This window comes from Bubalus kerabau, chromosome 6 (assembly GCF_029407905.1).
Source record: "Bubalus kerabau isolate K-KA32 ecotype Philippines breed swamp buffalo chromosome 6, PCC_UOA_SB_1v2, whole genome shotgun sequence".
Taxonomy (NCBI): domain Eukaryota; kingdom Metazoa; phylum Chordata; class Mammalia; order Artiodactyla; family Bovidae; genus Bubalus; species Bubalus kerabau.
Genome location: NC_073629.1, coordinates 65,388,703 through 65,532,881, shown reverse-complemented (window position 1 = coordinate 65,532,881; position 144,179 = coordinate 65,388,703). Strand labels below are relative to the sequence as shown.

At 37.4% G+C, this 144,179-nt stretch overlaps 1 pseudogene; it reads right to left on the bottom strand.

Annotated features, from left to right (window-relative positions):
• Nucleotides 1-32,970: 32,970 nt before the first annotated feature.
• Nucleotides 32,971-115,298, bottom strand: LOC129656449 (replication protein A 32 kDa subunit-like; annotated as a pseudogene).
• Between the last annotated feature and the right edge of the window lie 28,881 nt (nt 115,299-144,179).

Below are 144,179 nucleotides of genomic sequence, written 5' to 3'. Positions count from 1 at the left end.
AGCAGAAAATAGTTATTCAATGTGTTTAAGTGAAACTTAAAATATTTTAAAGTCTATAACTATAACCACTCCTTTCTCTTACAAAAGAAAGATTATACTTGTCATGTCCTCTGCCTTCTAAAAGCAACAGAATTCCCACAGTATCCACATCCCAACTTTTGCCTTCATGGAAAGATTATGTACCTACATTATTATCCATTCACAGAAGATGGATTTTCTATCCATATTATCTTGGAATCTAGATACTTCATTTGTAAATCTAAACTCTTCTTGTTGGCCAACACATTTTAATAAATGCTTGGAGAGGCCAAAAAGTTATTTGGTTAGTGCTAGTATGTGTTAGGAGAAGGAAATGGCAACCCACTCCAGTGTTCTTGCCTGGAGAATCCCAGGGATGGGGGAGCCTGGTGGGCTGCCGTCTATGGGGTTGCATAGAGGTGGACACGACTGAAGCGACCTAACAGCAGTAGCAGCAGTATGTGTTAGGTTGTTAGATGAACCAAAACAATAAATTGATTTAAACCTACTCTTTACAACAATGTGAATCAGCTATAGGCTAACAGTGAAGTCACTCAGTCGTGCCCAACTCTTTGCTATCCCATGGCCTGTAGACTGCCTGGCTCCTCCATCCATGGGGTTTTCCAGGCAAGAATACTGGAGTGGGTTGCCATTTCCTTCTCCAGGGATCTTCCTGACCCAGGGATGGAACTCGGGTCCTCCCGCATTGCAGGTGGACTCCTTCCCATCTGAGCCACCAGGTATACATGTATCCCCTTACCCTTGAGCCTCCCTCCAATCCTACATCCCACCCTCTACATCATCAGAGAGCACCGAGCTGAGCTCTCTAAGTTATGCAGTAGCATCCTACTGGCAAACTATTTTGAACATTGTAATGTATATATGTCATTAACTCAATCTGTCCCACCCTTTCCTTCTCCAATTCTGTGTCCACAAGTCTGTTCTCTAAGTCTGTGTCTTCATTACTGCTCTGCAAAATAGGTTCATCAATACCATTTTTCTAGATTTTATTGTTGCTGTTGTTTAATCACCAAGTCATGTCCAACTCTGTGCAACCCCATAGACTACAGCATGCAGGCTTCTGCAACCTCACAATCTCCCACAGTTTGCTCAAATTCAGGTCCATTGAGTCGGTGATCCAATCCAACCATCTTATCCTCTGCTGTCCCTTTCTCCTCTTGCCCTCAATCTTTCCCAAAATAGTGTCTTTTCCGATGAACCAGCTCTTTGCATCAAATGGCCAACGTATTGGAGCTTCAGCAACAGGGACCACGATGAATATTCAGGACTGATTTTCTTTAGGATTGACTAATTTGATCTCCTTGCAGTCCAAGGGACTCTCAAGAGTCTTCTCCTCACCACAGTTCGAAAACATCAGCTCTTTGGAACTCAACCTTCTTTATAGTCCAACTCTTACATCTGTACATGATTATTGAAAAACCATAGCAGACTTTGTCAGCAAAGTGATGTCTGTGGTTTGTACTATGCTGGCTATATTTCCCATAGCTTTCCTTCCAAGGAGCAAGCATCTTAATTTCTCATGGCTGAAGGCACCATCTGCAGTGATTTTAGAGCCCGAGAAAATAAAATGTGTCACTGTTTCAATGTTTTCCCCTTCTTTCTGCCATGAAGTGATGGGACCCGATGCCATGATCTTAGTTTTTTGAATGTTGAGTTTCAAGTCAGTTTCTCCACTCTTTTACCCTCATCAAGAATCTCTTCAGTTCTTCATTTCCTACCATTAGAGTGATATCATCTGCATATCTGAGGTTGTTGATATTTCTCCTGGCAATCTTGATTCCAGCCTGTGATTCATCCAGCCCAGCACTTTGCATGATGTACTCTGCATATAAGTTAAATAAGCAGTGACAATATATAGCCTTGGCATACTCCTTTCCCAATTTAGAACCAGTCAGTTGTTCCATGTAAGGTTCTAACTGTTTCTTCTTGACCCACATACAGGTTTCTCAGGAGATAGGTAAGGTTGTCTGATACTCTCATCTCTTTAAGAATTTTTCAACAGTTTGTTGTGATCCACACAATCAATGGCTTTAGCATACTCATTGAAGCAGAAGTAGATATTTTACTGGAATTCTATTGTTTTCTCCATGATCCAACAAATGTTGGCAATTTGATCTGTTGTTTCTCTGCCTTTTCTAAATCCATCTTGTACATCTGGAAGTTCTCAAATCACATACTGCTGAAGCCTTGCTTGAAGGATTTTGAGCATTATCTTGCTAGCATGTGAAACGAATATGATTGTGTGGTAATTTGAACATTCTTTGGCTTTGCCCCTTTTGGGGATTGGAATGAAAACTGCCCTTTTCCAGTCCTGTGGCTGCTATTGAGTTTTCTAAATTTGCTGACATATAGAGTGCAGCACCTTAACAGCATCATATTTTGGATTTTAATAACTCAGCTGAAATTCCTCACCTCCACTAGCTTTGTTTGCAGTAATGCTTCATAAGGCCCCCTTGATTTCACACTCCAGGTTTTCTGGCTCTTGGTAAGTGACCACACCATTGTGGTTATCTGGGTCATTAAGATCTTTTTGTATAGTTCTGTGTATTCTTGCCACCTCTTCTTAATTTATTCTGCTTCTGTTAGGTTCTTACCATTTCTATTCTTTATCGTGCCCATCTTTGCATGAAATGTTCCCTTGATATCTCCATTTTTCTTGAAGAGAAATCTAGTCTTTGCCATTCTATTGCTTTCTTTTATTTATTTTCTTTGTTCATTTAAGAAAATCCTCTTATCTCTTATTGCTATTCTCTGGAACTCTGCATTCAGTTGGGCATATCTTTCCCTTTCTCTCTTGCTATTTGCTTCTCTTCTTTCTTCAGTTATTTGTGAAGACTCCTCAGACATCCACTTTGCCTTTTTGCATTTCTTTTTCTTTGAGATGGTTTGGTCATTGCCTTCTTCCCTGATAGTTCAGTTGGTAAAGAATCTGCCTGCAAAGCAGGAGACCCTGGTTTGATTCCTAAGTCAGGAAGATCTGCTGGAGAAAGGATAGGCTACCCATTCTGTATTCTTGGGTCTCCCTGGTGGCTCAGATGGTAAAGAATCCCACCTGCAATGCAGGAGACCTGGGTTCAGTCCCTGGGTTGGGAAGATCCCCTGGCAAAGGGAAAAGCTACCCACTCCAGTATTCTGGCCTGGAGAATTCCATGGACTGTATAGTTCATGGGGTCACAAAGAGTCAGACACAACTGAGCCACTTTCATTTCGCTTCACTTGTTTCTATCATACAATATTTGTTTTTCTCTTTCTGACTTATTTCTCTCTGTATGACAGACTCTGTGTTCATCCATATCACTACAAATGACTTAATTTTGTTCCTTAGTAACATCCCATTTTATATATGTACCACATCTTCTTTATCCATTCATCTGTAGATGGACATCAAGATTTCTTCCAAGTTCTGACTATTGTAAATAATGCTGCATTGAACATTGGGTTACAAAAATCTTTTTGTATTATTGTTTCCTCAGGATGTATGCCCAGTAATGGGATTCCTGAGTCATATGGTTGTTCTATTTTTAGTTTTGTAAGGAACCTCCATACTGGTCCCCATAGTGGCTGTATCAATGTATATTCCCACCAACAGTACAAGAGGGTTCCCTTTTTTCCACACCCTCTCCCAATACAATACTGTAAAGCAATAACATTCCAATTAAAGAAGCAGAAGAAGAAATTAAACTGGTAATAAAGAAAAAGAAGTTATGTCTAATCCAAAGTGGCTTCACTGGCGCATTCTATTAAACATATAAATGAAAAAATAATACCAATCCTTTACTAATACTTTCATAAAGTATAGGAGGGGTGAACATTTCTAAACTCATTGTATGAAGTTAGCATCACTCTGATAATAAAGCCAAATAAAGATATAACAGAGGGCCTCCCAGGTAGCACTAGTGGTGAAGAACCTGCCTGCCAAAGCAGGAGACATAAGAGAAGTGGGCTCAATCCCTGGGTCGGGAAGATACGTGGAGAAGGAAATGTCAGCCCACTCCAGCACACTTGAGAATCCCATGGACAGAGGAGCCTGGCGGGCTACAGTCCATGGGGTCACAAACAGTCAGACATGACTGAAGGGACTTAGTACACATGAAAAGATATAACAAAAAAAAAGATATAGCAAAATCTATAGGCCAGTATACTCTATGAACACAGATATAAAGGAATCTTAAAAAAAAAAAAAAATGTGAATTAACCAAATTCAGAAATAACAAAAAAAAAAAAAAGAAAAACACACTGATACATGTGCTAGAGTTTCTCAGACTTTTTAACTCATAAAACTCTTTAAAAATTCTGCCATCAGCATCCATTTATAATGACCAATTTGAAGCAAGTATACATATGCAGATAAGTACATATATTATAAATACACATCCCAATAAATTTTCATGACATAACATTTGTATAATAGTACCACCAACAAGAAAAAATAAATTACCAGCACCCTGAGAAGCCCCCTAGTTAAGAATAGGGAAGCCTGGTGTGCTGCAGTCTACGAGGTTGCAAAGAGTTGGACATGATTTTGTGACTGAATGACAAGGGAATATGAAACTGATTGACTTACCTTCTTTGTTCTCCAATATTGAAGACACTTTTAGTTACATAAACACACACACAATATAGTTTTTTAGGTTTTGTCTGATAAGTAGACAAGTGTCTTATAAAATAAATAGTAAACAACTACTTCCTGCTACTCTAAATTCATCATCTTATAAAAATATCTTCAATATTTGTCATTCTAAGTTTTATTCAGATGTGTACTTTAGATCACTATATCCAGAGTTAACTCTATTCATTCCTAATTACTAGAAGTGCATTATAACTATAAGAAATATGTTTCTAGAACTTTAATTCACTAATATCTTTACAAGGGAAAACATAAAACAAAAAATCATATCTACACATTTCTAATGAATAAAAAACTTTGATTTATATGCAATTCAATGGTCCTAATAGTAGGACAATAAAATATATGAGATTATTTTAATTGACTTTTTAAAACCAATTCAATGAACACTTTTTACTATCTTTATTATATAGTCCTAGCTACCAGTTTGTATTTGTATAGGACTTAGAGAACAGACCTTTTTGTGCTTTGGATTAAATTAACTAAATAGGGAAGTTAAGAACATGTAACTTCAGTGTTCAAATGTTACATACTCACATCTTTTTAGTTATTCATTTCAGTTCAATCACTCAGTCATGTCTGACTCTTTGCGACCACATGGACTATAGCACGCCAGGCTTCCCTGTCCATCACCAACACTCAGAGCCTACTCAAACTCACATCCATTGAATCAGTGATGCTATCTAACCATCTCATCCTCTATTGTCCCCTTCTCCTCCTGCCTTCAATCTTTCTCAGCATCAGGGTCTTTTCCAATGAGTCAGTTCTTCCCATCAAGTGGCCAAAGTATTGGAGTTTCAGCTTCAGCATCAGTCCTTCTAATGAATATTCCAGACTGATTTCCTTTAGGACTGACTGACTTAATCTCCTTGCAGTCCAAGGGACTCATAAGAATCTTCTCCAACACCACAGTTCAAAAGCATCAATTCTTTGGTGCTCAGCTTTCTTTATAGTCCAACTCTCACATCCATACATGACTACTTGAAAAACCATAACTTTGACTAGATGGACCTTTGTTGTAATGTCTTTGCTTTTTAATAGGCTGTCTAGGTTGGTCACAGCTTTTCTTCCAAGGAGCAAATGTCTTTTAATTTCATGGCTGCAGTCACCTTCTGCAGTGATTTTAGAGCCCTCCAAAATTAAGTCTGTCACAATTTCCATTGTTTCCCCATCTATTTGCCATGGAGTGATGGGACTGGATGCCATGATCTTAGTTTTCTGAATGTTGAATTTTAGTTATTATGCTATTACAAGGACTTTTTTTTCCCTTGAAAATCTGATCTGTGGATTCCAGTTAACCTTGTTTAATTCCAACTGAATCAAACTGGACTTGTTTGGATGAGCGGTTGTCCTAGGGCAGTCTAAGCATGACAGAGGAGAGATCAAATGGGAAGTTCAGGAAGATAGTGTGTGCCTAGCAGGTAGTAGTCTGAGAACTGAAGTCCAGAATTCACAAGGTTTCATGAAAGATGAGAAGCAATGCTATATTTTGAATTTTAAATATTTTGTGACAAGTGTATGCTACATTGTGAGGAAATTCTGAGAAAGCACACTGAGATCAGAATTAGGAAATATAAAGCAGAAGAGCATACAGGAAAAATTCAATTGGATTGGCTCTTTTAGGGGTGAAACAAGTCTTCTAGGCCTTCTTAGAGGCTGTGGCTGGTCAAAAAAATTGAAATAATTAAACAGATTAACAGGAGAAAAAGATACACTTTTGATTAAATTATTACTTGAGAGTCTTTTCAATGGGTTGGTGACCTGAGAACTAATATGAGAACAAAGCATTTATACTTTTTAGACCAAGAAACAAGAAAAAGAGGTTTGAAAGAGACACTCAATTGTAGAGAAATTACTAGGAAGTAAGGGTTAATCTAACAAGATTTGTTTGTACAGATTTCTCAGCCTCTTTTTCCCATTTCTGCTAATGTCTTCCTTCCTCCTGGTACACCTTTTACATGGAGTTTTATCTTCTGCTTTTAGGAAGAAAAACGAAGGTCAGTGTTTGTATGATGCCTGCTATTTCTCAATAGGTTTTAACTCAAAGTAACCAATATGCCAGAACGGCGTATTTTGGGGTTAATTCCTTCACTATTTAAGCTCCATTTTCAGGATTCTCAGACCAACTGAATGTCATAGCAGGAAATGTCAGGCTTGCAAGTATTTAGTATGTAAGCAGACTTAACAAAGGAAAGTAGAATATGAGATAGTCATCTGAAGTGTAGTCTGTTGAATCCCAGCCCAATCAGATACCCTTGGAAAGTGCACTTCAATTTCATGCTCCCCTCCTCAAGACTGAAATCTGCAGTCATTTTCAAAGACAGTCTTTTTGGTGCTGGAACCACTTGTCTCAGAGAGCAAGGTACCTGCTAGTTTTGGTTACCTCAGGGCTTGCAGCAGTCAATAAGGTGTGGAGCCTTAGTTTAAAGGCTCAGCTGTGTTACCTGGATATGCAATAAGCTACAAGGTAATTTATACACCAAATCTTTCTGAATGTACAATTTTATCTTGCTAGATTTCTTGGCCTGAAGCTATCCTGATTTCCTTATTCCCATTCTGATTTCTCTTGAGAGTCCTTGTACACAAAATCCAATCTCAGTGTTGTCATCTGGGGAAACCAGACTAAACCACCTGCTAAACAATCAGGACTATACCAGGAGCTCATTTATGATTATAGCCATAATCCAAAGATAAATGTTAATTGCTCACCCTACAGATGATGCTCTCCCTACAGTTATGGTTTCCCGTAGGTGTGGGTAGGTGTTTCTCAAAATATAGACTGAGAATCATCAGGGGAAGAATCATTTTACATGACAACATATAAGCTTTTAGGCCCTGTCACATGACATCTGAATCAGAGTCACGGAGGCTGGGACAGGTTGGTATCTTTAAGGAAAGCCTCAAGGTGATTCTTATGCACATAGAAGTTTAAGAAACTCTGATCTAAGTCATGTATGAGAAGCTGGTTTATTTCCTAGCTTCCAGATGGTTGGGGCTGCTATTTGTGGCATAGTCTAGGCTGGCTGTAGAAGAGAAACCAGACATATCTGATGTTATCTGAAAGTATACACACTGTCTGCCAGGAATGAGTCAATTTCTTAGAGATAATAAACTTGCATAAGACTCCTTTTAAGGATGAGGAATCCAAGATCTAGAGAGGTTAAGTGATTCTGCCAAATAGCATGAAAAGACAATCTTTAGATGAAACAAAATGTCTCAGGTCTCCTAGTTCTCAAGCCCTGTGCTTTTTTCATCCATGCTGCTTCCTGTGACTGTTCATATTACCACTCTTAAATCAAAGCAAAATATAATAAAATGTCAACAGCTATAATGTTTGCGGTCACAGGTAAAGTTTTACCTGTGAATATTTTTGTGCATGTATCCCCCCCCCCATATAAAGGCATATCTGGTTCAATGAGAAAAGATGATTAATTCCATGAATATTTCTAGACTTTTCCCTTTCATTATGCTGTGTCTATCACACAAGGCTGATTCTGATGGCTGCAGAAGTTAGACACAGAGGATCTGCACATGGGAATATTTTCATACAAATATGGCTTAATCTAGATATATTAAAATGTCTGGTGGCTTAAATTAATTAAGCAGTAGAATTGTTAACATATACAAACAAAATATCAAACACTTGACATCCTGTAAACAAAGCAAACATAGGCTACCTAAATTGTTCACTGTTTAACCAGTTGATTTGTTATCATGTGGACAGAGCCTGTGTGTTTATCCAGTTGTATATATGACCACATTCTCATGAAAAGCACGAATGTTTGGGAGACTACTTCTTATTTTTGAATACCAATGCTTTGATCCCTCATTACTATGTACAATCACATGTTGAGTGCAGAGTTTTAAATTTGTACATTTATTCATTTCAATTTTTTAATCTAAGAAAGAAATAGAAAATCAAAACAAAACAAAATTGGACTTTTTAACTGGTTTTGTAAAATGTGAAAAAGTGAATTGGCTGATAGTTTTAATTTATTGTTACAATATAGTTATAATTTCATTTAATATGAAGTTAGCTATTACAATGTTTAATCATTATACTTTTAGATGAGTTTTATTAAGTTATGGCTACATTCTCTTTTCGTACAGAGAAATAGAGTTTTTTGGATAAGTGTTACTCTTTTGGGGTTGGGCTATAGATAGACACTGATCTGCTTCTCTTGAAAAAGCCACATTTAAAATAAGTAATTCATGAGTTTTTGTTTTTCATCAGTTCTTAAAGTATTTTATGGGATAAGGGATGGTTAGTGTGCTTATGGTGTTTTTTCCTCTTTTTAATGTCAACAGCAGCAAACCACATACTAACTGCAAAGCACAGCTATTAGATTTCATATTTTGATGCTCACAGTGTAACTCAGAAATTTTAGAGTATGTCAAGACATTCTATGTCTCTGATAAGGCTTGGCTTGTTCTGATATAAATTTATTAATGTATACAGCTATGCCAAGTCTCAACATGAAGTAAGTTGCCATATAAAGAAGCTTTGAAATCTTATGGTAGCTCTGACCAATCTATACAAATACTCTCTCCATGCCATAGGCTGCAGTCTTATACTGTTAGTCAAAGGGACAATAATTTATCTCTGCTTATACTCTGCAAACTGTTCATTATCTGGCATCAATTTTGCTTTAGGTCTGAAGGCTTGTGGCATAACCATGATGAAGGAAACTGGAATAGGGTCATTAATATATATGCCTTTTGCTCTCCTGCTTTTCTTCCTAGTTTTTATTTACCTTCATTTTGCAGGTGCATATACTCTGGGTAGTTATTTATTTATTATTTTTAAAATGCATATTATTTTAACCCTCTTATCACAAAATCTGCAATTGGCTTTGTTTGACTGTTTGCTTTTACTGGAAAATTTTAATTTCATTTTAAAACCTATTTATTTATTTATTTTCGGCTGCATTTGGTCTTAGTTGCAGCATGAAGGTATCTTCTGTTGTCGTGTGCAGGCTCAGCAGTTGAGACACTTCGGCTTAGTTGCCCCTCGCATGTGGGAACTTAGTTCCACAACCAGGGATCAAACTCTCATCCCCTGCATTGCAAGGCAGATTCTTAACCACTGGACCACCAAGGAAGTACATGGATGACTTTAATTTCAATGCTATATCCAGAACAGTTTTCTAATGATTACTTTTGGGGATAAAATGATAGTTTGGTACAGTGGAAAGATCCAACGTGGATGACAGATGGGTTGTTTGAACTTGAAATTCTGTGATTAACATGTGTGAACTGTGGGAAAACACCTTGCCTTCTTCCCTCAGGTGCTTCATTTATAAAATAAGGTCTGTTATGAAAATACTCCATATGACAGATTGCATGCGTGCATACTTAGTCTCTTAGTCATGTCCAACTCTTTATGACCCCATGGACAATAGCTGGCCAGGCTCCTCTATCCATGGGATTTTTTAGGAAAGAATACTAGAGTGGGTTCCTGTTCCCTTCTTCAGGGGGAGATCCTGACCCAGATATCAAACTTAGATCTCCTATATTGCTGGCATATTCTTAATCGTCTGAGTCACCAGGGAAGCCCAGCAGATTAGATAATGGCCCCCAAATTTCCCTAATCCCTGGAACCTTTAAATATGATATTTTACAAGACAAAAGAGATCTTATAGATGGAATTAAGACTTTAAGTAGGGAGATTATTCTGGATGGGCCCAATGATATGTCTTCCCAAAGCTGAAGAGGAAGGCAGAATGGTCAAAGATCTGATGACAGAAGAGTCAGCAGAGAGTCAAAGTATGAGAGAGACTCACATTTTTACTGGCTTTGGAAACAGGAAAGGAGCTTGGTAGAGGAATACAGCCAGACTCTAGAGGCTGGAAACAGATTTCAGCTGACAGCCAGCAAGTTAATGGAGACATCAGTCGTAAAACCAAAAGGAACTGAATTCTTCCAACAACTGAATGAGCAAGAGTCCCCAGAAAGGAACACATAGCTTTGTTGTTCTTGTTTAGTTTCTTAGTTGTGTCTGACTCTTTGCAACCCCATTGTCTATAGCTCACCAGGCTCCGATGTCCAGGGATTGCCCAGACAAGAACACGGGAGTGGGTTCCCATTTCCTTCACCAGGGGATCTTCCTGACCCAGGGATCAAACCCACATCTCTTGCTTGGCAGGCAGATTCTTTATCACTGAGTCACTGGGAAGCCTATACCTTGTGTTGTGCTGTGCTGTGCCCATACCTTATAGAACTATAAGCCACTGAACTTGTACATTTTTGTTCACAACATCATTAGAACTAATGTTATATGGCTGGAATAAGAATATGTGAAAATATTTTTCAGACTTCAGAGTGTGGAGTCAACTCAATAAATATATATTAAGAGCTACTGAACATTCTTACATGTGCTGGGGATACAAAGAAAAATGAGATATTATCCTTGGTCTCAAAGAACTAATATTGGCAGGAGATGCAAGCATATAAACAAATAAATCAAGGCCACTCAGTGTCAAATGTGGAGGAAGCTTGGTTTCTATAGTTATGCGCTATTTTACATTTTTCATTCTCATTTGAAAGGGTCTTTAGATTTTTCAAAAAAGAAGAGAACTGTTTTCTACTTTTTCATTCTAAAATTGTATTAAAATATATTTAGAGAAATGCAAACCAAAACTACAGTAAAATATCAATTCCCAAACTGTAACCAGTTTTTGAATTCTTGAGGTCAAATGATAGAGAAAGTATGCTCCATCTAGTTGGGTATTTAAGGATAAAGTTTTACTTGGCGTTGTGATTTGTTGAACATTAAACACTCCGTACTTAACCAATGATATCTTCAGGATAATTTATCTTTAGAGGTAAAACAATCCATTCATCTAAGTTATCTGGTAAACTTGACATACAGTAGCATCTAGCTATATAGTATTTAAACTTTGGTGAATTATATATACGCTTTTGGGCTTCTCTGGTGGCTCAGACAGTAAAGAATCTGCCTAAAATGCAGGAGATCTGGGTTTGATCCCTAGGTCAGGAAGACTGTATGTCAGGTTTACCAGATAACTTAGATGAGGCGGCAAGATGGTGTGACTTCGAACCAGACATCCTGGAATGCGAAGTCAAGTGGGCCTTAGGAAGCAACACTACAAGCAAACCTAGTGGAAGTGATGGAATTCCAGTTGAGCTATTTTAAATCCTGAAAGATGATGCTGTGGAAGTGCTGCACTCAATATGACAGCAAATTTGGAAAACTCAGTAGTGGCCACAGGACTGCAAAAGGTCAGTTTTCATTCCAATTCCAAAGAAAAGCAATGCCAAAGAATGCTCAAATTACTGCACAACTGCACTCATCTCACACTCTATTAAAGTAGTGCTCAAAATTCCCCAAGCCAGGCTTAAACAGTAGATGGACTGTGAACTTCCAGATGTTCAAGCTGGATTTAGAAAAGGCAGAGGAACCAGAGATCAAATTGTCAACATCCATTGGATCATCAAAAAAGCAAGAGAGTTCCAAAAAAACATCTACTGCTTTATTGACTGTGCCAAAGCCTTTGACTGTGTGGATCACAACAAACTGGAAAATTCTTAGAGATAATTCCAGACCACCTGATCTGCCTCTTGAGAAATCTGTATGCAGATCAGAAAGCAACAGTTAGAAGAACATGGAACAACAGACTGGTTCCAAATAGGAAAAGGATTACATCAAGGCTGTATATTGTCACCCTGCTTATTTAACTTATATGCAGAGTACATCATGAGAAACACTGGGCTGGAGGAAGCACAAGCTGGAATCAAGATAGCCAGGAGAAATATCAATAACCTCAGATATGCAGATGACACCACCCTTATGTCAGAAATCAAAGAAGAACTAAAGAGCCTCTTGATGAAAATGAAAGAGGAGAGTGAAAAAACTGGCTTAAAGTTCAACATTCAGAAAACTAAGATCATGGCATCTGGTCCCATCACTTCATGGCAAATAGATGGGGAAACAATGGAAAGAGTGACAGACTTTTTTGGGAGGGCTCCAGAATAACTGCAGATAATAACTGAATTCATGAAATTAAAAGACGCTTACTCCTTGGAAGAAAAGTTATGACCAACCTAGACAGCATATTAAAAAAGAGACATTACTTTGCCAAAGAAGGTCTGTCTAGTCAAAGCTATGGTTTTTCCACTCGTCATGTTTAGATGTGAGAGTTGGACTATATAGAAGGCTGAGCACTGAAGAATTGATGCTTTTGAACTGTGGTGTTGGAGAAGACTCTTGAGAGTCCCTTGGCCTGCAAGGAGATCCAACCAGTCCATCCTAAAGGAAATCAGTCCTGAATATTCATTGGAAGGACAGATGCTGAAGTTGAAACTCTAATGCTTTGTTCACCTGATGTAAATTACTGACTCATTGGAAAAGACCCTGATGCTGGGAAAGATTGAAGGTGGGAGGTGAAGGGGATGACAGAGGATGAGATGCTTGGATGACATTACCAACTCAAAGGACATGAGTTTGAGTAAACTCTGGGAGTTGGTGAATGACAGAGAAGTCTGGTATGCTGCAGTCCATGGGATTGCAAAGAGTCAGACATTACTGAGTGATTGAACTGAACCTACTGAACTGATTTGAATAAGATTATTAAGCTTTTATAAGATTACTATGAAACAAATCCTAGAAACAGTATGTTTACTTAATTTATCTCTGCACTATGATCAGTTGTTCAGTCGTGTCCAACTGTTTGTGACCCCATGGATTATAGCCCCTAATGGTTCTCTGTTCATGGAATTCTCCAGGGAAGAATATTGGAGTGGGTTGCCATTTCCTCCTCTAGGGGATCTTCCTAACCCAGGTATGGAACCTGCATCTCTTGCATCTCCTATATTGGCAGGTAGATTTTTTAATAAAGTGAAAGTGAAGTTGCTCAGTCGTGTTCGACTCTTCGCGACCCCATGGACACTAGGCTCCTCCGTCCATGAGATTGTCTAGGCAAGAGTACTGGAGTGGTTTGCTATATCCTTCTCCAGGGAACTTCCTGACCCAGGGATCGAACCCAGGTCTGGCACATTGTAGACAGACACTTTACCATCTGAGCCACCAGGGAAGTCCTATTCTTTAATAAGCCACCTACTAATTTTTAAAGTGGCACTATACATTCAACATTTTAATGTGTGCTAAAGAAAATAAAGTCCAGCTTGCTTTTAAAAAAATCAAGAGAAACTGAAAGGCAAGATGTTTTGCATGAAGTGTGTAAAGGTCACATATATTTTTTCCCAATAAATCCTGTATTTTCACTTATCAGCACTATCAAGAATATGACTTTAGCTAATTCTCCATCCAAGTTATTTTTCTTTTCTCATTTATCTCTTTTCCTTCTTTATCTTTCTCTTCTTTTTCCTTCTAGAACTCAGCTTTTAATTGAAGTCACTTCGTGATAGATAATTTTGTCCTCAGTCTAAAAATGTTAATGTCCTATTCATCTATACTTTATAATACTTCCCATATTTTAAAGTTACTGTTTATTTGTGATATGATTTTTATAACTGGTTGTCTTGCCAGCCCTGCAACCTCTCAAGATTGTAAAAATCCATGAAGGCAGGACCAAAACAGTTTTGATACTGTCATATCTCCCACACCTTTCATAGAGACAAGGAAGACTTCAGTAAACATTTGCTGAATGAATGCCTTTATATATGGTAATAATGTGTTTGCATGTGTATCTTAGACTTCAAGCTCCTAGATGCAGGCCCTGTGATGAAGGCTCCATCTTTTTTTCTCATCATAATGAAAGAGTTTAGCATATATGTATAGCATAGAGTATAGCGTAAATGTTTTGAAGGGATTTTAAAAGAAAAGAAGAAATAAATGGATAGATGGATGGATGACTACTCCTATCCATTGTCCCATTTTGCTTTAATATTAGCAGAGTAGATCTGCAAATGACATTTTTGTTTTATATTGACAAGAGTTAACTGAAATTTACAAATAGATGTGAACTTTATGAGAGGAAGAGTTCTGCTTTTCCCCGGATTTATCAAGGGTGCAATGCTCATTATTTACAGATAAATGAGCAAATACTATATATAATAAAGACAGATTAAACATTTGAGGAACTTGTACATTCATTTGCTGTTAGACCCATTCACCAAGGATTATCAAAATCAATGTGAATGAGTGATAGCTTTGTATTTTATTTTTTGTTTGGAAAACCTCTGATGGATAAAAATTACTGTTTACCATCATCAATTATCAATAGTTAAATAGTTACTATTACTTGTTAAGTCATAGCAAATTAGATCAAATCAAACATATATTTACTACTGATTCTAAAACTGTTTAGTGTTGAGTTTCTTGGGAATAGAGGGTCTTGCAAACAGAGATTATAAAGAGAAAATAAAATGGGTTTGGGAAATAAGGTATTAGTGCATATTATTTATAGTGCTGAGGGGGAAAAAGTTGGTATGCTGAGTTTAGTATGTGACAAATGTTTCAGAAGAAGCATCACAGTTTTTAGAGGGCAAAATGATTCTGTAAAATAGCCGCTCACCGATGATTGTGTCAACTGACTCTAAATTGGAATACTGCTGCTGCTAAGTCGCTTCAGTCGTGTCCGACTCTGTGCGACCCCATAGACAGCAGCCCACCAGGCTCCCCTGTCCCTGGGATTCTCCAGGCATGAACACTGGAGTGGGTTGCCATTTCCTTCTCCAATGCATGAAAGTGAAAAGTGAAAGTGAAGTCGCTGAGTCATGTCCAAATCCTAGCGACCCCATGGACTGCAGCCTACAAGTCTCCTTCGTCCATGGGATTTTCCAGGCAAGAGTACTGGAGTCAGTTGCCATTGCCTTCTCCAAAATTGGAATAAAGCCTGATATTAATCAGGGTTTATTGTTATGCTGCAAGGATATTAAACAAGTCAATCCTAATGGAAATCAACCCTGAATATTCACTGGAAGGATTGATGTTGAAGCCGAAGCGCTAGTATTTTGGCCACCTGATGCAAAGAGCTGACTCATTGTAAAAGACCATGACGCTGGAAAAGACTGAAAATCAAACAGAAGACGGCAGCAAAGTATGACATGATTAGATAGCATCACTGACTCAATAGACATGAACTTGAGCAAACTTCGGGAGATAGTGGAGGGCAGTATAGCCTGGTGTGCTCTAGCCCATGGGGTTCCAGAGTCAGAAACAACTTAGTGAATGAACAACTGTTGTTAAACTGAGCCATTTTTTCACTTAAATGGGTAATTTAGCTATGAAACTATTTTTGTGTGTGTGTGTGTAGCTTGAGTTGTTTTCAAATTAATATGCAAACAATGAATCAAAAAAAGTATAACCTTAAGAGACATCTTTTAGTCTAGATTTACAGAAGAATACACATGATACTTGGTATCCTTTAATATCATAGAGCAAAATATTAGTATGAACACTGTTCAGCAGACATTAGCTTGATATTTAAATCCTTAATTTCCAAGCATTTTTGTAATTCTATTGTGTATAACCTCTTATAGTTCAGGTCATTTTTGTAGATGTCAATTCAAGAAAATTTAATATCTAAAATAAGTCCTGGAAAAATATGTCTGTATTTTTTCCTTAGCTAAGGAATTATTAACAATGAACTGTCTTTTCTTATAAAATCTCGCATTAATTTCTTAAAGTAAATATTTTGGTTTATAATGCTAAACTTAATTTTCTTTTTTATTAAAAATAATCTATATATTCAAGTTATAAATTCTAGAGTTTTAAATTAGATTAAGTTTGCTGAATAAAAAGTTAAAGGAAAGTTTATAGGATGGTATTTTCTGCAACCTCAAGAATATCACATCTTCAGTCTGAAGACAGTGAACGAATAAAATTTCTCCAAGCTTCCTAGGTAAACAATGATAAAGAATGATATCATTTTTCCTATAATGAGCTACATATAACATAATTCAAGAATGCAATTCTGTAATCATGATACAGAAATGATTCATGATAAAATTCATGATAAAAAATACTGAATTTTTCAAATGTATCTGAGAATAACTAAGTAGCTTTCTTGCACTTGCACCTTGCTTTTCACTGAGACATGTTTTATCAGTGGTACATTCTAAGCATTAAGGCACAAAGATTCAACCCTAAGCCTCCAAAGATGATTAATCCTGAAAGGGTCAAGAAGTAAGATAATGCTTGTTGTTGTTCAGTGGCTAAGTCAGGTCCAACTCTCTGTGACCTAATGGATTGTAGTATGCCAGGCTCCTCTCTTCACTCTCTCACAGAGCTTGCTCAAATTCATGTCCTTTGAGTTGGTGAAACTGTCTAGCCATCTCATCCTCTCCTGCTCCCTTCTCCTTTTGCCTTCAAGCTTTTCCAGCTTCAGGGTCTTTTCCAATGGTTCAGCACTTTGCATAAGATGATCAAAGTATTGGAGCTTCAGCTTCAGCATCAGTCCTCCCAATGAATACTCAGGATTGATTTCCTTTAGGATTGACTGGCTTAATCTCCTTGTTGTCCAGGGGACTCTTAGGAGTCTTCTCCAACACTGCAATTCAAAAGCATCAATTCTTTGGCACTCAGCCTTCTTTATGATCCAACTAGCACAACCTTACATGACTACTGATAAAACCATAGCTTTGACAATATAGACCTTTGTTGTCAAAGTGATGTCTCTGTTTTTTAATATGTTGTCTAGATTTGTCATATTATAGCTTTCCTACCTTCCTTAGCAACTTACATTTTAGACACTACATTAATAGATGGAATTAAGTGAGGACTAAAAAATTACAGAATATCAAAAATAGGGACAAACATACATTTATGGCCCCTGTCCTAATGTTTTCATTTGGTTATTATGCCCATGCATCACTCAGTTCCTCAAAATGGATATGGAATCATATATTTGAAAAAAAGAATTTCTACTTGGGAGGTGGCTCTCGTCCTTGGGATGTTAAATGATGTTCCCAGGATGAGTTAGAAGCAAGGAGGAAAACAAACAATATCAAGTACACTGGTTAGACTTGTTTCTAATTTACCATGTGAGTTAAAGGGTGATGTTACATAAGACAAAATGTATTAAAATATGGCTTTCCCAACTTTCCTGCCATTCTGCTACTGAAGGCATTTGGATTTCATCCAGTCAGCTTTTTCCCCTTTCCAGACTGCTCATTCCCCAACCTACAAACCATCCTCTCCATCTTTCCCTGAAGCACATGAGACAAATAACAAAATCTCAGATATGACTTCTGGCCGAACTTGTTTTTATAAATGCAGTGTTGCTGGGCCATCTCACATGGTCAGGAATGCATATGCGATTCAGAGACCAGAGTCATCAGGCTTTCTAACAATTCAACACAGTCCATAAGGTTCGGTCTTTGGGCCAAAGTCACAGACAAAAGGGAATATTTGTCTGAAATTATATCTGACCTTTTTATACTCCTTAGAAATCTAGTATAACCTATCAATAATTTAGAAATTTCAGGGTATAATTATTTTTATTTATATTGAAGTATGATTAATTGATTCCATAAATATCTTTATTAATTTTTTTTTGCTTAAAACAAGATTAAATTAAGCATATACACATTGAAACTAAGCTGCAAGAGAGGTGTATTTTCATTTTAAGCTCTGCACAAGGTAAAACTCTCTTTGGATTGATTGTGATATTAGGAGAAGTCAAACAAAGATTATTACATTTATTCCAATTTAAGCTTTTTATTCATTTTCCAATAATTGCACTTCAGAAGCCTCAAAGATGTGCTCTCAAATTTTAAGAACCTTGGGGAAATTAGCCAGTTTTATACTAACAAATTAATGATAATGTTGAAATAACCTTTTTCCAAGGTAACATAAAAGGCTGTAACAATGTTCTACTTTCTTAGGCATAATATAAGTTTTTAGTTGACCTGGAATAAAGTCTGTACATTTTCCTTTCAGAAAAAGCAATGTTATTTTAAATCTGTGAATGGCATTCTATTTGGTATCCACATTAGCAAAGGTCTTGGTGTGTCTTTCATATATATTTTTTTAACAGTTTAAATTACCATTTATTTACTGATTATTATTTACCACATATTGTTCATTTGTTTAATAAATATGTATTAATGGTAGGCACTGTACTGATAATATATTAGTTAAAAAGATAAGTTTCTACCATCAAAGTCTAGTGAAATTAATTTTTACTTATTTTTCTTTGAGTTTTATTGATATATACTTGACACTGTATAAGTTTAAGGTGTACAGTATAATGATGATTTAAACACATTATAAAAAGATTACCACAATAAATTTGCTGAACATCCATCATCTCATTTGTGGTTGCTGTTTAGTAAAAAGTCATCTCTGACTCTTTGCAACCCCATGGACTGTAGCGTGCTAGTCTCTTCTGTCCATCGGATTTCCTGGACAAAAATACTAGAGTGGGTTGTCATTTCCTTCTGCAGGGAAGAAACTTTCATCTCTTGCTTTGCAGGTGAATTCCTTACCACTGAGCTACCAGGGAAGCCTGTCATCTTATACAGACATAGAATAAAAGAAAAAAATTCTAGTGAAAATATTTTTAATCCCTATTTCAAGCTGTATTTCATTATTGTTATCATTACAGGTACTGAGTTTGTATCCAAATAGAATCTCTAAATGCTTAACAACTTTTATGAAAAAGTAAATTTTCCTATCCTGAATTTTATTATAGGTTCAGAGCTTCTCTTCATTAATTTAACTTTTTAACTTCTGAAACAATCTCAAATTTACAGAATAGTAGCAAGAACTACTTCTCAAATTGCATTGTGAATCTACTGTATTTATCAGGTATAGTTACATTTCTCTTTTGGCAATTGGCATATATTGAGCGGTGGGGGTGATAATGCCTGTAATATTTAATCCAAAGATTTAAACTTTGTTAATGAAAATTATGGTATCAATTTATATTCTTATAAAGGTTCGTTTAAGGTTACAACTTAATTTTATTTCTTACTTCTCTATTATTTCACGTGTTTATTACAACATATTTCAATTTATAGTATCTTCAAGGTATGCTCATGAAACAATTAACAAAGTCTCTTTTCAAGAGTTTTTATTTTATTTAATTTGCTAATAGAATATGAATAATAAAACATATAAAATAAGCAAGAAGACATATAAACTGGAAGAAGTTATTCTTTAATTCAAAAAATTAATTTGAAAATGATCAGAAACTCTAAGGCATAGATGTTTCCAAATTCATTCTTAAATGCACTGCATTGTATTTAGAAAATAATTGGAAATCACTAAATATTGATGAAATAAATAAATGAAGTTGGGCAGCAAGAAGAAATTTGATCTAAACTTGGAGGCGGCAATCATTCCCTCACTGAACTTCTATTATAGCAGTGTGTGAGATATCAGGGGGGGATAAAATATGCCCCATAAAGACATTACATATTGCACTAGTTTTCAGGAAGCTTATAATTCAGTTAAAGTAATAAATATTGCTACTCACTATTTTGTCTTAGCTTCCTTTTCTCCATAAGCTAGAATCATATTTTCAAATTCAATAGCAGATGAAGAAGATGGACTGTGTAATTAGCCTAAAGCAAAGAGTGAAATGAACTTGTTGACTTTTTTTGTTTTCATTGGCTAATAATTTATTAATTATCTAGTAGAGCATAAACTTTGACATCTGATAGGAGATTAAATATAGTTAATGACTTCATATGACATTGAATAATAAAATTAAAAAATAGGCTATACATATTGCAAATATGTTGGTCTGTTTAGACTGAGTATGACTTTATTTTAGACTTATCTGACTATACGGTAAAAAATAACCTACAATTCTTGTGAATAGGACATTATTTGGAAAACAGGTCTTTGTGGATGTAATTAAGATGGAGTCACACTGGGCCCTAAATCCAGTAACTGGTGTTCTTCAAAAATATGGAAACATAGGTGCCAAGACATACCTAAGGGAAAGAGGGTCATATAAAGATAGAGGCAAGAAGCCAAGGTGCCATTAGCAAGGCAACACCAGGATTGCCAGCAACTATTAGAATCTATGAAGAAACAAGAAACGATCCTATTGTAGAGTTTTCAGAGATAGTACAACCCTATCTACAGCTAGACTTCAGATTAATAGTCTTCAGAATTGTTAGAGAATACATTTCTGTTGTTTTAAATCACACAGTTGGTGATATTTTGTAACAGCAGCCCTAGTAATTCAATAAAAACACTTAAGACTAGATAAAGAAGGACATACAAAGAGGAAAGGAACATATTCAGATGGTGATAATTTGAAGCATATCAGATATTTAAGCAAATTGTGCACTATAGAGGAATGCATTTGTAAATAAATTAATGTGATAATGTAAGACTGTGAAAAGGAACATGTCACTTAAATCTTCCGCAAAGCTCAGGGAACATTGTAATTACAGTCCATCTTCTAGGCTCTAGCCTCTCCTCTCATTTTAAAATTTAACTCATACCAGTGAAAGGTCGTGGAGTTTCATATAATGTAGCCTTAATTTCTTGATTTATACCCAACCTTCACTATTTACTAACTGATTGAACAAGTCACAGTATTAGTTTGCTAAAACAGCCATAATAAAGTACCACAAACAGATGGCATAAATAACAGAAACTTATTTCCTTACATTTGTGGGCTAGAAGTCTTGGATCAAGGTGTGGCAGGGTTAATTTATTCTAAGACCTCTCTTCTTGGCTTGGAGATGTGTTTCAGTGTTTTCACATAATTTTCCCTATGTGGGTATCTGTGTCTTAATCTCCCTTCATATTAGGATAGCAGTCCTAATGGATTAAGGTCCACATGTCTGTCTTTGTTATTTGGCTGCTAAGATGTGTCTGACTCTTTTGTGACCCGTAGACTGTAGCATACTAGGCTCCTCTGTCCATGGGATTTCCCAGGCAAGAATACTGGAGTGGACTGCCATTTCCTTCTCCAGGGAATCTTCTTGACTGAAGGTTTGAACCCGTGTCTCCTGATTGGCAGGCAAATTCTCTACCACTGAGCCATCAGGAAAGCCCATTTCTGACCTCTGCTGCTGCTGATACTGCTGCTCTTGCTGCATCACTTCAGTCATGTCCGACTGTGTGACCCCATACACGGCAGCCCACCAGGCTCCTCCATCAATGGGATTTTCCAGGCAAGAGTACTGGAGTGGGTTGCCATTGCCTTCTCTGATATCTGACCTCATTTAACCTTAATTATCTCTTTAAAGGTAATTTCCTATCTCCAAATACAAATGCATTGTGAGATACTGAATGGTATAACTTCAACGTGTGAAGTTGGAGGGGGGCACACAATTCAACCCATAACAATTAGTTTATGCCTCAGTTTTTCATCTATTCAAAAGTGAATTCCAAAAATATTAATCTCCTAGACATGTTATGAGGAGTAAATGAAATGTACAAATAAACACAACAATGTCTGGCAAATTTTAAGCCCTAGACATCATTTGATTATTGTTACTCTTATTAATGTAAGTTAATACATTACAATCAAGATTTACATTCAATTAAAGTCGTTTCCTGCTGTACAGTTCAAATTCCCTCTGCATCTTAGACAAAGGTGAATTTATAATGAGATACATACAAATTAAAATGCAAGAGACTGATATAAAGAAGAGCTACTCTATTTGGTTTCTAGCTTTGTGTGTCAAACATTGTGGGATTTCAATCAGAATAATTAGAAAAAGAAGAAGAGGGAATTAGGATCTTTTGAGAACTGAAACCAGTAGTTTCTAGGGTCAAAAATTATTCTGACTTACTCAAATATATAGTTCTCAAACATATATGTAGACCATGTGCATTTTAATGATGGAAAAATGGAGATTTCTTAAAGTCTGATAACTGGTAGAGTTGTGTGATTATGTGGATTTTTATTAATTTAAATTTACTTATTACTTTCCATTTTTATATTTTTTAGTTAATTAATCACAATCCTTGGTTAAAGACACACTGTGTTTATGGGTTTATGTGTTGTTCTCTCCTATTTCATTTCTTTATTTGCATTTATACTATGATAAATATTCATAAATTATTGCCCAGTCCTACAATTAAATATTAGTCATACTCTACATAGTTTATACTATAACTTACATTCCTCACTTAACATCATGTTACTAAGAATTGTACATGTTAAAAAAAAAAAGAATTGTACATGTTGACACATGGTGGTTCTATTAATAGCTCATTTTTAAAGCCATGAAATATATCTTTGTGTAACTATATAATTAGTACTTGTCTTTTCCCATCTGATGGGCATTTGTTTTGTTTCCAGTGTTCTGCTATAAAGAACATTGTATAAATGCACTTACCCAGGTTTCCTGCTGAAGACATCACTACTGCTGCTGCTGCTGCTAAGTTGCTTCAGTCGTGTCCGACTCTGTGCAACCCCACAGACGACCAGGCTCTGCCGTCCCTGGGATTCCCCAGGCAAGAACACTGGAGTGGGTTGCCATTGCCTTCTCCATTGTGTGAAAGTAAAAAGTGAAAGTGAAGTCGCTCAGTTGCGTCTGACTTGTAGCTACCCCATGGACTGCAGCCTCCCAGACTCCTCAATCCATGGGATTTTCTAGGCAAGAGTACTGGAGTGGCTTGCCATTGACATCACTGCTAAGTCATTGGAAAAGCAAATGCTCAGCTTTATAAGATTTGTCTATTACATTATACACACACACACACGTGTGTGTATATATATATATATACACTTCGTGTGTGTTATTCTTTCCAATATCAGATTAGACTTATTTATTTTGACCAACTGACTATGAATTACATGGTTCCTCTTTGTGACTTTTACTTTCATTTCTCAATGCAATAGCAACTCTGAACTTTTTTTTTTTTTTTTTGGCCTTTTTAATTTACCCTACTGTGATATGCTCAAACTTTGCTTCTGGCTTGTTTGTCTTTTGCCTATTGATTATACAAATTTTTTATACAGTACTCACACTAACCTCACACACCAATTCAACTAAGGCTGCTGACCCAGCAAAACCAGTGGTATAGCTTCCAGTATTTTTTGGCTGTGATCTCATCACTGTAAAACTCAAGGCCATTGAAATAGACTGCTTTATGTGTCAGCTTGACTGGGCTCCAGGGTGCACAGATTAAATGTCATTTCCGAATTTGTCTTCTAGGGTTTTTCTGAATAAGAGTAACATCTAAATCAGTGGATTCAGCAAACTGCCCTCCCCTGTGTGGATGGGTATCACCCTAGCCACTGAGGAACTAACTAGAAAAGGTGGAAGAAGGGAGGATTTGTCTCTTCCCTCCTGCTTATTGAGCTGGGAAATCAATATTTTTCTGCTCTTGGATTGAGATTTGCAATATTCCCTTCCCTAGCTCTCAGGCATGGGGTGATGGACTGGAATTATACCACTGGCTTTGCTGGGTTTCCAATATGCTGACAGCAGTTTGTGAAAACCAAACTAAACAAATAAAGCCAGCTATTGCCCTTAACTCTGTCTCCTTGCCTGTGCTAAAGATATTGATGAATCAGTTGATTAATAAGTTGTTTAGTCATTCTGTTCAGTTCTTCTATTTGAATTTTATAAGCTGCTTATTTACATTATAGCCCTTCTTATTTTTTTTTTCTTTTCCTTAAAAGATAATTGCAAAGAAAATGAGAAGACGATTCTTCAAAGATCTTCAGGACCAAATTCTGTGATTCTATATCATAAAAAATAAGGTATTTTAAATTTATTGTTGGGCGAGCACTATACTGGAAAACATGCCTTGCACACAGTAGATGGTCAACAGGTATGTTTTCATTGTGAGAGATGATCTTGAACTAGAAACATGCAAAGTAATTTGTAACTTAAGCGTGTATAAATACACACCCACGTGAGACACTATTCAGTTCAGTTCAGTTCAGTCGCTCAGTCGTGTCCAGCTCTTTGCGACCCCATGAATTGCAGCATGCCAGGCCTCCTTGTCTATCACAAACTCCTGGAGTTCACCCAAACTCATATGCATCGAGTTGTTGATGCCATCCAGCCATCTCATCCTCTGTCGTCCCCTTCTCCTCCTGACCCCAATCCCTCCCAGCATCAGAGTCTTTCCCAATGAGTCAACTCTTCGCATGAGGTGGCCAAAGTATTGGAGTTTCAGCCTCAGCATCAGTCCTTCCAATGAACACCCAGGACTGGTCTCCTTTAGAATGGACTGGTTGGAACTCCTTGCAGTCCAAGGGACTCACAAGAGTCTTCTCCAACACCGCAGTTCAAAAGCATCAATTCTTTGGTGCTCAGCTTTCTTCACAGTCCAACTCTCACATCCATACATGAACACTGAAAAAACCATAGCCTTGACTAGATGGACTTTGTTGGAAAGTAATATTTCTGCTTTTTAATATGCTATCTAGGTTGGTCATAACTTTCCTGCCAAGGTGTAAGTGTCTTTTAATTTCATGGCTGCAGTCACAATCTGCAGTGATTTTGGAGCCCCCCAAAAATAAAGTCTGACACTGTTTCCACTGTTTCCCCACCTATTTCCCATGAAGTGATGGGACACTATTAGGAGCTAGCAAATAGTTACACTAAAACACAAATAGATTGTGTGTTAATATAAATAGTAAAAGGGAGTGTGTTTCTGAAATTAATCTAGAAAGATCATCATATATTTTTGAATCAAATTATACTTTATATAACTTAAGTAAAAATTCAAGGAAAAAAGCAATAAATATCACATTATGAGTATGTGTGCTTGCATGCATGCTCAGTCATGTCCAACTCTTTGTGGCCCCATGAACTATAGCTTGCCAAGCTTCTCTGTCCATGGAATTTTTCAAGCAAGAATACAGGAGTGGGTTGCCATTTCCTTCTCCAAGGGGTCTTCCTGAGCCAGAGGTAGAACCTATCTCTTGAATCTCCTGCACTGGCAGGCAGATTCTTTACCAGCTGAGCCACTGGGGAAGCTCCATAGTGTATTATATTATAATCTTAACATTTCAGGGTCATCTGGTATGCATTCATTCATAACATTAAAAAATGAAGTTTTGAGAACTAATTCATTGTTAGTTATTTATTTCCATTTATCTCACATATTTTTTTCCACAAAAAGATACCATTTGTAAAGTTTTTTAGACCTTGTGAGGTTAATTAAAGTCAGAATACCTGTTCTGTCACCTCAACATTTCATCTCACAAATAGGAAAAAACACAAAGCCATGTACTACGGTGCAGCTTCCATGAAAAATCATCTTAGACAGGTACTATAATTATATGAAGAACATGAACAAAAGAGAAGAATGTTAAAGAAAATTGAGGTACTCAAAACAAGTATTATTCTCACTAATCAAATTTCAAAACAACAGACTTTACAAGGATGCTCTAAAAAGACAATCCTTTTTAGTTTTGAATTTAAGAGGGCTAAAAATTTGAACAAAAGCTTGTTGACATGATTTTTATAATATGCCAAATGTTCAGATTAGTTGAAGAAAAAGATCTCTGAAAATTGCTCAAGCTATGAATCCAGGGATAACATTTCTTTTCAAAACCATATTATAGGAATAATTTTTTAATTAAAATATTTGGTTTTGCCCAAAAGGTAAGTGCTATTCTTGCATGTGCCATTTGAAAATAAGAGTATATTTAATACTGCAATGAGTGGGATAATGACCTCAGAGGAAATTAGCCACTGGGAATTTTGAAAAATATTCTAAAATGGATCTTCAATGTAAATACACATGATATAACTTTTAAATGAAATTCAGTTCAGTTGCTCAGTCGTGTCTGACTCTTTGCGACCCCATGCACCGCAGCACACCAGGCCTCCCTATCCATCACCAACTCTCTGAGTTCACTCAGACTCACGTCCAACGAGTCAGTGATGCCATCCAGCCATCTCATCCTCTGTCGTCCCCTTCTCCTCCTGACCCCAATACCTCCCAGCATCAGAGTCTTTTCCAATGAGTCAACTCTTCTCGTGAGGTGGCCAAAGTACTGGAGTTTCAGCTTTAGCATCATTCCTTCCAAAGAAATCCCAGAAAGTCCATTCCTTCAGAATGGACTGGTTGGATCTCCTTGCAGTCAAAGGGACTCTCGAGAGTCTTCTCCAATACCACAGTTCAAAAGCATCAATTCTTTGGGGCTCAGCCTTCTTCACAGTCCAACTGTCACATCCATACATGACCACAGGAAAAACCATAGCCTTGACTAGACAGACCTTTGTTGGCAAAGTAATGTCTCTGCTTTTGAATATGCTATCTAGGTTGGACATAACTTTCCTTCCAAGGAGTAAGCGTCTTTTAATTTCATGGCTGCAGTCACCATCTGCAGTGATTTTGGAGCCCAAAAAAATAAAGTCTGCCACTGTTTCCACTGTTTCCCCATCTATTTCCTATGAAGTAATGGGACCGGATGCCATGATCTTCGTTTTCTGAATGTTGAACTTTAAGCCAACTTTCACTCTCTACTTTCACTTTCATCAAGAGATTTTTTAGTTCCTCTTCACTTTCTGCCATAAGGGTGGTGTCATCTGCATATCTGAGGTTATTGATATTTCTCCCGGCAATCTTGATTCCAGCTTGTGTTTAAATACAAAACTTTAAGCATAATTTATTATTTCTAAATCACAGATGGTCATCAAATAGAGATATTGGGCTTCAATATTCACTGTAGCCCAATATTGATTAACACTCAATCTTTCATCATTCAGACAGATTATATACCAAAACACTTCTATACTTCAGTCATATTGTAATTGTGTGAGTGTGTATGTGTGTGTGTCTATCACTGTGTATACTGAACAAACCGCTAAAGAAATCTTCAAAATTTCTTCTCTGCTTGATTCCATTCTACAGCATACAAAAATGTTTTTGTATCACTGAGAATGGAGAGGTATATTAGGGAGGTCATTTTGACATACTCCTTTCACAATTTGTAATCAGTCTACTGTTCCATGTCCAGAGCTAACTGTTGTTGCTTGATCTGTATATAGATTTCTCAGGAGGCAGGGAAGGTGGTCTGGTATTCCTATCTCTTTAAGAGTTTTCCAAAGTTTCTTGTGATCCACACAGTCAAAGGCTTTGGTGTAATCAATAAAGCAGAAGGAAATATTTCTCTGGAATTCTCTTGATTTTACTATGATCCAATGGATGTTGGCAATTTAATCTCTGGTTCCTCTGCCTTTTCTAATCCAGCTGGAACATTTGGAATTTCACAGTTCACACGCTGTTGAAGCCTGGCTTGGGGAATTTTGAGTATTACTTTGCTAGCCTGTGGGGGCTTCCCTGGTGGCTTACAGGGTAAAGCATCTGCCAGCAATGAGGGAGACCCAGCTTTGATCCAAGACCCGGTTTCAATGCCTGGGTTGGGAAGATCCCCTGGAGAAGGAAATGGCAACCCACTCCAGTACTCTTGCCTGAAAAATCCCATGGACCAAGGAGATGAATGCAATTGTGCGGTACTTTGAACATTCTTTGGCATTGTCTTTCTTTGAGATTGGAATGAAAACTGTCCTATGGCCACTGCTGAGTTTTTTTGCAAATTTGCTGGCATACTGAGTGCAGCACTTTCACAGCATTATCTTTTAGCATTTGAAATAGCTCAACTGGAATTCCATCACAGCCACTAGCTTTGTTCGTAGTGATGCTTCCTAAGGCGCACTTGACTTCACATTCTAGGATGTTTGGCTTGAAGTGAGGTATCACACCATCGAGGTATTCTGGGACATGAAGTTTTGTTGTTTGTCTGTTTGTTTTTTGTATAGTTATTTTGTGTATTCTTGCCACCTCTTCTTAATATCTTCTGCTTCTGTTAGGTCCATACCATTTCTTTCCTTTATTGTGCTCATCTTTACATGAAATGTTCCCTTGGTATCTCTAATTTTCTTGACGAGATCTCTAGTCATTCCCATTCTATTGTTTTCCTCTATTTCTTTGCATTGATCACTGAGGAAGGCTTTCTTATCTCTCCTTGCTATTCTTTGGAACTCTGCATTCAAATGGGTATACCTTTCCTTTTCTCCTTTGCCTTTAGCTTCTCTTCTTTTCTCAGCTATTTGTAAGGCCTCCTAAGACAACCATTTTGCGTTTTTACATTTCCTTTTCTTGGAGATGGTCTTGATCACTGCCTCCTATACAATCTCAGGAAACTTTGTCCATAGTTCTTCAGGCACTCTCTCTATTAGATCTAATTCCTTGACTGTATTTCTCACTTCCACTGTATAATCATAAGTAATTTGATTTAGGTCATACCTGAATGGTCTAGTGGATTTCCCTACTTTCTTCAATTGAAGTCTTAATTTGGCATTAAGGAGTTCATGATCTGAGCCACAGTCAGCTCCCGGTCTTGTTTTTGCTGACTGTATAGAGCTTCTCCATCTCTGGCTGTGAAGAATATAATCAATATGATTTCAGTATTGACCATCTGGTGCTGTCCCTGTGTAGAGGCTTCTCTTGTGTTGTTGGAAAAGGATGTTTGCTATGACCAGTGCATCCTCTTGCAAAAACTCTGTTTGCCTTTACCCTGCTTTCTTTTGTACTCTAAGGCCAAATTTGCCTGTTACTCCAGGTGTCTCTTCATTTCCTACTTTTTCATTCCAGTCCCCTATAATGAAAAAGACATCTTTTTTGGGTGTTAGTTCTAGAAGTTCTTGCAGGTCTTTATAGAAGTGTTCATTTTCAGCTTCTTCAGCATTACTGGTTTGGGCATAGACCTGGATTACCATTATGGTGAATGTTTTGCCTTGGAAACAGACAGAGATCATTCTGTTGTGTTTGAGATTGCACCACATACATATGTGAGACTCTACCACATACACAGACATAGCAAATTGTATCAACCTTACCCTCAAAGTATTTTCTTAATGAATCCACCTTCCTCCATTTCTACTTTTTAATTTAAGTCACTATCATCTTTCCCTTGAGCCACTAAAACAGCACTATTTGTGTCCTTGCTTTCATTCCATTCTTCACAAGGGTCAAGGTGGTTATTTTAGTCAGTAAATCAAAATTGCTTCAGTTTGGGTCCCATCAGAAGTAGATACTAGACAAAGATTCCTGTGTGAGTGTCTTATTTTTGAAGTAAAACAATATTTGTCATAGGAGTGAAGAAATGAGAAGAGAAAGAAAGGCAACCAATAAAGGATGTTACCAAGCCAGAGGTTCCTGAATTCTTAAATATTAATTTATTCAAGAAACTCTGGATTTTTGGAGCCTTTTTGGAGTAATCTTAGCAGATGAGTGAGGGAGTTGGGGTAGTCATATACAGCAATCATTGTCTGAGTGTGCCTTTTCTGCATTTTTGCCTTCTTTTGTAAGAACAAACCAGCCTTCCAAAGCTTCAGAGAAAGCCCAGGCAAAGACGTACAGGTATAAGCAGTTGCAAATCAGCTGAAAAATAGCTCAATTGTCAGGCCCAATGAATATGGGCAGGGTACATAAACTAAATTTCCCCTTCCTAAAATCCTGCAAATGCTTCTTATTTTATTTAGGAAAAAGTCCCAGCTCTTGTGGTCTCCTGGCTGACTTGCTGGTTCTTCTATCAGCCAAGATCACCAACAGCAGATCTTTCCTGATGCAGATTTTCTACTCTGGATCTCCTTCCAAACCTTCATCTGGAGTTCTCCTCATTCAGGACTCAGCTCCCCTCACACTGTATCAGTGAAGAAAATCCTACCCATCCTAGAGATCTAGAAAGTGAAGTCACTCAGTCGTGTCTGACTCTTTGCGACCCCATGGCCTATAGCCTACCAGGCTCCTGTGTCCATGGGATTTTCCAGGTAATAGTCCTGGAGTGGATTGCTATTTCCTTCTCCAGGGGATCTTCCCAACCCAGTGATGGAACCTGGGTCTCCTGGATTGTAGACAGATGCTTTACAGTCTGAGCCACCAGGGAAGCCTAGAGTAACCATCAATTCCACACTGGCACACCTTTGTTTTATTCTATTTATCTATTTCATTTTGCTTAATTTTTATCACAACATATATTTTATTTAACTCAATATATATTTTATTTAACATTTACTCTCTGCCTGATGAAAACATTGGCTCTCTGAGAAAAATGAACTAAGCTTAATTCAGCAGTTTATCCCTAATGTTTTAAACAATGCCTGGCACATAGGAGGTGCCATAAAAATTTATGGAATAATTATTTTGGTTGTTTAATTCAATGTATGGCAATTCGCTTTCCAAATGACCTTTTAAAGAATGTATTCTTTCCCAAGGACACATTTTATATTTGAAATTTGAGACCACAACATCTGGGTTCAAATAACAGCTCCAGGATTTATGAACTGTGGACCTGGGACAAGTTATTTGGCCTGTCTCTTGTAGGACTTACTTCACTGTGTTGTTATATTACACTGTATAGCTATATATCATTAAAATAATTAGAATAGTACCTGACAGTTAGCAAGTACTATAGAATTATTAATTATTAGCTATTGCTTTTCAAAAAACAGTTGATTCATATCCAAATATGGCATCTGGTCCCATCACTTCATGGCAAATAGATGGGGGATAAATGGAAACAGTGGCAGATTTTATTTTCTTAGGCTCCAAAATCACTGTGGACCATGAAATTTAAAACTGCTTACTCTTTGGAAGAAAAGCTATGACCAACCTAAACAGCATATTTAAAAGCAGAGACATCATTTTTCTGACAAAGGTATGTCTAGTCAAAGCTATGGTTTTTCCAGTAGTCATGTTGGGATGTGAGAGTTGGATCCTAATGAATGCTGATTGCTGAAAAACTAATGCTTTCACTGTGGTGCTGAAGAAGGCTCTTTAGAGTCTCTTGGACTGCAAGGAGATCAAACCAGTCAATTCTAAAGTAAATCAACCCTGGATATTCATTGGAAGGACTGATGCTGAAGCTGAAGCTCCAATACTTTGGCCTCCTAATGCAAAGAGCCGACTCATTGGAAAAGATCCTGATGCTGGGAAAGATTGTAGGCAGGAGAAGAAGGGGGCAACAGAGGATGAGATGGTTGGACAGCATCACCGACTCAATGGAGTTTGCACTAACTCCAGGAGATAGTGAAAGATGAGGAAGCCTGGCATGCTGCAGTCCATGGGGTTCCAAAGTCAGACAGACATGACTTTGTGACCGAATAACAACAACATTTCCAATATATCTTTTAGATTAAGAACTGAATGAAAACCTTGTCTCATGCTTTGAAGTAGAATAAGTAAATTATCATCTTTTGAACCAAAATGAAGTTTGTTCTATTTTGTAGCTTTATGTCTAAATTACTGAACACAGGGCAGGCATTTCTGGTAGGCCTCCACCACACCCAGGATCCCGGTGGGGATAGGGGTGTGAGCACAGCCCCAGCGCACCTCAACCCTGGGCTATTCACACTCCTACCTTCACACTCATCATCCTAGGGGTTGAAATTGATGGTAAAGTCATGGGACACCTGGGCAGAAGGGATTGGTCAGCAGGTCCACCTCCCAGGACCCCACACCCCCAACTTACTGAGAGAGCCTCTCTAAAGCCATCATAAGAATCTGGCAAGATGGCAGAGTGGAAGGATATATGCTCATCTTCTCATGCAAAAACTCCAAAATTACAACTTGCTGCTGAACAATCATCAACAGGAGAATGTTGGGTCCTACCAAAAAAAGATATCCCACATCCAAGGGCAAAGGAGAAGCCCAGCAAGACTGTAGGAGGGGGCGAAGTTGCATTTAGAATCAAACCCCATATCTGTCAGAGATGCTTGGAGGGCTCAAACAAAACCTTGTGCACCCCAGGACCCAGAGACCCCCACAGAAACTCAGCTAGACTTGTGTTTGAGTCTCTTGCAGAGTTATGGGTCAGCAGTGGCCTGTTGCTGGGGCAGGGGCTCTGGGGGAAGCTACCTGGGTCACACAGCTTGTAGCTTAAGCCCTCTTAGAGGAGGTCGCCATTAAACCCATAACAGAGCCACCAAGCTGATTACCCACAAACGGCAGGACAATTATACCAAAGAAATTCTCTCATTGTTAAGAAAGTTATAGGACCCATAAAAGATTTCCCAACCTGGGGACCTGGCAAAGGGACTGAGAAACCCCAGGGAATTTAACTTTGGAGGCAAGTGGGATTTGATTACAGAACTTCCACAGAACTAGGGAAAGAGATACTTGGAGAGCACAAACAAAATCTTGAGTGCACCAGGACCCAGGAGAAAGGAGTAATGACCCCACAAGAGACTGACCCACACTTGCCTGTGAGTGTCCAGGAATCTCCAGTGGAGGCATGGGTCAGCAGTGGCCTGCTGCAGGGTCACACACACACACAGAAGTCGGTCAGTCGTGTCCGACTCTTTGCGACCCCATGGATTGTAGCCCACAAGGCTCCTTGGTCCATGGGATTTTCCAGGCATGAATACTGGAGTGGGTTGCCGTTTCCTTCTCCAGGGGATCTTCCTGACCCAGGGATTGAACCTGGGTCTCCTACATTGTAGGCAGACGCTTTACCATCTGAGCTACCAGGGAAGTCCATCAAAAACACAGAAGAGTAGTAGTAAGTTTCAAAAGGATGTCAGTTGAGATCTTTTATAGATGAAATCTACTTCCTAGAAGTCACCTCGCCAATTATATGCACAGCTGGAGACAAAAGGCTGCAAAAAAAGGTCCAACTGGAAAATATCTTGGGTACCCAATTAGATCCAGTTATTCTGCGTTTGTGGATTTAAAATGATCATCATCCACGGTGGAATAGATGTGTCCCTAGTTGCTTAGAAAATCCACAGCTAGCTTGATTGAGGCTATGGACATGTGATGGAGTTGGTTCTTGAGATCCTGAAAGTTCAATCCTTCAGGTCTTGGGCAAGCCTTGATCAAATTCAGCACCTGGTTCTGGGCCACAGTGAGGCCATTTGCTGGTATGAAGTTATTCCCACCGAAGTTCCCAGCTTCAGCCATTCCTGGATTGCTGATAGGCGCTCTCCCTTTGAAGGCTAGCTGTTCGACTGGCTCAGCATCATGTGTGCATTGACTACTTCCAGAATATGTGTGGTGAACTCATTCATATCCTCCAGGGGCATGATCTTAAAGGCTACCAGGCTTTTCTTGTTCTGGAAAGATCTCAGATGACCAGACACTTTCACATATGTTTCTGGAGGGACCACAGTGTTTTCACTGCTGGCATCATCTGTGTCAACCCACTGGCGAGCATCCATGGGTGCAGCGGTCATGTCATCTATCTTGTAAACAATACTGGTTGCAGCCTTCTCTGCATTTCTGATAATCCCCACAATAGTGACCTGTGAAATCCCAACATTTCCAATTCTGAATACTTCATCAACCAGAGTAGCAGAAAGCAGCTGAGATATGGTACAAGGTACAATGTGCTGAGCTCTGGATTTCTTTTTGGTCTGGGAAGCTGTCGGAGCCCCCAAGGGACTGTGTGTAGCTGCAGGCTCCCCCGAAAGAGGAGGTGCTATAGCTTTCAAATCCATCTGGTTTTAAACAACAACAGTATAAACATCCGTGCTGCCCTCCAAGCCTCTGAAAAACCTACCAGACCCCCACCCCAGACTTCACTCTAACCACTCTCAGTGTCTCCCTAACCGTCCCCCGCCCCATCCCACCACCTGCAATAGTGGAGGTCACCATTATCTTCATTACCTCCACCATAGTTTGGCCTCAGGCCAAACAACAGGGAGGGAACAGAGCTCTGCTTATCAACAGATAATTGGATTCAAAATTACTGAGCATGGCCCCGCCCATGAGACAAGACCCATTTTCCCCCACAGGCAGTCTCTCCCATCAGGAAGCTTCCATAAGCCTCTTATCCTTATCCCTCATAGGGCAGACAGAATGAAAACCACAATCACAGTAAACTAATAAAACTGATCACATGGACCACAGCCTTGTCTAACTCAGTGAAATTATGAGCCATGCCTTGTAGGGCAAGACCTTTGCCATGGTGGAGAGTTCTAACAAAATGTGGTCCACTGGAGAAAAGAATGGCAAGCCACTTCAGTATTCTTGCCTTGAGAACCCCATGAACAGTATGAAAAGGCAAAAAAAAAAAAAAAAAAAAAAAAAAAATATGACACTGAAAGATGAACTCCCCAGGTTGGTAGGTGCCCAATATGCTACTGGAGAAGAGTGGAGAAATAACTCCAGAAAAAATGAAGAGATGGAGCCAAAGCAAAAACAACACCCAGTTGTGGATGTGACTGGTGATGGAAGTAAAGTCAATGCCGTAAAGAACAATATTGTATAGGAACCTGGAATGTTCGGTCCACGAATCAAGGTAAATTAGAACTGTTCAAGCAGGAGATGGTTAAGAGTGAACATCAGCATTTTAAGAATCAGTGAACTAAAATGAACTTCAATGGGCAAATTTAATTCAGATAACCATTTTATCTAGTACTGTGGGCAAGAATCCCTTAGAAGAAGTGGGGTAACCCTAATAATCAACAAGAGTCCAAAAAGCAGTGCTGCTGATATGCTCAGTTGTGGCTGACTCTATGTGACCCCATGGACAGTAGCCCACCAGGTTCCACTGTCCATGGAATTTTCCAAGCAAGAATATTGGAATGGGTTGCCATTTCCTTCTCCATAAATACAGTATTTTGGTGCAATCTCAAACACGACAGAATGATCTCTGTCTGTTTCCAAGGCAAAACATTCACCATCATGGTAATCCAGGTCTATGCCCAAACCAGTAATGCTGAAGAAGCTGAAAATGAACATTTCTATAAAGACCTGAAAGAACTTCTAGAACCAACACCCAAAAAAGATGTTTTTTTTTTTTTTTTTTTTTTTTTTTCATCATAGGGGACTGGAATGAAAAAGTAGGAAATGAAGAGACACCTGGAGTAACAGGCAAGTTTGGCCTTAGAGTACAAAAGAAAGCAGGGCAAAGGCAAACAGAGTTTTTTCCAAGGGGATGCACTGGTCATAGCAAACATCCTCTTCCAACAACACAAGAGAAGCCTCTACACATGATCAGATGGTCAATACCAAAATCAGATTGATTATATTCTTTGCAGCCAGAGATGGAGAAGCTCTACACAATCAGCAAAAACAAGACCGGCAGCTGACTGTGGCTCAGGTCATGAACTCCTTAATGCCAAATTCAGACTTCAAGTGAAGAAAGTAGGGAAATCCACTAGACCATTCAGGTATGACCTAAATCAAATCCCTTACGAGTATACAGTGGAAGTGAGAAATACATTCAAGGGATTAGATGTAGTAGACAGAGTGCCTGAAGAACTATGGACAAAGTTTCCTGAGATTGTATAGGAGGCAGTGATCAAGACCATCCCCCCAAAAAAGAAATGTAAAAACGCAAAATGGTTGTCTTAGGAGGCCTTACAAATAGCTGAGAAAAGAAGAGAAGCTAAAGGCAAAGGAGAAAAGGAAAGGTAAACCCATTGAACGCAGAGCTCCAAAGAATAGCAAGGAGAGATAAGAAAGCCTTCCTCAGTGATCAATGCAAAGAAATAGAGGAAAACAATAGAATGGGAATGACTAGAGATCTCTTCAAGAAAATTAGAGATACCAGGGGAGCATTTCATGTAAAGATGAGCACAATAAAGGAAAGAAATGGTATGGACCTAACAGAAGCAGAAGATATTAAGAAGAGGTGGCAAGAATACACAAAATAACTATACAAAAACCCAAACAACAAAACTTTATGTCCCAGGTAACCTCAACGGTGTGATCACTCACCTCAAGCCAGACATCCTGGAATGCGAAGTCAAGTGGGCCTTAGGAAGCATCACTATGAACAAAGCCAGTTGAGCTATTTAAAATCGTAAAAGATAATGCTGTGAAAGTGCTGCATTCAATATGCCAGCAAATTTGCAAAAAAACTCAGCAGTGGCCATAGGAATGCAAAAGGTCAGTTTTCATTCCAATCTCAAAGAAAGGTAATGCCAAAGAAGGTTCAAAGTACCGCACAACTGCACTCATCTCCTCGGTTCATGGGATTTTTCAGGCAAGAGTACTGGAGTGGGTTGCCATTTCCTTCTCCAAGGGACCTTCCCGACCCAGGGATTGAACCCAGGTCTTGGATCAAAGCTGGGTCTCCCTCATTGCAGGCAGATGCTTTACCCTGTAAGCCACCAGGGAAGCCCCCACAGGCTAGCAAAGTAATACTCAAAATTCCCCAAGCCAGGCTTCAACAGTGTGTGAACTGTGAACTTCCAAACGTTCCAGCTGGATTTAGAAAAGGTAGAGGAACCAGAGATCAAATCGCCAACATCTGCTGGGTCATAGTAAAAGCAAGAGAATTCCAGAGGAATATTTCCTTCTGTTTTATTGATTACACCAAAGCCTTTGACTGTGTGGATCACAAGAAACTTTGGAAAACTCTTAAAGAGATGGGAATACCAGACTACCTTCCCTGCCTCCTGAGAAATCTGTATACAGATCAAGCAACAACAGTTAGATCTGGACATGGAACAGGGGACTTTTTCCATGTCGTGAAATGAGTACGTCAAGACTGTATATTGTCACCCTGCTCATTTAATTTATTTGCAGAATAAATCATGTGAAATGTCCAGCTGGATGAAACACAAGCTAGAATCAAGATTGCTGGGAGAATATCAATAACCTCAGGTAAGCAGATGATACCATCCTTATGGTAGAAAGTGAAGAGGAACTAAAGATCTTATTAATGAAAGTGAAAGAAGAGAGTTAAAAATTTGACTTAAAACTCAACATTTTACGAACTAAGTTCATGGCATCTGCTCCCATCACTTCATGGCAAATAGATGGGGAGACAGTGGAAACAGTGAAAGACTTTATTTTTCTGGGCTCCAAAATCATTGCAGATAGTGACTGCAGCCATGAAATTAAAAGATGTATGCCCCTTGAAACAAAAGCTATGACTAATCTAGATGACATATTAAAAAGCAGAGACATTACTTTGCCGACAAAGGTCCATCTAGTCAAAGCTATGGTTTTTCCAGTAGTCATGTATGGATTGAGTGCTGGACTGTAAAGAAAGCTGAGGGGCAAATAATTGATGCTTTTGAACTGTGGTGTTGAAGAATACTCTTGAGAATCCGTTGGACTGCAAGGAGATCCAACCAGTCAATCCTAAAGGAAATCAGTCTTAAATATTCATTGGAAGGATTGATGCTGATCCTGAAACTGCATTACTTTGGCCACCTGATGTAAAGAATTGATTAATGAAAAAGACCCTGATGCTGGGAAAGATTGAAGCCAGGAGGAGCAGGGAATGACAGAGGATGAGATGATTGGATGGCATCACTGACTCGATGGATGAGAGCTTGAGCAAGCTCTGTGAGTGGGTGACGGACAGGGAAACATGCTGTGCTCCAGTCCATGGGGTCACAAAGAGTTGGACACAACAGATTGACTCAACTGAATTGAACTGCTGTTCTTAAGACCAGTTTCCTCATCTCTAATGGAGATTAATGTCTATCATTTAGAGTTATCATGAAAATTAAGTAAGATGTATGTCAAATGATTGGCATATAGAAGTTGTACATTTCAATACTAATATCCTTTGTCCTTTTCTCACTCCCATTAATTATTTGTGTGTTTTTAGAAAATTACTCATCTCAGTGTCATGTGAAATAATTAGAGTTTTCCAAGAAGATAATGGGAAATAGGTTCCTCAAAAATTCTGTGTCTTTATAATAAACAAAAAGGGGACATGAAAGCTTAAGAAGCTTGCAGAATATTTCTTGTGACCTTTATCTGAAAAATCCTAATGCACATTTATATATCATAATTATTACACATCTTACAGAAAATAAAAGGATTAATTTTGTTAAGTATAACTTTTTCAAACATTATTTCACAACAGAACATCTTTTTTTGGTTGTTGTTTTAGAATAACTATTGAGGTCTCAAAGGCATGGGAATTTTCTGCAATGTATCATCTGAAACCTTTCCTGTTTTCATTTCTGAAATTCTGTGTCTTTCTTTTTTCTACTAGGGCTGCAATTTTTAAATTACTCTCAATATCATCATCCCAAAAATTTCTACATTTTGGACATGATTCCTTTCAGCTACAATCTTTCCTGCTTCCACAGACATTGTACCCTCACCCTACATTATGTACCCTATTATGCTGCAGTCATCTGTATCTCTGTTTTGAAACAATATCAACGTCTCATTTTAAATATTATACAGATAAAAATACACAGTGAATATGGTTAATCATGTAACTGATATCCAAAAGGTGGGAGGTGGAGGAAGGCAACCTTTTTTAACCATTCTATAGTGGCATATAAAAGAGTTATAAAGAAAAGAAAGGATTCAAAATTTCAGAAATTAAAACATTAAATGAGCTAAATTTTTTTCTCAAATTTTCTCATAAATTGTTTTCTCCTTGTTACCAGTATTCTAGGGGCATGCAAGTCCTCCTACAATATGTTATATTAAGATCTACTCAATCTGGTAATTAAATTATGCCAAATTTTGCTGTGGTCCATTTTATATTAAAATGCCATCATTAAATACCTTTTTCAATATATACAGAAGAATTTCTCTTGCCAGAATATTGCAGAAAATTAGAAATGAGATTTTTAAAAAGAGATAAATACATATAATTTAGAAATAAAAAATAGTTAAATAGGGTTTTAATCCACAAAACAAGTCTTAAAATCAAATATAAATCTCATCTTTAAAATGTAAGTTCTTCTCACCTGGTTTTTAGATATTTTCATGGCTTTACTCCTGGGAGTTTTTATAATCCTTCATTTACTTGTTGATAAGAATTTCCTTAGCAGTTGAGAAGAGTGCCAAATATAGTGAAATAAAACATGATGAGATACTCCTAGTGGTCACTCCATCTTTGTGATCTGAGAAATAGATTTGGATTAGGCAATTGACGAATAGAGAGTGCTATATTTAAAATAGGTAACCAAGAAGAGCTTGCTCTATAACACAAGGAACTCTGCTAAATATTTTGTAAAGACCTAAATGGGAAAACTTTGGAAAAGAATAGATACATGCATATGTATAACTGAATTATGTTGCTGTACACCTGAAACAAACACAACATTGTTAATCAACTATAAGATAAAATAAAAATTAAAAAAAGAGAAATGCTAAATTTTATGGAACCAATCCCTTTTGATCTTCTTAAATCTTTCTTCATCAATCATTTCCTCTCTTCTACTTACAATCTTTTGTTTTTTACAAAAGCCTACTTTTATTCTCTACTTAAGTCATTCTCGGCTCAGAGTTTAAAGCATCTGCCTGCAATGCGGGAGACCTGGGTCTGATCCCTGGGTCAGGAAGATACCCTGGAGAAGGAAATGGCAACCCACTCCAGTATTCTTGCCTGGAGAATCCCATGGAGGGAAGAGTCTGGTGGGCTACAGTCCATGGGGTGGCAAAGAGTTGGACACGACTGAGTGACTTCACTTTCTTTCACTTTAAGTCATTTTCATGAACCTGCATTTTGTACTGTATTTCTTCCTCTTTTGTTATGGAAAGAATCTAATAATGAGATATAGACATTTTATTTGCAGCTTTTTGCTTAATTCTTAAAAGTATATATAATAACTAACCACATTATGAAGCAACATTTTGAGGGCTCAGACATGAAGAGAATATGCATAAACAAAGTTTGCTTCATGGACATCCAACCTGGGAAGTCAGACAGGGTCCTGTGCATAGAAGGGTTTTGGGCTTAGCTTAATGCTGTCACTGCCCTGGAATTCTTAATAATGTTATCTTTGAACTTGTGTTTTGTAAGCAAGGTCTGATGGGACAAAAGAGCACACATTTTAGCCGAGAAGATACACACATTGTGTGTGTGCACGGCCCTGTCTGTTGCCCTATTTGCATATGGTGGTTCCAATGTCTCACCAAGATGTCAGAATTCTGGTGGAAAGATGCATAAGGGTTCAGCAGGACTCAAAACAAGTACAAAAGAAGAATGTTAAGTATATAACAGGGTAAGTGGGGAAACACAGCCATTGAGAAGCTATACTTTGCATGTGAACAACAAATTTGCTTCAAATGCAGAAAGAAACCAATGCTATTCTAAGAAATTTGCATGACCAATGAACTCTACCATATTCTTTCATACTCATGATATTTCTCTGTTAACAAATACTTATACTAATATTGATGACAGAGAAGGAAAAAGAAAAAGCAGTACTTTCTTTTCCTTTTAGTCCTTCCTTTTTTGATAGTGTGTCAGTGGTAGAGAATTTGGTTGAATGTGCAATATTCAACCAAGTTGAGTTCATTTTGTGCAGATTTCCATTATTATGCTAAGAAAGAAATATATGTCTAAGCTGAAAATAAAAAGTGTGTAATTTTGGTGATTCACATCTTAGTTAAGTACTTTTATATGTACATTTAAAATTGACATTGCACATATAAGAATAAATGTTAAAACTCATGCTATAAATTAAAAATTTTCATTTTCTTTAAAACAGTATTAAATAACAAGTTGGATCTAATGTTAATTAGTATTAAATATTAGTATTAAATAACAAGTTGGATCTAACGTTAATAATATAAATTTACATTTATATTATCTATGTTGAATTGTAGAAAAATCTAATTTATGTATATAACAGTGATATTATTACTAATGTTAGAATTAATAAAATAGATTAACATATATAATTAAATTATTATATTTATATGTAATTGAAATCCTGGAATGTGAAGTCAAGTGGCCCTTAGAAAGCACTGCTATGAACAAAGCTAGTGGAGGTGATGGAATTCCAGTTGAGCTATTTCAATCCTGAAAGATGGTGCTGTGAAAGTGCTGCACTCCATATGCCAGGAAATTTCGAAAACTCAGCAGTGGCCACAGGACTGGAAAAGGTCAGTTTTCATTCCAATCTCAAAGAAAGGCAATGCCAAAGAATGCTCAAACTACCTCACAATTGCACTCACCTCACACGCTAGTACATGAAGTCATTCAGTCGTGTCCGACTCTTTGTGACCCTATGGAATGTAGCCTACCAGGCTCCTCCATCCATGGGATTTTCCAGGAAAGAATACTGGAGTGGATCGCCATTTCCTTCTCTAGGAGATCTTCCCGACCCAGGGATTGAACCCAGGGCTCATGCATTGTAGGCAGACGTTTTACCCTCTGAGCCACAAGGGAAGTCTCTAATAAAGTAATGCTCACATGCTAGTAAAGTAATGCTCAAAATTCTCCAAGCCAGGCTTCAGCAATACATGAACTGTGAACTTCCAGATGTTCAAGCTGATTTTAGAAAAGGAAGAGGAACCAGAGCTCAAATTGCCAACATCCGCTGGATCATTGAAAAAGCAAGAGAGTTCCAGAAAAACATCTATTTCTGCTTTATTGACTCTGCCAAAGCCCTCGACTGTGTGGATCACAATAAACTGTGGAAAATTCTGAAAGAGATGGGAATACCAGACCACCTGATCTGCCTCTTGAGAAATTTGTATGCAGGTCAGGAAGCAACAGTTAGAACTGGACATGGAACAACAGACTGGTTCCAAATAGGAAAAGGAGTTCGTCAAGGCTGTATATCGTCCCCCTGCTTATTTAACTTCTATGCAGAGTCCGTCATGAGAAACGCTGGGCTGGAAGAAGCACAAGCTGAAATCAAAATATCAATAACTTCAGATATGCAGATGACACCACCCTTATGGCAGAAAGTGAAGAGGAACTAAAAAGCCTCTTGATGAAAGTGAAAGTGGAGAGTGAAAAAGTTGGCTTAAAGCTCAACATTCAGAAAACTAAGATCATGGCATCTGATCACATCACTTCATGGGCAAACAGTGGAAAGAGTATCAGACTTTATTTTTTTGGGCTCCCAAATCACTGCAGATGGTGATTGCAGCCATGAAATTAAAAGATGCTTATTCCTTGGAAGGAAGGTTATGACCAACCTAGATAGCATATTCAAAAGCAGAGATATTATTTTGCCAATAAAGGTCCGTCTAGTCAAGGCTATGGTTTTTCCAATGGTCATGTATGCATGTGAGAGTTGGACTGTGAAGAAGGCTGCGTGCCGAAGAATTGATGCTTTTGAACTGTGGTGTTGGAGAAGACTCTTGAGAGTCCCTTTGACTGCAAGGAGATTCAACTGGTCCATTCTAAAGATCCTTCCTGGGTGTCCATTGGAAGGACTGATGCTGAAGCTAAAACTCCAATACTTTGGCCACCTAATGCGAAGAGTTGACTCATTGGAAAAGACCCTGATGCAGGGAGGGATTGGGGGCAGGAGGAGAAGGGGACGACAGAGGATGAGATGGCTGGATGGCATCACCGACTCGATGGACGTGAGTTTGAGTGAACTCCGGGAGCTGGTGATGGACAGGGAGGTCTGGCGTGCTGCGATTCATGGGGTCGCAAAGAGTCAGACATGACTGAGCAACTTAATTGAAATGGTTCATCTCTGTTTATGCCACCAACTGAATATATAGTAAAGTTAATAGTTTAAATGTGTTTTATTTTATGTATTTCAATTTGTAAGATATTTTAAATTAGTTTTACTTGAAATATGGTTATAAATTGAAATAGATAAAACAAGATATATTCAAAGAAGCCTAAGATTTATACATATATATGAAAGATGTGTATGTTATGTGTATATATACATATGCATATGTGTATATATATATCTAAATGATATATATAAAACAATAATATATTATACAATTTTATTCTTCATTTTTTTTAACTTAATAAACTCATAATAGTATTTGAAGTTATTTCTTATTATTTTTGTAGCTTCACAGTACTCCATTCTGTAGATTGGCATTTGTTCAACCAGATGGATGTTTGAATTATTTCCAAAATGTGTTACACAGATAGTCTGTAAAAAACAGATTGTGGTCAATTTTTTTATAGTTTTACCAGTTTGTCTTCAGGATAGACTACTAGAATGGGACTGCTCAGTTAAAAGGTAGAAATACATGTAATTTTGCTAAACATTATTAACTCCCCCACCCCCATAGAGACCAGGCCATTTTTAATTCTCACCAGTAGCATATAATATTGCTTGCTAATAGGATATGCCATCAAATTATTAATAAATGCCTCGTCCAAGAAACTAGCAAAAGACATGTACAGACAATTTACAGAACAGGAAAACTAAAAAGAGAAATGAATATTTAAATAGGAAATAAAAAAACACACAGAAATGTAGGTTATTACTACAAATCAGTATTCTGTAAAATTCTCATCATAACAAGTATGGCAAAGGTTTGAAGCTATCAGATCAGATCAGATCAGTCGCTCAGTCATGTTCGACTCTTTGCAACCCCATGAATTGCAGCACTCCAGGCCTCCCTGTCCAACACCAACTCCCGGAGTTCACTGAGACTCACGTCCATCGAGTCAGTGATGCCATCCAAAGCTTGTTAAAATATGTTCAATTTACTTGGAGAACTACTGAACTCATGCAGTCAAGTGATTATGTCTCTAGCAATAGACCCAGCAATTTTATTTCTAGGCATATATTCTTGAGAAACTTTCTTCAATATATACAAGGAGACATGTATAATAACATTTAATGCATCACTGTTTATAATAACAAGACTTTACTAATAATTAAAATGTTTATCTAATGGAAAATAAGTAAGTGTACGGTTACATGATTAAATATCACATAGCAACATAATCAACAAACTATAATTTTAAAAAGCAATGAATATTATAAAATCTTAATTTTTTACATAAATAAAAAGTGAATTGCAGAATAATACTTATAATTCATGTGAAGTTTGATAATATGAAAATTACATACACATATTCTATATATAAAGTACACAGGTTATGTGGTCCAAGTCCATATGTATATGAGAATATATAGAAAGTTTATAATTATACTGCTGAAATCATATAAATATAAGAAGTATTTAAAATACAAAACATATATTAAATACTAAAAGTAGAAAAGCACGTAGAGTAAATATATGAAAACAGAATGATTAATGATAAATTTGGGATAGATAGCTTTAGAGAGGAAAGGTGATATTTTCTTTAAAAACTCTAATATAAAATTTAAAATTTATTCTTGGAGATTGATATATTTGTGCTTGTTATGCATTTCCCTATGCTTTTCTATGTAAGAAACATACTATTGTGGCAAAAAGTAATCTACCTGCATGCACACATATAAAATTATATAATTAGTAGGTAGATATCAGGTGTTCAATATTAGACATTAAAGACTTTAATTACAGTGGGGAATTAGAATTTTTAAAATTCAACTTTGAAAAATATCTTCATTTTTTTCAACATAGCAAGACCTTGAGTCAACAGAATTCAACTAAACTGGATCCTCTACTGGTCAAAAATTATTTGATATATCTATCCTGAACTTCAGATCAGATCAGATCAGATCAGTCGCTCAGTTGTGTCCGACTCTTTGGGACCCCATGAATCACAGCACGCCAGGCCTCCCTGTCCATCACCAGCTCCTGGAGTTCACCGAGACACATCCATCGAGTCAGTGATGCCATCCAGTCATCTCATCCTCTGTCGTCGTCTTCTCCTCTTGCCCCCAATCCCTCCCAGCATCAGAGTCTTTTCCAATGAGTCAACTCTTCGCATGAGGTGGCCAAAGTACTGGAGTTTTAGCTTTAGCATCATTCCTTCCAAAGAATACCCAGGGCTGATCTCCTTCAGAATGGACTGGTTGGATCTCCTTGCAGTCCAAGGGACTCTCAAGAGTCTTCTCCAACACCACAGTTCAAAAGCATCAATTCTTCGGCGCTCAGCCTTCTTCACAGTCCAACTCTCACATCCATACATGACCACAGGAAAAACCATAGCCTTGACTAGATGAACCTTTGTTGGCAAAGTAATGTCTCTGCTTTTGAATATGCTATCTAGGTTGGTCATAACTTTCCTTCCAAGGAGTAAGAGTCTTTTAATTTCATGGCTGTAGTCACCATCTGTAGTGATTTTGGAGCCCAGAAAAATAAAGTCTGACACTGTTTCCACTGTTTCCCCATCTATTTCCCATGAAGTGATGGGACTGGATGCCATGATCTTCGTTTTCTGAATGTTGAGCTTTAAGCCAACTTTTTCACTCTCCACTTTCACTTTCATCAAGAGGCTTTTTAGTTCCTCTTCACTTTCTGCCATAAGGTTGGTGTCATCTGCATATCTGAGTTATTGATATTTCTCCTGGCAATCTTGATTCCAGCTTGTGTTTCTTCCAGTCCAGAGTTTCTCATGATGTAGTCTGCATATAAGTTAAATAAACAGGGTGACAATATACAGCCTTGACGAACTCCTTTTCCTATTTGGAACCAGTCTGTTGTTCCATGTCCAGTTCTAACTGTTGCTTCCTGACCTGCATACAAATTTCTCAAGAGGCAGATCAGGTGGTCTGGTATTCCCATCTCTTTCAGAATTTTCCACAGTTTATTGTGATCCACACAGTCGAAGGCTTTGGCAGAGTCAATAAAGCAGAAATAGATGTTTTTCTGGAACTCTCTTGCTTTTTTGATGATCCAGTGGATGTTGGCAATTTGATCTCTAGTTCCTCTTCCTTTTCTAAAACCAGCTTGAACATCAGGAAGTTCACGGTTCACATATTGCTGAATCCTGGCTTGGAGAATTTTGAGCATTAATTTTGAACTTTAGAAGGATTCATAAAATACAGGAAAATATGTGTATGAGTATGTGTGTGTAGTGAGTTTCATGAAAATTTTTGTTTTCTGGCCTAGTCCTGGAGTCACTCAGTCAAATTTTATTAATCTTTACATCTGTATCTCCAAGACGATACAATTTTACAATGAGAATTTAGTTTCAGAATGAGACCCCTCCAGGCATTACCAGATTCTCAATTATCATAGAGATTCAATTATCTTCACTTATGCTTTACTTATTAAAATAGTAAATGAACAGATGCATTTGAGGAAGAAAAGAATTTCTTGACAACATTTTAAAGAATTAGAATTCACTTGTTAAATATAATTATTAGAAAATGCAATTAACCAGAACAAATTCTGGTTAATCAGGGTGTTACTATAATAGTGTTGAATTCCATTATTTCTAAATTCATTATAATAAAATGTACCTTATAAAATGTAGACTGTGGGTTCTTGGATAAAACTTCTTAGAGTAAAATAAAAATGAAGAACAGTCAACATAAATTCAAGGTGCTTAATTGTATAATGCAGCAAGATATTCAGAGAAATAGATTGATGGGCATTAGAAGAACTCTGCAAAAATTTGTAAAGGGATCTTAGATTAAGGATTAGAAGAGCCCTTAAAATTTTAGTCAATTTGTTTCAAAATCTTGCTGTGAATAAGACTGATTTTAAGTTGGTTGTTGTTTGTGTACATGGAATACATATTTCCAATGTCTTCATTCCTCTGAGGATTCTGATTCATTTTCATTAGATCAAATTCTACCATCCTTCAATTCAGGGTCCACATTCTTCAGAATGCTCTCTGTGACCCCTAACACTAGCACTATCTCCCTGGACATTCCAGATTCCAAAAGCTCATCCTCTCATTAAGCATCCTCAGACTTATCCTCGGCATTATCCTCCTCCCTCCTATCATACTTTGACAGTTTAGAATATTAGTGTTCTAAGATTTTAGGTACGGTATTACATTTGTTACTGTTGACTTATTTTTACGTACTAGATATGTACTGAAAACCTACTATGTGATAAGTACACTTCATGCTATAGTCACTAAATGCTATGGATATGCAAAGATAAATCAGATAAATGAGTTAAAGATAAACCCAAAAGGATAAAGCAGAAAAGTCAAGTATGTCAGTGTTTTTATGCTAAAATCACTGAGTTACACACATTTCATAAGTAAAACTCCTTTTTTTTTTTCCACAGCATTTTTCTTCATCTTTGATCTTTTTGCTTTTAAACAAATTGAAAACTCTTTCACATTCAAATAATCTGAAGCCTTTAAATTACATCATTTCTTACATGCTATGGTGGACATTGCCACTCTTTACTCTTTCTTGTTTTCCTATACTCGAGCATAGGGGAGAATTACACTCACACCCTTTTGAATTTAGGAATCCCCGTAAAACATACTTCCTTGATGGCCTAGAATCTGCCTGCCATGTGGGAGACTTGGGTTCAATCCATGGATCAGGAAGATTCTCTGGAAAAGGGAAAGGCTACAGAGGAGTTTGGCAGGCTACAGTCAATGGGATCGCAAAGAGTTAGACATGACTGAGCAACTAACACACAGACCATATAACTTGGGCTGGCCAAGTGTGGGGAGAGAACAAATTAGCCAAGATGGCATGTTCAGGCTCTCTCACCCCACATTTTGTAAATACTGACTATGTAACAGCTGAGATCATTATACACTGCAAATGCACCTCACAAGGTACTCGCTTGGTCACGAGATACTTTGAGTGGCCCGGATATATGAGCTCCACCAAAAAGCAGCTGCCTTTTACCACTGCATCAGGGCTGTGTCCATTGGGTCAGCCATGAGAGGAGAGAATATACAGTGTCTGTTGTTACGGCTGCTGTGTCAGCCAGGAAAGAGGCTGTGTTATGGCTGCTGTGCCAGCCAGGAGAGAATAAATGCATCTGAAGTTCCTAAGGCTCTTTGAATTTTCTTTCAGGCTCTTAGCTTATACTTTGCCTACCCTGGGTTCAATGAATAGTGAGATTCAAAAGGACTATTGGTGCCATGAACAGGATGAAGAGCAATACACTAAGATATGGCATGTGCCACCTTCTGATGAAAGCTTTACAAGTTGATGACCGGTTCTCCATCTTACTTCCCCCTTGCCACAGCAAAGGGCACTTGTGCTGCTTAAATCCCTAAATAAGAATGGTTCAAAACCTCTGATGACCTCTGTTGACCTCTGACAAATAAACCTTTAAGATGGCTTCTTATTATAGCACAAGATAGCCAGTACTTACTTATATGTAAACTGTTTATTTTTAGTTCTAAACTGTAACTTTATTTCAATTAGGAAAAATCCTCTATAAAATTAACTTTTTTATTTCATGATTTGTACTTTATTTAGTATATATCTGTACCTGGATACCCAGATGGCTGAGTGGTAAATAATTGCCTGTCAATGCAGGAGATGTAAGTGACATGGGTTTGAATCCCTAGGTTGGGAAGATCCCCTCGAGTAGGAAATGGCAACCCACTCCAGTATCCTTGCCTGCAAATTCCATGGACAGAGGAGCCTGGTTGGATACAGTCCATGGGTCGCAAAGAGTCGGACACTACTGAGCATGCACAGTGACAGTATATTTCTATGAAACAAAGTCTCCTCAATAGCATTAAAAATAGAAACATGTTTTCTAAAGCTTCTCCTTAATCCACTGACAATAAACGTAAAGAACGTGGTATTTGATTTCCATTTTTCTACAACATGAAAATCATAGAGAGTTTGTAGAGAATAAGAAAAAAAAAAAAATCCAGATCATTAGAACAGCAAAGGCTAGGTATTCATCTATTCATTCATTACAAACTTCATGCTGCTGCTGCTGCTATTTGCCAGGAACTACAGATGCTATGCTGTTTTCTTAAAACCGAGGAAAATAACTTAGGCTAAAATTCAGGATTATTTAAGAACAAATTGTGAATGTTTAACTGAAATTACAAATTGTTAATTGATAAAACTAAGTCCTGGGTAACAGAAAAGAATTACATTTTGTCAAATACATAGTCTGAATTTCTATTTTTAGAATAATATTAAAACTGATTTGCTTCAGACAAGCCAAATCCTACTGAAGTTATAAGAATAATGTAATTTAATGCATCTTATAATAAAAAAATCAACTGGATATTATCATTTATATTTAATTTTAGATTTATTGAGATTCCTTGGAATAGTGAATATCTACTGGAAAGGGGAAAATTTAGATTTTCCAATTTGTTTTAATCTCAATTTAGGGCAGAAGTTGCTGCCTTAAAACATTTTAAAATTTTGACAAACTTACCAATGGGTAAAAAATTATATTTGAAGATTTTAAAATATGACTAAAATCATTGTGTGGGATTTCAATAATGTAATATGTATTGGGGCACCTATGAAAATGTAAGATGTTTCCAAAATTAAAAAAAAAAAAAAGCTTCTATAAGAAAAGGCACATGTTGTTCAAAAGCTTGCCTATTAATCTGAATACATAAATCTATGATCCCAACATTCTTCACCCTCTTCATATCTGGGAACTCTGATCTGCCTTTGAAGTCCACTTGAGGGCAAACTTGCTCCTTGCCTTACCTTTGTACACCAAACAAAAATCATTACAAATTTGAGTTAGCTCAATTGAAAGAGATGTATCACTTTTCGATAAAGATTAGTTTTTCAATAAGAAGACCAATCACTTTCAGAATCAGATATAGTTCACCCAGTATATAATTCACTTAGTAATATCTATCACCTTTTAATTGACTAAATTTATATCCCAGGCTTGTATCAAATATTGATACAACATCTATTAAATATGTCAATATAGAATAAAATGAAACATTTGTTAAATTAATATTTCAATGAATGAAAAATTGTATTGCAATAGATTAGCATTTCAATTGCTAATTTTATTTCTCTTAAGAAAGTATGTTGGCTCAAAAGTAGCCTATTTGGGATTTATCTATTTGTTTGCTTAATGATGATGGCAAATAATATGACATTTTATGAACAATTGTAAGAACTACAATTCTTGATTGCTCTTTCTCTGACAAATAGCAAATCACCATAAATGGGTCTGACATAAAGCAATACAACTTAAAAAAAAAAAAAGTTAATTGATTTTACATACAGAATACTGGGAAAATAAACTGCTTTTTTTGGTGTCATGAACAAATTAGAATAACATTTTCACATTTGTTGTGTTCATATTAAATTCATGGTAATTTTGTTTAAATATACCCTTGCATCTTACCTTCCCATAATAAATGCTCAACAAGTTATATGCTAAATATCCTAAATACATACAAAATATCACACTAATTAATGAAACACTTTATCAAAAATTTCAGATTACAAGAGTCAAAAGTAGTAGGAAATGTTAAGTGTCTTTTATCTAGATTTAAACTAACCTACGGAGGTCACAATAAACTCTTAGGTTTTAAACCATTGTCTGTTATTCTTTTCTGTTTTCATATTCAGTACATTTTCTTGCAAAATTTCCTGAGTCTATAGTCTTTCTTGGAACTTTACAATCACTGCAAATTTTAGCTGCTCTGAAAGAGCCACACTCAAATATCCCACTCCAGCTCTACAAAACCTGAATTCATATGCACCTACATTAGGAGAATCCCAAAGGGAAGTTTCTCACACAGGTAAAAAGAAAACCATTTGTTTTTATAAAAGTCACAAATCCTGTCAAATAGAGCCCAATTAAGCAGACTTGAGATTTGCATTTCTAAATGAGCTGTCCTTTCCTAGACTGACAGCATTAACAAATAAAAACCTTCAATAGCCCATTTTGCTGCTGTAGTAATTCCCCAACACAGGAACGAGTTTCATTCCAAAAGCATGTTCCTAAGTCCAACTTGTTTGTAAGTTCAACACAGTTAGCCTATGTACCCAGCTAACACAATCAGCCATATAGCATTACACTGCAATAGATTTATAATATACTTTTCACACAAATAATACATAAAATGAAGAAAACATTTTTAATCTTATAGTACAGTACCTTGAAAAGTACAGTAGTACGGTGTAACAGCTGGCACACAGGGGCTGGTATGAGTGAACAGGCAAGAAAAGTTACTGACTGGAGGACGGAGAGGAGGTGGGAGATGGTAGAGCGAAAGGATCATCAGCAATAGAAGACAGAGGGCAAGCTGCAATTTCACTCAAGCCTGACTTTGATGGAATGCACGTTCACATCTTTGAAAAGCCCACAACTTGAAGGTTCATATATAGGTGACTTACTGTAATTGAAATATTTTTCAGATTGTATTTATTTATTTGCTTCAGGTTTACTTGGAGAATACTTGTCATTTCTCATCGACTTCTGAAGTTTTCTATTTGTTTATGATATATTTACTCCTTTCTTTAACTGGTAGAAAGAGCCCTTGCTGAGCCTTTTTCACTCACATCCACATTTTTATCTCTATCAGGATTCTCCCAAACTTTGGTCCCCTGAAAGTTCCTTCCTAAACCTTGCTTTACTTAGAAATATCTCAGGTCACATATTTCTTTCTGTCTCTCTCTCCTTCTTCCTCAGTGTCTTCCTTTCTTGGTATTTCAACCTACTATTTTTAAAAACAATTTCTGAAGGTATATTTCTACCTTGCCTTCCATGTTCTTTATCTGTAAATTTTATACTTTAAGGAAACTTTTTTTCCACTCAACTTCTTGACTTAATCAACAATTTCACATTTATATTTTTATTAACAGTTTCATCCATACTTTTTTCTCCAACTTTTTCAGATACAGATCATTCTTTTCATGGTCCTATAAGCTAACTAGAATACCTTGAACTTGCTTGGATTTTAAAGATGCAGAATCATAGATTATACAATCTGTGGTTTATAATTAAAGAATTAATATTTGTGAGTGGTTGGCAAAACTGGCTTCAGAATGTTGTTGATGCTGGGTTGACACAGTGTGTCTGACTCCTTGTGACCCCATGAACTGCAGAACATCAGGCTTTCCTGTCCTTCACCATCTTCTAGAGTTTTGCTCAAATTCATGTCACTATCTCATTAAACATATGAACAAACATGGTTCTATAAACTAAACAATAAGTATTTTGAGTTCTCCATATGTAGAGATTTTAAGCAATAATCAATGGTTTGTTTAAACCAGATTAGGATATTAATGGCTCATAAATAATTACAACTGAAATCCTAGAATTTTTTATATATCAGATCAGATCAGTCGCTCAGTCGTGTCCGACTCTTTGCGACCCCTTGAATTGCAGCATGCCAGGCCTCCCTGTCCATCACCAACTCCCGGAGTTCACTCAGACTCACGTCCATCGAGTCAGTGATGCCATCCAGCCATCTCATCCTCTGTCGTCCCCTTCTCCTCCTGCCCCCAATCCCTCCCAGCATCAGAGTCTTTTCCAATAAGTCAACTCTTCGCATGAGGTGGCCAAAGTACTGGAGTTTTAGCTTCAGCATCATTCCTTCCAAAGAAATCCCAGGGCTGATCTCCTTCAGAATGGACCAGTTGGATCTCCTTGCAGTCCAAGGGACTCTCAAGAGTCTTCTCCAACACCACAGTTCAAAAGCATCAATTCTTCGGCGCTCAGCCTTCTTCACAGTCCAACTCTCACATCCATACATGACCACAGGAAAAACTATAGCCTTGACTAGATGAACCTTTGTTAGCAAAGTAATGTCTCTGCTTTTTATATATGTTCTATACTATATATAATGGATATTAGTTATGTATGTTATAGCATTCCTCTGAAAAATATTCCTCTTTTGCAATTTACAATTCTAGAAAACCTTGCACAGGTCCACCTTCAACTCTGAAATTTATCAACATTAGCCTGGATATATACTCCAGAGGTTTCTTATCTTCCATTAATGCAACCATCCCAGAATTTCCTTCTTAGCATCAATATCCATGAACACTGTTAACCCCTTCCATTTTTTCCTATGTCAAAAGAAAATCATAATGAGCAAATTACTCTATATTCTCTAACTTTTCTCTATAATTATGATTTGCAAGGCTTAGCTTTTGAGGAAGAGAAACAGAAATAGAATATTAAAAAATGCAAGGAAAAGAAGGATCAGCAAGGTCAAATACACCTCAAGGAGAAAATGAAAATAAGAGCTAAGGAAACACTTCTGAATTTGGAAATTGGGAGATACTCACATTAACTTGTAGAATAAGGTCTATAAATGATTGAGTGCAAGTCCTACTCTGCTGAGGCAGAGTGGGTGGCAAAAGAATAGAAGAAACAAGGATAGAAGGTTATAAGGGGGCATAATCTTCATTTTATTTTATTTCACTTTAATCAATAAAGTGAATATCATGCTGGGAAATAAAAAGAAAAATAATTACAGAAGAAGACAATGCCAATTATCTGGTAAATACTGTATTAAAATAGAGAATTATCACCCCAGCATAACCAAGAATGCTTTCAGAAAGAGGACTAGAAGCAATTGATTTTATTACAAATCAATTGCTGTTGACTTATAAAAAATAAACAAATCCTGCAAGAGAAATTCACCATTCATTCATTCATATGTTCATTCATTCATCCAGGAAGCATGTATTCATGTATCAAGTGCTCAGTCTTTAAGTCATGTCTGTCTCTTGCCAACTCCATAAACTATAACCTGCCAGGTTACTCTGTCCATAGGATTTCCCAAGCAAGAATACTGGGGTGGGCCATTTTCTTCTTCAGGAAGCTCCCGATTCAGGGATCAAACCCACATCTCCTGCATTGGCAGGTGAATTCTCTACCGCTGAGCCATCAGGGAAGCCCATTGCTATGCACTGGGAAAAGACAAATAAGTAGTTTTGTCCTTCAAGTTGGCATATCTATCTATGATGGGAGGCAAACTTTTAAGTAATTAGGTGGTAAATGTACTAGATGCTTGAATAAAGTCATAACAAAATATGTTGATGATGAAAGTACTATGTATAGTGAGGAGTTGGAAAGGTAAGAACACTTTTGTGACATAGATATATGTCAAGTTAGGGTCTGTAGAATGAATAAACATTTACCAGGCAGTATGACAGAAAGGATATTCCTGGCCTAGAGACTCATATGGGGAAAAGGCATGGCAGAAATAAGGCAACTTTATCCATTTTGGAACTGCTTTATGAACCTTATTTTAATCACTGTGGAATCCAGGGTAGTTGGTAGAGTAGTATCAATTTATACACTTAAAGAGCGTCACTTGACTTTTTTCTACCTGGTCACTCTCCATTTTTCCCACTGTGAAGAGCAAAATCAGTAACATTGTAATTGTTAAGATCAATTGTTAACTGCTTATTATAACTATGATTAACTTTTAAGGTACATTAATTCATTTGATTTTTGATATAATCTTTTCAAACAATTGTGTAGGCCTTATTTTCTTCAGTTTATAGATGAAAGAACTTCGACTTGAAGAATTTAAGTAACTTCCTAAGTATTAAGCGACTGAATGACAGAGTGGGATGGGAACCAGAAACTGTCTAGTTAATACAAAATCTTGCATTCATTAGTACAAAATCACTTGTCCCTATTCATCTTAATAGAACAAGAGTTTGATATTAGAAAACTGACTCACTCTGCTTCCAAGGACAATGTCAAGAAAAAAGTAAACCAAATCTAGACTCTGTATGCTCTAAGGAAGTAATTTATCCTTTCTTATGTTTTCTGATTATAAAAGTTATACATACTAGGATACATTCAAATAGTGCAACTTCATGTAATAATCTATTATTTTGTACATAAATGTGTGTGGAAACATGGTATATATAGGTCCTGGGTAGTTCATGAAGAAGGGCTAAAAATGCAGAATTGTCCAAAAGTTTCCATCTTAAATTCTTGTGCAAATCATAAGATAACTAGAAGTTTTAATTAGAAGAATGCATTTTTCACGTTCTTTTAAGAGGATTAAAATCAAAACAAGGTTGTAGTAACATCAAAAAACTTCGGAAGCATTGGAACTTAGTTGGACATCAGAAAAAGATGATTTAGATCTGCAGCTAGAAGTATCTGCTTAGCATGTTGAAAATGCAGACCATGTCAGGGAAGATGCAAAATGACTAGTAACAATGTATCTCAGAAATCTGGGTTGATGAGAGCAATGAAAGTTCTTAGGAACTTGTTCAGTTTCTTTCCAGTGCAACACCATTAAATTTAATTACAAAGAGAAACTTATTTTTTTATACAAATAATATCCCCACGTAGCCTAATTTAAACTAATTGCCTACTCAGTTCCCATTCCCAGGGGAAAATGCAACTAAAATAAGTGCTGACTTATTGAAAATGTCTTTAATTATATTATCACATTGAATTCTGCTTTGATTCTTCTTCCAAAGTTACTTTTATTGTCAGAAATGATACTGTAAAGTGTGGCATACCTGCCATTTGTAAAAGTTTACTTACTCCTGCCTGACAAGGCTATGGTTTTTCCAGTGGTCATGTATGTATGTAAGAGTTGGACTGTGCAGAAAGCTGAGTGCCAAACAATTGATGCTTTTGAACTATGGTGTTGGAGAAGACTCTTGAGAGTCCCTTGGACTTCAAGGACATCCACCCAGTCCATCCTAAAGGAGATCAGTCCTGGGGGTTCATTGGAAGGACTGATGCTAAAGCTGAAACTCCAATACTTTGGCCACCTCATGCAAAGAGTTGACTCATTGGAAAAGACCCTGGTGCTAGGAGGGATTGGGGGCAGGAGGAGAAGGGGACGACAGAGGATGAAATGGCTGGATGGCATCACCGACTCGATGGACATGAGTCTGAGTGAACTCCGGGAGTTGGTGATGGACAGGGAGGCCTGGTGTGCTGCGATTCAAGGGGTGGCAAAGAGTTGGACATGACTGAGCAACTGAACTGAACTGAACTGACCTATTTTACCAGTCATTTTTCCTTCTAATATAGAAAATACTGTTTTCAGCAAAAGTCCTGAATGTCTACAATGGGATATGAATACCTGTGCTGTTTTTCTTCATCTTTATTTCTTGTCATCTTACATTTTATTAGAATGAGAATAACTTACCTATGATTCTTGACGTGAAAGAATGACCAATGTTGGGGGATTTTTGCATACATGCCTGCCTAAAGACCAGACAGTGTCAAATGCACCTTCCATAAAACCCTGCGGTGTAGCAACTTCGGAACAAAGGGCCAGGCTCCTGATTTCTCTCACAGCATGGAAGAAATAAGATTTTTAACTGGATTCAATGATGGCCTCAATGGAGCCATGTCACTGGCTGTTATAGGGAGGTAACTTTTAAACGACATCAGTCAAGTTAGCTGGAGGGCATTGCAACCCATCATTAACCCAAATCTTGATGACTAGCTGGAGGAAGGGCTTTTGAGACACTGATGGTATGAGAAAAAATAAAGCTGTCCACATCTTCAGTTAATACATCAGACAGTCCAAAGATTTCCTTTTCAATTCCCTGTTAACTCTAGGTAGGGGAAAGGTAACACAAGTTTACTCACTCCTGGTCTTGGTCCAAAAAAACATAACGTCTTTAGAAAGCTGTTATTTAAAGACTTGCATAGTAACCTAGCATATTTTAGACTCTCCAGGATTTTTATTTCTCCACTTATGTGATAGACATATATAGTAAGGTGGAAATTTTACGAGACTTTGGGAAAGACTCTGATGATGCTTTGTGAAGTGTACTTGGCAATGTGCCACACAAACCTGCTTTTAAACAGTCAGGCAACTTTTTTTTTTTTTTTTTTTTAAGTTTGCTTCATTGAGACACCACAAAGTTCAGAATTGTCTAAGACTGGATTCTTATAAACTTCACTTTGTAGTCATCTTTCTGAAAGACCAAAACGTTGTGTGTAATGGAGATGGGGAAATTTCCAATTTAAATCATAACAAGATTTATCAATGTCAGCAAATTTTTATTTTGAGTAGCAGAATTATTTGTTTCAGGAGGGTTGTTCTGTGCATTGTGGAATTTTTAGCAGAATTTCTGGCCTCCACCCACTAGATGCCAGTACCATATCCCAGTTATAACAAACTAAATCAGGTTTCCAGACATTGCCAAATGTCCCCTGAGGGATAACTATGTCCCTAGTTGAGAACCATGGAAATAGCTATAGATATGTAAAACTGGATGATTTTCCTCTATCTTCAAACCACAAAGTTATCACATGGGTAAAGGCCAAGTCAATTAGGTCTTCAGCACAAATATCCCTCACCAGCATTTCCACCCTCTATGCTCTATATGGGGATAAGAGAGTAATTAAATTAAGCAGAGTGAGAAGAATTTCTCCTTGGTGGATTGTGTATAAGGAAATTACTCATGGAAAATGATCATGTGAAAGCAAAAGAATATCATCTAAATAGTTTGCCTTCTCTTTAGATTTTATAAGCAATTCACAAAGTTCTCCAGTGATAATACAGATTAATTTGACACTTAATAGGAGCTAGGAGACACCAATTACTCAGAGTTATTTTGGAGCACAGCAGAGTTAAATCACACAGAGGATGTGGTATCTAGATGAATGGGGACATTTCAAGGTTGGTTCTTTTCCACATTCAAAAATGTCACCTAAACCACTTGGGGAGGAGAACAGACTGGAAACACAAAAACATTTAACTGGCAAAAATTAAACAGCAAAATATAAGCTATGTATTTTTTCAACATATACTAATATTATCTCATTATTTTTATATTTGAGAAGGCAAATGTGAAAGATTAAGAATCTCAGCACAAAAATATCTCAAGTGTTAAGAAATTAAAAGCAAAACAAAAGCCATTATTCTAGTTATGCAGTAATACTGGTGTCAGAACTAGGCTTGCTTACCATCTACTCAATTAAGAATTTGTTTGAAATGTGCAGTCATTTAAAGGAGGTTTCAATTTTATTTTTGCAGTGAAAAAATGCACAAAAGACTTTTGCTGTTGTTGTTCAATTGCTTAGTCATGTCTGACTCTTTTTGACCCAAGGGACTGCAACACACCAGGCTCCTCTGTCCTTTACTGTCTCTAGGAGTTTGCTCAAATTCATGTTCATTGAGTTGAAGATGGCTATCTAACCATCTCATCCTCTGCAACCCCTTTCTCCTTTTGCCTTCAATCTTTCCCAGCATCAGGTTCTTTTCCAATGAGTCAGATTTTCGTATCAGGTGGCCAACTCAATGGAGCTTTATTTTCAGCATCAGTCTTCCAATGATAAACAGGGTCAAATTCCTCTAGGACTGATTAGATTGGGTAACCTAGCAGTCCAAGGGACTGTCAAGAGTCTTCCCCAATACCATAGTTCAAAAACATCAATTCTTCGGTGCTCAGCCTTCTTTATGGTCCAACTCTCACATCCACAGGAGAAGGATATGGAAACTCCAGCATTCTTGCCTGGAGAATCCCATGGCCAGAGGAGTGGGGCAGGCTGCAGTCCATGGGGTCACAAAGAGTCAGGCATGACTGAGCGACTTCACTTTCACTGGGCTTCCCTGACTGCTCAATTCATAAAGAATCCATCTGCAATGCAGGAGACCCTGGTTGGATTCCTGGGTCAGGAAGATCCACTGGATGAATGACAGGCTACCCACTCCAGTATTCTTGACCTTCCTTTGTGGTTCAGCTGGTAAAGAATCCACTTGCAATGCCAGAGACCTTGGTTCGATTCCTGGGTTGGGAAAATCCCCTGGCGAAGGAAAAGCTACCCACTTCAATATTCTGACCTGGATTCCATGGACTGTACAGTCCATGGGGTTGCAGAGTCAGACACAGCTGAGCAATTTTTATATACACATACACTCCCATCCATACATGACTATTGGAAAAAACCCACGGATTTGATTATATGGAACTTTGTTGGCAAAGTGATGTAACTGCTTTTTAGTACACTGTCTAGGTTTGTCATAGCTCTCCTTCCAAGGAGCAATTGTCTTTTAATTTCGTGGCTACAGCCACCATCTGCAGTGATTTTAGAGCAAATAAAATCTGTCACTGATTCCACTTTTCCCCTTCTACTTGCCATGAACTAATGGAATCGGATGTCATGACCTTATTTTTTAGTTTTAGTTTCTTAGAGTTAAGCCAGTTTTTTCTACTCTCCTCTTCCACCCTTATCAAGAGGCTCTTTAGTTCCTCTTCACTTTCTGCCATTAGAGCAGTATCATCTCCATATCTGAGGTGGTTCATATTTCTCATGGCGCTCTTGATTTCAGCTTGTGATTCATCCAGCCCAGCATTCTGCATGATGTACTCTGCATATAAGTTAAGTAAGCAGGGTGACAATATGCAGCCTTGACCTACTCCTTTCCCAATTTTGAACTAGTCAGGTGTACCATGTCAGGTTCTAACTGTTGCTTCTTGACCCATATACAGGTTTCTCAAGAAACAGGTAAGGTGGTCTGGTACTCCCATCTCTTTAAGAATTTTCCACAGTTTGTTGTGATCTACACAGTCAAAGGCTTTATTATTTTTTTTTTAAGGCTTTAGCATAATCAGTGAAGCAGAGCTAGATGCTTTCCCAGAATTCCCTTGCTTTCTCTATAAGCCAATGAATGCTGGCAATTTGATCTCTGGTTCCTCTGCCTTTTCTAAACCCAGCTTAAACATCTGCAAGTTTTTGGTTCACATATTGCTGATGCATAGCTTCAAAGATTTTGAGCATTACCATACTAGCATGTGAAATGAGCACAACTCTATGGCATGGATCACCTGAAATTCCTTCTAGCTTTGAATTAATATATTATGTTGTCGATTCTTTAATGAGGCAGTTGGCTTTCTGCTCTCTATTTTAAATTCTCCTATTCACTATGATGATTATTTATAAGTAATTTCACAATTCTTGTCATCATTTTCCAAGGATAAAAAGGTCAATAGTTTATTTTGAAAGCCAACTTTTACATTTCTCCTCTTTTTCTCAGCATTTGTCAGCAAATATATAAAAACACTTTGCAGGGAAATAAATGTAAAATATAATACATTGATTTTTGCTTTAAAAAGTTTACAATTTGCTTCAAAAATGAAGCAAAGATAAAACTGTCATTCTGCTAAATTCCATTTATAAATAATTGTCATTTTGTTATTGAGGTTATTTACTTTTGTTTGGTTGGCCACAAGAGTCAAGATTTTTTTTTAAATTAATTTTATTTTATTTTTAAACTTTACATAATTCTATTAGTTTTGCCAAACATCAAAATGAATCTGCCATAGGTATACATGTGTTCCCCACCCTGAACCCTCCTCCCTCCTCCGGTAAACTATCATATATGAAACAAGTTGCCAGTCCAGGTTTGATGCAAGATTTTTATTCAATGATTTAATTTTCCATAAGAAAACTCATGCCCACTTTTGAGTGCCTGAGATCCTTGGTGATCAAGGCCTGATCCCACTATGTTCCTAAGCCTGAGACACAGATGACAAGTTGTTTTTGACTCACAGCAGTTTTGTTATGGATTTGATCTAATAAAAAATGACCATGGGTATGACAGAAATTCTTTGGATTATTATACTTCTAAATTTTAATTTTGTAGATAATTTGGCAGGAGACTATGGTCATGCAGTGTTAAATATTGCTCAATTTTGATAATGACTATCACCATGGCTTTTGGGCAGTATGAAACAAAAAGTTCCAATACAGGGAATAAGCTTTACTGAAAATTTAAAAAAAAAGGTTACATTCACAAATTTACCGATCTCTCTGCAGAATTATGTGATATTCATTGTTACTCCACAGAGCCAAAGAAGCACAGAAAGTAGTGGAGCTATGTTTCTTCCAGTGTATTTGCTTTCTGACCCAGACTCCTCTTCTATAAATTGGAGGTAAAATATACACCTTAAAGAATTTTATAATACACCATATTAAAACAGCTTAGCCAAGTACTTGGCACATAGCATCCCTAAGTGACAGGACAATTATGAAGAACGTGTATTTAACTTAGCTTTCCTCTGCTATCCTTATTTCTAGCTACAGTAGAGAAAGAACATATTTCATATGGTAATTTCCATGATAGAGACCAGAGCTGACAATCATGCCTTGAGAAGTTTTTTGCAATATTTTCTTATTATGTCCTTGCCTCAAAACCTCTTTCCTCTACAGTTTGTTTTAAACCCAGCAGGCAAAAATTTCCTTTTTAACACAAATTAGCTGATGTCACTCCTCTACTGAGAACCTCTGAATTTGTTCCCCTGTCTCACTTGGAAGAAAAGTTGAAGACTCTACGGTACCTACAAGGCTACTGCTACATCTCTTGGCCCCAATTATTAATACTTCTTTGACCTTTCATCTTACGTCATTTTCCCTGCCTCTGTATTGGTCATAGCTCTCTGGAGAAACAGCAATGGGATTGGCATATGATTCTGATGCTGATGCTGCTTCTGGGTTGCTAGACGGCAGCCCAGTAGGCTCCCCTGTTCCTGGGATTCTCTAGGCAAGAACATTGGAGTGGGTTGCCATTTCCTTCTCCAATGCATGAAAGTGAAAAGTGAAAGTGAAGTTGCTCAGATGTATATAATTCGCAGTGACCCCATGAACTGTATGTAGCCTGCCAGGCTCCTCCATCCATGGGATTTTCCAGCAAGAGTACTGGAGTGGGTTGATTATGACGAGGACTTGGCTAATGCAGTTATGGAGATGAAGTCCCATGAGCTAATGTTCACGGAAGCTGGTAGTCTGAGTCTGAAAACCTGAGAATCAGGGGTGCTGATGATGCAAAAACCAGTTCAAAGGCAGAAGATTAGATAAGATGTCTCAGTTCCAGTGGTGAGGCAGGAAAGTAAAGAGACTAATTCCTCCTTCCTCTACCTTTTGTTTTATTCAGGCCCTCAATGGATTAGATGATGCCCAATCATATTGAGGAGGGCAATCAATTTAGCAAGTTCACCAATTCAGATGCATTTGGGAAACACTCTCACAGATGCATTCAGAAACAATGTTTCATCTGGCACCCTGTGTCCCACTCATAACTGACACATATGTTAACCATCATAGTCTGCCTCATCTCAGTGGCCTACTTGTGGTTCTCTAACTTGCCAAACAGAGAAGGCAATGGCACCCCACTCCAGTACTCTTGCCTGGAAAATCCCACGGACGGAGGAGCCTGGTAGGCTGCAGTCCATGGCGTTGCTAAGAGTCAGACACGACTGAGCGACTTTACTTTCACTTTTCACTTTCATGCATCAGAGAAGGAAATGACAACCCACTTCAGTGTTCTTGCCTGGAGAATCCCAGGGACAGCGGAGCCTGGTGGGCTGCCGTCTATGGGGTCACACAGAGTCGGACATGACTGAAGTGACTTAGCAGCAGCAACAGCAGCAACTTGCCAAACATCTCTCACACTCACACCTTAGAGTCTTGGCAGTTACTGGCTTTAGTTTGAATTCTGATGGCTTCTTATCTTCTCACCTATGAATTTTGCTTAAATGCCACTTTCTTAATGATGCCAACAATCAGTATCTTATTTACAATTATAACCCAAACACTAATCCTTATTCATTGGCCTCCCTAATAATCCAATTAAACACATTATTTGATTTTTTTCCCCATAAAACATGTGTTCTAACCCTTATTACCTCTATCATACCATATAGTTTTATTTATTGTATGTCTTCTGGGGTTTTTAATTGACTAAATATCCTTTTGAGGAGAAGGGGACGACAGACTATGAGATGGTTGGATGGCATCACTAACTCAATGGGCATGAGTTTGAGTAAACTCTTGGAGTTGGTGATGAATGGGTAGGCCTGGCATGCTGCAGTCCATGGGTTCACAAAGAGTTGGACATGACTGAGTGACTGAACTGAACTGAACTGAACTGAATTCTCCTTTGGGCCCAGGTCAAAACCAGGAACTCTAAAATTATAATGGAATAGGATTAAGAATTAAGGTAACAGGTGGTTTTTCTCAAGGAAAGACATATTTTCTGAACAAAATTATAATGCCTTTATGAAATCACACAGGGCTCCCTAGCACCTTCTGCCGTGTGAGGACACAGTGAAAAGATGTCTATCTTTGAGGAAATAGGCCCTCCTCGACACCAAATCTGCCAATGTCTTGATCTTGGACTTCCTAGTATCCAGTACTGTGAGAAAGAAATTTATATTGTTTAAAAATCCCTGGTGGTTTTGGTGGTTTAGTTGCTAAGTTATCTCCGCCTCTTGCAATCCCATGGATTGTGCCCACCAGGCTCCTCTGTCCATGGGATTCTCCAGGCAGGAATCCTGGAGTGGGTTGTCATTTCCTTCTGCAGGGGATTTTCCCAACCCAGGAATCCAACCCTTGTCTCCTGCATTGCAGGCAGATGATTTACCAACTAAGCTCTGAGGGAAGCCCAATCTATGGCATTTTTGTTGTAACAGCCCAAACAGACTAAGGAAAGAAAAAAAAAAAGCATTTTAAGAAGAAAACTTACAATTGTTCTTCAGCATAGTGATTTGTCATGTTTTTAGAGAATGGTGCTTATAGCATCCCTGACTATATATGCTCCTTAAAGGCTGGTGCTATGTCTCATTCATTTTCTATATTCAGAGAATCTATCCATCAATTTGCATATAATAGTCCTATTAAATTAATAGATAAAATGGGCAAATAAATGTTCACTAGGTCCTTAAAGGCTACAGAACCACTTCTTACCACATTCCTACCTTTAAAGTTCATGTTCTGCTGCTGCTGCTGCTAAGTCGCTTCAGTCATGTCTGACTCTGTGCGACCCCAGAGATGGCAGCCCATAAGGCTCCCCCGTCCCTGGGATTCTCAAGGCAAGAACACTGGAGTGGGTTGCCATTTCCTTCTCCAATGCATGAAAGTGAAAAGTGAAAGTGAAGCCGCTCAGTAGTGTCTGACTCAGCGATTCCATGGACTGCAGCCTATCAGGCTCCTCTGTCCATGGGATTTTCCAGGCAAGAGTACTGGAGTGGGGTGCCATTGCCTTCTCCGAGTTCATATTCTATTGGAGTACCAAGAATATTAATGAATATACATACATACACACATGCAGATGCACAAAGGATAAATAATGGTTTCTGTGTTGCTATAAAGAGTTTTTTATGCATGTAGCTAAACAGCTAAATGTGAACTCATGTAACATTGAAGCAATTCTTCCAAATCCAAGAAGAGTGAGCCTAGCATAATAACCAGCTTTGACACTCTTACAATAAGATTAAATCATTGTCAAGGAGAGATAATGGACACAGCATGGATCTAAAAAATTTTTGCCAAATTAACTGGACACAATCCAACAAGCTGATCAAACAATACTGCCAAGGAAATCAGTGAAACTTTCTGGCAGGCACACATCAAACCACTGGTTAATTACAGCCACTTAAAAGATCAAGACCCTAGCCCTGAATATAGTGACCCCAAATCTGAAAATTGTGTTAACCATTAACATCAAGTGTTTTTTTCCTTAAAGATCTCAGGCATTAGTCTAGGACACTCAAGATTTATCAGAAGCCAGAGATTATCTCTATTTTCATGTCAATATGGATTCTTTCTCTGAAAGAAAAAAAAGTGCATCTAACAGTGTTAGTATTATTAACAGGAAATCAGTTATCAGATTCCACTAACATTTCTTTACTCTCATTAAACTATGTCTTAGCTGACCTATACATTCTACCTGTCATAAAAGGTCAAATATCAAAGAATAACTGCATGTATGTGACTCAATTGAACGGTTCCTAAATTAGGGAGTGGGAGATTGTTTACTTCAAAGATTATACCCAGCAAAGGACTGAGGTAGATGTGATTAACTTTCAAGAGCCCAGGAGTCCTAATACCAATTATACAAATTGCATGTGACTTTGAGCAAGTGTTGGAGCCATAGTCTGTATCATGATGATGAAATCCACTAGTTCTCAAAACAGCCCATGTGGAATATGTATTGTCTTAATGGCCAATTTGGTTTGTTGTGTAGAATCTGATTATCTGTATTATTTGAAATGAACAGAAAGACAGAAAGCCAAAAATTGCCTATTTGTTAGGCAAACCTCTAACAACACAGCAAAAGGAAGCTATGTATAATCCAGAAAGTGTTTGGAAATCTTTTGTTGGTTTAGGAATGTCATGAAATATGAATAATGGCAAAATAACTTTAAAAAACTTCTGTCGGGTTACACTCCATAGACCTGTAAAGGTTGTAGTTGCTCAGACTTGAGACCAAGGAAAGAACCCAGAGACATCAATAGTTTACTTGATGGGGATCCTATATGCCTGAAACAAAAGGTCTTGGAATAACACCCCGCTTTGTATAGAAGATGGTAGGCAGCAACATGACAGGCATCTTCCACTCAGGGGAGGAGGTTAGCATTTATAGAGGGAATTGATATCAGGTTGCCTCATCAGTGACCAGGGAAACCAGCCACTGGGGCACATCCTTCACAGCTCCTCAGATTAACAACTATCAAGAGAGCAGCTTTTTCCCTTTAGTAAACTAGCACATGGAGCTGTTCTAGCCTAAGGTTTAGAACAATTAGTAGCTGGGGCAAGGGGCAAATCTGTTCATATGAGTAGGATATGCATGAAGCAGGGACTGGTCAAACAGGGGATTTACAGAGCAAGAGAACAGCCATCTTGAGTGGCCTGACCATACAATAACTTTTTCAGTTTTGTATTCTGCTCTAATGATAATCTTTAATCTTATCTCAAGTTTCTCAAACATTACTTGGAAATGATTCTCTTCCCATTCCCAATCCACAGCCCACTGCAATCAAGCTTTCACTTGCATCTTTCCATGGAGGTCTTCAGCCTAAGGTCACCCACAATTTCCTAAATGTCAAATCTAATGGTCTTCTTTCAGCTTTTCTAATACTTATTTTTAGAGTTTCTAAGACTATTGGTCATTTTCTCTGGCTTGAAACAACAACTTCTCTTGAGTTTCATGGTACCTTGCTTTTCCTCTTTAGAATGGTTCCTTCCTTATATCTTTCTCTTTGTTGTTTTTGTTGTTATGTCCAACTCTTTTTAGACACCATGGACCTGTAGCATGCCAGGTGCCTCTTTCCAGGGTATTCTCCAGGCAAGAACATGGAGTGGGTTCCCATGTCCTTCTCCAGGGGGGTCTCCCCAACCTGGGGATTGAACCCACATCCCTGCATTGGGAGGTGGATTCTTTATCACTGAACCACCATATCTTTCTCTAGCTCCTCTTTATCTACCATGCATCTACCACGCTCCTCTTTATCTACCATTTTTTAGTGTTCCCAGGTTCCATTTCTCTTCATTCAATCTCCATTATTCTTATCACTTCAATACCTATGATACAAAACTTTGATGACTTTCTAGTATATATCATTAATCATTCTCTTGAATTCAGGGCTTTTTCAATTTGTCCACTTGATACTACACATATAATTAAATTCAGTTGTTCAAAAACAGTTAATCCCATACGAATAAGTTTCCTATACTGTACTACATTAAAAATCCAAGAAATGCTTTAGCCACTCAATGCAAAGAGCTGACTCATTGGAAACAACCTTGATGCTGGGAAAGATTGAGGGCAGAAGGCGAAGGGGGAAACAGGATGAGATGGTTGGGTGGCATCACCAACTCAGTGGACATTAGTTGGAGCAAACTCTGGGAGATAGTGAAGGACCAGAAAGCCTTGTGTGCTGCAGTCCATGGGGTCACAACAAGTGGGACATGATTTAGCTACTGAACAACAGCAATGTTAAAAAGGTGCTACTCACCCAAGTACATAAGCCCCAAATTTAGCTTTTTCACTTTTAATTTCTGTGTTTATTTGCTTGGTTTGTGATACCATTAAGTAATGAAGGGCTTCCCTTGTGGCTCAGCTGGTAAAGAATCCACCTGCAATGAGGGAGACCTGGGTTCGATCCCTGGATTGGGAAGATCTCCTGGAGAAGGGAAAGGCTGCCCACTTCAGGATTTTGGCCTGGAGAATTCCATGGACTGTATAGTCTATGGGGTCGCAAAGAGTTGGACACGATTGAGTGACTTTCATTTTCACTTTCAGACATAGATCTAATCTATCCACTTATAAGCATATTTTTCACACTTTTTCCCTTTAATTTAGACACTTTTTACTTCCTTCATTACTTAAAGTGAAAGTGAAAGTCACTCAATTGTGTCCAACTCTTTGCGACCCCATGGACTATACAGTCAAAGGAATTCTCCAGGTTAGAATCCTGGAGTGGGTAGCCTTTCCCTTCTCCAGGGGATCTTCCCAACCCAGGGATCTAACCAGGTCTCCCACATTGCAGGTGGATTCTTTACCAGCTGAGCCACAAGGGAAGCCCAAGAATACTAGAGTGGGTAGCCTATCCAAGAATCAAACCTGGATCTCCTGCACTGAAGGTGGATGCTTTACCAACTGAGCTATCAAGAAGCTCCCTATATATGTCTAGCATCTATCCTAGAGTCTGGGAAAAAATAAGAATACGTTTTTCAGTGAAAAACTATTAAATTCAGAATATGTAATATTTGAAAATATCAACAGTTCTTTATGTTTTTAAGAGATCCAGGTATAACAGCAACTGAAAACAATGCCTTCAACTTTATATAATGGACTTATATGTTCCTTCAATCATAACATAGAGACCTGATGGGAGTGTTCTCAGGGAACTTAAAGTCTAATTAGGCAGGGAGAAAGAAAAATACATCTCTTTTTATAAACTAAGAAATTATGAAATGCTACTACAGAAAAATTAAAGTGGACAACATTTTTTGGTTTGATAATTAGGGTAACACTCTTATAGGAAATAATATTTAGACTAACCGTGACCTGATAGAAAATTTAAAAATCAATAGGAGGAAAAGCATGGCATGCAGAAGGCAAAGGAAGTGTAAAATTTCTAGGGGAAAGAAACTTGATACATTCAATAAATGAAAATGGACCAAAGGGGCTTTATCATTATTAGCAAAGAAATGGATTCCTCATCCCTGAGTGCATGTTCAGTTACGTCCAACTCTTTGTGACCCCATGGGCTGTAGCCCTTCAGGCTCCTCTGTCCATGGAATTTTCAGGTAACAATACTGGAATGGGTTTCCATTTCCTACTTCAAAGGATATTATTGACCCAGGGAATGAACCCATGTCTCTTGCCTCTCCTGCATGGGCAGGCAGATTCTTTACCACTTAAAAGTTCCCAAAAAAGAGAATAATTGCTAATAATTAGTAAGAATGATCAACGGATATGGATTTGCTAATAAAGTAAAATATATTTTAGGCCAGAGTTTTAAATTACAGCTAATTGTGAGAAAAAAACCTAAAACATAAGAACACACCTATTTTTTGTTTTAACAATTTTAAACACATATCAGGCAATATTATCCAAAGGAAATCTGCTATTGTATATCAGTGAATCAAGGACACAAAATCAGAAAAGTAAAAAAAACCTAAACTTATCAGCAATCAATAATAATTTTTAAATTTAATTTAAGAATCTGCCTGTAAGCTGAAGGTTCAGCTGATCAGCTCTTGTTATCTCCCTTGGATTCCCTTTACAACTGGGAGTTGACGGATCTCCACTTGACATAGCTGTTACAACTTGGCTTCACTCTAAAATTCTCTCATCTCCCTTCTGTACTCATCCTTTCAAGTTCAATTATGCAAATCTTTTTCAAACTTCAGCTTGCATTATGTCTGCTAAGATCTCATTGGCCAAATCATATCCGATAGACTAAGGAGTATACTGTTACCACATTGGGAGGACAGTACGTAGATGATGGTGCGGATACGTGATCCAATTATGAGGGAAAGAGCAAGAATTTAAGGGATAGTCCAATCTACCACAAAATACATATTAATGTCTAACAAAATGGACTTTATGTAGAAGGCTTTACTAAACATAATACTGCTAATTCATAACATGTTAAGTTCACAGGGAAAGTAGTTTGAAATTAAAATAATCTTCCCAAATAATATACATGTTTATAATTATAAAAATAACTGCAATTGATATAGACAGAAAAATAAATATACAGGTTTATTTTAACGTGTCTGTTTCAGTAATTAAGATTAATTGAAGGGAAATATCAGAAAGGACTAGATTAACACTGTCTAAAAGAAAAAAAATAAAAACTACACATTATTTTAAAATTTCTAGTAGCCACATTAAATGACATAATAATAAATAGATAAATTAAATTTAATAATATATTTTATTTAACCCAATATATCCAATATGTTATCATTTCAACAAGTAATCAATATAAAATATGTCATTTTTGGTTTTAAATTGTTGCATATACTGTATTTATGCATTTTTATGAGAGTGGAGGAATAACTAGTCAGTGAAGTGGGAGGGCAAAAAATTAAGAGATCACCAAGTTGTCTAGTTATTAGTGCACTGAGAAAAGGAAAATATGTTGATGTTATAGAACTGTACATGGGACTGTTCATATTAACATAAATTGAAATTAAATAAAATGAAAAATACAGTTCCTTGGCTCAATAGCCACATATGGCTTGGATCTTGGCTACTGTATTGATCAACATTTGTTATAGGACTCTTCCAACCTTTCTAACACAGGGAGTCCTGTTGGGCAGTGCTATTGCAGAAAATGACTGGGGGAATGAGGGACCTCTTTAAAATGGGAAGCTAGAGAAGTCTCCTCTGAGAGAGAGGTATTTAGGCATGACCCAAAGGACAAGAAAAACCAGTTCTGCAAAGATGAGGTGCAAGACATGGGGCAGAGAGAGCAAAATGCATACAGCCCTTTTGGTGGAAGCTGTCGTGTTCTGAGCTGTACCCCACAGGCCAACAAGCAGGTGCTTGCCCAACTTCAAGACCAAAGAAATAGTCCAGAATCAGTGAGAGAGACATCAATGGTTTATTGGATAAGGAGGGCAGGCAGAACATGGTGTCAGTCTCCATTCTGTTTTCATATTCCAATAAAATGAAAAATTGTGACAGATTCTGGCGGCAGTGATAAATGCATAAAGGACACTGGCATATCCTCTTTATTCTATTATACTTGGAGCATATGAGAATAAATTCCACCCAAGAAGGCAGCAAGAGATGTAATTTGTCCTAAGAGAATAGCCTAGTTACAGCCAGGATAGAAGATGGAGAAAACTTTTGGATAGAGATTTAGAATATGATGGAAACTGTCAATCACTAAGTAACAGCTGAAAAAGGCCAAATGGAAGAGAGATCCCAGAGAGAGGCAGAGTACAGAAAGAGAGATGAGTGGGGGAATTTGTTAAGAAAGAAGATGTGACAAGGAAGGCTTGACCTATGTGCATTTATCCATGTTTCTCTCTGTTTCTTATTCTCTCTGCCTTTCCTACTTAGAATCTTCATTATAATCTAAAGACATCCCAGTTATTCCTATAGCACAGTGATTGCTGTTATTTCTATTTATATTTCCCTTTTGATCTCTAACAGAGAGTAAGCTCATTAAGAACAGAGACTGGATATTTATTAGTTTTTATTTTCCCAACTCTCAGAGTATCTGAGGCTTAATAAGTGTTTAATGCCTGATTTAGGAATGAATTACGCCTTGACTATGCCCATTTGTGTATAGGATTGGATCTATAGCTCCAAGAGTTGAAAGTGAAACCCGAGAGCGTTATTTCAATTTCTTTCTCTATAAAGTGGAAGGGTTTGTCCAGAATGACCTCTATGGTTTTCTGAAGCTGGAGATTTCACGACTTCTAAATGACAAATCCTTTCATTTGTCCAAATGTTTCACCAGTGGTTTCATTTCCACTTTCTCTGCAAAGATACCTAAGCTAGCTGTGAGAATTTTTGACAATGACCTCTATTTTGGGAGATTTCCATGTCAAGTATCTTATCACTTACTTCTCTTTTAAACATTCTGAAATACAGAGTTAACCTTTATATCAACTACCTTGAAGAAGGAAAAAAATAAAAGACTATCAGCCATCTTGCTCTAAATATCAAGTAGATGCTGTGTTTCCTGAAACCCAATCCTTTATTAAATAATAGATTTTAAGTTACTCTGTCAGCAAAATGGAATTATTGATTAGTGGGCATTGGAATAAAAGGAGTTTCAAGTATGTGGAATAGTGAGCCAAAGGAAATAAAATTCAACTCATGTTCATATCTTCTAATTGACTACTGTTCAGAGGGAATCAATACCCTCAACACAAGGATCGATAAGAGCAAGACTGTTTTGTATATCACCCAGGACAGCCTGCAGTAGGTTAAAAGAGTTTTTTTAACACTTGAACTTCCCACCTTTGTCTTTTAATTTGCTCCGAGGTACACTATTTGAAATTACAATAATAATTGTACAGAACAGTAGCTAAATGGCATATAGTAAAACAAGGATTCTTAAAGTTCTGTCTGGGACCATTGGGGTATGTAGATTGTTCAAGTCCAGAAAGTTGAAAGCTTATGGAATGAAATGTTTCCTATATTGAAAGTCTTTTGTTTTCACATATTAATTTATCCATTCAGTGCTAAAGAGGATATAGTACATAAACAATGTGGTCACAAATAATTTTCTTTTCCATGCCAAGTCTCAGAATTCTGCCATATTCTGATTTATAATTTTGTTCCACCCAATAGACATTTTACACAATTGGTTTTCACTTTGCATTTGTAATTTCTAGGTATGACTATGGGAATAAGGAATTGGGATATAAAGGCTTAAACAGAAATGTTTTTATTTGCCATTTAGTCAATAAGCACTTAATGTGATTTGCTAGCCTGTAGAGAAGAAACAGATATATCAAATACAGGAAATATCAAAGGAATCAATTATATCGATACTTTTAAAAGAACAAAACTGATTTAAAACTGCTTTGATCACAATGAAAATTAATATAGCATGACCAGAGTAAATAAATATGAAAGAGAATAGAGTGAAACATTATTTTCATACATGTAGGAAAGAAATCTTCCTTGAGGAAGTCTGAAACATGATATTTAAGAAGGGATAAGATATGACATGGCATAACTCCAACCCCAATCCAAGGGCAAGTTTTCAATCACCAAGGGGCAGTTGGAACAAGCAAATAGGTCGTGATAGAAATTATACAAAGTGTAAAAGCTAAAAGCTATAAATTCAGTTACTTCTTTTTGAATCTTATAGTAAGAGGTCTTTGGTAGGCTCTGCTTAAATTTCATAAGAGGTCTTTGGGAGGCTCTGCTTAAATTTCAGTCATCATTTAAGTGAACTATCTTCATTAAACCTTTATTTATTGAGTGTGTTAGTATTCTAGGGTTGCTGTAACATATTAACATAAACTTAGTGACTTTAAACATCAGAAATTCAATTTTTTCACAGTGTTAGAGGCCAGAAGTCTGAAAACAAGATGTTGCAGGGCCACGCTGCCTCCAAAGGGTTTAAGGATGTATGTGCTCCTTGCCTCCTTTAGCTCCCAGCGGCTCCAGCAGTTCTTTGGCTTATGGTCACATCATTCTCTATCTCTGCCTTGATGGTCGAGTTCCATCTCCTTTTCTGTCCCTCTCATATAAGAATATGTATGATTGCATGTAGTACCCATCTGGGAAACCCGTGCTCTCCCTCTCAAGAGCCTAATTTAACCATATATTTTGCTATACAAGGTAATACTCCAGGTACAGAGATCAGGATTTTGACATTATTTTTTTAGTTTGAGGGATATCACTTAGCCCACAGTAATAGGCATATCAAATTCTGTCTTTAATATAATCCAATTTAAAGGTTGTTTTTTTTTATGAGAATAAGAATAATGAGATATAATGAGATCAAAAGAGTAAATAACTTGCTATGTACTATACTCCTTCGACTGAATTCTTAGACTGGTGATAGGTTTAATATTTCCATTTGTTAGTCTCTAGTGTGGTTGCTCTATCTTCGGTCCTGTATTCAGAATATTAAAAACAAAAATAGCTTGTGATCTATTTTTCAGGAAGGCTAGGACTTATCCCAGAAATTGCTTTATCCTTGAACTTATAAAATTCACTTCTGTCAAAAAAAAAAAAAAAAAAAACGGAAGGACGAATAGGCAGCTCATGTGAAAATGATGACTTCATGTCACGGCTCCGTTTTCTTTTGGAGAGGATTTGCAAGCCACCACTTTGCCCTAGGGAGAAATGTTGCCATTTTCACAGCAAAGTGTTTTGTTTTTTTGTTTTTTTGTACAGCAAAATGACAGTTTTCTTCAACAGTAAAACTGAATTAACTTCTGAGGAAAAATGCAGTAAAAATGTCAAACTCATAAAATATATCACGTTTTGAACACCTGCACATGTTTTTGACTGACCTGACCAAGAAAGAATATGTCCTCAAGGTACCAGTGAATCAGGGACTTGGTAGTTGAAGGACAGGTGGGGGAGAGCAGGGGAGAAATGAGGAGGAGAAGGGGGAGGGGATGAGAGGGGGAAAGTGTATTTAGTTTACAGACATGGCGCTCAGATATGGAGCTGTTTGGGGATGATAGCAATGATTTTACTTCTTATTTGTGCAATGCCATATTAAATAGTCTAAAAGATCTATGCAAGTCTGGAGTCAGGGAAATATAGGTCTAAACTGGAAAGGCTGCTGTGTCTCAGGGGAAAGATCCCCCTTCTTCCCTCTACCTACTCCTTCCTTTTCTCCTTCCTTCCTCTAATTCTTCTCTGCCAGTGTATTTCTGTGAATATAAATAATATTTTTCAGGAAAAGTGTTTTCAGTTAATTTGGAGTCTAAACTTAGCCACTGTGTGCTATCTTGCACTTTTATTTATTAGCTGAATGGTGACCAAATGTTTGCTTAGAGGTATGATTTGGTTTAGTGAAGACAACATTAAGTCACAGCCATTAAATATATGGCGGTGTACAATACATTCTGTAAGAAGCAGGAATTATGGCTCTTTGTATTCTGTTAAGTGAAAACTGAGTGTTAGTCATTCAGTGGTGTCCAATTCTTTGTGACCCCATGAATTGTAGCCCACTAGGCTCCTCTGTCTATGGGATTCTGTAAGCAATACTACAGGATCGGTTAGCTCTCCAGGGGATCTTCCCGACCCAGGGATTGAACCCAGATCTCCTGAATTGTGAGCAGATTTCTTACCATCTGAGCCACCAGGGAATTCCCCTATCTTTGGCTAGTTCAGTTTTCAGTTCAGTCGTTTAGTCGTGTCCGACTCTTTGCGCCCCCATGAATCACAGCACGCCAGGCCTCCCCGTCCAGATTTCAAACCACAAATGAGTCCTTTTACTTTTACAAGAAGGGGAGTCAGCCTATCATTTTTCCTTCTGATCAATGAGTAAAAGTAGAGAAATCGACACCCCGTCCCACCATGCATGACACAGGAAAAGAGAATAAGATACTATTAGAAGTAATAACAGTTCATAATTGTGTACAATTCATCATCTATAAAACTGTTCAATATTCTTTGTTTAATTTTGTCATCATAAGAGACATTGAAGTTAATATGAGAGTGTCATCCTGTCAGTTTTTTATAAATGAAGACATGAGTCCAGAATGTTCACCTTCTGGTATAAGAGATGTTACCTTCTGGTACAATAACTGGGCTTACTGCAGACTGAGGTTTCATATAAGACAGGAAGCACTTTGGGAAGCCAGAGTTTTGGCTCAGTTATAGGCTACCGACTCCAGTATACTTGGGCTTCCTTTGTGGCTCAGCTGGTAAAGAATCTGCCTGCAATGCAGGAGACCTGGGTTCAACCCCTGGGTTAGGAAGATCCTCTGGAGAAGGGAAAGGCTATCCATTCCAGTGTTCTGACCTGGAGAATTCCATGGACTATACAGTCCATGGGGTCGCAAAGAGTTGGACATGACTGAACGGCTTTCACTTTCATACTATTTACTGTTTTACTCTATTCCTAGGCATTAGTTTTTATTTCCTTGTATAATAGAAATGAAGTAATCTATGGTTTCTCAGATCATTTCCAACTCAGACAAGCCCAAATTATAGCAAACCATTTCAGCAAGAGTGTCACCTGCCCTCTGTACATGGGAAAACTAACTTGTCCTTTTAATATTCTCTTAATCTGATCAATGAGAGCAAACTTTGCTTTTGATGCCATGCTTTGCCTTAGTGTGACCTTGGGCCAATAGGATTGCTCGGAAGAAGAGTAGGATTTCAGGATCCTGAGTTGTCTTTATTACTTAAATTGTTCATAAGGCAGTCTCCTACCCACTTATGTTCCCCTCTGTTGCTAATCACCTTCCACTAAAAGTGTCATCCCTTCTAGCCTTCTCAGTGGTAATATTGTATTATAGGCAGCCAACTCATCAGATTAAGAAAAAAAAAATAGATTTCAACCATGATTAATGTGAGAGACCTGATTGAAATAGAATGTCCATGTAATTGGAATGTTTCAAAATTAACTGTGGCTTGCACACATCCTTGAGAAAATTCAGATGTTTCCTAGTTAATAAAGAGAGGATAAAGGAGTGACTTGCATACAGTGTAAACTTCTGCCCAAACCTCCGTTAAGGAACCTCTTCTGATCTATTGTTGTTCAGTCTCTCAGTCCTGTCTGACTCTTTGTGACTCCCATAGACTGCCGCACACCACACTTCCCTGTCTTTCTCTATCTCCCCGAGTCTGCTCAGATTCATGTCCACTGAGTCGGTGATTCTATCTAACATCTTATCCTCTGCCACCTCTTTATTCCTGACAAAAGATCCAAGACAGATATCCCACATCATCGTCTATAGGATATCTTTGGGTTGTGTGAAAGAGAACACATTTATTAAAAGAGAGTGTGTATACATAAAGTATGATCTCAGACTGGACATAGAGTTGAAGTTAAAGAAAGGTGAAAATGATTAAATTGAATGAATTCACTGAGTACTAATATTCTTTAAGAGTTTATCTTTAAATTATTTAATGAAAAGTAAAATTGGATGTCATCAGGAAAGGAAAATATTTTTTTAGACTGTGCTGTGCAGCATGCGTGATCTTACTTCCCCAATCAGGGATCAAACCCACGCCCACTGCGCTGGGAGCTCAGAGTCTTAACCATTAGACTGCCAAAGAAGTCCCAAAAGTCTTTCCTTAAGACAATATGTTTGCTATGTCTGTCTATGCATCATTTCATATATTCAAAACATTTCCTCTTGTTTATCTTTCATTCCCTCAATTCTCCCAAATGAAACAAAAAATATTACAATACTTGAAAATTATTTTAAAAGTTTTATTATTGTTTAAAAAATTAATTCTGGAAGGAGGTAAGAAGATCTATTCAGGTAGTCTTTTGACTATCCTTCTGTCTATAACGGCTTTTGTGGCCCCTGATCCATCTTTCACTTTTTTACATCTTGGACTGCTGACCAACTTTTGACTTGGTGGGTAATAATAAAAGATTTGGATTCAGTTTCAGGTATTTTCCAAACCATGATGCTTTTTTGAGGAAAGTGACAAAAGCTAGACCATTGTCTATCTATTATTCAAAGCTTTCTATTTCATTTTATTCTTAATTTAAGATAACTTTATTCCTGCAGGCATCCAGTTTTACCAAGACTAATTTGTAAACTTTGGTGAGTCTCATTCTCAAATAATATAAGACTGAATGTCAAAGTCACTTGTTTTCTAAGTTGTTCTGATTAGCCTCAGTTTGAAGTTCCCCTTGAGATCTGATGTCTTATCTTCTGTTTCCTGCTCTGTGCTCCAGAGGCTAAACACTTCATAAACAGCTCATAAAGCTTATTGCCCATGCTCCCTGAGCTCCTCTTTCAATTGGGATCAGCCAATAAAAGGCACAGGCAAGAAGTGAGAGAATAGAAAGATAAAGGACATTCTGGATATTTATTTTCCTCTTGTCTCCTTGTCAAGGGGCTAGCTATGATGCACTCCGAGAGGCACCACTCCCACTGCACAGATTCTTCTTGAGTCTCTCATCCTTCTTTATCACCTCTACCTCAACCTCTTGTCCAGACAGGCTCAGTGATGGTAGCAACTCGTTGGTTATCTTAGATCAGTTCCCTGGGAAATGGATACTGAGAGAATATTCCTACGGAGCAACTTTATTGGGATGTGCACTCGAGACGAAAGAACTTAGGAATAGACAGAGAGCAAGTTATTCTTTGATACTGAGGCAACCATGGCTTTGCTTTACAGCTGAGATGTCCTTTAAGAGAAGTTTGACTGGCAGTCAGCAGGCCGGGCCTTTGCATTCCCTGAGGACCTGCCAGTGATTGCGGGCTGCTCAAGAGAGGGGAATAACCTCAGATTAGGTAGATTTCTTTCACAGAGAATAATCTCTGTGAGTCCTCAGCCTCGCAGTTTCCATGGAAAGGGGAAGGAATGGATTATCATGGAGGACAGTTTTGGCCAAACACCATAACGTCCATTACATTCATCCCCTCTGCTTTTCCAGCTTTCACTGGTTCCTTTAATTTTGCCCAAACCTCTGTAAGTAATCCCTTCATTGCGCTCACTTTGCTTAAATCTTTTGAAGAAGCATCATTTTTCAGTCCAGATTTCTGACTCATAAAGTATTGCAAGAGAATGAGGTAACGAACATGTATTACTAAATACAGTGTCTATTGTTTATAAGAAGTTAAATTTCTTGAAAAGCTTCTCTGGTAGGTTTTGAAATTTCCACTTTCAAATACTGGTTTTATAACATTACTTTGCTCTTACTTTTGGATATTGGTTGGTTATTTAAAATGTGTTATTTGACTTTTGTGCTATGCTGTGATAAGTTGCTTCAGTCATGTCCGACTCTTTGTGAGCTTATAGGCTGTAGCCTGCCAGGCTCCTCTGTTCATGGAATTCTCCAGGCAAGAATATTGGAGAGGGCTGCCATTTTCTTCTCCCGGGGAATCTTCCTGATCCAGGGATCAAACCCATGTCTCTTATGTCTCCTGCATTGGCAGGCAGGTGTTTTTACCACTAGTGCCACACCTATTTGTGTAAAATAAAGACAGTGAGAGCACCTACCCCATAGGAATGCTATGTGGGTTACACAAAAATAATCAAATGACTAGAAATGTACCTGGCACACAGCAAACATCTGATAAAGCATCCAGATGATCCAATACTATCACCTATAATTTTTATTCAATCCTTCAAAAGCTATTTTATTAGATCATTTAACAGTTATAGTCTTAAATTTAGTATTATACCTAATTGTTATGGAGTTAAAATTGTTGAAATCCTTCAATAATCCATTTCCTGCACTGCTTTAGCGCAGTTTATTTATACCTCTGCCTCTTTTTAAATAAATGTCCCATTTCTCCCACACTTAAAGTTCATGAACTGGGCAAAGATATTCATAATTATACCATTATTCATAGGTAATTTAAAATATTTCATTTTATGCTATTAATTTTGTTTAGGAGAAGCTGAACTTTTAAAAATATCCATAAGGTCCTAAATTTATGAGAGTGTTTCGTTTGTTGTGTGGTAGTAAGGTTTTTATTGCTATTTTTCACCTGATTGATTTGGATCTTGCCTTAGAATGTGCTTGTGTTTAGTTGCTCAGTCGTGTCCCATTCTTTGTGACCCAAGAACTGTAGCCCGCCAGGTTCCTCTGTCCATGGGGATTCTCCAGGCAAGAATACTGGAGTGGGTTGCCATGCCCTCCTCCAGGTGTAATTCAACTCCAGTATGTAGTTATTGTTATTGCTTTTATTAATTTAAATCATTTCTTTAATACTTTTCTCCAACCAGAAATGAATAAGGTGGCCCACTGATGCTAATGTTTGTTCATTGCTCATATTTAACAAATTTGATGTGGCCTTTTTAATGTATGCATTTGAAAAAAGCTTGGCAAAAAGTAAGTTATTTGCCTTTCCCCTTATTTTCTGTTTGTGGCAAGAAAACTAGCATTTCCTTTATGATTTTAGCACAGGTGGCAATGTTGTTGTTGTTGTTATTGTTTGGTCGCTACATTGTGTCCAGCTCTTTTGCAATGCCAAAGACTGTAGCCCACCAGCCTCATCTGTCCATAAGATTTCTCAGGCAAGAATACTGGAAGGGGTTGCTATTTCTTTCTCTGAGGGATCTTCCCGACCCAGGGATTGAACCCAAGTCTCCTGTATTGGCAGGTGGATTCTTTACCACTGAGCCACCTGGTGACATTTATGTTCACATGAATCTAGCTATATGAACCTGAAAGGAGACATACAATTTTTGATTAAAGAAATCTAAATGAATCTATTCCTGCTTCCCATCTATCATTAAATGGGTTTGAACCTCTCAAAGGGGGAAAATTATTTTGAATATGCTATTTATATTTTTATTATTGAAGGCATCCTGATTATTTCATCTTTACTACTCTTTAAAAAATATCGATTGGAGGAGTGATATTTTACTGTATTAAGTTCACTATCCTGGAAAAAATCACAATCACAATTTTTCTCTGGCTAACAAATTTTCTATACAGAAGAAATATTTTTCATCACTGTGCCAAGCAGCTCTCATTAAACTTAATGGTGGCAGAGAACATTATGCTTAGACACTGGAAAGATAATGCAAGGGCATTAGTATGAAAATGGATTTTAGACCCATAACAAACAACTTTGCAGAGGAGTTATATATAACATAGAAATCCAACTTAAAGGCTGTTGAGTAACTCATAAAGCATTCACAAATGCTGTCAAATTCATATGCAGATTGAGGGCCATAAATGATCAGATCAACAAAACAGTAGAGAAAAGTTTGGGCAAGAAAATTAAACTCTAACTTAGTGTGGCTTTTTGTAATGACAGAGATACAGATTTTATTTTTATCATATATACGCCTTATGAATTATTTATTATTCTAATAAAATAACATAATTTTACAATTAAAAAATCAGAGACAATTTCATAGGATTAAGATGTTGCTCTTTAGATTGCATTTGGTTTTCATGAGCATTCTGATTTTGATTTGAATATTAGCTAGCCAACTGGGGCCTGACAAATACTAGAATATATTTAGTTCATCATTTAATGTGAAGTTTATTCAAATTTTACCTTCTGTGTAGGTATTTGTATGAATAGAACTTTTAACTCAAAGGCTACTGAGTATGGTAAAGTGAAAAAAAAAATGCTGTTGATTTGTCATTGTTGGGGACAATCATTTTTTAATCTAAGTAAAAGAACAGCCAGGAAGCTCCATGACATTCTGTTATTTCAGATAATGTAGGATTCAGATAGCCTCCTGAAGAGTATCCCATTGTGTGCCTAGAATTATTTGGCAATATCACTGCTGGTGATCCAAGTTTGTATAAAATTGGGCTCACTTTTCTAATAATATTTTCTTTCTTTCAATATGTTTGCATTATTTGGAAAACATAGTTCTTTTTAATCAATTTCTCTGTTCTTCTGTATTATGTAACCCCTTTTTGTTGTCTGTTTCTTTAGATTTGGGATACAAAATGACAACTTAAAATTTGAGCCATTTTTGTTAGTGATCCAGTGGCACTTATTCAAATGGGATCACTAGCATAGATGAATAATGTGTATACATTTGAAAATAGAAAGTCATAAAACATTAATGTATTTTGTATGTTTTCAGTATTATGAAATATTTTAATATTTCATTTTAATATTCAATATTATGAGGAATAAAAATCCATCAAGAATTTTCTCCTTGATCTCAGCCTATCTGAGAGTCCTTACGTCACACCATTGATCTAGACTATTCAAAGGCAATTAAGAATTAAGAATAGGCTAAATCATTTAAATATTCAAATTCATTCAGTAAAACAATTGTTAGGATATTGAAAATTAAGGGTATTTCATTCCATTATCATTGACCATGTGTCTACAGGACACTTAGTATAAAAACAAGTGCTATCTGCTTTGCAAATGCCTTCTTAACACATATACACAATAAGTTACATGTGCTTTAGATCTAGCACATAAGCCTAAATTTACATTTTTGTCATAAGGCATTTCTTACAAATCTTTGCTATGAAGACAAGTAGATTGATCTTTAGAATTCAGAATTAATTCATCTGCTCTAGAACCATTTGCATGATTCCACAACTTACACAAGTATCTCCTCCATTGCCCATACTCACTGAATGAAAAACTATTTAACCCATGGAAATGTTCATTTGTGAGACTGTATCTATACAGCAGGAGTTGGAAAACTATGGCTTCACAAGATAAATATACACTGTAGTTCAGTTCAGTTCAGTCGCTAAGTTGTGTCCATCTCTTGGTGGCCCCATGAACCACAGCACACCAGGCCTCTGTGTCCATCACCAACTCCTGGAGTCCACCCAAACACATCCATCAAGTCAGTGATGCCATCCAACCATCTCACCCTCTGGTGTCCCCTTCTCCTCTTGTCCTCAATCTTTCCCAGCATCTGAGAGAGTCAGTTCCTAGGCAGGTTGATAGGGAGTCTAGGGTTCCCCAAGGAGAGAGGGGTCTGGAATTCTCAAGGAGGAAGAAAGGACAATCTTTTTTTCTTTCTCCACATTCCTTAGGATTATATAACAATAATGTATCCTGCCTAAAGACAGTCTTTGGATTCAACCTTCTGTTATCTTAAAATGTTAATTATGGGAGTAGACCTGGTCTTTACAAGGATGTATCTTGCCTGAGGACAGTGTTATCTTAAAATGTAAATTATGGGAGTAGGTCTGATGAGGTCTTTACACCCTCCAGACATTCTTTGGATTATATAACCTCATTGTTAACACTAGCAAGCGGGTACTCTTTCTGCCCCCTTCTGATGCCTATGTCAGAAGCTTTCTCTATCTCCTTTATACTTTAATCAAACTTTATTACACAAAAGCTCTGAGCGATCAAGCCTCGTCTCTGGCCCCGGATTGAATTCTTCTCCTCCGGGGGCCAAGAATCCCGGTGTATTCACGTGATTCAACAACAACTTTTCACATCAGGGTCTTTTCAAATGAGTCAGCTCTTCACATTAGGTGTCCAAAGTATTGGAGTTTCAGCTTCAGCATCAGTCCTTCCAATGAATACCCAGGACTGATCTCCTTTAGAATGGACTGGTTGGATCTCCTTGCAGGCCAAGGGACTCTCAAGAGTCTTCTCCAACACCACAGTTTAAAAGCATCAATTCTTCGGCACTCAGCTTTCTTTATAGACCAACTCTCACATCCATACATGACCACTGGAAAAACCATAGCCTTGATACACACTCTAGTATATTTTTATAAATAAAATGTTATTGGAAAACAGTGACACCCATTTGTCTCTGTGCTTTCACACCACAATGGCAGTGGTGAGTAGATACAACTGAGAATATAGAGCTCTCAGAACCAAAAGTATTCTGGTTTGGCTCTTTTTGAAAAAAAATTAGCTGCTCCTTATATAAAGTGTTATCTCTTTCATTTTGAGAAGACAAATTTTAATCGATCAACACTTAAATGCACAGACATTTTAATGTCTAACCAAGCTTGCTGCATTTGGAGAATACACAATATTTCTAGAAAGCCAAAAAGATCACTGCAGCATGAAAAATCTCAAGGACAGATTTGTTTAGAAAATTAAAGTTTGCCTCACCTAATTCTACTTACAAAGAGAGTGTTGTTTTTAAGATTTTTCCAATTCAAATACACTGTGTAAATATGGAAACAATTTTTTCCTTTGTTTTCACTTTACTTTTTGCTAATCTGTTTTCATTATCTACTTTTCATTTCTATGTATACTTCTTTCCTATTAAATGAATGTCTTCATTTGCTGATTTTTTTTTTAATTCACAAACTTTCTCCTTCTTGGCATATATATTTATAAAATTATGAGGGTCTATACTTCTGTATGATTTATTAAATAGATACAGTTTCTGGCTGTAATTCTCCTTGTCATCTCAAAGAAAAGGACAGCAGGCAGCTTAGGGCAAACAGAACTCAAAAGTAGTACAAAAAGTTGTATGTGGCAGAGAATAGCTATCCCCAACCCCTCTTACACATCTGCTACAATGAAAATGACCATTAATCCTTCCAGTCCCCCCATCCCTACTCGTTCTCAGGGGCAGTGGTAATCTTAGGGAACTCACATTTCTGAGTTTTCACAGAGAAGCAAATTACTTTGTACACATCTTATATGCAGGCAGTCCATCAATATTGATTATGTCCTGTGTGCAGAATAAAATTCTAGAAGCTCAGGAATAGTTAAAAAAATCCTGAATTTATTGCCCCTGCCCTGGAGGAGATTATAATCTAAATGATGCTTTAGAAAAAGAGAAAAGCTCATTTTGTGGAAAAAAAAAAAAAAAAGTTTGACAACTTTGTTTTTGTAAAAGTTGTATAATTGGTTTACAGGCACTCAGGCTGTATTGCATCAGAAATCAAAACATCTAAATTGACAGACTCAATTTAGAAAAAGAAAACTTATAAAAAAAAAAAAAAGCCTATGGCATTTAGAAGACCTTTCATTTCCTCTTGTTATTAATCTGGAATTCCATACATTAGTAATGGCAGCAATACTAGTTTTAAGCTCTTTTGGAGATTTCTGTCAAACTTCCAGAAAATATGATAAAAAAAATGGTACACTCATATCACTTCTCTATTTCAGAAGAGTTTGAATTGTTACTAATGTTTGTATGCTATAGTAAATGTAATTGAAGCAGAAGTGGCAGAGATGTTTGAAAGACTCTCTTAAAATAATCTATAGCTCCTCCTAGGCTTTTCTAAATTGAAAACAACATGGTTACCACTACATATTTGCCACTGAGTATGAAAGTCTTGTCTCAGAAAATGAGATAGCAGTTTGATGCTCATAAATCAAGAGGCATCTACTTAAAAAAAAAAAAAAAAAAGTCATTGTGAGAGAACTTAAAAATACAGAGTATTTCATCTAGAATTGTTGTGACTCACACATTATCTTGGCATTCCAATTACACATTTTAATTTGACTAATTTGATTCCTTGGTTTGTTAGATCCCTGGAGAGAGACCTCTGCTTGGCTCTTTCCTGTGTGTTCCATTCCAAACACACATTCTCACTGTTGGAGTCCCTTTGCTTTTCCAGGGAATTATTTAGGGCAGAACTTTTTGCTTATATGACCCTATATGGTTTATGGAAAACAATGACCATTGAAATAGTCCAGCATGAATGGGGATTTTAGTTTTTTCCAAACATAACTCTCTATTGTCTCTCTTGTCTTGCTCATAACTATTTTAGCCTTTTCAGGCATGAATCAAGAACCAGGAGAGTCCTCATCTGCAGGGAACAGAAATGTGGCTAGTCATGTGGTTCAGTTGAAACCTCTTTACAGCTTCAGATAAGACACTTCTCACTCCCAAAGATGGTGGGGGTAATGAAGGAGCTCAGAGAATACTGCCTATAAATTAAATACATGAGTACATAAATAAATAAAAGCAGCATTTATTATAGTGTGATACCATAATGAAAACTTTAATTGCTTTAGCATTTCATTTCACATGCACATTCTGATTGTTTAGTACAACCAGAAAATGTAATTATTCAAGTTACAAGGAAAGGCTGGCTCTTTAGGCATGTGACCTGAGCAACCAAATGAGGCCCCATGATCAGATGGCTTCCATGTTTAGTTCAATGCTCTGCTATTTCCTTCTTGAAATTCTTGGCAATTTTATTTAGAACTTGTGTTCTGTAAGTGAAACTCAAAGGGACAAGATGTGTAAAATATGCATGTTCCCTGTTCCTGCATGCTCACTCAGTCGTATCCAACTCTTTGTGACCCCAGTGACTGACTGTAGCCCCCAAGGTTCCTCTGTCCATGGAATTTCCTAGGCAAGAATATTGGAACAGATTACCATTTCCTATTTCAGTCCCTTTTTCCCAATCTTCTTATTGTTTATAGCATTCATGATGCCTGAAACCCTCAGAACACTGCTGAATCAACAATGCCTTGGGATCCAGAGGGACTCAAAGCCAGAATAATGTAAAGCTGCAAGGCTGTAACACATATGACTAAGAAAGTGTGGACACAGAGCCATGCTGTCCATTTGAACTGGAACTTGCTTTGAAGACAGAAAGAAGGCAAATGGTCTAAAAGACAGAGATGATTCATGCTACTAGTCTATTAGCCAACCATTTGCAATGAAAAGTATAATGTAGAAAGAAAAGGAATAATAGGGCAAAATTTCCTTACTCAGTACACAGCAGGTTAAGGGTATTAGTAGGATGCCTACATATCTGGAAGTTAAATGTAAAGTTGGGTTGATTCTATGCAGCAAGTCCGCTGTTACGGTAGTAAAAATATGTGTATACACAAAATGTGAAATAGAAATTATGATATTTTGGTGATTCTAATGTAAGTCAAATACTCTTATTTTTGCATTTAATACCATCAAATAATATAATGATGAATGGAACAGTGTATTGTAATAATTTAAAATTTTTATTTTTTGTTTAAAATGACATTAAACGATGAAACAAAAACAAGTTTAGCATAGCAAATCAGCAAAAAGAATGTGGGAGAAAAGAAAAAACTTTACATTTCTGAACTGCTAATAGAAGTTTTTTCTAACTTTTGGACAAAAGATCCATATTTCCGTTAGCAATGGGTCCCCAAAATTAGGGCTTCCCTAGTGTCTCAGATGGTAAAGAATCTGCTTGCAGTGCAGGAGATCTAGGTTCAATCCCTGGGTTAGAAAGAGTCCCTGGAGAAGGAAATAGAAACCCACTCCAGTATTCTTGCCTGGAGAATTCCGTGGACAGAGAAGCCTAGCGGGCTATATAGTCCATAGGGTTGCAGAAGAGGTGGATATGACTGAATGACTAACACTTTTCACTTTCCTACAAATTATGTAGCTAGCCCTGGTAAACAGCTAATCAAAAACTGAGATAAAATCAGAGTAAGAGAAAAAACTCATGGATTCCCAAAGATGATTATTGTTCACTTCCTCATATATATCCTCTAGGGATTTTTTTCTTACACATGTAGTTCATCTTCTATTTGTCATATCCTTCTTTTAATAGAATTGTATGTTGCAAAAATAATATTCTTTTCACCTAAAGTGTTCTTCTTTCAATATCTGAAAGGTTTTCTTCCTTACCTCTTTCAGGTATTCATCCAAGTATCACCTTCAGAAAGACCTTGCCTGAACACCCTATTTCTCCAGCCCCTGCCACCACCAAGAGTCATGGCATTTTTATCTGCCCTTAATAACCATCTGACGTACTACCTAAATTTGCTTAATTAGTGTGCTGTTTGTCACTCTGTTTTTGTCTGTCTGAGCTGTTATAAAAGAATACCATAAACAAGGTGGCTTGTAAACAACAGGAATGTATTTTTCACAATTCTGAAGGTTGGAAAGTTTAAAAATCAAGGAGCTGGCAGAGTCGGTGGGCGATGAGGAATAGCTTTCTGCTTCCCAGATGGCCATTTTTTCCCCCTCTATGTTCTCACATGATAAAAAGGGCAAAGAAGCTCTCTGGAGTCTCTTTTTTAAGGGCATTGATCCTGTAATTGAGGGATCTACCCTAATGACCTAGTTACCTCCCAAAGTTTCTATCTCCAAACACCATTATTGGGGATCAGGTTTTAACAAAAAAATTTAGGGGTGAAACAAAAATTCAGCCTATTTTCACAAAAAAAGTCACTAACATATAATTTTTCCCTGACTTCCATGTTGATATTGGGTGTTACACATTTTTAATTGCCAAATTGATGGGAAAACATTTTTTTAAATTTTATTTTCAATTACCAGGGAAGATGAACATTTTTATATAGATACTATTTATAATTTTTTTTAAAATTGCCTTTTCATGTCTTTTGCCCATTTTTAAACATAAGCTATTTATATTTTTCTTATGACTTTCTAAGAGTTCTTAAATCTCATCTTCATGAATTTTAAATGATATAAATATATAAATACAAAAAATACATATTTCTAATTTGTCTTTTGGTTTTAAAGGTTTAAGTAATACTTTAAGAAAATTTTAAAAGTTTATATTACATTTTTTTAATTTATTAAAAATTTCTTTTTGTTATATGGTTTTAAACTGCTAGTGGAAACAGTGTCAGACTTTATTTTTCTGGCTCCAAAATCACTGCAGATGGTGACTGCAGCCTAGAAATTAAAAGACGCTTACTCCTTGGAAGGAAAGTTATGACCAACCTAGATAGCATATTCAAAAGCAGAGACATTACTTTGCCAACAAAGGTCTGTCTAGTCAAGTCTATGGTTTTCCTGTGGTCATGTATGGATGTGAGAGTTGGACTGTGAAGAAGGCTGAGCACCGAAGAATTGATGCTTTTGAACTGTGCTGTTGGAGAAGACTCTTGAGAGTCCCTTGGACTGCAAGGAGATCCAACCAGTCCATTCTGAAGGAGATCAGCCCTGGGATTTCTTTGGAAGGAATGATGCTAAAGCTGAAAGTCCAGTACTTTGGCCACCTCATGCAAAGAGTTGACTCATTGGAAAAGACTCTGACGCTGGGAGGGATTGGGGGCAAGAGGAAAAGGGGACAACAGAGGATGAAATGGCTGGATGGCATCACTGACTCGATGGAGGTGAGTCTGGGTGAACTCCGGGAGCTGGTGATGGACAGGGAGGCCTGGCGTGCTGCAATTCATGGGGTCGCAAAGAGTTGGACACGACTGAGTGACTGGTCTATCTATCTAGACATCACAATTATTTTCTCATCCATTTTACTTTGAAGTTTTTAATTTACTTAGATTTTCATCTCATGTTAGGTCAGAAGTAAGCATTAATTTTTATTTTTTCTCTAATGTTAGCTCAGTACCTTCATTTAATGCATAAAGTGAAGAAAAATAAAGAGCCTCTTGATGAATGTGAAAAAGGAGAGTGAAAAAGCTGGCTTAAAACTCAACATTCAAAAAACTATGATCTTGGCATCCAGTCCTATTACTTCATGCAAATAAATGGGGACAATGTAGAAACAGTGTCAGATTTAATTTTCTTGGGCTCCAAAATCACTGCAGATGGTGACTGCAGCCACTAAATTAAAAGACGCTTGCTGCTTGGAAGAACAGTGATGAAAAACCTAGACAGTGAATTAAAAGGCAGAGACATCACTTTGCCAACAAAGGTCCATATAGTCAAAGGTATGTTTTTTCCAGTAGTCATCTATGGATGTGAGAGTGGGACCATAAAGAAGGCTGAGTGCCAAAAACTTGATACTTTCGAACTGCTGTGTTGGAGAATACACTTGAGATTCCCTTGGACTACAAAATCAAACCAGTCAATCCCAAAGGAAATCAACCCTGAATATTCATTGGAAGGACTGATGCTGAAGCTGAAGCTCCAATACTTTGGCCACCTAATGTGAAAATTTGACTCATTGGAAAAGACCCTGACGCTGGCAAAGTTTAAGGGCAAGAGGAGAAGGGAGCGACAGAGGATAAGATGAGGCTTCACTGACTCAATGGACATTAATTTGAGCAAACTCAAGGAGTTAGTTAAGAACAGAGAAGCCTGGCCTGCTGCAGTTCATGGGGTAGGAAAGAGTTGGACACTACTTAGCAATTAAACAGCAATCTTCATTTTTATTAATGATAGTTCTTGTTATGAAACAAGCATTGTATCAGAACCCTAGATAGATTATTTAACTTTATCCTTAAACCAACCTCTGATTATTAGCATTTTACAGATGAATATAATGATGTGCACAGAGACTAGTTGTCAAATTATGTTTCCAGATTGCAGCATCACTGTTACCTAAGAAATGTTAGTATATGAGCCAAAGCCCAGACCTACTGAATCAAAAAATTGGGGGAAGGGAAGCAGCAATCTGTGTTTTAACTGTCCGTTGAAATGACTCTGATGCACTGGGCTACATTACTGGCCAAAGGATACAGTTAATAAGTGGAGCTGAGATGATTCAGTTCTTGCAATCTAATAGCAAATACTCAACCACTATACTAACCATCCTTCTATCAGAGCACATGCATTTTCACATTACCCACTTCATATTTAAGCATTGTTCCATATTTAATGCAGCATTCTCTGCAGTTCAACACCGTAGTCAGGGTGAATTTGAAACACTACTGTTCTCTTACACTTAAATTCTGTTATTTCAAGTCATAGACAATTCTTATTAACAGAGAAATCTCCTTTCACCTGGAGTGAATCATTGATCCTTCTTCAATGTGCTCTTCTTACCTGAATATTGTTTACATAGATATGATAGGAGTTTTTAGATTTCAATATAATGTATTAATATCTTCCTTTAAATGTAAATTTATTAGCAGAAGTATGAAGGAGAATGTGGGACCTGGAAGTGCAGTATTAAACACCTGCTTTGGAAGTTCCTAGAATCTTTTTCTTTCTAAACATGATTTAAGATTCTCCAAATTATAGTCAAAGACATTGTTTATTCCAACTAGCTGCCTCTAAAACCTACCTGATTTTAAAATAAAGTTCATGTGATAACAAAATTTAGACATGTCAAGTCTGTAAATCAGAAATGTGATTCACCCTTCTAAGGTAAGTTGCAGCTCTCCATAGAGCTAAATGAATAATTAAATAAAACCTAAAATAGTCAATGTGAGAGTAACTCAAATTAGTTTATCTTTTGTAATAATTATGTTTCAGACACTTGACTTCTACTGGGTATTTAGTATATATTTGATATTTAGGATAACTGAATTTACTTAACTAAAAGTATTTATTTGTTTATATTTAAAATATTTGGCTATCATTGCTTCAAAATAACAGATGCATATAAAATAAATATATATTTATATTTCACAATGAACGATCGACAATATGAAATAAAATAGAAAATATATGATTTTTGGAGTATTTCATTCCTAACTTCTGCATTTGTTGTTGTTGTTGTTTAGCTGCTAAGTTGTGTCAGACTCTTTTGTGACCCCAAGGACCATGGCCCTCAGGCTCCTCTGTCCATGGGATTTCCCAGGCAAGAACACTAGAGTGGGTTGCCATTTCCTTCTCCATGGGTTCTTCCTGATTCAAGGTTTGAACCTGTGTCTCCTGCATTGCAGATGAATTTTATACCAATAAACCACAAGAGAAGCTCAATTTTTGCATATACATGTTAATTATAATAGTCTATTTCAGTTATCATCATATTAAAATGAAATTATCTAAATCATTATGTAGTTCTAAATAATTATTTTATGCTAATAAATCATTTCTTTAAATTGGTATACTATAATTGACAACTGTAGGCTATATATTTTTGGATATCTGAATTATTCAAAATGATGTATTCTATTGTGTAAATTATCTTTTTTATTAAGTATTTCAATGTAATATTTCAAAAGCTTTATATTTAAAACTTTTTTATTGTACTATAGGAAGTGTACTCAAATTGAAAAATTATAGTAAAACAAGCTTTAGCAAATTCAGACTGACCTCTATTTGAACTGAAATCAATCCACCACTTCATTTAGTTAAGTACTTCACAAATTTCTGACATTAAATGTACATGTATAGACTATCTTTAATAGAAAAGTAATCATTTGATTGCATCATATAAAGAAAGGACATTGAAGCTCTTACTAGAGCTGCCATAACTTTACAATTTGAACACCGAATTTTAAACTTCAAGTGTTTTGAATTGTCGTAGCAAATCATTAACTTATCTGTTTTATAATAGCTAATAATAGCAAGTTAGTTATTAATATATATTTCTATATATAAAAATATATAAATTTTATATATTTTATAAATTTTATATTTTATATATTCTATATATTTCTATATATGTGTATTAGTAGCTCTTAATAGACCCATTACTTCAATTCAAAACATATAGAAAATATATATATATGCATATATGAATGCACAAGTATGTAGGTATTAAAATGTATATATGCATGCATATATTTGTATATGTATACACATATTATTTTATATATACACATTATACTTTACATATATATGAACTGCATGAAAAATCAGCTTTGAGGATTATATGCATATAATCATATGCATATATTTACATAATGTATATATGTTTATATATACAGTACATAAAATTTTCATAGTTGTAACCAACCTAGCTCTTTGAATCTTTTTCCTTCAGAAAAATTCAAAGGGTAAACTTCATATTGGAATTTAAAGACATAATTTTTATCTTATTTATAAATTTTACTTTAATACTCACATTTAAAATATTAGAGCTCTCAAAATATGTTTTTCATAAATTGTAAAGCAAATCCTCCAACATATATATAGTAAGCACATGCCAAAATATAGTTAAATCATTGAGGGACCAAGAAAAATGGTAAAGCTCATTTATATAGTCCATTAGTGCCAGGGTCCAGCCCCGGCTGATCCAGGGTATTCGAAGGAGAGACGGCTAGGCGACCTATTCAAATGTTAATTAGAGATAATAAAGAGGAATAGAATGAGGATAGCTCAGTAGGAAAATTCAGTGGAGAAAAGAAGCTGAGTGGCTTGGTTTACGCGGAAAATCAATATAACCCGTGACACCAGGTTAGCTCTGACCACGGAGGCCGCAGGCGCCCTCTCGAATAGCGGAAGGTGCCCCACCTTAGACACCTTCTCGAGTGGGTCTTAGAAGCCCAGGCAAATAAATGGTCGCAGAGGACATCCACGCTCCAGATGGACACTCAGCTAGAAGTTAAAGGGAAGAATGACATGGGGAGACCAAGCGTTGGTGAGCAAGGCCCCTAGCTTTATTTTCAACAGGGGCTTTTATACCCTAAGTTACACATAGAGGACAATAGGGGATGCAAAGTCAGCAGTCTTTGATGCTTATCAAAAACCAGGGTTTCTTTCCTGCAGATTTATCGTATACAAATGGTTTAGGTGATTTACATCATCTTCTGGCCAGAGGCCTATTAACATTTTATGACTCTTGACAAGGACTTATCAACAAAGACTTATTTTCTCTAAGAGTAATTATTTTAAGGTTTGGCGCCATCTTTCGAAGATAAGATTACGTTCCTATAGGGTGGATGTGTAATGGGTTTACAAAGGAAAGAATTTATTACCTTAAGGGTCTAAAGTTACTAACACCAAGGCCACTACTTATTTTTTCTACATACCAACTATATTAATTAATGCACATTCAAGGATACAATTCAGGGGATGTGAAAACTTGGCAACAAACATTGGCTCATCAATGAAATCTTTTACTAGTTTTATTCTGACAGCTTCTAATTCTCTGAGAGGCTCTAAGCTATTTGAATATCTTAAGCTTCCCGTGCCTCTGGAGGCTGGGAGACTGTAAACAATCGTATGCATAGCTGTAGATGTCCGGGTAAACTTGTCAGGCGAGTTAGAGAGCCATCTGAGGGGTTTGGATTTAAACACTCCTAATTGCCCAGGAACTTTATTAATTGGAGCTGTAAGTTAACTCTTTGACAGAGAGAGTGAGATGGTGGTGGGGGACAGCCCCCAGTAAAGTCAGAGGTGAGAGCACAAAGCAATAAAGTAGGCAGACTCTGGTTTTTGGGGGGTAGATGCTCGAGAATATCCGGGGGCACTCCCGAGGCTCGATCCCGCCTTTGCGTATGCCGAGCCCCCTTCCTCATGACCTTTGTCACGAGTGGAATGTCTCTCGCCGGCTCCCGGCACATTAGGACTCAAATAAACTTGCTATGTTAGTGACAATATTGGTTAATCTAGAGCCAATAAAATATAACATTAAGTTATCTTTCCTACCAGGTAGTAGTAATTTGCCTTTCTCTGTGAATGCTCAGTCATATCTGGCCTTTTGAGACTCCATGGACTGTAGACCACCAACTTTCACTGTCCATGGAATTTCCCAGGCAAAATACTGGAACAGGTTGCCATTTTCTACTCTAGGGGGTCTTCCTGACCCAGGGATAAAACCTGTGTCTCCTGCATCTCCTGCACTGGCAGGTGGATTCTTTACCACTGAGCTACATGGGAAGTGCAATCTGCCATGTTATAGGCAAAAATCTACACATTTATATGCAACTTCTCAGACTTAGTTCAGTTCAGTTCAGTCGCTCAGTTGTGTCCGACTCTTTGCGACCCCATGAATCACAGCATGCCAGGCCTCCCTGTCCATCACCAGCTCCCGGAGTTCACCCAGACTCACGTCCATCGAGTCAGTGATGCCATCCAGCCATCTCATCCTCTGTCGTCCCCTTCTCCTCCTGCCCCCAATCCCTCCCAGCAGCAGAGTCTTTTCCAATGAGTCAACTCTTTGCATGAGGTGGCCAAACTACTGGACTTTCAGCTTCAGCATCATTCCCTCCAAAGAAATCCCAGGGCTGATCTCCTTCAGAATGGACTGGTTGGATCTCCTTGCAGTCCAAGGGACTCTCAAGAGTCTTCTCCAACACCACAGTTCAAAAGCATCAATTCTTTGGTGCTCAGCTTTCTTCACAGTCCAACTCTCACATCCTTACATGACCACTGGAAAAACCATAGCCTTGACTAGACGAACCTTTGTTGGCAAAGTAATGTCTCTGCTTTTGAATATGCTATCTAGGTTGGTCATAACTTTCCTTCCAAGGAGTAAGTGTCTTTTAATTTCATGGCTGCAATCACCATCTGCAGTGATTTTTCTTAATAGTCCTTAATTTTCATTATAAATAATCTACAAATATTCTCACAAAAAGCTTAGTGTCATTTTTTGTTGGCCAGAATGATTTATATAAGCACAGCAAAAAAGTTAGTCATACAAGCCCTATGTAGTATACCCTTACAACAGATACAGACTCATAAAACATGGAACAATTATTAAGACAGTTAATTTCCATTTGGAAATTTTTTGAAGAATCTAGGATTGCAGTTTTAGTGTTGTCTGTTATTCTAGAGATTTCTCTTCAATCTCTCTTATTGGTTCTTTATTATGGATTCTCAGAGACCAATCCTCCAAAATTCATCTTCACAGATTTCATTTACAGTACCTAAGATAATTTTAGAATAAATCTCTCTGAGGTTCTCCTAGGTCCTAGTTTTCAGCCTGTGAGAAAATATCCTTTATTGCCTGGAAGGCCTGGAACCCATAAACCATAGACTATTACTGGACCTGTGTCCTAGGAGGGTTTTGTAGGCTTTGCTTCCATATATGAAGAATAATATTGTACCTTAATACTGGGATTATCATACATGGTCAAAGAAAAAATCAAATAAAAGTTATGACTGGTTTTACAATTTGTGCATACTGGTTATACATTCTACTCTTTAGAGTAGAATGACAATTATTATTAAAGTTATGAAAATAACTGTTGCCTTTAAAGTAAAGGGACTTAGTTAAAGTATGTTTCTGAATTTTGAGAGGTCAGAAAAAAATATATTATGTAAAGAATATTTTACTAAACATTTTGCAAAACTATGGTCTGTTGGATATAGACTTAGATCAAGAAAAAAGATTTCTTATCTGCTTATCAAAACAGAGCAGTGAATATATAACAACCACACCATTAGGCTTTCACTTAAAAAGTAACCACAATTAGGTTTTTATAATGATTTATTTGCTTCTTCTTAATTAATTCCTGTTCCACTGGTTTTTGGGCCAGCAGGCCATTCTTATGAGTCATCTGTTTCTCAACTAAAAAGAAAAGAATTCTGACTCATTTCCCACTACAGTCTCACAGTTTGCTAAGTAATGACAACTCAGAAGCTCCAATACATAAGTCTTTTCCTTGATATAAGAGTAGTGAAGAATACCTCTCACAGTTTTTTGGGTTTTTTTTTTTTTTTTTTCATTTTTTCCATGAGGCCTTGAGATTGTCCTTCATTGTTGAAAACTCAACAAAACTAGTTTGTAGCAGAACCTGCAAGTTAGCATGTGGGGAAAATAGAAGCAAGTTGTTGATAATATGGTGAACAAAAGTTATTTCATTACAGTATCCAGCAGTATGAGAATGAACAAGATTGTTTTGAAGTGAAACAAATAACTCTTTTCTAAGGAATCGATCAGTGTTTTCCATTGAGGGTAAGAACACATTATGGACAATGAAGGCATTGACACAGCTCCAAGGAAATCAATACATCTTACAAATGATAAAATCTTTTAAACATATTTATATTAATAGCAAATTAGTTGTTATAAAGGAAAGGCTAATCTTCACTTTTCATCTGACATCTCTTCCTTGGAGACCATACTAGAGTTTAGGCAATTAACAAATAAGCATCCAAAATATGTGTAATTATTGTTAGCATCCTCCTTTTATAAGGTAAAAGAAAAAAATAATTATGATGTTGCAAACAGCCATTTGTGAAGAATAAAGATAACTTTGAATTGATTTAAAAGACATCTTAAAATTATATATTTTTTTCTGAATTTAGGATATGATCTTAATATGGAAATAGCAAAACAATTATTAAAGTTATGGTCATTTAAGTTAGGAACATAGATGCTTGAGAATAATTAACAATTTTACCTTAATCACATATTAACCAGAGGGACACTATAATATTACTAAAGAAATAGAACATAATGTGAATTAAATGAATCATGGCTCTTTCTGAAGAAAGGAATATTCCTTGCTTGTCTTAAAAATGATAAGAGCAAGTCAGTGTAAACCACAGAAAATTATCTCAGGGAAATACTGAGTCTATATTATGTGGGAAGAATATTCAAAAGGTAAAAATCGCAATTTATTACTATTTGTTAAGAGAAGACTAAGCACTCTAAGACTACTTAATCATATTATCCATGAGAAAACTAAAATTTTAGTTTTGCTTTAATATAACTTTTAGCCATAGAGAATTCACAGAATTATTTTTAATGAGCAAACCCTCAAGACTGAGTCAACTTTAATATTTGAATACATTTTACTGTTTCTCTGCAGATTCAATGGTTACAATAATTGTGTATTAGTTTTCATGGGTTGCCATAGCAAATTACTACAATTAGGTAGCTTAAAACAACAGAAATTTATTCTCTCAGAGTTCTTGAGGTTAGAGTGTATAAGTAAGGCCATGATTCCTCTGAAGCTCTAAGGGAGGATCCTTCTTTACCTTTCTAGTTATTTGTAGTCCTAGGCATTCCTTGGCTTGTGGCAGCATGATTCCAATATCTGTCAGGATCTTAATCCTTATGAATATCCCTCTCTTTTTTTTTTTATTTTATTTTATTTTTAAACTTTACATAATTGTATTAGTTTTGCCAAATATCAAAATGAATCCACCACAGGTATACATGTGTTCCCCATCCTGAACCCTCCTCCCTCCTCCCTCCCCATTCCGTCCCTCTGGGTCGTCCCAGTGCACCAGCCCCAAGCTCCAGTATCGTGCATCGAACCTGGACTGGCAACTTGTTTCATACATGATATTTTACATGTTTCAATGCCAATGAATGTCCCTCTCTTCACCTGGTATTCTTCCTCTCTCTTCTTGTAAGGACAATAGTCATAGAGCATTAGGACCCACCCTAATGATCTCATCATAATCCGATTACATCTGCAAGGACTCTATAGTTCAGTTCTGTTGGGTGCTCAGTTGTGTCTGACTTTTTGCAACCCCATGAACTGCAGCACGCCAGGCCTCCATGTCCATCATCAACTCCTGGAGTTTACCCAAACTCATGTCCATTGAGTCGGTGATGCCATCCAACCATCTCATCCTCTGTCGCCCCCTTCTCCTCCTGCCCTCAATCTTTCCTAGCATCAGGGTCTTTTCAAATGAGTCTACTCTTCTCATCAGGTGTCCAAAGTATTGTAGTTTCAGCTTCAACATCAGTCCTTCCAATGAGTCCTTCCATCTCCTATAGGATGGACTGGTTGGATCTTCTAGCAGTCCAAGGGACTCTCAAGAGTCTTTTCCAACACCACAGTTCAAAAGCATCAATTCTTCTGTGCTCAGCTTTCTTTATAGTCCAACTCTCACATCCACACATGCCTACTGGAAAAACCATAGCCTTGACTGGATGGACCTTAGTCACATGTACAGGTAGATAAAGAACACAACTCACACATAACAATCTGTTATCAGTCAGGTCAGTGGCTCAGTTGTGTCTGACTTTTTGCGACTCCATGGACTGCAGCACACCAGGTTTCCTTGTCCATCACGAACTCTCTGCTGCTGCTGCTAAGTCGCATCAGTTGTGTCCGACTCTGTGCAACCCCATAGATGGCAGCCCACTAGGCTCTGCCGTCCCTGGGATTCTCCAAGCAAGAACACTGGAGTGGGTTTCATTTCCTTATCTAATGCATGAAAGTGAAAAGTGAAAGTGAAATCACTCAATAGTGTCTGACTCAGTTACCCCATGGACTGTAGCCTCCCAGGCTCCTCCATCCAGGGGATTTTCCAGGCAAGAGTACAGGAGTGCGCTGCTATTGCCTTCTCGGTCACCAACTCCCGGAGTTGCTCAAACTCATATCCATTGAGTTGGCGATGCCATTCAACCATCTCATCCTCTGTCATCCCCATCTCCTCCTCCTCCTCAATTTTTTCTCATCATCAGGGTCTTTTCCAATGAGTCAGCTTTTGCATCAGGTGGCCAAAGTATTTGAGCTTCAGCTTCACATCAGTCCTTCCAATGAATATTCAGGACTGATTTCCTTTAGGATTAACTGGTTTGAATTCCTTGCAGTCCAAGGGACCTCTCAACAGTCTTTTCCAACACCACAGTTCAAAAGCATCAATTGTTTGGTGCTCACCCTTCTTTATGGTCCAACTCACATCTATACATGACTACTGGAAAGACCATAACTTTGACTAGACAGACCTTTATCGGCTAAGTAGTGTCTCTGCTTTTTAATATGTTGTCTAGTTTGGTCACAGCTTTTCTTCCAAGGAGCAAGTGTCTCTTAATTTCATGTATGCAGTCACCATAGGCTTCAGTGATTTTGGAGCCAAAAAAATAAAGTCTGTCCCTGTTTCCATAGTTCCCACCACCTATTTGCCATAAAGTGATGGGACGGGATGCCGTGATCTCAGTTTTCTGAATGTTGAGCTTTAAGCCAACTTTTTCACTCTCCTCTTTCACTTTCATCAAGAGGCTCTTTAGTTCTTCTTCACTTTCTGCCATAAGGGTGGTGTCATCTGCGTATCTGAGGTTATTGATATTTCTTCTGGCAATCTTGATTCCAGCTTGTGCTTCATCTAGCCCAGCATTTTGCATAATGTACTCTGCATAAAAGTTAAACAAGCAGGGTAACAGCTTTTACATACTACTTTCCTAATTTGGAACCAGTCCATTGTTCCATGTCCAGATCTAACTGTTGCTTCTTGACCTGCATACAGATTTCTCAAGAGGCAGGACAGGTGGTCCCGTATATCCATCTTTTGAAGAATTGTCCACAATTTGCTGTGATCCGTACAGTCAAAAGCTTTGGTGTAGTCAGTAAAGCAGAAGTAGATGTTTTCTGGAACTCTCTTGCTTTTTCTGTGATCCAATTGATTTTAGCAATTTGATCTTGTTTCCTCTGCCTTTTCTAAATCCAACTTGAACATTTGGAAGTTCATGGTTTGTGTACTGTTGAAACCTGGCTTGGAGAATTTTGTGCATTACTTTCCTAGCATGTGAGATGGGTGCAATGGTGCAGTAGTTTGAATATTCTTTGGCATTGCCTTTTTGGGATTGGAATGAAAACCTACCTTTTCTAGTCCTGTGGCCACTGCTGAGTTTTCCAAATTTGCTTGCATATTGAATGCAGCACCTTAACAGTATTATATATGATAGACAGAGTGCCTAAAGAACTATGGATGGAGGCTCATGACTTTGTACAGAGGCAGTAATCAAGACCATGCCCAAGAAAAAGAAATGCAAAAAAAGTCAAAATGGTTGTTTGAGGAGGACTTACAAATAGCTGAGAAAAGAAGAGATGCTAAAGGTAACCAAATGGTTAAACCACAAAAATATGATGCTCAACCACAGATGTTACATATGAAGAATGACTTTTTAACATTAGTCAGCCAGCAAGAGAATAAACGTTGCCAAGAGCTAGAAGCAAACACAAAAACAGAGAGAAAGAGAAATTTGGAAAATGTGAATTTCCACTGCAACTTGGGAACTAATGCAAAGTCCAAAGGGCAATGAAAGTGCACTGGAGATCTTTTATCTTTTAGATCATAAGGTCTATTTCTCGAGCAATTAAGCTTAATTACCTCAAGCAAGAGAGTCTACTTACACCTTGTAAACTGGCAAGGTATAACTTTCATTGTCAAAATCATGTCTCTCATACAAATATAATGAGCAAATATCAAAGATGTATTTGATTCATTAATGAGGGAACTTGTTGGAGGGTAAAGTTGATTCAGTACATTTGAGACACAGGAATTTTTCATAGTTAGTTGGAAAAGAGATGCTGAAATAAATTTGCTAAGTTAGGAACAAAATGGTTTAATGTTCTACATGTCAATAATACTTTAAATTTTGTTTATTTTTTATCAGACAAATTAATTTCTTCTCTACCAGACAACAATATACAAGTTAATAGTAAACTTAGCACATTCTAGGCAATCAGTACTAAACAGCAGTAAAAAGTGTTATTTCCCTAGAGAATTAAATAACCCTGGGTAAGCCTGTCATACAATGTTTCAGTGCAATATTAATGACACATAGTCATTTTCTGCTTCATTTCCTTGTTTGGATTATTTTTCTTAACAGATCTTTGAGATTTATTATAGAAAGAGATTTGGAAGTTTTTTAATTGAAATGAGATAAATGAATCAAATTTGGGCTTTTTATGTAAGAACAAATAGGTCTTAGAACTTTGGATAGTGATAAAGGGATTATATTACAGTGTAACTGTTTATTACTCATGATCTTTAGAGTTTATACTTACATTTGAGCAGTTTATTTTTCTTTCACTGTTTGTTTTACATATTGCTTCACAGTTTATTGCAAGTTTAGGTGTTACCCTTTGGCAATTAAAATGATATTTAAAATGACAATACTATTAAGAAAGTCAATATACATCTTTAACTTAGTTTCTGAAAATAAATATGAAAACACTGAAGAAGGTATATTAAATTCTAAACTGCTTTTGGAGTATTAGTCACATAAATTTTATTTTTGAGTCCTAATTGTGAATATAGAACTCTAAAATAATTATTTATAAGAATATAACACAAAACAATAATAAATTATTTTAATTTATGCTTTCTGTGAACAGAATGGGTGCTGGAATTCTGAAAGGGTTCAGATAAATGGGCTTCTTCTCTTCTTTTGCATCTATATCTAGAATCAGGCTTATGAGGAGAACAGAAGATATTAAGAAGAGATGGCAAGAATACACAGAAGAACTGTACAAAAGAGAGCTTCATGACCCAGATTATCACAATGGTGTGAACACTCACCTAGAGCCAGACATCCTGGAATGTGAAGTCAAGAGGGACTTAGAAAGCATCACTACAAACAAAGCTAGTGGAGGTGATGGAATTCCAGTTGAACTATTCCAAATCCTGAAAGATGATGCTGTGAAAGTGCTGTACTCAATATACCAGCAAATTTGGAAAACTCAGCAGTGGCCACAGAACTGGAAAAGGTCAGTTTTCATTCCAATCCCAAAGAAAGGCAATGCCAAAGAATGTTCAAAGTACTGTACAATTGCACTCATCTCACACACTAGTAAAGTAATGCTCAAAATTCTCCAAGCCAGGCTTCAGCAATACATGAACCGTGAACTTCCAGATGTTCAAGCTGGTTTTAGAAAAGGCAGAGGAACCAGAGATCAAATTGCCAACATCTGCTGGATAATCGAAAAAGTAAGAGAGGAAAAACATCTATTTCTGCTTTATTGACTATGCCAAAGCCTTTGATAATAATAAACTGTGTGGATCACAGTAAACTGTGGAAAATTCTGAAAGAGATGGGGATACCAGACCACCTGATCTGCCTCATGAGAAACCTGTATGCAGGTCAGGAAGCAACAGTTAGAACTGGACATGGAACAACAGACTGGTTCCAAATAGGAAAAGGAGTATGTCAAGGCTATATATTGTCACCCTGCTTATTTAACTTCTATGCAGAGTACATCATGAGAAACGCTGGGCTGGAAGAAGCACAAGCTGAAATCAAGATTGCTGGGAGAAATATCAATAACCTCAGATATGCAGATGACAACACCCTTATGGCAGAATATGAAGAGGAACTAAAAGCCTCTTGATGAAAGTGAAAGAGGAGAGTGAAAAAGTTGGCTTAAAGCTCAACATTCAGAAAACTAAAATCATGGCATCTGGTCCCATCACTTCATGGGGAATAGATGGGGAAACAGTGGAAACAGTATCAGACTTTATTTTTTGGGGCTCCAAAATCACTGCAGATGGTGTTTGCAGCCATGAAATTAAAAAATGCTTACTCCTTGGAAGGAAAGTTATGACCAATCTAGATAGCATATGCAAAAGCAGAGACATTATTTTCCCAACAAAGGTCCGTCTAGTCAAGGCTATGTTTTTTCCAGTGGTGATGTATGTATGTGAGAGTTGGCCTGTGAAGAAAGCTGAGCGCCGAAGAATTGATGCTTTTGAACTGTGGTGTTGGAGAAGACTCTTGAGAGTCCCTTGGACTGTAGGAGATCCAACCAGTCCATCCTAAAGGGGATCAGTCCTGGGTGTTCATTGGAAAGACTGATGCTAAAGCTGAAACTCCAATACTTTGGCCACCTCATGTGAAGAGCTGACTCATCAGAAAAGACCCTGATTCTTGGAGAGATTGAGGGTAGGAAGAGAAGGGGACGACAGAGGATGAGATGGCTTGATGGCATCACCAACTCAATGGACATGAGTCTGAGTGAACTCCGGGAGTTGGTGATGGACAAGGAGGCTTGGCGTGCTGCAATTCATGGGGTCACAAAGAGTTGGACACGACTGAGTGACTGAACTGAACTGAACTGATCTTAGGGGAAGAGGTAGAATCAGCATGTCAAATTTATGCTCTCGGTATGCCCGGTTCCTGAGTCTCTCTGAGGTAATTTCTGTCCATCTGCAGGTGGTTTACAGACATATGTCTAAATTTTAAATACTCTGTATCACATATTCCAGGAAGAAATAAATATTGTATCTTTTATTTATATCTGGTGGGTATCTTATCAAGTGTTTCTAATAATGTACATATACCTTTACATCTAGAAAATTAATCCCATGCAAAATAGCCAGATTTAATCTCTTTTAAAAGTAAAAATATTTGACTTTAATTGTCATATAATCATCTAAGCCTTAAGATATGCAGTTTATTATTTCAATTTTTATTGATAAGAAAATCAAAGTTAGTAATGATTAAAGGACTTACCTGATGTCACCAAACTTGTCAGTTGGATGGGGATTTCACCAGGATCTTTCTTACTATTTGCAATGTAGGAGTCTCAGGAGGTGTGGGTTCGATCTCTGGTTAGGGGAGAGCCCCTGGAGGAGGGCATGGGAAACCCACTCCAGTGATCTTGCCTGAAGAATCCCATGGACACAAGAGTCTGGTGGGCTTAGCTCCATAGGGTTGCAAAGAGCCTGGACATAACTGAGCGACTTAGGACACATGCATACTTCCTTAAATTACTAACACTTGCACCACTGTAAAACCTCTTGGAGGTTACCTCTGTTTCTGCTATTCTTAACTATATTCTTCCTGACAATATTCTATATAATAGTCAAAGATATGTTTTTAATTCCACAGTATCTAATTATATTTGAAATATGATTCAAACTGTAGTATGGCCTATAAGGCAATACTTAATTTGGTTTTTGCCTATCTAATGGTTCCATCTCTTTCATTTTCTCTTTTTTTCCACTCAAAACTCATCCTTCTCCCCCTCCCCCCTCAAAAGGACTTCTTTTTACTTCACACATGCCTTTTGGTTTCTGAACTTGCTGTTGCTTTTGAAATTGTCTCCTCCCAGATCTTTACATAACAGGCTCTTTCTAATTTCTCATCGTCTGCTTAAATGATCTTTTGACCACACTATTTAGCACAGTCCTCTGCCTCATCAATCTCCATCCAATTAGTTTCTTTAAAACGTGACATGACTCATTAATTCAACAATACTTGTTAAGTACTTATAGTGCCTAGGACTCTCCTAGACATTGGGATATGGCAGTAAATAAAGTAGACATAAATTCCTGGCTTCATAAAACATTCATTCTGGTTGGAGAAGACAGCCAATAAACAAATAAGTAAAATCAATGTTATCTCAGTAGTGATAAGTGTTATATAGAAAAAAATATATATATAGTAAGAAGACAGATTGAAGGTGTTGGACAATAGGAACAGTATGGCAATTTAAAATAGATTTTCAGGAAAAGCCTCTTTGAGAAGATGGGATTTGAGCCATCTTGAAGAAGCTGAGAAAGTGAGCTATGCTTATATTTGCAGGAAGAAAATTCCAGGTGCATGCTTTGACATTCCTGAAATATATTTACTATTAACAGTCTTTCTCCTACATTAGGCTCTAGTTCCATGAAATCAGGGACCTGTCTGGTGCTTTTTAGAGTCTAGAATAGTGTCTGCTGCATTAGATACACTTTAATATCTAACAATATTCTTCTGTTTGCTTTCAGTGCATATTTTCAGTAATGAAATATTTTTGGATTATATTTTTAACACCTAGCATATTGGATTAGTGTCATCAGGGAAATGACACCTAAACTCTTTTCCTGGTCTGACGTCTTACATATGCATTCTTATTATACTTCGGTACTCATATTGTCTTACACTTGAAAGCTTTCAAATTTCTCTGCCATTTTTCTAACCACTTATCCAGGCTCATAAAATCTCCCTAGTTTATAGTCATTAACTTGATATTTTGCTACCTGTCTAGAAGTTTAGTGTTATTTTCAAAATTATGAATCTTATTATGTATTTCCTTTATATGGCATGCATATAGATATTAAATGTGACTGGGTCACAACAAAGTGTCATCTTGAGGCCCATATATTCCTACTTTTTATCTATACTTTCCATACTAATCCATGGAAAAATGGGACTGGACCGCTAGACCTCTTAATTTCATCTTATGTTTTTCTTTGTATAGAACTTTGACAAAAACTGTGTAATTTATTTCTTTCTTTCCCTTTCACTTCCCATCCCCCAGTGTGCCAGCTTATTTCAATTTTTAATATTAATGATGCTTGCCAAATTATTCCCTCCAAGTCTCTTTCATCTTAGCCAACATTTTGATTATTCTTATACCAGGAAGTATCATGAATCCAACCAGACTAAAATTCCAGTTAGATCAAAATAAAGATTTTCAGTGCCAAAGTATTCCTACATATGTATCATAAACCTTTAATCCTCAATTTGGTTGTAGAGAAATCTGAACATCATGAAGAATACAAAGAATTGTAAATAATTTTGTTGGATTTCTTCTGACTCTCCTTTTTTAATCTTTTTAGGGGCATTTCTTGCATACCAATAATTTTCCCTTTCTTTCCCTTATAAAGGCAGCAATACTCTAATTAGGAAGCTATTTGCATTTGCTGGATCTAAATATGTCTTGGTAACAAAACAAAACAGAACAAAAATCAGACAGCTCAATTCAGAGTCTACATAAACCTGGCAAGAAGACAAATTTCCCATTTTTGCACTGAGTGAGGAACTCTGCCTTACCTGCAGAGATCTTGTCGAGATATAGCAAGTAGCTGGCAGAGCGTATGCTTTGCTGGGTGTCTTTGAGTTACCTGTGGTGCAGGGAGTCTGAATCACCCTCCCAGCCTCCTGTGCATATTTTACAGATGCTGCTATACATGCTTCCTGGAGTCCTCAGGAGTGTTTGAAATTCAGAGGCTTGGCAAGGCATACTCATCTGATGCTTGCTTATTTAATCTTGCCGAAAGGGGTGATTCTTGGAAAGTGTGAAAATACCTTACCAAGCTACATCAACAGATGTATAGTAACTGAAACTCATTTTAAATACCTAAGGGGATTCATTCTCTTGACATACATTTAACTCCCATTATGATTAATGGAAGCATTACATGATTTACAGCATGCTCCTGACTTTAGAGGGCTGATGTCTGTAGAGGAAAGAACCATCAACAGATTTATGAACTTTATTCACATTTCTACTATTGTGGAAAATAATTTCTTAGCTTACCTTCCACTCATGACTTGATTATAAGTATCACTATATTCATCCATATTGACAGAATGTCAGGGTTTGCAATAAATTAAAACAAACAAACAAACAACAACAAAAAAACTCCTAATCTAATTAGAAAATTTCAACATAAGATTATTCACTGTCAGGTATTAATGACTGTAATGAAAGCAGAAAATTTTACCTAAAGCAAATGATTAGACTCAGCAACACACTCAATGGCTTGACTAGTTTGTCTTCCCTTTCTTCTACATTAACATTTGTATGAACTTTAGCAGGAGCTACCTAATTCTTTATATATTTTTTAAACAAATAAAAAAAATTCTTTTTAAAAATACGTTAAACAACATATTTTTTATATGTTGTGTTTTTAATTCTTTTTATGTTTTTTCACGTGAGGCTTTTTCCTACACACTTATCAGAAAGCCTCTATTTGATAGTGGGCTTAGGAGTTGAAGATTGGAGTTTTCCTTGTATACATCCTGAATTTAACATATACTTTTAGTCCTGTGACAAGATGGGAATCAATAATGATTGCTCCAAAATGTTATATTTATAATCAATTAATTATTAGGTACAATTCTTGATATGTGATTAAGTAAATCTGGAATGACATCAGACTTCTTTTTTTTTTTTTTTAATTAACTGTTATAATACAGGCAAGTCCAATGACATTAGTTTGGAGAAGGCAATGGCACCCCACTCCAGTACTCTTGCCTGGAAAATCCCATGGACAGAGGAGCCTGGTGGGCTGCAGTCCATGGGGTCTCTAAGAGTCGGACACGACTGAGCGACTTCACTTTCATGCATTGGAGAAGGAAATGGCAACCCACTCCAGTGTTCTTGCCTGGAGAATCCCAGGGATGGGGGAGCCTGATGGGCTGCCGTCTATGGGGTCTCACAGAGTCGGACACGACTGAAGCGACTTAGCAGCAGCAGCAGCAATGACATTAGTTGCACTATTTTATTCATGCAATAAGTGTTTATTGAGCACCACTCTGTCTCAAGCACAGTTGTGGTACTGTAGATACATAGTGAACTAAAAAGACAAAAACTTCTGCCATTGTGGAGCTTACATTCTAGAGGCTCTATTTTAAAACATTTAATTGTTCTAATGGATCTGATACGATCATCCAGAATGGTTGTGCAGATATTACATTGTATAGCTAAAGAGAAGGAATAAATATTTATGGTGTGGGCTTCCCTGGTGGCTCAGAAGGTAAAGAAACTGCTTGCAATGCAAGAGACTTGGGTTTGATCCTTGGGTCAGGAAGATCCTGTAGAGAAGGGAATAGTTACCCACTAAATATTCTTGCCTGGAGAATTCCACGGACAGAGGAGCATGGAGGAATACAGTCCATGGGGTTGCAAAGGGCCCGACATGACTGAGCAACCAACACGCACTGCCGGGGACCAGCCCCGGCTGATCCAGGGTATTCGAAGGAGAGACGGCTAGGCGAGGGTCAGGAAACAACTGCTTAATTACACTTTAATTAAGGATACAAAGAGTTAATAGAATAAGGATAGCTCAGTGAGGAAATTCAGTGGAGAAAAGCGGCTGAAATAAGGATAGCTCAGTAGGAAAATTCAGTGGAGAAAAGAAGCTGAGTGGCTTGGTTTACGCGGAAAATCAATATAACCCGTGACACCAGGTTAGCTCTGACCACGGAGGCCGCAGGCGCCCTCTCGAATAGCGGAAGGTGCCCCACCTTAGACACCTTCTCGAGTGGGTCTTAGAAGCTCAGGCAAATAAATGGTCGCAGAGGACATCCGCGCTCCAGATGGACACTCAGCTGGAATTTGGGAGAGAGAGTGACATGGGGAGACCAAGCGTTGGTGAGCAAGGCCCGCACTTTATTTTCCAAAGTAGTTTTTATACCTTAAGTTATGCATAGAGGATAATGGGGGAAGGGGTGGAGTCATGCAAGGACAGCAGTTCCTGGTCCTAATCGAAGCCAGGCTTTCAAACTTATCATATGCAAAAGTTCAGGTGATTGACATCATCTTCTTGCCCGGAGGCCTGTTAACATTTTAAGAAACTTATTTTTCTCTAAAGGTGATTATTCCAAAGTCAGGCACCAGCCTTCCAAAAAGCATTAGACAAAGCTGCATTTTACATTTCTATACACCCATTATATCAATCAATACACTGCCAAGGACACAGTAGGTAAGGAGTATGGAGACTTAGCAGCAAACATTGGCCCAACAAGTGAAAAACCCTTCACCAATACAATTTCTAATCAATCTTTTAACTACTCAAAGGAATCTGTGTTTAGGCAGTTTAGAACATCTCCTGCCTCTCACAGTTGGGAGGCTCTGAACAATCACATGTGGCCGGAAAAACCCATTCAGGCAGGCTAGAGGATTTCCAAAGGAGTTTGTAGGTTGAAACACTGTCACACCCAGGAATTATTAACTGGAGCTGTAAGCTAACTCTCTTTTCAGAGAGAGGTAGTGGGGGACAGCCCCCCGTAAAGTCAGAGGTGTAGGTGAAAGCACAAAGCAGAAAGTAGGCAGACTCTGGTTTTGGGGGTAGATGCTCGAGAATTTCCAGGGGGACTCCTGAGGCTCGATCCCGCCTTTGCGTATGCCGAGCCTCCTTCCTCATGACCTTTGTCATGGGCGGAGTGCCTCACGCTGGCTCCCGGCAGTGATAGAATTCCAGTTGAGCTATTACAGATCCTCACTCAATATGCAATATGCCGGCTCCCAGCAATGCACTACATAAATAGTAGTTTCTAAATGCAATTTTGACCTTCCTACAGTCTCTCTGGGGCTTCTCCTTTGCTCTTGGACATGGGATATCTCCTCAAAGTCTCTCCAGCATCCAGAGATGCTTAGCGGGCTCAAATATACCTTGTGCACACCTGGACCCAGAGACCCCACAGAGATTGAGACAGACCTGTATTTGGGTGTCTCCTGAGGAGGTACGGGTGAGCAGCAGACTGCTGTGGGAGCAGAGGCTCTCAGTGCAGTAGACCTGGGTATGGCATAAGCTCTCTTGGAGGAAGTCGCCATTAACCCACCATAGAGCCACCAGAACTTACACAGGACTGGGGAAACAGACTCTGGGAGGGCACAAACAGAACCTTGTGCACACCAGGACCCAGGAGAAAGGAGCAGTTAACCCACAAAAGACTGACCCAGACTTGCCTGTGGGTGTCCAGGAGTCTCCAGAGGAGGCGTGGGTCGGTGGTGGCCTGCTACAGGGTTGGGGGCACTGAATGTGCATGGGACCTTTTGAAGGAGGCCGCTATTATCTTCATTACCTCCACCATAGTTTGGCATCAGGTCAAACAACAGGGAGGGAACATAGACCTGACCATCAACAGAAAATTGGATTAAAGGTTTACTGAGCATGGCCCCTCTCATCAGAACAAGACACAGTTTCCCCCTCAGTCATTCTCTCCCATCAGGAAGCATCCATAAGCCTCTTATCCTTCTCCATCAGAGGGGAGACAGAGTGAAAACCACAATCACAGAAAACTAACCAATCTGATCACATGAACCACAGCCTTGTCTAACTCAATGAAACTATGAGCCATGCCATGTAGGGCCACCCAAGACAGATGGGTCATGGTAAAGAGTTCTGACAGAATGTGGTCCACTGGAGAAGGGAATGGCAAACCACTTCAGTATTCTTTCCTTGAGAACCCTATGAACAATATGAAAAGGCAAAAAGATAGGACACTGAAAGATGAACTCCCCAGGTCAGTAGGTGACCAATATGCTACTGGAGATGAATGGAAAACTAACTCCAGAAAGAATGAAGAGACAGAGTCAAAGCAAAAACAACACTCAGGTGTGGATGTGACTGGTGTTGGAAGTAGGTAGGATACTGTAAGAACAATATTGCATAGGAACCTGGAATGTTAGATCCATGAAACAAGACAAACTGAAAGTGGTTAAACAGGAGATGGCGAGAGGGAACATTGACATTTTAGTAATCAGTGAACTAAAATGGACTGGAATGGGTGAATTTAACTCAGATGACCATTTTATCTACTACTGTGGGCAAGAATCCCTTGGAAGAAATGGAGTAGCCATCACAGTCAAAAAAAAGAGGCTGAAATGCAGTACTTGGATGAAATCTCAAAAATGACAGAAAGATCTCTGTTCATTTCCAAGGCAAACCATTTAATATCCCAGTAACCCAAGTCTATGCACCAACCAATAATACTGAAGAAGCTGAAGTTGAATGGTAATATGAAGACTTACAAGACCTTCTAGAACTAACAACCAAAAGAGATGTCCTTTTCTTTATAGGGGACTGGAATGCCAAAGTAGGAAGTCAAGAAATACCTAGAGTAACAGGCAAATTTGGCCTTAGAGTACAGAGTGAAACAGGGCAAAGGCTAACAAAGTTTTGCCAAGAGAATGCACTGGTCATAGCAAACACCCTCTTCCAACAACACAAGAGAAGACTCTACACATGGACATCACCAGATGGTCAATACCAAAATCAGATTGATTATATTCTTTGCAGCCAAAGATGGAGAAGCTCTATACAGTCAGAAAAAACAAGACCAGAAGCTGACTGTGGCTCAGATCATGAACCACAGTCATATTGCCAAATTCGGACCTCAATTGAAGAAAGTAGGGTAAACCACTAGACCATTCAAGTATGACCTATATCAATTACCTTATGATTATACAGTGGAAGTGAGAAATAGATTCAAAGGATTAGATCTGATAGACAGAGTGCCTGAAGAACTATGGATGGAGGTTCCTGACATTGTACAGGAGGCAGTGATCAAGACCATCCCCAAGAAAAAGAAGTGGCTACTGCTTGTGGTCCAAAGTGGACCACAAGACCACTCCCCAAGCAGAAAAGCAAAATGGTTGTCTGAGGAGGCCTTACAGACAGTTTTGAAAAGAAGAGAAGCTAAAGGCAAAGGAGAAAGGGAAAGATATAACTATATGAATGCAGAGTTCCAAAGAATAGCAAGGAGAGAGAAGAAAGCCTTCCTCAGTGATCAATGCAAAGAAATAGAGGAAAACAATAGAATGGGAAAGACTGGAGATCTCTTTCAGAAAATTAGAGAAACCAAGGGAATGCAAAAATGGGCACAATAAAGGACAGAAACAGTATGGACCTAACCAAAGCAGAAGATATTAAGAAGAGGTGGCAAGAATACACAGAAGAACTATAAAAAAAGATGTTAATGACCCAGACAACCATGATGGTATGATCAGTCATCTAGCCATCCTGGAGTGTGAATTCAAGTGGGCCTTAGGAAGCATCACTATGAACAAAGCTAGTGGAGGTGATGTGATTCCAGCTGAGCTATTTCATCCTAAGAGATGATGCTGTGAAAGTGCTGCATTCAGTACGCCAGCAAATTTGGAAAACTCAGCAGTGGCCACAGGACTGGAAAAGATCATTTTTCATTGCAATCCCAAAGAAAGGCAATGCCAAAGAATGCTCAAACTATTGCACAATTGCACTCATCTCACAGGCTTGTAAAGTAATGCTCAAAATTCTCCAAGCCTTGCTTCAACAGTACGTGAACTGTAAACTTCCAGATGTTCAAGCTGGTTTTAGAATAGGCAGAGGAATCAGAGATCAAATTGCCAACATCCATTGGATCATCGAAAAAGCAAGAGAGTTTCAGAAAAAAAACATCTATTTCTGCTTTGTTGACTATGTCAAAGCCTTTGACTGTGTGGATCACAAGAAACTGTAGAAAGTTATTCAAGATATGGGAATACCAGACCATCTGACCTGCCTTATGTGAAATCTGTATGCAGGTCAAGAAGTCACTGTTAGAACTGGACATGGAACAGGGGACTGGTTCCAAATCGGGAAAGGAGTACATCAGGGCTCTATATTGTCACCCTGCTTATTTAACTTATATGCAGAGTACATCATGAGAAACGCTGGGCTGGATGAAGCACAAGCTAGAATCAAGATTGCCGGGAGAAATATCAATAACCTCAGATATGCAGATGATACGATCTTTATGGCAGAACGTGAAGAAGAACTAAAGAGCCTCTTGATGAAAGTGAAAGAGGAGAGTAAAAAAGTTGGCTTAAAGCTCAACATTCAGAATACTAAGATCATGGCATCCAGTCCCATCACTTCATGACAAATAGATGGGGAAACAGAGGAAACAGTGAAAACAGTATCAGACTTTATTTTTGGGGGCTCCAAAATCACTGCATATGGTGAATGCAGCCATGAAATTAAAAGACACTTACTCCTTGGAGGGAAAGTTATGACCAACCTAGACAGTTTATTAAAAAGTAGAGACATTACTTTGCCAACTAAGGTCCATCTAGTAAAAGCTGTGGGTTTTCCATTAGTCATGTATGGATGTGAGAGTTGGACTCTAAAGAAAGCTGAGCACTGAAGAATGGATGCTTTTGAACTGTGGTGTTGGAGAAGACTCTTTAGAGTCCCTTAGACTGCTAGGAGATCCAACCAGTCCATCCTAAAGGCAATCAGTCCTGAATATTCATTGGAAGGTCTGATGCTGAAGCTGAAACTCCAATACCCTGGCCACCTCATGTGAAGAACTGACTTATTGGAAAAAACCCTGATGCTGTGAAAGATTGAAGACAGAAGGGGAAGGGGACCACAGATGATGAGATGGTTGGATGGCATCACCGACTGAATGGACTTGAGTTTGTGTAAACACCAGGAGTTGATGATGGACAGGGAAGACTGATATGGGGTCACAAAGAGTCAGACAGGACTGAGCACCTGAATTCAACTGAACTGGAGCTTTTCATATATGGTTGTATTCCGGAAACTGATTTTAAATCCTACATTATGTAAACAGCAGACAGAAAACTCAAAGTCCTCAAAGTCTCTCTGCTACTAGATAGGTATACCACAGTGAATCCCAAAATGAAAATGTTTTTTCCATGGGTAAATATATGAGAAATTTATGGTATTTTAACTTCAGTTAGTCTCCAAATATCTCAGAAATACTCAAAAGACTCGTTTCACCTAGTCTCTTTTCCCAATAATTTCATGATCAAAATGAAACATAAGACTTAAGAAATAGGAATAAAATACCTAGATAAGGTGCTAAATACTCAAAAGTAGATGCCACTGTCATTTTCTTAAATTGATATCAGCTGATAATCAAAAACCTTTCTAGCAGTTGTTGATTCATACACATTCAAAATGTGATTAGTAGTCTATGGAGTTTATAGGGATAAACACGACAAAACTCACATTTTAAAAACAGTGACTGTAATTGGGCATCATTTGGAAAGAGGAGAAAGCTACACACGCTTGCTCAAATTAAAAAAGTGTATTTTTTTTAAGATAGAAATTCTACAGAAATTAAAACTGAGCTTATTTGGAAGTGAGAAGTTATCAGGTAGCTATTCTGAGTCTGGAGGCTAATGGATTTTAACTCATTTTCCTTGGGCATTGCTGCTCCTATCTCCTCTGGCTGAGAGGAGGATTTTGCTCCTCTCAAAATCCTTTTTGAGAGGAGCTTTTTCAGACCCTGTTTCACCATGTGGCTGGCTCCTGCCCATATTCTAAAGATCTTACTTGTGAAGCATCTAACTGTCTGGCACTGTGTGTCCTTGATGCAAATTTTCTGGAAACAGAATATGATCAGTTCTTTTCAGGCAATTATATGTTCCAGTCTTAACTGACTAACTGTGGTCATGAGAACAGAAATATGTGTTACAACTACAGCCATCTAAATCCATCATTTCTGTCAGGATTATGAGTTTGGAGATATTCCAAGGAAATGGGTACGCTACTAGCAAGAACACTTCGGTTGGAAAATTTTATTTGCACTTGGAGGCTGACTGCATCAATACTCTTGTCCTCTGGTTTTCCACTAGGTCCAGACAATAGGTTGAACAAGCGACTGAAGAAAGGAAAAAAGAGGTTTGATTTTTTTACTCTGGTTGCTTTTTCCTTGTGAAGTCAACTTGAAGTTTCAGAGACAGAAACTAGATTGAGAGGAGTTGAAAAATAAGGACATATAAATAACAATTCAGAAATATTTTGAAGTTTAGTTTGCAAAGGAAGGATGGACAGTGTAGGCTTTAGTAATCCATAGGGTTGAGGATGACTTTTTCTCTTGTTGGCTTAAAAAGTGAGCAGTTTGGCTAGGTGTATATTTATTTGGAAGGGAATGATCTGGCAGAGAAGAAATAGACCATAATCCATAAAACAAAATTATTGAAAAGGGAATTAACAATGCATTTGTTTGCATTGTTGAAGGGATTGGAGTTTGATCAAAAAAGAAATGCTTCTCAAATAAACCTACGGAGAGTCAGTCAAATCAAGATTATATTAATTTACTCTGAATTGAATTGAAATATGTATTGTATTGAGTGGAGTTTTCAGGGTTTTTTTTTGTTGTTGTTGTTGAAGATAATCTTAATGAATTTGAAATGTGGATTTGAAAATCTATTTTTATGAGTGAATCAGTTACTGCTACTCAAGTAAACTATAGATAAAAATAAGAATATATAAACTTGATAATTTAAGCTACAGTTCTAAATCTTCCACTGTTGCCTGCATGCTAAGACACTTCAGTCTTGTTCAACTCATTGTGACCCTATGGATGTAGCCTGCCAGGCTCCTCTGCTTATGGGATTCTCCAGGAAAGAATACTGGAGTGGGTTGCCATGTCCTTCTCCAGGGGATCTTCCTGACCCAGGGATTGAGCCAGTGTCTCCTGTGGCTCCTGCATTGCAGGCAGATTCTTCACTGCTTAGCCACTAGGGCGGTCGCATCCACTGTTGCTGCTACTGCTGCTAAGTTGCTTCAGTCGTGTCTGACTCTGCGCGACCCCACATCCCTGGGATTCTCCAGGCAAGAACATTCTCCAGGCAGTGGGTTGCCATTTCCTTCTCCAATCCACTGTTGAGTCATAGGTAATTTTGAGCGCATGTGAGGGACTAAAGGGACTGACCAAACAAAATTCTATTTTGTAGAAATCTAAAGATTCACATGGGAGGCAATTCATTTTAAGAAAATGAGCTAAATAAAATGAATTTGACCTAATAAGAAAGTCTAGGGTATTAGCCCTTAGTAAAAGATGATGACTTTCACTTGTCTTTGTCTACAGCTTTCTAGTTCTATGACTGCATCGCAGAGGAGAAGAAAAGACTGGACATACCTTTCAGTGGACTCTGTGACACCTTGACACCCAAGCAGCACTGTGACACCTTCTTCATCCACATGATTAGTCAGAGATATAGGTTCATTCTAATTTTCTGAAAATTAGCATAAAATCTCACAGCTTCGTGTTATCAGGAGAGAATTTCTGAATGCTACAGGCCTGGGAACTCTGACAGAGGAAGCAGAGGCTTTTAGAAAGGCTACCACATCTGCATTCTCTTATAGAGATGCAGGGGCGGGGCTCACCAGCGCAGTGGTGCAGGGGAAGCAGGAGGATACCCTCTGAGTCCTCCCAGATGCTGTGAAATTTGGAGAATCTATGGCAGCACAAAGTAAGAGCAGCACCTGTCAGAGCAGCACAAACACTGAGCTCACTGAGCATGTCTAGGATGTCCCCTCAGAACTCTCAGAAACCACTCGCAGGAGACTTTGTAGGGGGCTGAGGAAGAAAATGTAAAAGTAATGAGTCAGAAAACAACAACAACAGAAATGAGATATTCCAGTAATGACCCTTGCAGGACTCCAGCATATCATTTATTCATACTAAAGTACTTCATGTTCAGAATGTGATAATGTATTTCAGTAAGTGGTTTATTTAATGCACAGGAGTGAATCAAGCACTGAGGAGGTCTCCTAATTATGAACCACCAAAAACTCTCGAAGGTATCAAGTAGATAAGCTTATGATTTTCATTATATACACGTGGACATTGTCTTGTTCAACCATAGCTCTGAATTAACAAAGCTATCACCAGCAAATGCTAAGCTGAGATTTTCCTTTTTTACTCCTTGAAATAATACATTTCAGGTGCCTACACATAACTACATGCATCTGTTGTTGCATTTCACATAAATTATTTTGTATCCAGTAACAGAGAAAATATATAATTAGTACTTAAAAGGCTTTAAATCAATATTGAGAAATTTGAGTTTTAAAAGCTGTAATAAAAGACCTGTTAATTATAAATTTCCTTCTCTAGAGTTGTTAGGATCTCAATTCTCCTAATCAATGTAGCTTATTAAAACTCTACCAAATTCATTGCTATATCTACCTCTATGCTTTTTGCTATTAAAAAAATTATACTTCCTGTTTGTTCAGGAACTGAGGCACCTTTGTCCTGATATAGTCCTACTCAGCGCAAAGACAGGACAAGAAAAGGTGAAAACTGATGTAGACTTCATGGGATTGTCTAAAGCTAATAATATTGGCTTTAATGAGCCGTTCAGGTGTTGCTTACATGATAATCACACATTCTACAGAGTGGTGAAAGAAAACATTGAAAGCATGGGCTCCCAGAAGAATGAGCTATGATCAGGTAGTGGTGAGTGAAGAAAAATTCTGTCAAGTGAAGTGCCAGATTAATTTGCTGGAACTTCTAGGGCAGCATCTGTCCAGGTACATGCATGAGATGAGAGACTGTCATGAAGACCAAAAGTTCATAGAGGATCAGAAGCCTGAAGTATCCAGGCTTGTTGACCTACCTCTTCCATCTCCTTAATGTCTATGATATTATTTAATACTTCAGTGAATACTGCCATTCCCTAGTCTTCAAGGAACTGTCTCTTAGAACCCACAAGACAATTCCGATATTCTCCACCCTCAGTTCAGATGAGAAAAGTCTGGCTAAAAACAAGGAGGAAAAAAAAGTGAAAGTGAGGACAAAAAATATTATTATCTGACTTTTAGGATTTGAATAAGATCACTGTTTGTTTGTTTGTTTAATCTTGGGCTAGCAAGTCTATTTAATATCATCTTCACCAGCAGGCATCAAAGCCATAGCCTGTTCCCAGCTGCCCCAGATTGGAGACCTTGGGTTACCAGAGCAAGCCCTTCACAAACCAGCTATGGGTGCTGTGATCCCTAGGGTGAGCCACTCCCAGAGTGGAGAGCCCAGTTCTGCCTTCTGCACCTGTTCACTCTTGTGGGTACCATCGCAGTATGGGGGATTCTGGGTTGCCTTGCAGGTACAGCGTGCCACCATGCAGGTCTCCTGGGCCTTGAACTTCAGTGGGGATAGTCCAGGGCGTTTGAAGAAGTGGGAGCCATCACAGAGGGCTGCTTTTTGCTGTGGCCACATACACACCACTTGTAGGTTTTCCCAGCCACCAGCTACACCTTGATGGGTGTTTTTAGGGCCACCACGGACTTGGCTGAGGTTTTGGGGAACCATTGGGCCAGCCAGGAGGTGATGCCCCCATCTCTGGTTCACCGTCCAGGCCGCCGGCCACACGGGCATCCCAATGCTGCACACAGAGCCCATGGCATGCCCAGTGCTGCCACCGCACCATGCTGGCTCCACCAAGATCACTGTTTTTAATAATGTCTTTTGAGTTACTTATAAGTGTGTGTGTGTGTATCTGCTTTTAAAACAAAACAATACATTGTGTGACTGAATAGGTCTTAGTCCATTTATTCATCTTCTTTTCTTTTATCAATAAAAATGAATTTTTTCATGAATAAGAAAAAAATCCTTTTTGTTCTAATAAAAAAATAGTGGAATGAACTTCAGTATGGTTCAGTCCAGCTGTTCTCATTGTTATCAAGATTCTGAATCTGTTTCTCTGATTTACTGTGCTCTGCTTAGTATCAATTTCATTCATAACTGGATTTATTATGACAGCATAAATAATCGCAACATTTTACTATCCAGATCAACACACCTGAAAGAACACTTTTTTTTTCCCCAGGCAAATCAAGCTAAAGTTCTGAAGTATACTATGTTTAGGCCATTTTAGGTCTCTTACCGGCCCTCTGGGCTTCCCTGGTGGCTCAGTGGAATCTGCCTGCCAATGCAAGAGACACAAGTTCCATCTCTGGGTTAGGGAGATCCCCCTGAGAAGGAATTGGCAACTCATCCAGTATTCTTGCTTGGGAAATCACATAGACAGAGGAGTCTGGCAGGCTCCAGTCCATGGGGTTGCAAAAGAGTCTGACAGAACTTAGTGACTAAACATCAACGACCTGCCCATTAATGTGACCACTTGGATAGAACAAATTATTTAGTTCTCACACCTCACTTTTGGTCATGGGGTGAAGTCTGACTCCCCATCACAGCTCCTCAGGGTAGAAGATGGATGCTGAAGAGGAAACCAGAAATAACCCATTTGTTTTATTGTTTCTTTTTCTTCTTCTTCTTTTATTTTTTAAATTTTATTTTGGTGGCACTGTGCAGCATGTGTATGATCTTAGTTCCTGGCATGGGATGGAACCTGTGCCCCTACACTGAGATCTTGGAGTCTTCACTACTAGACTGCTAGGGAAGTTCCTGTTTTATTGGTTCTTCTTATAAATCATATATCATTCTTAAAAGTGTTTATTTTACCCTGTGAAATTTTACTGTCAATATATAAAACATTTAAATTAACTGGTCAAATCAAGGACCAATTCCAGTGTCCTGATGTCTTTTTCTCCAAGCATTAAGCAGTTGTGCTAACCTTCCAGCAATATACTTCATAAAGATTTTTAACCTTTAAAAAATTATATTGCTCTCAAATCTGAAATAAGAATATATGCATACCAGAATCATCTTTCCTTATTTGACATTCCTATTGCCTTGAGATTATATCAATATGCTCTAGTGTTTCTGAAGGTTGTAAAAATTAAAATCCATACAAGAATTAAAAAATAAAAATACACAGTTAGGAGAGGCAAGAACTTAATTTGTTTAAGCTGGTTACTTTTCTCATTCTTAGCAATCTTACTAGATATTTTCTTTACTCTCTGGAATTAATATTATTTTCTTTATTCTCCCTATTTTTTATTTTGAGAAAATATTACAGCAGAATTTCATTTTACTTATTTCCACACAATGTCCACTTTTGTGCCCTGTACTTTCTACTACCATTAATTCTACTGTTATGAAGAAACTGACCAAATTTTATCACCGACCCAAAACCACACAGGTTAAAATTTAAGTAGTGATGATGTGGTGTTAATGGAGCTTGTGAATATTTATTATTGAAAGATCCAAGGTGGCTTGGCCACATGGAACATATTGTTCCTGTCTTATTCTGCACCATATGGAGAGTTCACATTTGCATTTTAACCTAATCAAATATCAAATATTAATACAATCAGGAGGGGTCTAAATATTTTGAGAGTACTGTGACTTTTTAGATTATAAATATGAATAATAGACTTGGCTAAGTTACAAAACTTAGATATAATCATAGCTTTGGGCATTTTTCTGTTTTCTATTAAAAAAGCCTTCCCTTGTGCTTGTCCTGAATGTAATTAATGTATGTTTCTAATCACAAATGTGCATAAAATAGTGAAGAAAATAGTCCCAGGTTACCAGATTTTATTTAAAATCAGTGTCTTCTTTCCTATGGAAATGTAGCATAACTGAATTTGATTAAAAATGTTCTTAATATTTTACATTAAATATCTAACAGTTTATAAACACATAAGGCCATGACCAGCTATTCTTCATTTGTATTAGATGTGTTAATGTGGTTAGTATAGATGTAAAAATGCTGATATCAGCTTATATGATAGGACCAATATAGAAGTATTTACTTTTGCAGTGCAAATGCTGTATATATTATGTGAAGTATCTTGCAGCCAATCACACTTTACTATTTTTGACAATATATATTTAAACAGTTGATGAACAATATGTCCTATTTAAGAGTTCTGAAGTTCTCTTCTAGTGAACTGTTCCTTGAAGACTGATATTGATCACCACTTGATATAGTTTAGAGTGCATTCTCTACTTATTGAGAAGACATCCAGGAAAAAATGACATATAATACAAAGATTAAGGTCACGATGCATATAGCAAAGGAATAAAGTAAAAGTGTCAGCATATTTTAGTATAAGATATAGAACATACATTGGATTTTTTAAACTTTATGGTTTTGCTTTTGGTAAACAGGGTGAATCTATCAAGGAAAAATATCTGATATAGTTTGATATACTACCTGATATAGTTTGAATAGGATATGACACACAGAGTAGGTCTCATGAAACATTTCAATTATGTTTGACATAATAAAATAAACTTACTCAGAAAACCAACCATTTTTTTCTGAATATGACAGTAAAATCCTGCTCTATACAAAGTTATTTTGTTTTGAATTGGAGAGTCTTTTTGGAACAATTAATTTTCTGCACAGTATATGCAGGTCAGGCAGCAACAGTTAGAATTGGACATGGAACAACAGACTGGTTCCAAATAGGAAAAGAAGTACATCAAGGCTGTATATTGTCACCCTGCTTATTTAACTTCTCTGCAGAGTACATCATGAGAAACGCTGGGCTGGAAGAAACACAAGCTGGAATCAAGATTGCCGGGAGAAATATCAATAACCTCAGATATGCAGATGACACCACCCTTATGGCAGAATGTGAAGAGGAACTAAAAAGCCCCATGATGAAGGTGAAAGCGGAGAGTGAAAAAGTTGGCTTAAAGTTCAACATTCAGAAAACTAAGATCATGGCATCTGGTCTCATCACTTCATGGGAAATAGATGGGGAAACAGTGGAAACAGTGTCAGACTTTATTTTTGGGGGCTCCAAAATCACTGTGGATGGTGATTGCAGCCATGAAATTAAAAGATGCTTACTCCTTAAAAGGAAAGTTATGACCAACCTGGATAGCATATTAAAAAGCAGAGATATTACTTTGCCAACAAAGGTCTGTCTAGTCAAGGCTATGGTTTTTCCTGTGGTCATGTATGGGTGAGAGAGTTGGACTGTGAATAAGCTGAACACCGAAGAATTGATGCTTCTGAACTGTGGTGTTGGAAGAGACTCTTGAGAGTCCCTTGGACTGCAAGGAGATCCAACCAGTCTCTTCTAAAGGAGATCAGTTATGGGTGTTCATTGGAAGGGCTGATGTTGAAGCTGAAATTCCAATACTTTGGCCACCTCATGCGAAGAGTTGACTCATTGGAAAAGACCCTGATGCTGGGACGGATTGGGGGCAGGAGGAGAAAGGGATGACAAAGGATGAGATGGCTGGATGGCATCACTGACTCGATGGACATGAGTTTGAGTAAACTCCAGGAGTTGGTGATGGACAGGGAGGCATGGTATGCTACGATTCATGGGGTCGCAAAGAGTTGGACACAACTGAGTGACTGAACTGAACTGAACTGAAGCAAGGTTTGAATAGTGCAATACCATATAAAGCATTTCATTTTCACTTTGGCCGTTGCTGTGTAGTGAAAAAAAAAAATGCTATTGATCTCTGGAATTTAGAAAAAAAAAAGTTAAATAATGCTAGTTGGATAAAAGCAACAAATATCTAGAAGCAGATTCACTTGAAGTTAGTAAATATGGGCTGAATTCTGGACCAAATAGACAGTATAACTAAATTCACTTGCCAACTGAATGACCACAGGAATTTTGGGCATCAACCTCTTAACCTCTTTGGACATTAATTTCCCCATCCATAAAATGGACATTATAATAATACAGCTAAATAGAGCTCTGCTTATACACAGAAAGCATTCAGTAAGCATAAGCTAGTATTTTTGACCAAGGACGTAAGAAGAAAGTTTCAGCTTTTGGTAGTCTATGTTCACAGAATTACTATTACACTGGAAATCAATGTTCTATATTTTCTTCTCAAATATTTAGAACTGAAGGAAACATAGCTTTAGTTTTGCAGTCATTTAATCTCCCAAATCTCATTATTTTAGTGGTAAAATTCTTTGCTCACTTTTAAAAACAGGTAAATAGTCAAATTTAAAATAAAATAATTGAACAATAACAACTTTTCTACATCAGAGGAGGCTACTGACTTAAGATGGTTATAAGCTTATGCCTTAAATATTATTAAAGGTATATTATGTACATTTGAAATCAAATGACAAAGTGTTAGTTATTTTGTGTATAGTCTTCTTCTCCATATAAGTTATCTTCAACTTCCCAGCTGTTATGAATTTATTCTAGTAATTAAAGGTTAACTGCTTGATAGATATGTAGAATGTTTATTTTGAAATGCCAAGTAATTACATTTCAAGATGCTTCATTAAGTTAGAGAGATGGGAAGATGATAGTCACTTTATTATTTTAAGATTACCATTGATATATAGATTGCAGCAATATGTAGGAAAACTGTTCAGGATTTGAAATAGAGGCTCAAAATAAATTTGGGAAAAATGAATTTCAGTTTAAATTGGGAATTTTAAGTTATTCTAATTAATTCCTATTTTTCATAGGGATTCTTACAACAGCTTTCACATTTTATAGTGTCCAAAACAAAGTTGATTTCAAAACTTCCACCCCTTATCTTTCTGTGCTGGTTTTAAAGTCAGGCTCTATAGGATTCACTTGAAGGGTTCAAAGAATATTGAGAAAGGATGCATAATTCCATTTAAATTAAATAATACAGATATTATTTTTATGTATATATTTATCCTAAGAGAAGACATAATAAATTTGGCTTAATAAATATAAATGACAAAAATGCCAATTCATATTGAAAAACAGTATTGAAAATCAGATTATTGTGTTTTTAAATTCAGAGATGAGGTTTATTTTAGATTTAAGTTATCAAGAGGAAAAACAAGCCCTCTTTCCTAAAGTGTCACACATTGCATAGTTTTTATTAGTACACTAGAAAAAGCATCATTTTTTTTCTTGTTTATTTATTTGAGATCCTAGCATTGAACTATATACATTGCTATGTAGAAAATAGATAGCTAGTGGGAAGTTGCTGGATATCACAGGTAGCTCAGCCTGATTCCCTGTGAGGACATACAGAAATGCAATAGGGGAAGGGAGGGAGGCTTAAAAGGGAGTGGACATGTGTATACTTATGACTGATTCATGTTACTGTACAGCAGAAACAAATACAACATTGCAAAGCAATTATCCTCCAATTAGAATGTTTAAAATGAGTAAAGTACCATTTTTAAACAAGGAATTGTATATAGATAAAATTCAATTTACTAATTTGTTCAACTTTATACATATTTTTGAGCTGCAAACAGATATACAATTTATTTTTATTATTGTAATATAATGTAATGAATGTCCTCCCTCCAAATTTGCCTGATTCAGAAAATACATCTACTTTATATGTGTTTATTCTGTTCGAAATTCATTATAGGCAAGGGAAAACTAATCATACTTCACTCTTTTATCAGATAATGGAGCCTATAATGAACTTGAGGGGGCATGAAATGAAAGTGTTATTTGCTCAGTCGTGTCCCACTCTTTGCAACCCCATAGACTGTAGTCCACCAGGCTCCTGTTGTCTATGGAATTCTTAGGCAAGAATACTGGATTGGGTAGCCATTCCCTTCTCCAAGGCATTTTCCCAACCCAGGGATAGAACCTGTATTTCCTGCATTACAGGCTGATTCTTTACCATGTAACATTGTTGTTGCTGTTGTTAAGTCGCTGCAGTAGTGTCCAGCTCTGTGCGACCCCATAGACGGCAGTCCAACAGGTTCTCCCCTCCCTGGGATTCTCCAGGCAAGAACACTGGAGTGGGTTGCCATTTCCTTCTCCAGTGCATGAAAGTGAAAAGTGAAAGTGAAGTCGCTCAGTTGTGTCCGACTCTTCGCGACCCCATGGACTGCAGCCTTACCGGGCTCCTCCGTCCATGGGATTCTCCAGGCAAAAGTACTGGAGTGGGGCGCCATCGCCTTCTCCGACCATGTAACATTAGGGACTGGCAAAATACTATACCTTGAAAAAGATAGAATGGAACTAACAGTAAAGGTGAGTGGATCTCTTTATTTACTCAGGAAATAAAGAGGTACTCAAAATACTCAGGGTTTTGAACAAAATCATATAGCTGAAAGTTACACTTTTTTTCTCTTTTTTCAGTTCTGGGAAATATGGGTAATCTCTCTGGCTTATTTCATAGAGTTGTTATCAATGTGAAGCAAATCAAATATTTGTCAAGTTGTTTGAAATCAAAGATAAGGGAAGATATTAACATGTATTTGGCTATGATCAATCACAGTTTGGATTGATCACTACAAACTGTGGAAAATTCTGAAAGAGATGGGAATACCACACCACCTGACCTGCCTCTTGAGAAACCTGTATGCAGGTCAGGAAGCAACAGTTAGAACTGGACATGGAACAACAGACTGGTTCCAAATAGGAAAAGGAGTACGTCAAGGCTGTATATCATCACCCTGCTTATTTAACTTATATGCAGACTACATCATGAGAAACGCTGGGCTGAAAGAAGCACAGCTGGAATCAAGATTGCCGGGAGAAATATCAATAACCTCAGATATGCAGATGACACCACCCTTATGGCAGAAAGTGAAGAGGAACTAAAGAGTCTCTTGATGAAGGTGGAAGAGGGAATGAAAAAGTTGGCTTAAAGCTCAACATTCAGAAAACGAAGATCATGGCATCCAGTCCCATCATTTCATGGCAAATAGATGGGGAAACAGTGGAAACAGTGTCAGACTTTATTTTTCTGGGCTCCAAAATCACTGTGGATGGTGATTGCAGTCACAAAATTAAAGGACACTTGTTCCTTGGAAGGAAAGTTATGACCAACCGGACAGCATATTAAAAAGCAGAGATATTACTTTGCTGGCAAAGGTCTGTCTAGTCAAGGCTATGGTTTTTCCAGTAGTCATGTATGGATGTGAGAGTTGGACTGTGAAGAAAGCTGAGCACCGAAGAATTGATGCTTTTGAACTGTGGTGTTGGAGAAGACTCTTGAGAGTCCCTTGGACTGCCAGGAGATCCAACCAGTCCATCCTAAAGGAGATCAGTTCTGGGTGTTTATTGGAGGGATTGATGTTGAATCTGAAACTCCAATACTTTGGCCACCTGATGCATAGAGCTGACTCGTTGGAAAAGACCCTGATGCTGGGAAAGATTGAAGGCTGGAGGAGAAGGGGACGACAGAGGATGAGATGTTTGGATGGCATCACTGAGTCAATGGACATGAGTTTGGTTGAACTCTGAGAGTTGGTGTTGGACAGGGATGCCTGGTGTGCTGGGCTTCATAGGGTCACAAAGAGTCTGACATGATTGAGCGACTGAACTGAACTGAATCACAGTTTGCATAACAGCACAAAATACAAAATATCCAATTTTATTTTTTATTTCTGTGACCATTATCATTGGCACCATAAATCTATCTTGCTGAATTTTGAGTTGTCCTAATGTGGTTACCACTTCCAAAAATCTATGTTTGCCCTCTCTACCACTCATAGAACATTCAGCCTGAATCTGTTTCAGTTCATGTTAAAGTTTGTCCTGAATTGCTTTCAGATGCAAGGCAGCTGAAATTTATTTAATAGAAAACCTAAGGGCAGTTGAGTGCTGCTGCATTCTTGGCAAGTTTTAGGCATATCGAATTTCAAATTTTAGGCATGTATAAGAAAAAAGGGTGTCAGAGTGAGATTCAGAGTACAGTGTTCATTTTATCAAAGAGAAGAGACTATGATCATAGCATTCTGATACTTCATTTACTAAATACATTGTTTTTTTATTAATATCTTTGGAAAATTGCTTCAGCTCAATTCTCTGAATTTTAAAGCATAAATATAAGTTCAAAATGTGCAATGTGCTGTACAATAAAGTAGAATCACAATGGACTTAGCCCAGAACATCTGTTCTCCTTGCCAATACCCCTATGGGCATACCCTTTAGTCTTTTGTTTTTAGATGACAGCAGACCATGGTGATAATGAAATTTCTAAAATAAACACAACTACTCTCTCTGGAAACTTGGTTCCACCTATTCTCTTTAAAAAATTCATTTAAATCAACTAAAATGAAAGTGCTTAACAAGGGCATACTATGAGTTTAGGAGTTTCTTTCTAACACATCCAAAGTTTTCTTCAGTCTGTATTATAAAAACAATGTCTTGATCACATCTCACCAATTCAAAATGCTGGTTTTAAAGGTTAACTGGAAGCATTTGGCAAGAGATAAAATACACTTTTTTAAAAACTGGAAATAGACATGCCTTATGATCCAGCAATCCCACTGCTGGGCATACACACTGAGAAAACCAGAAGGGAAAGAGACACGAGTACCCCAATGTTCATCGCAGCACTGTTTATAATAGCCAGGACATGGAAGCAACCTAGATGTCCATCAGCAGATGAATTGATAAGAAAGCTGAGGTACATATACACAATGGAGTATTATTCAGCCATTAAAAAGAATACATTTGAATCAGTTCTAATGAGGTGGATGAAACTGGAGCCTATTCTACAGAGTGAAGTAAGCCAGAAAGAAAAACACCAATACAGTATACTAACGCATATATATGGAATTTAGAAAGATGGTAACAATAACCCTGTGTACGAGACAGCAAAAGAGACACTGATGTATAGAACAGTCTTATGGACTCTGTGGGAGAGGGAGAGGGTGGGAAGATTTGGGAGAATGGCATTGAAACATGTAAAATATCATGTATGAAATGAGTTGCCAGTCCAGGTTCGATGCACGATACTGGATGCTTGGGGCTGGTGCACTGGGACGACCCAGAGGGATGGAATGGGGAGGGAGGAGGGAGGAGGGTTCAGGATGGGGAACACATGTAAACCTGTGGCGGATTCATTTTGATATTTGGCAAATCTAATACAGTTATGTAAAGTTTAAAAATAAAATAAAATTAAAAAAAAAATTTCTTAATTTGATGGTTTTAAAAAATTTCTAACAAAGCCCTAACTGAACAGGCTGTGACCTTCTTGGTCATGTTAATCAACTATAATTTGCAGTTTGGGGCTTCTCAAGTGGCTCAGTGGTAAAGAATTTGCCTGCCAACCCAGACAGGAGACAGGTTTGATACCTGGGTCAGGAAGATCCCATGGAGGAGGAAATGTCAACCCACTCCAGTATTCTTTGCCTGGAAAATCCCATGGACAGAGGATACTGGCAGGCTACAGTCCATGGGGTTGTAAAGAATTGGACACAACTGGAACATGCATGCTAATCCCCTATAATTTAAATATTTTAAAACACATTAATAAAAATAAAAGTTGAAGCTATCAAGATTTATTAGTTACCAAATGAACAATATTCCTATGGCATTTATTTAGGTAAAGCAAGCTAATTTACACTTTTCATATGGGTATTTTGGCTATGTGTAGGCATAACCTGGAGAAGGCAATGGCAACCCACTCCAGTACCCTTGCCTAGAAAATCCCATGGATGGAGGAGCCTGGTAGGCTGCAGTCCATGGGGTTGCTCAGAGTCAGACACGACTGAATGACTTCACTTTCACTTCTCACTTTCATGCATTGGAGGAGGAAATGGCAACCCACTCCAGTGTTCTTGCCTGGAGAATCCCAGGGACGGCAGGGCCTGGTGGGCTGCCATCTATGGGGTTGCACAGAGTCAGACACGACTGAAGCGACTTAGCAGCAGCAGCAGCAGGCATAACCTACATATTTTGGAGAAGGAAATGGCAACCCACTCCAGTGTTATTGCCTGAAGAATCCCAGGGACGAGGGAGCCTGGTGGGCTGCCGTCTATGGGGTCGCACAGAGTCAGACACGACTGAAGCGACTTAGCAGCAGCAGCAGCAGCAGCCTACATATTTACTATGCATTGATCACAGTGCAGTCTAACAATCCCAGGAAAAATAATATGTTGCTGCTAAGTTGCTTCAGTCGTGTCCGACTCTTTGCGACCCCATGAATTGCAGCACGCCAGGCCTCCCTGTCCATCACCAACTCCCAGAGTTCACTCAAATTCACGTCCATCGAGTCAGTGATGCCATCCAGCCATCTCATCCTCTGTCGTCCCCTTCTCCTTCTGCCCCCAATCCCTCCCAGCATCAGGGATTTTTCCAATGAGTCAACTCTTCTCATGAGGTGGCCAAGGTTTTGGAGTTTCAGCTTCAGCATCAGTCCTTCCAATGAACACCCAGGACTGTTCTCCTTTAGGATGGACTGGTTGGATCTCCTTGTAGTCCAAGGGACTCTCAAGAGTCTTCTCCAACACCACAGTTCAAAAGCATTAATTCTTCGGCGCTCAGCTTTTTTCACAGTCCAACTCTCACATTCATATATGACCACTGAAAAAACCATAGCTTTGACTAGATGGACCTTTGTCAGCAAAGTAATATCTCTGCTTTTCTCTATGCTATCTAGGTTGGTCATAACTTTTCTTCCAAGGAGTAAGCGGTTTTTAATTTCATGGCTGCAATCACCATCTGCAGTGATTTTGGAGCCCCCCAAAATAAAGTCTGACATTGTTTCCACTGTTTCCCCATCTATTTCCCATGAAGTGATGGAACCAGATGCCACAATCTTAGTTTTCTGAATACTTGTTCATTAAATTTACATGGAAAATGCAGTGGAAAGTGGATTCATTTACTTGGATAATTGAAGCCTCAAGCTAGATCATTTCAGTAACTTTACAGATAATTGAGGCAAGATTTTACTTTTTTCTTTCCTATAGTTCATGAACCAAGAACTTCCAGATGTTCAAGCTGTATTTAGAAAAGGCAGAGGAATAAGAGATCAAACTGCCAACATCTGTTGGATTATAGAAAAAGGAAGAGAGTTCCAGAAAAGCATTTACTTCTGCTTTATCAACTACGCCAAAGCCTTTGATTGTGTGGAACACAACAAACTGTAGAAAATACTTAAAGAGATGGGAATATCAGACCATCTTACCTGCGTCCTGAGAAATCTGTATGCAGGTCAAGAAGCAACAAGTAGAACCAGAGATGCAATAACAGACTGGGGCCAAATTGGGACAGGAGTACATCAGCTGTATATTGTACCTTGCTTATTTAACTTATATGCAGAGTACATCATTTGAAATGCTGAGCTGGACGAAGCAGAACCTGGAATCAAGATTGCTGGGAGAAATATCAGTAACCTCATATATGCAGATGATGCCACTCTTATGGCAGAAACCAAAAAGGAACTAAAGAGCCTCTTGATGAAAGTGAAAGAGGAGAATGAAAAAGTTGGCTTAAAACTCAACATTCAAAAAATGAAGATCATGGCATCTGGTTCAATCACTTTATGACACATAGATGGGGAAACAAAGGAAACAGTGACAGACTATATTTTCTTGAGCTCCAAAATCACTGCAGATGGTGACCAGCCATGAAATTTAAAGACACTTGCTCCATGGAAGAAAAGCTATGACCAACCTAGACAGCTTATTAAAAAGCAGAGACATTACTTTGCCAACAAGGGTCCATCTAGTAAAAGCTATGGTTTTCCCAGTAGTCATGTATGCATATGAGAGTTGGACCATGAAGAAAGCTGAGTGCTGAAGAATTGATGCTTTTGAACTGCGATGTTGGAGAAGACTCTTGAGAGTCCCTTGGACTGCAAGGAGATCCAACTAGTCCATCCTAAAGGAAATCAGTCCTGAATATTCACTGGACGGACTGATGCTGAAGCCGAAGCTCCAATACTTTGGTCACTTGATGCAAAGAGCTGACTTATATGAAAAGACTCTGATACTGGGAAGGATTGAAGGCAGGAGGAGAAGGGGATGACAGAGGATGAGATGGTTGGATGGCATCACTGATTCGATGGACATGAGTTTGTTCAAGCCCCGGGAGTTGGTGATGGACAGGAAAGCCTGTTGTGCTTAGTCATGGGGTTGCAAAGAGTCAGACACTACTGAGCAACTGAACTGAACTGATCCTTAAATGATCTTGATAATTGCTTCTTTTTCACTTGATTTTATGTGGGAAGAAATAAAGTAGAAAAATTCCTCATAGTTTTCCAAATATTTTTTCCTATTGCCATTTTGCTCAAAAAGTCTTTTTTTTTTTTTTTGCATTATATCTGAGAGACTTAATAAATAATAGTTAACTGATTCCCTCCAAAGACTGAAGTTGTAGGGATACACACACACACAAATGTATATCTTGTGTGTATATGTACATGTGTACTTTTACACATATGGGCTTCCCTGGTGGCTTAGTGGTACAGCACCCTCCTGCCAATGCAAGAGACACTGGTTTTATCCCTGAGTTGGAGAGATCCCCTGCAGAAGGAAATGGTAGCCCACTGCAGACACCACAACTTGGTGGCTAAACAACAACTATTACATATATCAAATCCAATAGAGATAAAAATTCCCAATCAGGAAAATATTACATATATCAAATCCAGTAGAGATAAAAGAATCCCAGTCAGCTAGTCACTATATATGTATATATAGTGGGTTTAGGGTTAGGGTTATATATAGGGAGATATATATATGTATATATAGTGGGTTTCCCTGGTGGCTCAGGCAGTAAAGCATCTACCTGCAATGCAATAGACCTGGTTTCAATTCCTGGGTGAAGAGGATCCCATGGAGAAGAGAATGGAAACCCACTCCAGTATTCTTGCCTGGAGAATTCCATGGGGAGAGTAGCCTTGCCAGCTACTGCCATGAAGTTGTAGCGTCGGACACAACTGAGCAACTAACACACTCACTTCTCACTTTTCATACATATATAGTATTACATGTATATTATATGTGTATAAACATATATTTGTTTATTTATAAACATATATATAATAGTTGGCAATGGGAGCAACACAAGCAGTTACGTGAGAAGCTGATGACATAGCAATGGGTTGTCTTTATATGTGGCACACCTTTGATGGTAAACTATAGAAACAGCACAGAACCAACTATCAGGACATTAGAAAATCTCCTAGCAAGCCTCCACAGAGGGTCTATTGGTGGACTTTGTCAATGAAACAGAAGCCATGTATGAGTCTGTTTGGGCACTCCATACCTCATTTTCCCAGTCATCTGAAATTTATCCTATTCCAATAAAAATTTACTTATTTTCAAAAAGATCATGTTTTCTCTTAGGTCTCCTGAACCTATAGTCATTAAAGTGTCAATCAACATGATAGCTTCTTTCTGTCTTCCTCATATATTCTGATATTTATTTTCTTCTGTCTCTACCACGCATTCCAAAGATGGCTATCTGGACTGGTATTACCCAACAGAACTTTCTGCACTGAGAGAGTTGTCTTAATTCTGCACTGTCCACTTCAATAATCATTAGCTATATGTGTTAATGAGTTATGGCTAATGCAACTTTGGGACTGTATTTTTTCATTTTGTTTAGGTTTAATTGCTCAACATGTAAATTGAGATATCTGCAGTGGCTTATGGTTATCATATTGGAAAGTGAAGCTGTGGACCTTGACATTACTATAAATGCATAAAGTACAACATCACAATGTAAAGCATTCTACTCTTGGTCCATCAGTCCAGCTCCTATAATCTAATACTTTGCTTAAATATTTGATCAGACTCAGCAAGTACTCTAGCCTACTCTTAGCTCCTTCTTAGAGTTACTTCCTTCTTTCTTAGTTAAATTTTATTGTATATTTTTATGATCACTATCTTGTGCCATTTCTCTTCTGTTGTACTCCACTGATAAAACTACAATCTCTAACCCAATTTACTGTAAATTTCATATGAAAGTGAAGTAAGCCAGAAAGAAAAACACCAATACAGTATACTAACACATATATATGGAATTTAGAAAGATGGTAACAATAACCCTGTATACGAGACAGCAAAAGAGACACTGATGTATAGAACAGTCTTTTGGACTCTGTGGGAGAGGGTGGGATGATTTGGGAGAATGGCATTGAAACATGTATAATATCATATATGAAACAAGTCGCAAGTCCAGGCTCAATGCACGATACTGGATGCTTGGGGCTGGTGCACTGGGACGACCCAGAGGGAGGGTATGGGGAAGGAGGAGGGAGGAGGGTCCAGGATGGGGAACACGTGTATACCAGTGGTGGATTCATGTTGATATATGGCAAAACCAATACAATATTGTAAAGTTAAAAATAAAAAAAAAAAGAAGACTCATTAAATGGCCTGGAAGGAAAAAACAAAAAAAACAAAAAAACACAGATGTGCTGACCTTTCTCCCTTTAAATTTAAGACCGTGTATTATTTTACACTTTCAAAGTAATCTTATTATGCCTTTATTATTGTTCATGCTCCTGCCTGACAGAATGACCAGTTCATATCATAGGTCTCCACAAATATAAAAATTCCTTCTTCTATCCTCAGTGAAACTTGATTATATCACCTAACAGTTCACTGAGGAAGGAAGAATTATCAGATAAGTCTACTTCATCAACTTACTGAAAAATCCTACCTACATCTTGTTGAATGTCCTTCCTTTTTCTGAAATGCACCTAAAGAATGCCAAACTTAGAAATTTTTTACTTACTGTACTCTGTCTCCTAAAAATTGTCCTAAGTTGGCTTGCTTCCTGTTATTCTTAGTTTAAAGTAAAAGGGCATCCCTTTAGTGGGACCTTCTTTGATATACCCCCTCCCTTGATTGAACCCATTAATATCCATCTCATTGTCTTACTTGATTGTTTTTATGGTATGATGACTTCATGAATGTATTTTGTCTGTTGGTTTACTTGTATACAGTCTGTCTTCTCTATGAGATTAGTTAAGCTCTTTATGAGCATGGGTAGGTACTGTGTGTTAGTTACTTTATCCTCAGCAATTCGAATAGTGCCTAGAATATTGGAGGACTCTAAAATACTTATTGAATGGATAAATAAAGGTAGGCAATGAGATCAAAGAAATTGTTCTTTTGTGCTCAGCTCAACCCAAGTATCATCTTCTTTTGAATTATTCCCTCTTCTCTACTCATGCCCACAGTTCTAGATAAAGTGTCTCTCTTCAAAGAGTTGGACACGACTGAGAGACTGAGCACTATCTTTGTGGTAGTTTAGTCACTAAGTTCTGTCTGATTCTTATGACCCCATGACCTGTAGGCTTCCAGGCTCCTCTGTCCATGGGATTCTCCATGCAAGAATAGCGGAGTGGGTAGCCATTTCTTTCTCCAGGGGACCTCCCCAACCCAGGGAGTGAACACTGACCACCTGTATTACAGGAGGTCGCCTGCATTATAGGTGGATTCTTTACAGACTGAGCCACCAGGAAAGCCTGAGCACTATCCTTAGTCCAATATAATAATATCTCATAGTAAGCAGTTTATTGATACATTTGTCGCAAACTTTCTTAAATTTAGAGATCTCAAAATGCCATACTGGGCTATTTTTCTTCTTTCCCTAATGCCCTTTGCCTGTTGACTTCATCTATACTGATGATTTCAATTGCCATTGTTCCAAAAAAGGATGTAAAGTTTCTGATCTGTGACATAGATGTCTCATTGACATTCATCTCTACTGTTTACTTTATATCCTTTTACCAAGCATTATCCTTCTTCAAAATTTCCTATCACAGTGAACAAAACACCAGACACTTAGCATCTCAGCTACGAGATGTTATCATTAAATCTTTTCTTTTTCTTCCCATATTTAAATCCTCACTAAATCTTGACAATTCTGTTTCCAAAACACATTGGAAAACACTTCACTTCTTTTTGTCACTACTGCCTTGCCTCTTGTCCATTTATCATTCTGGCATGAACTTTTGAAATAACCAAATAACTAGTCCCTTTGGTCTACAATTTTCCCCCTCCAGTCTGTTTTCCACATTGTGGTAGAATGGTTCATTTAAAAAGAACATCTGATTATATTACTCTACTGCTATAAATTATCCTTTAATTATTGTAAAAATTATTTCATGAAGACCTATATTTAATAGCTGACATGGTCTAAACATACCTACCTCTCCAGAAATGAGAAACACCACTCTCCTATACCTTTTCTTTACTCCAGCCTCAGTACCTTTCCTTGCCATTGTCATCCTTTCCACCTATGTGAGCATTTACTTGGAGGCTATCTTTATTTCTAAACTTTCTAATTATCACCTCTTATTTATCTTTCAGATCTGAAGATCAAGTGTTACTTCATGAAGAAAGACTCTCATCCCAGCTCACCTCTGTCCTCTTGCTCCTATGGACGCTTATAATTCCCTAAATTTACAAATATCTGAATGCTTATAAATTGAAAGCAATAGACTACAGTGGCATGTTTTGCTGTACACTTGATTTTATTTCTCATGAAATACATCCTTAAAATTCTGTAAAACTGGGTAAACTTTCTTTTATTGTTTCCTCAAAACTACTGTGTGAATCAGGCAAGCTAAACATCATCGCCAATTCACAGGTAAGGAAACTGCTGTTCAGATTTCAAGGGCTGAATGACAGAAGCAATACTTGAAGCTAGGTGCCCTGACACTAATCTCGTGGTATTTTTTTTAGGCCTGGACAATCATGTGTGTTAGTGTAGTCATAACTGATATCTAAATACATATATATATATGTGTGTGTGTGTGTGTGTGTGTGTGAGTGTGTGTGTGTGTTAGTTGCTCAGTCATGTTAGACTCTGTGACCCCATGAACTGAAGTCCACCAGGCTCCTCTGTCCATGGAATTCTCCAGGCAATAATACTGGCGTGGTTACCCATTCCTTTCTCCAGGGGATCTTTCTGACTCAGGGATCATTCCTGCATTGCTGGCAGATTCTTTACCCTCTGAGCCACCAGGGCCAGACATCAAAGTGAACAGATAAAACTAACATCCTTAGAATTTATAGTACTATTTTGTTTATAGAATTTTTTTGTAGTTAAATGGCCTGATTTTCATTTAACTTGATCTTGTATTATATTCCTGATGGTAGTGCCAACTTTTTAGTAAAGAGAGGAAGAAAAAACTTCTTGTTAGGATTCAGGCTTCAAGCTGTTGCAAGAACAAATTATTCTATGCTTACAATTCATTGTATAATAAACACTTTTAAAAGGAAAAATATACATCTTATATTCAATGAAGTGTTGTTTTCTTAGAAACTTATGAACAACAAGGATTTGAAAACAATTTTGCCACACATGACTCATGAATAAATTCTTTCTTCGTTGTAGAAGGCACCATCTTTGCCCCATTATTAGATGAAATAAACCCAAGGACAAAAGAAATCAAGAGGTAATCCTTTTGGCAATCTTGTCATGCAGTTTCTGCAAAACATTCCCTGCAGTGCAGGATTGTTCAAAGCTTCACATGCTGAGTCTTGCTTGCTGTGTGAAAAAAACTAGCTGCCTCTTGCTGAGAAAGATTTTCTGAAAAGGAAAAGGAACTGAGTGACTTGCTATGTCAGTATGGCCCAAGGTCTTGACAGGCCATAGTCCATGTCTCAGTGATCCATTGTATTTGTTTCACAAATACTGCACCCTGATTGGTTGAAGGTACCTAGCCTTGAGAAGGAAACATCTCATTTAATGTTACCCTCTTTTTTCCAAAGAGCCTCTTCTGCTACACCAGCCTCTTATTTTCCAAACTTTTTTTCTCTCTGCTTCCTTAATCCTATTAGCACTTGATGTCAGAAAACATGAGACATTATAAAACTACAAAAATACATAATTCTTATAAATTTATAATACAGATAAAATGCAAATACTCAAGGTTATGCAAGAAAGTTCCATCTTATGAGATTTCCAGACTCACTGACAGTGTATTAAAACTTTACATGCTTTGGGGAAAAATATCTGGGATTGAAGAATGACCCTTTGCCACTGTTATTCACTTTGAGAACTAAAGGTAAAGATTGACAGGGAAAGTTCTTGAGAAGAGCTGTTGCCAAAAAGAGGACAAAATTTTGCTATATAGGAAACTGAGTGTGTTGTATTATAGGTTGCCTCTTAGTCGATTGTCATGCATTCATATAGTTGAAAAAACTGATTCGGGATCCTAATGTAAATAGTACAAAGGAGATATACATAAACAGTCTATAGATATGGTTTGATTTATTATGTGATTTGATTTTAATAGTATATTATGGGACCAAAATTTTTAACCATAGCATAACAGTTAAAAAATGTTTAAAACTGCTCTATGACTATTCTTTTACAAAGATTTTCTCTCCTCATTATATTATCAAGAATTGCAAAATTTAGAATTCTAAAAGCTCTATTAAATATCACCTCTCTCTTTGTTTTCAGACAAAGAGATAAACAGCTCAAAATTGGTCAAAATTCCCCATATGCAGTTAGTATGGAGAGGACTTTGCCTCATTCCAGCCTAGTGACCTCTATTGGATGACATCTTATATTGTGCTTTATTTATTTATTTATTTATTTTTAAACTTTACAAAATTGTATTAGTTTTGCCAAATATCAAAATGAATCCACCACAGGTATACCTGTGTTCCCCATCCTGAACCCTCCCCCCTCTTCCCTCCCCATACCATCATCTGGCTTCCATATTTACTATGCAAAAAAATCCAAAATATCATAGGACCAAATGTAAAGCATGAAAGGTAAAAAACAAAATGAAGATATATTTCAAATTTAACTTTCAATAACAGAAACTTGATTTCTGTGGTTGAAATTATTCACCATTTAGATGAGTACTACAAAACATTTCTTTAAAACATCAAGTTTCTTGACTAATGAATAATTATCATCTTGACCTTTTTATTTCTTCAAATTAAGCATCAAGTTTAGTTTAAGCTTCAAATTTAAGCCCCTTGAAATATTTATGGTTATTGCAAATTAAAACAAATGTTGAAAAGAAAATTATATTAAATATAGGGTTTGTTGTTGTTTGTTGTTTGAATCACTAAGTTGTGTCTGACTCTTTGTGGCCCCAAGGACTGTAGCCTGCTAGGCTCCTCTGTCCATGGAATTTCCCAGGCAAGAATCCTGAAGTAGATGCAGCTATATTTAAGAATCTTTAAAGAACTGTAGATGCTCAATAAATATTTTTAAATTAAACATATTTTGTGGTTTCAGATATACTGTAGCCTCTAGAAACTTTCCCCTAATTTTTTTTATTTTTTTACTTTACAATATTGTATTGGTTTTGCCATACATCAACATGCATCCGCCACGGGTGTACACGTGTTCCCCATCCTGAACCCCTCTCCCACCTCCCTCCCTATACCATCCCTCTGGGTCATCCCAGTGTACCAGTCCCAAGCTTCCTGTATCCTGCGTCAAACCTGGACTGGCGATTCATTTCTTATATGATATTATACATGTTTTAATGCCATTCTCCCAAATCATCCCCCACCCCCCACCCCCGCTCCCACAGAGTCCAAAAGACTGTTCTATACATCTGTGTTTCTTTTGCTGTCTTGCATACAAGGTTGTCATTACCATCTTTCTAAATTCCATATATATCTGTTAGTATACTGTATTGGTGTTTTTCTTTCTGGCTCACTTCACTCCCTATAATAGTCCCCTAATGTTAACATTTTAATAACCATGGTGCATTCATCAAGGTAAAGAAACTTACATAGATGAATTACTATTAACTGAAGATTTCACTAATTTCTTCATAAATATCTTTTTCTGTTCTAGCATCTAACCCAAGGTACCACACTACATTTAATCGTTGTGTCTATTCTCCTCTGGTCTCTGGCAATTCCTATGTCTTTATTTCAAACAACATTGTTCGTTTTGAAGGGAAGAAGTTAGGTGTAATGTGGAATATCCTTGAATTTTGATTGGTCTGATGATTTTTTCATGCTTAGATTGGAGTTAGAGGTTTTAGAGAAGAATACCACAGGGATGAAGTGACCTTCTTAATGCATCATATCAGAGATTACATGATATCAATGACATATTCTTGGTGATGTTAACCTTGATGAAATTAATATTCTCCAGATGCCTCCACTGCCATTTCCTCCTTTAATACTTAATCCTTGGAAGTAAGTGATGCTTTCAGCCCACACTCAAGCAGAAGAGAATCAAGCACTAATTTCTGTAAAGAACAATATCTAATAGATTTATTTTGAATTCTTCTGTGAGAAAGATTTGTCTCAATTTATTTATTTTTTATTTAAGATGCAGCAATTTCACTATTGTATACAATTTACATTTTCTTCTATGATTCTAATTTTCTAATTTTAAACTTAACTGGATGACCCACAATTCTTTTCTTTTGTTTTTCCTGAGAACCTGAAGTGAATGGAGTAAAGAATTTACATTGTCTTTAAAATGTGTTTTCTTATCTGATCTATTAGAATCCAAATGCCAGAAAAACCCTTGCATATCTTCAATAAGAAATCATGGTAGAAGGAAATTTGATGTCCAAATATGGACCAAGAAAATAAGTTTTATGCTGAATAGTCTGGATAAAGCTTATCAGTCTACTTCATTAAAGATACACATGTACCTTCTAAGATAGGAGCTATGACAGCCAAAAATAATATCTTGAGCATTTTGAGATGTAACCAAACACAACGGTTTCTTTTTTGCATGCTAACAGATGGACTATAACAAATTGAAATTGCAGCTACATTCCACAAACAGGGAACATATTTTCTAAAAGCCTCAGCTTCAAGGGATTTGAGTTTATGCTTTGGAAGGACTAAATAGCCTGCTCATTGTGACCTCAATGGGCAACAAGGGACATATAGAGACAATAGATCCTGCACACATATTGGTCTATGACTATTAAGTGCCTTATAAGTGAGAAACAAAACTTTAGAATCAATAGAGATTTTTATGGGAAGCCAATGAAGAGATTTTCAATTAAAGGGTAATATGTTCAAACAGATGAATTCCTGTAAGGATGTGGCTGGCTACATTCAACAGAGAATATGTTTTGGAAAGAGCACAGCTTTGCTTACCCATATGTAGAAAGTTTGAGTGATCTCCCAACTTTATAAAAATATATTGTTAATACCACATAGAAGGTATTTATATCATAAGAAAAGTTTCTCATGATGAGATAATGGATTAGGAAATATTTTGTAAGTGGTAAAATCCTCACAAATGTTAGTAAAGATTATTAGAGTTATTACATAACGATTCTTAATTTACAGCTTGTAAGAGGTGTCAGTTTAATGCCAATTTTTACTTAATAATGCTGACAGCAGAGAACTATGATTTCACCCATAAGTGAAATATTTAGCTTTGAGATATTTCACATTTTTTCCACCCTCTTTACTAAATCTTGTCTAGATGAGATTAACATTTTCCAACAATGAAATTATTCTTGCATCAACTGACTTTTACCTACTCCATGTAGAGTTAGGCAGGGACATGAGAGTTCACCCGACGGCCTATGTTTATGTTTTCAGTCAGAAGTGACACTGACAGCAAAGTAAGAAGTTCTTGCACTGAAAGTTCCTTTTAACCCAGCAAAGTGTTCATAATCACAAACTGAAGCAGAAAGATATAAGTGACAGGAGGAGGTAGATCCTTAGTTTTGTTGATACTTTGCATGAATTTCTCGAACTGTCATCTCCATTCACATAGTCACTCTGCTTTAAATACTTTCCTTTTTCCCTGCTTCCCTGTGTTCGTCTATGATCCCCTTGTTGCTGTTGTTCAGTCGCTCAGTTGTGTCCAACTCTTTGTGACCCCAGGGACTGCAGCATGTACATAGATTTCCTAGTCCTTCACCATCTCCTGGAGTTTGCTCAAACTCATGTCCATTGAATCGAGTGATGCCATCCAAACAACTCATCCTTTATTGTCTCCTTATCCTCCTGCCTTCAGTCTTTCCCAGCATCAGGGTCTTTTTCAATGAGTCAGCTCTTCCCATCAGGTGGCCAAAGTATTGGAACTCCAGCTTCAGCATCAGTCCTTCTAGTGAATATTAAGGGTTTATTTACTTTAGGATTGACTGATTTAATCTCCATGCAGTCCAGGGGACTCTCACGAGTCTTCTCCAGCACCACAGTTTGAAGGCATCAGTTCTTTGGTGTTCAGTCTTTTTTATTGTCCAGTTCTCCCATGCATACAGACCTTTGTTGGCAAAGTACTGTCTCTGCTTTTTAATACGCTGTCTAGGTTTGTCATTGCTTCCTTCCAAGGAACAATTTTTTTTTTAATTTTATGGCTGCAGTCACCATCTGCAGCAATTTTGGAGCTTAAGAAAATAAAGTCTGTCACTGTTTCCATTGTTTCCCCATCTATTTGCCATGAAATGATGATACTAGATGCCATGATCTTCATTTTGTTTCACTCTCCTCTTTCACCCTTATCAAGTGGCTCTTTAATTCCTCTTTGCTTTCTGCCATAAGGGTGGTGTCTTCTGCATATCTGAGGTTATTATTTCTCCCGGCAATCTTGATTCCAGCTTGTGCTTCTTCCAGCCCAGCGTTTCTCATGATGTACTCTATATACAAGTTAAATAAGCAGGGTGACAATATACAGCCTTGACATACTCCTTTTCCAATTTGGAACCAGCCCATTGTTCCATATCTGGTTCTAACTGTTGCTTCTTGACCTGCATATTGGTTTCTCAGGAGACAGGTAAGGTGGTTTGGTATTCCCATCTCTTAAGAATTTTCCACAGTTTGTTATGATCCACACATTCAAAAGCTTTAGCATAATCAATGAAACAGAAGTAGATGTAGTCAGTGAAGCAGAATCAGAAGCGTCTACTTCTGATCCCCTCGCATTCTACAAATCCTTTCTCAGAACTTCTGTGGGGATAAGCTTTCTAAAGTCTAATCTGATCATATCATCTTTTGTCTTAAAACCCTCTAATAGTTTCCTGTATCTCTCATGATGGAAAATGAAATTGATTAGCATGTCCTGTGCAGCCCTTCATCACCTGGGATTTGCTTTCCTCTCCACACTCCTCTAACCTGGCCTCTAAGTGTTTGTAATAACAAGCTGTTTCCCTTTTCTGTTTTCAGGCCCTATTTCCCCAGTCTTCTACCTTTCTGTCCTTCATGCATGTTGCTTCTTCAATCTGGAACAATTTCCAGTCTTTTGAGGAGATTCTCGTGTATCTTAGAATGGTTTGAGTTCCCTGTGGGTGTTTCCATTGCCACTTTATGCATGTCTCGTTATGTGCATTTGTACAGATTCTATTTGTCCTCTTGTCTGTCTTCTCCACCAGATAAAAAGCTGCTTGGTCGGGGGCTATGCTCTAAGTCTTATTCCCAATTTACAGTTGATATTTATTAAATATTTGCTAAATATACACCAAGACTATGTTTTCAAGTATATTGTCAAGTAAATGATGTATTTGAAAAAAAAAATCTATTTTCATGCTGTGTACATTACTTCAGTTTAATAATGTGTTAAGGTTTATAAAATATTTGGAAAAACTATAGCGTTCGTAAAAATATTTTATCAGTCTTTCTTAGTTTTTTTTACAGTTTTCACAACTTTCTTTCAAAATTAACTTTTATATCTTTTTCATAATCTCAGTCTGATAATTTATGATTTTGATGAATTTTTTATCAACAACTTGTGAGTGATATTCCAGATACATAAAAGTAATTGCAATTAGCTTTTCTACTTAAAACATTTAGATCTGGAATTTCTTACATGTAGATAATACAACATGTATGAAATTAATAGTAGACTGGCCACTTGATGAAGAGCATAGTACACTTAAAAAAAAAATAAACTGATAAACAAAACATAAGCCATTCATTAAGAAGGTACATTCAACAAGCAGGTGATTGATTTGAGATAAAATGAGGCACAAATCACAACTGGGCTCAACATCCTCATAAGTGCTGAAACATAAAGCACCCCACTGAAAGAAAACTAGTAATGGAATAACTACTCTGGTATTTTTGGGGAAACCCTATTTTGTGTAAGCCAAGTTACAATAATTGAGGATGTTAAGAATTCCGGAACTAAATCAGTAAATGGCCCTCTTTTTTTTTTTTTTTTTTTTTTTCTTTTAATCAAATCTCTACCTTTAAGAGCTCTCCCATGGTCAGGGAAGCTGTTACCACCTGAGAATTCTGGAATCATGACAGTGGTTCACTTCCCACCAAATTGTCTTGCACAGTAACTTAAATGGAAAACTATCTCTTGCTGTCAATAGCACTGTATTTTAATAACAATAACGCAGTAATCAGTAATGCCAATTTACAAACAACAGGCACTTTACAAGTATTATCTTCCTTAACTATAAATACCTACAAAGAGAAACTGTTACATTTTACATAAATATGCAAATATAGAGATAAAAATAACATGTTCAAGGTAACTAAAAAGTAACAGGGCAAGACTTCAAAATCATGTCCCTTTGGATTCATAGCCCAAGATCTTAGCCAAGGAAAATAACACATAGTTTCAGAAAAGGAAAGTCACATATAAACTTTATTTTGGAAAAATGCAACTGTCTGTACTCATTTGGCTTTCAAACACCCATTTCTTTCAAAATAAAGTAGCCTATTCTACTTCCAAATAAGGACATGCATTTTTGTTTTGTTTTCAAGTTAGGACTTGTTTTGTTCTGATGAGATCTCTGGAGGTAGTTTGGACATTTAAAAGTGATGTGAAGATAAAGTGATCATTTTATCACCACACAATGTATTCAGTTTAGACATGTGGCTATTTTGGTGGGTGTTATTCTTTTTTTAGGGCATTGTGATTGACAGAAATTACATCAGGATCACACACAAAAAATTAAGACTTGTAACCCTAGGGAAGCATCATGTACAGGTAAGAAAAATGGAGATTCTTGTAACCTATCTCTTTTGAGAACAATAGAGTCCCTCTGTGGATTCATATTTTCTAACTATATCATCTTGATTTCTATGAAAATTTATAATGTAAAATCACAAAACACATGAGACCACAAGCCACCATAACTCAGAGTAAGGGAATAAAAGGAACACATTTAGAATAAAAACTAATTCAGATGTTAGAATTATCAAATAAAGATTATATTAGTTCAGTTGTGTCCAATTCTTTGTGAGTCCATGGACTATGTCCCGTCAGGCTTCTCTGTCCATGGAATTCTCCATGCAAGAATACTGGAGCTGGTTGCGATTTCCTTCTTCAGAGTAAAGATTATATATTAAGTCCATTTATAACATTAAAATAAAGAAAATATGTAATGAGATGAACAAATCAATATTTTTAAAACAGTCCCAAAAGCAAAGAAGATAAATATAAACATAAATGCTATTAAAGTATTAAAAATGAAGTCATTGTATTAATGACTGTTAATTCAATTAAAAGGTAAATGATAAAAGTGGAAGAATAACTGTTATTAACATAACTCAAATAACATAACTCAAATGATTAGGTGAAACAATAATCTCTATGCAGGTGACAAGCCAGTCAATAAACTGAATACCTGAAAATTCCCTATAGTGAAGCATAAAGTTAAGGTATAAAATATAAAGCTGAGAGATGTGATACAAAGTCTGTAACATAGATATAAATGGAATTCCAGAAGAAGAAAATACAAAGAATAGGGGAAAATATACTTTATGAAGATGTATTAACAGAAATTTCTAAAGTTAATAAAGTTAACAGAAATAGAAACTGTAATCAGAAATCTTCCAGCAAACAAAAGCCCAGGACCAGACAGTTTCACAGCTGAATGCTACCAAAAATTTAGAGAAGTGCTAACACCTATCCTACTCAAACTCTTCCAGAAAATTGCAGAGGAAGGTAAACTTCCAAACTCATTCTATGAGGTTACCATCACCCTAATACCAAACCAGACAAAGATGTCACAAAAAAGAAAACTACAGGCCAATATCACTGATGAACATAGATGCAAAAATCCTTAACAAAGTTCTAGCAAACAGAATACAACAACATATTAAAAAGATCATACATCATGACCAAGTGAGCTTTATCCCAGGGATGCAAGGATTCTTCAATATCTGCAAATCAATCAATGTAATACACCACATTAACAAATTGAAAGATAAAAAACATACGATTATCTCAACAGATGCAGAGAAAGCCTCTGACAAAATTCAACATCCATTTATGATAAAAGCCCTCCAGAAAGTAGGAATAGAAGGAACATACCTCAATATAATAAAAGCTATATATGACAAACCCACAGCAAACATTATCCTCAATGGTGAACAATTGAAAGCATTTCCCCTAAAGTCAGGAACAAGACAAGGGTGCCCACTCTCACCACTACTATTCAACGTAGTTTTGGAAATTTTGGCCACAGCAATCAGAGCAGAAAAAGAAATAAAAGGAATCCAGATTGGAAAAGAAGAAGTAAAACTCTCACTGTTTGAAGATGACATGATCCTCTACATAGAAAACCCTAAAGACTCTACCAGAAAATTACTAGAGCTAATCAATAAATATAGTAAAGTTGCAGGATATAAAATTAACACCCAGAAATCCCTTGCATTCCTATACATTAACAATGAGAAAGCAGAAAGAGAAATTAAGGAAACAATTCCATTCACCATTGCAAGAAAAAAATAAAATACTTAGGAATATATCTACCTAAAGAAACTAAAGACCTATATATAGAAAACTATAAAACACTGATGAAAGAAATCAAAGAGAACACAAATAGATGGAGAAATATATCATGTTTAGGGATTGGAAGAATCAATATAGTGAAAATGAGTATACTACCCAAAGGAATTTATAGATTCAATGCAATCCCTATCAAGCTACCAATGGTATTTTTCACAGAACTAGAACAAATAATTTCACAATTTGTACAGAAATACAAAAAAAACCTCTAATAGACAAAGCAATCTTGAGAAAGAAGAATGGAACTGGAGAAATCAACCTGCCTGACTTCAGGCTATAGTACAAAGCTACAGTCATCAAGACAGTATGGTACTGGCACAAAGACAGAAATATAGATCAATGGAACAAAATAGAAAGCCCAGAGATAAATCCATGCACCTATGGACACTTTATCTTTGACAAAGGAGCCAAGAATATACAATGAAGAAAAGACAACCTCTTTAAAAAGTGGTGCTGGGAAAACTGGTCAACCACTTGTAAAAGAATGAAACTAGAACACTTTCTAGTGTTCTATGGTGATACACAAAAATAAACTCAAAATGGATTAAAGATCTAAATGTAAGACCAGAAACTATAAAACTCCTAAAGGAAAACAGGCAAAACACTCTCCAACATAAATCACAGCAGGATCCTCTATGATTCACCTCCCAGAGTAATAGAAATAAAAGCAAAAATAAACACATGGGACCTAATTAAACTTGAAAGCTTTTGCACAACGAAGGAAACTATAAGCAAGGTGAAAAAGACAGCCTTCAGAATGGGAGAAAATAATAGCAAACGAAGCAACTGACAAATAATTAATCTCAAAAATATACAAGCAACTCCTGCAGCTCAATTCCAGAAAAAAAAAAAAGACCCAATCAAAAAATGGGCCAAAGAACTAAACAGACAGCTGTCCAAAGAAGACATACAGATGGCAAACAAACACATGAAAAGATGCCCAACATCACTCACTATCAGAGAAATGCAAATCAAAGCCACAATGAGGTACCATTTCACACCAGTCAGAATGGCTGCTATCAAAAGTCTACAAAAAATAAATGCTGGAGAGGGTGTGGATAAAAGGGAACCATCTTACACTGTTGGTGGGAATGCAAACTAGGACAGCCACTATGGAGAACAGTGTGGAGATTCCTTAAAAAACTGGAAATAGAACTGTCATATGGCCCAGCAATCCCACTGCTGGGCATACACACTGAAGAAACCAGAAGGGAAAGAGACACATGTACCCCAATGTTCATCGCAGCACTGTTTATAATAGCCAGGTCATGGAAGCAACCTAGATGTCCATCAGCAGATGAATGGATAAGAAAGCAGTGGTACATATACACAATGGAGTATTACTCAGCCATTAAAAAGAATGC